Source organism: Rhododendron vialii, chromosome 1a (assembly GCF_030253575.1).
Source record: "Rhododendron vialii isolate Sample 1 chromosome 1a, ASM3025357v1".
NCBI lineage: Eukaryota > Viridiplantae > Streptophyta > Magnoliopsida > Ericales > Ericaceae > Rhododendron > Rhododendron vialii.
In genome coordinates, this window is record NC_080557.1 from 5,796,741 (window position 1) to 5,917,913 (window position 121,173).

The 121,173-nt window shown below is 37.9% G+C and overlaps 9 protein-coding genes and 2 long non-coding RNA genes across 16 annotated transcripts; 8 read left to right on the forward strand and 3 right to left on the reverse strand.

The window, feature by feature from the left end:
* The first annotated feature begins 12,007 nt into the window (after nucleotides 1-12,007).
* Nucleotides 12,008-29,052, forward strand: LOC131299516 (cuscuta receptor 1-like). 2 transcript variants are annotated; one of them, XM_058325106.1, is made up of 7 exons: nucleotides 12,008-12,534; nucleotides 19,120-19,275; nucleotides 24,957-25,112; nucleotides 25,299-25,373; nucleotides 26,159-26,323; nucleotides 26,426-26,569; nucleotides 26,783-29,052. In XM_058325106.1, the coding sequence occupies exons 1-7, from the start codon at nucleotides 12,153-12,155 to the stop codon at nucleotides 29,008-29,010; spliced, it is 3,306 nt and encodes a 1,101-aa protein (XP_058181089.1). In that variant the 5' UTR covers nucleotides 12,008-12,152; the 3' UTR covers nucleotides 29,011-29,052. The 2 variants fall into 2 exon arrangements, with proteins under 2 accessions (XP_058181089.1, XP_058181093.1); XM_058325110.1 differs by lacking the exons at nucleotides 19,120-19,275; nucleotides 24,957-25,112; nucleotides 25,299-25,373 and having other exon boundaries at nucleotides 12,011-12,534.
* Nucleotides 29,053-44,416: 15,364 nt separating this feature from the next.
* LOC131299527 (cuscuta receptor 1-like) lies at nucleotides 44,417-62,361 on the forward strand. Of its 2 annotated transcripts, XM_058325117.1 has the most exons (9): nucleotides 44,417-44,756; nucleotides 46,913-46,982; nucleotides 47,929-48,085; nucleotides 52,689-53,069; nucleotides 54,476-54,577; nucleotides 57,774-57,929; nucleotides 59,201-59,275; nucleotides 59,479-59,634; nucleotides 59,861-62,361. In XM_058325117.1, exons 4-9 carry the CDS (start codon nucleotides 52,691-52,693, stop codon nucleotides 62,080-62,082), a joined length of 3,090 nt encoding a protein of 1,029 aa, XP_058181100.1. In that variant the 5' UTR covers nucleotides 44,417-44,756; nucleotides 46,913-46,982; nucleotides 47,929-48,085; nucleotides 52,689-52,690; the 3' UTR covers nucleotides 62,083-62,361. The 2 variants fall into 2 exon arrangements, with proteins under 2 accessions (XP_058181100.1, XP_058181105.1); XM_058325122.1 differs by lacking the exons at nucleotides 46,913-46,982; nucleotides 54,476-54,577 and having other exon boundaries at nucleotides 44,419-44,756.
* Nucleotides 61,548-64,587, reverse strand: LOC131299555 (uncharacterized). Its single transcript, XR_009190809.1, has 2 exons — nucleotides 64,467-64,587; nucleotides 61,548-61,729 (listed from the first exon to the last, which is right to left on the reverse strand). It is a non-coding gene; the product is annotated as an uncharacterized LOC131299555 (long non-coding RNA).
* A 1,175-nt stretch (nucleotides 64,588-65,762) lies between these two features.
* LOC131299559 (uncharacterized) lies at nucleotides 65,763-82,413 on the reverse strand. The gene is made up of 12 exons (XM_058325148.1): nucleotides 82,133-82,413; nucleotides 81,922-82,021; nucleotides 80,835-80,910; nucleotides 80,399-80,495; nucleotides 79,980-80,082; nucleotides 78,057-78,190; nucleotides 76,221-76,398; nucleotides 75,876-76,030; nucleotides 67,294-67,503; nucleotides 66,616-66,963; nucleotides 66,398-66,524; nucleotides 65,763-66,273 (listed from the first exon to the last, which is right to left on the reverse strand). Exons 1-12 carry the CDS (start codon nucleotides 82,283-82,285, stop codon nucleotides 66,122-66,124), a joined length of 1,833 nt encoding a protein of 610 aa, XP_058181131.1. The 5' UTR covers nucleotides 82,286-82,413; the 3' UTR covers nucleotides 65,763-66,121.
* Nucleotides 82,414-84,161: 1,748 nt separating this feature from the next.
* Nucleotides 84,162-88,168, reverse strand: LOC131299566 (triphosphate tunnel metalloenzyme 3-like). Of its 3 annotated transcripts, none has more exons than XM_058325157.1 (2): nucleotides 87,552-88,168; nucleotides 84,162-84,444 (listed from the first exon to the last, which is right to left on the reverse strand). In XM_058325157.1, exons 1-2 carry the CDS (start codon nucleotides 88,166-88,168, stop codon nucleotides 84,396-84,398), a joined length of 666 nt encoding a protein of 221 aa, XP_058181140.1. In that variant the 3' UTR covers nucleotides 84,162-84,395. The 3 variants fall into 3 exon arrangements, with proteins under 3 accessions (XP_058181140.1, XP_058181146.1, XP_058181137.1); XM_058325163.1 differs by lacking the exon at nucleotides 87,552-88,168 and adding an exon at nucleotides 85,309-87,543; XM_058325154.1 differs by lacking the exon at nucleotides 87,552-88,168 and adding an exon at nucleotides 85,313-87,537.
* A 12-nt stretch (nucleotides 88,169-88,180) lies between these two features.
* Nucleotides 88,181-88,742, forward strand: LOC131299580 (uncharacterized). The gene is made up of 2 exons (XR_009190810.1): nucleotides 88,181-88,321; nucleotides 88,415-88,742. It is a non-coding gene; the product is annotated as an uncharacterized LOC131299580 (long non-coding RNA).
* A 2,881-nt stretch (nucleotides 88,743-91,623) lies between these two features.
* LOC131326903 (egg cell-secreted protein 1.1-like) lies at nucleotides 91,624-92,108 on the forward strand. The gene is made up of 2 exons (XM_058359814.1): nucleotides 91,624-91,741; nucleotides 91,774-92,108. The coding sequence occupies exons 1-2, from the start codon at nucleotides 91,624-91,626 to the stop codon at nucleotides 92,106-92,108; spliced, it is 453 nt and encodes a 150-aa protein (XP_058215797.1).
* Nucleotides 92,109-94,389: 2,281 nt separating this feature from the next.
* LOC131326913 (uncharacterized) lies at nucleotides 94,390-94,845 on the forward strand. Its single transcript, XM_058359825.1, has one exon. It carries the CDS (start codon nucleotides 94,390-94,392, stop codon nucleotides 94,843-94,845), a length of 456 nt encoding a protein of 151 aa, XP_058215808.1.
* A 1,991-nt stretch (nucleotides 94,846-96,836) lies between these two features.
* LOC131299587 (beta-mannosyltransferase 4-like) lies at nucleotides 96,837-97,781 on the forward strand. Its single transcript, XM_058325173.1, has one exon. It carries the CDS (start codon nucleotides 97,075-97,077, stop codon nucleotides 97,618-97,620), a length of 546 nt encoding a protein of 181 aa, XP_058181156.1. The 5' UTR covers nucleotides 96,837-97,074; the 3' UTR covers nucleotides 97,621-97,781.
* A 2,429-nt stretch (nucleotides 97,782-100,210) lies between these two features.
* On the forward strand, nucleotides 100,211-104,967 carry LOC131299594 (heparanase-like protein 3). Its single transcript, XM_058325181.1, has 9 exons — nucleotides 100,211-100,640; nucleotides 102,090-102,126; nucleotides 102,234-102,417; nucleotides 102,509-102,657; nucleotides 103,158-103,388; nucleotides 103,483-103,672; nucleotides 104,039-104,164; nucleotides 104,275-104,374; nucleotides 104,464-104,967. Exons 1-9 carry the CDS (start codon nucleotides 100,407-100,409, stop codon nucleotides 104,839-104,841), a joined length of 1,629 nt encoding a protein of 542 aa, XP_058181164.1. The 5' UTR covers nucleotides 100,211-100,406; the 3' UTR covers nucleotides 104,842-104,967.
* Nucleotides 104,968-105,112: 145 nt separating this feature from the next.
* On the forward strand, nucleotides 105,113-107,405 carry LOC131299599 (protein SRG1-like). Of its 2 annotated transcripts, XM_058325192.1 has the most exons (5): nucleotides 105,113-105,534; nucleotides 105,586-105,611; nucleotides 106,153-106,400; nucleotides 106,493-106,820; nucleotides 106,963-107,405. In XM_058325192.1, the coding sequence occupies exons 1-5, from the start codon at nucleotides 105,228-105,230 to the stop codon at nucleotides 107,197-107,199; spliced, it is 1,146 nt and encodes a 381-aa protein (XP_058181175.1). In that variant the 5' UTR covers nucleotides 105,113-105,227; the 3' UTR covers nucleotides 107,200-107,405. The 2 variants fall into 2 exon arrangements, with proteins under 2 accessions (XP_058181175.1, XP_058181169.1); XM_058325186.1 differs by having other exon boundaries at nucleotides 105,113-105,611.
* Nucleotides 107,406-121,173: the final 13,768 nt, after the last annotated feature.

Consider the following 121,173-nt stretch of genomic DNA (forward strand, 5'->3'; position numbering starts at 1 on the left):
ATGCTTACAAAGTGAGATGTACTCTGTGAATTCAATCTGCCTTTTGTTTTTAAAGAACTTTCGTGGGTGCTTCCAAAAAGAAAGATGTACAATTAGGGGTGTGATTACCAACTATGCAGCGTTTTGAACATAGCGAAATTTCGAAGAAACAAAAACAAGAACAAGGATGTAACCAGTAAGATATCCGAGCATAGTGTCATAAAAAATTGGTTTTTGACAGTCATTTTGACACCATCAATTTGCTTACTCTGATATCTATCTATTACACCTACCACATATAAAGAGAGAGTTGGGTTTTCAGATTTGGTACCGCAATATTACCAAACCATTTGGTTGGCAGAAAAAGGTGCCTAACACTTTCTCTTCCAGTACCTTAGCTCCCGAACCTAAAAGAATCTCTATTCACCAAAAAACTAAGTGGCGACTCTCAAAACGACAAAAGTGTTGCACAATGAGCACCTCCAAAACAAAGACACGCTGCAATGGGTGTCATGCAAAAGTCGGGTACCCACAAATGTATATCACGAGCAATTAACCGATAAAAAGATAAATCAATTTCATCAAAAAGAATGATTACTAGTATTCAGCAAGATAAAATTCGCATATAACAAATCTTGACAAAAATTTGCAACAATTCCGAAATCATGGCTCATTACAAAAATTTGATTCAATATCCCTTGAAAATTTCCCTTCTTGGATTTGTAGGTACTAATTTACTAATTACGCTAATCTAATCAATTTGAAAATTTGAATGAATTTCTAATTCTATACACGTATAGTTGGTATATATGTACTTTTTTTTTTTTGGGGGGGGGGGGGGGGGGGTTTCCAAGGTGATCGCTTTGCTCGCTTTTGCTCACCAACGTGTTCCAAAAAGTGGAGATGATGCCACAGCTACTAGTTATTGTGGCACCGTAGTTAGGCTGTTGCCCTGGGGCTCAAATCACTCTCCCCCACCCCTCTAGATTTCTGCATCACTCCATTACGTCAAATAGACCAATCAATCCCGAGGCCAATTGGACTGTCTACTAGCGAGGCCCAATTAAAACTTTCAATTGCTTAAAGCTGAAACACATGGTGTGAAAGCAGTATTCCCCTCGTTATTTTGAACATTTTTGGATGTCGTGTGTGAATTGACAATAAACTGATAAAGTTAAGGACATCGTAAAACAAATTGAGTGATATATTTCAAAAAGTTAAGGACATTGTGTCTGCGGGACTTCGGCCACTCTCATAATGGTCCCAAAAAACTTAAATGTGCCTTAATTGATTGTGGAACTTTGCCACTAAACTTGGATGATGTGAATTTTTTCTTTTCTGTGTCTGATTTTTTACATATGTGTCTGCACCAAAAATCCAAGTTAATTAAGTTCTGTGCGTCGTTGCCGTAAGATTTTTCCTTTTTGATGAACATCTATTCCTAATTTCCTTTCGAGTGTTGTAGAACAATTGCCATAAATGCTTTCAAAGCATTTTTCGTCTCATATTTCGGAATCTTCACTTCATTGTCTACATTCTCCACAAGGGAGACAATCTTAAAAACCTGAGGAAAAATTATTCTTTGTTTGTTACGTTTTTCATTCCTCCTAAGAAAATTTGGTAGAATTTCGAGGAGCACTGCAACAGTTAGGGGTGTCAAATGGACATATTTAGGTCAAATTGGGTAAGTTGTATATGAATTGGGTCTTTAATGGGTCATGACCCATTTAGAACCCAATTATTTATGAGTTCAGTTACCCATACCCGACTCCAATGTACGCTAAAATGATCATATTACCCCATTACATTAAAATGACTAAAATTCCAATCTAGTGTTACTGGTCATTCACAATCACCACAACAAATCATCCAAGCCCAACACATCTCATCCAACTGTACAGATAATTTGACGCCTAGTATCGAAACATGATTTAAAGAGATGGTGTTGCCGTGTTGTCAATTTGGTTTTGGTCAGATATATAGTCTACATGAAATGTTCTATAGTGAGGAAGTGCATATAATGGAATAAAACCCGGTGCCATCCCAATACATCAAAATTAAAAACAAATCTAGCCATCCAGCCGCCTCTCTCTCTCTACACACATTCAATGGAGGTAACGAATTCATATAGCCGATCCCAAGTGATTGGTACGTAAGGCTCAGTTTGATTTGATTTGGTTAGTAGGGATAATAGGTGGAGAGAGATAGAAAGAGAAATATTAAAAGTAGAGGGAATGTGTTGTAACGAACGCTATGAATGCAAGCTAAGAACGAGAAATTGAAAACTAAACAAGAAATCACAAAGACACAAGATATACGTGGTTCCCCAAGTTGGGTACATCCACGGGCGAGGAGAGAAAGGATTCACTAACCAACGTGAAGAAGAGATACAAAGAGCCGGCTATAATCCGTAACTCTAGAAAGGCCACAATATGAAAGCCCAAAAGATAATTCCTAAAAGTCCCTCAAAAGCCTTATTTATAATAGGCTACAAAAACAGGAATAACATAATTAACCAATGTGGGACTAAAGAATACAAGGCATTCCCAACAATTCTCCACCTTGACTTGAATTCCACCGAACCAAATCACCAAATATAGCTATCCCCTTCTAACCTCTCACTCGCCAAATGCCCCCGAGGGGCGATCAACTGCAAATACCAAGCAAGCCCAAGCAATGCTTGAACTTGGCAACCGGAACCGGTTTAGTCAACATATCTGCTGGGTTATCTGCCGTACCCACTTTCTTCACCTCAACTTGCTTCTGTGAGATGATATCCCGAACGAAGTGATACCTGACATCGATATGCTTGGTCCTCTCATTATACATCAGATTTTTAGTCAAATGTATAGCACTCTGCGAATCACAAAATACTGAACTCACACCCTGTGCAAGACCAAGCTCACAAAGCAAACCTCGCATCCACAATGCCTCCTTCACAGCTTCAGCAATGGCCATATACTCCGCTTCTGTTGTAGACAGCGCAACTGTAGCCTGTAAAGTAGCTTTCCAACTAATGGCACTTCCGGACAGAGTAAAAACATAACCTGTCAGAGACCTCCTCTTATCGTGGTCACCAGCAAAATCCGAGTCAACATAACCAACAGCATGATCACCAGAATTGACAATCCCAAACAATAGACCAACACCTGCAGTTCCGCACAAATACCGTAGTATCCATTTCACAGCCTCCCAATGTGCCTTTCCTGGACGCCCCATATAACGACTAACGACACTAACTGCATGTGAAATATCAGGACGAGTACATACCATGGCGTACATAAGGCTCCCAACTGCGCACGAATATGGAACCTGAGACATATACTTCTCCTCATCCTCCGACTGTGGTGACAACTCAGCTGAAAGTCGAAAGTGTGCTGCCAAAGGGGTACTGACTGGCTTCGAGTTCTGCATGGCAAAGCGCTCAAGCACTTTAAGAACATAAGACTTCTGATTCAAAAATAGTTTGCCAGCTACTCGATCTCTGCAAATCTCCATACCCAAAATACGTTTTGCTGCACCCAAATCTTTCATCTCAAATTCACCACCTAACTGTTGTTTCAACCTGTTGATTTCTGATACACTCTTGGCAGCAATAAGCATATCATCAACATACAACAGTAGATAAACAAATGAACCATCTGGAAGTTTTCGAAAATACACACAACTGTCATACTCACTCCTAGAATATGACTGGCTTATCATAAAAGTATCAAACCGCTTATACCACTGCCTAGGGGATTGTTTGAGGCCATACAAAGACTTACGAAGTAAACAAACGTGATCCTCCTTACCAGAAACAATAAATCCCTCAGGCTGACGCATATAAATCTGTTCTTCAAGCTCGCCATGCAAAAACGCAGTTTTGACATCAAGTTGCTCTAACTCAAGATCATAACATGCAACAATAGCAAGTAAAGTGCGAATGGAACAATGTTTTACAACTGGTGAAAATATCTCATTGTAGTCAACACCCTCCTTCTGGCTGTATCCTTTCGCCACTAGCCGAGCTTTGAACCGAGCATCTTCTACCTCTGGAATACCTGGCTTGCGCTTGAAGACCCACTTGCATCCAACAATCCTCTTCCCTTTCAGCGGTTCTACTAACTCCCATGTCTGATTCTTCTGAAGAGACTCAATCTCCTCATTCATAGCAACAAACCACTGTGCAGACTCAGTGCTCGAAATAGCTTCCGTATAGCTGGAAGGCTCTTCATACTCAACTGTCTCAGCAATTGATAAAGCATAGGCTACCATCTCAGAATAAGCCGAATACCTTTCAGGAGGCCGAATCTCCCTCCTTGGCCTATCTTTAGCAATAGTGCGTGGTTGCTCAACTAATGCATCAACCTTTGTGTCTGAACTCTTGAACTCCTCTTCAATTGGCTTCTCAATGTGCTTCTTCCCTGAGTCGGAAGCTTCACCCAAAAACTCCACCTGCTTTGGAACACTATGTTCCTGAACTGTATCATCAACCTGCTTAGACTCCTTAATCAGATAATTTTCATCAAAAGTCACATCCCTACTGATCAAAAACTTCAAATCATCAGAGCACCATAACCTGTACCCTTTGACACCTGCTGCATAACCCAAGAAAATACACTTCTTGGCTCGTGGCTCCAATTTACCCTCATTCACATGAGCGTAAGCTGGACACTCAAAAACACGCAATACAGAATAATCAGCTGGATGACCTGACCATACCTCAAACGGAGTCTTACACTCAATAGCAGTCGACGGAGACCTGTTCACCAAATAGCATGTTGTGGAAACGGCTTCAGCCCAAAATTCTTTGCCCAATCCGGAATTGGACAACATACAACGTGCCTTCTCCAAAAGAGTCCTGTTCATTCGTTCAGCCACACCATTTTGCTAAGGGGTTTTTCTCACTGTGTGATGCCTCACAATGCCCTCATCACTGCAAAATCTATCAAACTCGCCAAGACAAAACTCCATACCATTATCAGTTCTCAAAGGTTTTATTTTCTTACCAGTCTGATTCTCAATCAAAGTTTTAAACTGTTTGAATGTATTAAAGACGTCACTCTTATGTTTCAACATATACACCCAAACTTTACGAGAGAAATCATCGATAATACTCATAAAATATCGAAAACCACCTTTAGAAGTTACCTCTGCGGGACTCCAAAGATCCGAGTGAAAATAATCCACCGTGCCTTTGGTGCGATGAACAGCTGTACTGAATTTTACCCTGCACTGCTTGCCGTAGACACAATGCTCACAGAAATCCAGTTTCTCAATTTTCTGACCACATAGCAAACCCTGTTTGCTCAAAACTGTCATCCCCCTCTCGCTCATATGCCCAAGGCGCATATGCCACAAACGAGTCAAGTCTGAATCTGAAACCTTGGATGAAGCAACCGTTGCTGCAGCACCTAAAACTGTACTGCCCTGGAGTGTATAAAGGTTACCACGCTTCTGACCCTTCATCAGTACTAATGCACCCCTTGAGACTTTCAAAACTCCACCTTCACCGAGGAATTTGCAACCATGAGAATCAAGAGCACCCAGGGATATAAGATTTTTCTTCAAATCCGGAACATGTCGAACCTCAGATAAAGTCCTAACAATACCATCATGCATCCTAAGCTGAATCGTTCCTGAACCAACAGTCTTACAGGCCATGTTGTTGCCCATCAAAACTGTACCACCATTGACCGCCTCATAAGTAGAAAACCACTCTCTATGCGGACACATATGGTATGAACATCCAGAATCTAGAACCCACTCGGTATTAGAGCGAGAATCGCCCTCTGTAACTGATAACACATTATCTGACTCATCTGAACTTTCAGCAATTCCAGCAATTACTTTACCCCCTTTCTGGTCTTCTTTTTCCTTCTCTTTGAGTTTTAAACAGTCACTTTTCCAGTGCCCGGGTTTCTTGCAATAATTACACTTTCCCTTCTTCTTACCTGATGACTTGGATCTTCCCCTATTACTCGACTCCACCCTTTCTGTTGTTCTTCCCCTAACAAACAAACCCTCCGCATGTGCATCACCCTCACCTGACACTTTTTTCCTCAATTCTTTCGAATATAGGCTGGCCTTAACATCCTCCATGGATATCGTGTCTTTGCCATACAATAGGGTTGTAACAAAGTGCTCATACGAAAGTGGTAAAGAACATAGCAAAATTAGGGCTTGGTCCTCATCCTCAATTTTACTATCAATATTTTTCAGATCCATAATAATACGGTTGAACTCGTCTAAATGATCTTTAACAGGTATACCTTCTCGCATACGAAACGTATAAAGACGTTGTTTGAGATATAACCTGTTGGTGAGCGACTTCGTCATATATATGCCTTCCAACTTCAGCCAAATTCCTGCTGCTGAAGTTTCTTCTTCCACCTCGCGAAGAACGTCATCTGCCAGACTCAACTGAATAGAACTTAGAGCTTTGGCATCCGTATCATTCCAATCTTCCTCTTTGATTCCAGAACTAGTCTTGCCTAACAAAGCCTTGTGCAATCCTTGTTGGGTTAACAGAGCCTTCATCTTTACTCTCCAAAGACTGAAACTGCTGCTCTGCCCATCAAACTTCGCAATCTCGAATTTAGCCGCCATAGCCACAATCGGAAACGAAACCCTAGTTTTTGCAACCTAAGGCTCTGATACCAGTTTGTTGTAACGAACGCTATGAATGCAAGCTAAGAACGAGAAATTGAAAACTAAACAAGAAATCACAAAGACACAAGATATACGTGGTTCCCCAAGTTGGGTACATCCACGGGCGAGGAGAGAAAGGATTCACTAACCAACGTGAAGAAGAGATACAAAGAGCCGGCTATAATCCGTAACTCTAGAAAGGCCACAATATGAAAGCCCAAAAGATAATTCCTAAAAGTCCCTCAAAAGCCTTATTTATAATAGGCTACAAAAACAGGAATAACATAATTAACCAATGTGGGACTAAAGAATACAAGGCATTCCCAACAGAATGTAAGGAGGATTTTTTTAAAATGCTTTTTGAAAAGGAAAGAGAACAAGGCATAAGTTGAACATGTGCATATTTGAAAATGTTCGGCATAATTTTGCCACTCCCCTGGCCTTTGTAAATTCATTCTAATAAAAACAAAGGAGAGTGACATTAATAAATAGAAGAGTTGCAAAATCAGCTGTCAAATCTTATAATAAAACACACGTACAGTAAATGAACAAAGGTCAAGTGGAGTCACGGACGAAAAATATTAAGCAAATCCCTTTGGGGGCCGCACTCAGCCTCCAAACGTAGGTAGAAAGCTACGATTTGGAAAAAAACAAAAGTGAGTTAGTAGAGTGCATTCCAGTGGACTCTACAAATTCAAAATCTTATCATTCTTTTCCATATTATGTTGTTGTCCTTTATTTATTATATATACAGTATTCTTCAAATTTCAACCACATCAACTACAAAAAGACTGAATTGAATACATTCACCTACTCCCCTGCTCACAAATCAATTCACTTATTGAAGACTAAATTATTCGAAGCACACAGTGGGCTAATATTGAACGTGTCAATCTATTGATGTTCATCGAAATATTAGCGAAGTATCATTTCACTTTCTTTTGTAACGTTCAAAAGATCTATATTATATATTTTTAGATTTCAGTAAACCTATTATTTTTAAGCTAAAAAATTACAAATAAGTATTTTTTTAATGGACCTAGTGGAACACGTACGGTAGCTTATTTAAACAAAGGCCATGTCACAGTAATAGTATTTTTGAAGTGTAGGAATGGAGTACTTTCAACATTTACTGATAAGGTTAACATGCATGGGTATTGGTGCTCATGTTATTAGCTGTAGAAAATGGATGCAATGGGTGTTTGAAAAAAGAAAGAGTTGCTCTCTGGCAACTCAAAGACTCCTCGTGGTGGGTTAATCCTGTCTTCTAGGGCGTAGATGAAGTTTGTACTCCGAGTAACGTAGATTTTATTGCTTTTGTTGGATTTAATATATAATTGGATTTGATTGAATGAATTAGATGATTTCATGTTTATGAAATTGATTTTATTTTTTCCATAGAATTGTGTGTTTGTTTATCCGAGGTTTCAAATACTTTTCATACAGCGATTGTTAATTGAAATCGTGGTAATGGAAGTGATAGACAGATCTTACTAGTAATTAAGATGATTCGTGCAAGGCAAAAATAATCTATGCCGCTTGATGATATTTGAAAATTCTTAGGAGTAATTGCGAGGGCAAGCGAACAATGACCGTATCCGGTAAATCCGAATAAGAAATCATTTGATTGAAATAAATCTAGGTTACAAATGGACAGGTGGATTCTAAACCCTAGACATTTGCTCCCATCGTATCTCTTAACATTCATTTGCTTTTAATTAGTCTTTAATTAGTTTTTTCAAAATTAACAATCAATTCTTTTTTTGGAATTAAATTTGTAAGGGTAATTGAAATAATTGTGACTTTAGCCCTCGTAACGATACTAAAAATATTTATCGGCTTATCGCTATCTTTTGGGTAATAGTAATTGCTTCATTTTATTAATTATTATTGGTATAGCAAAACAACGATCATGTATTCATCCCACAAGAAAGGGTGGTAGATAAGGGAGTGTGTTAGGCTTCGACATATTATCGGGTCCGCGGTTTACATGGGGCTTTGTAGGCCCCTTATACTTCTTCCGTCCCTTATTTAGAGTCCAGTATTACATTTTGGGCCGTCCCTTAGTAACAGTCTATTTTGTAAAGTTAGTAGGTGAAAATTGGTGCATTGTCTATTTTGTCCCTAAAAGTATATTCTATTTTGAAAAGTTAGTGAGTAAAAGTGTAATGATGATGGGTAAGTAGGGAAAAATGGAGAAAAAAGTTAATGTGAAAGGTATAATGATGATGTCTTTTTAATAAGTCGGAATTACGAAGCAAGACACTAAAAAATGGACGGATGGAGTATATGTTATGCTCCATTACTTTTTAGTTTAAGGCTGGCCATCTACATAAGATAGGCCCAATTCAAGTTTTAGGAGCCAAACGAATGTCGTGGCAATAGTGAAATATTTAATAATTTGAGGCCTAGTTTTGAGAAAGATGATTGAAAAGAGATGGTGTGCCGTGTCGTGTCGTTCAATTTGGTTTTCTTTATGATGTGATCCTTATGAAAGAGACCGATATGGAAATTAGGAACTGAGGAAGAAACAGTTAAAAATCGACGGGTTTGACGAAGACGAAGACTACGGAGTCTAACCCTTAGCCGAGTTTCCCAAATTGATTTTGAAAGGCTATCTATCTGTTTGTTTGCTTGTCACATTGAGTGGCTGACAAGCGCTATTGAGAAATATCAGTACTGTATGATCTTGTGGTTAGCTGTGTAAGTAACCTTGTCATAGTAAGTTTTTTGAATCTATATAAATGATTTTCATACATGTTTGATGGTGATCTCGGGTTTTTATATAGATCGATCGGGACCAGTTTTCAACGGACACAACCATTTGTACTTTCTTTCACCAAAGAAGTAATAAGACACCTATTCATTAATAGTTGCAACATTATACATGAATGATCACTAAACACATTCATAGATAATCACCATATCTATTCATGAATAGTAACCAAACTTTTTTTATGAATAGTTGCCAATTATTTGGACAATATTTTATTTAAATCTACTACTCATATTTTAGTGACAAACATAAATACTATAAAATATAAATAGGATTGATGTGGCATGTGAGCCACATAATTAAATTCCAACATGTTATACTTTTCTTCCCTCCGAAAAAAATTTGGCAGAATTTTGCTTCCAACTAATGGGTGTTGGAATGAATTTGGTGGTGGGTAGCACACAGAACAAATTTATTATTATTATTATTTTTTGATCCGCACCGAGAACAAATTTGACTCATGAAATCAGGTTTTCAAGAACTTTCATGGGGTACTTACATATCAGAGGAAAGATGTACAATTAGGGGTGTAATTTCCAACAGCGCAGTGCTTCGAACTGAACAAAATTTTGAAGAAACAAAAGGGAGAATCAGTAACAAATTATAATTAGACATATGCAACGCCATCAAATCGGTGCAGCAATAATGTTATTTTTAGACATATACAACTCTAGACATATACAACATTGTCATAATTTGGGGATTACAGCGACAGCATTGGGAGCCGAAATTGGTGCGGGGCGGGCGGGCGGGCATTGAGTTCGCAAAGGAGCTGGGATTGCAAAATATAGCTATGGAAGGGGATTCTCAACAGTCCGTGAAGATTTTAACAAGGAGATGCGTGACCCGGCTGGACTTGATGTCGTTGATCTTGAAGATGTCAGAATATTGGCTGAGCAGTTTGGGAGTTGTTTGTTTCATTTTGTGCATGTTTAAATATGATCGAATCAAGGTAAATATTCTTAGTAAAAACTTATGAAAACAGTAACGATAGTTGGTGGGTCTTCAGTTCTAAATCTACCATGCTATCTCGAACCCCGTGACATCCTTAAGGGAAATTACGAGTTTGGCCACTGAGCTAATCCCAGTGGTTAAGCATATGCTAACCAATTTATTTATTTATTTACACTATTTCTCTTCATATATTTTAGCATTACCAATTAATCATGATAAGCATCGAAAGATATAGACATCAACATTGTTATAAGTGACATAAAAAAAAAAGTTGGGAAAATGATCAAACTACTCTATTCTAGAATTAGAATGATTCGTTGGTTTTATTTGGTGCTTAATATTCCACCTCAAAATATTGACAGGACTAAATTAGTTAGTACATCATTGTCAATGTCTATTATTTTCCTGGTTAATTCGCATAATCTCAGAGAATACAGTGTTCAGGTCCATTTTTCTTTACGAGCGTTTATGGCTGGAAATTGACTATTTAGTATTTTTTTGACTTTTTGTTTTCCACAACCTGTAGGAATGAAGTTGGGGATTTTTATTCATTTTATTACACTTATATCCTTAAAGTTTCAGAAAAACATGATTCAACCCATATCTTTGTAAACATTACTACATTCTAACCTTGTAGGTTTAAGTACATACTATTTGATCGACATATTTTTTTATTATTACATCATATCTACCCATATAGGTGACTATGGTTGTATTTATAGAATGCATGACTGATTTAAAATTCACGCCTATGGCTATGGAAGACGTAAAAGCTTAATATTTACCAATCTAGACATTTCATGAAAGGTACACCTATTTCTTTTGTATATTTGACACTAAAATCTATTTTTAAGGAAAAGTACAAAGGTTTTTGAGTACTGATCTTATAAGTACATGGTACTATATGACATTCTAGTTGGGAAGAAATGGTTCTGCCCCAAACGGCCGGTTGAGCATATTGTAGTAAACGAGCTTATCTTTTAGTAGTTTAAAACTGCCGAACTATCGCCATAAAATTGGCACAATCGGAGTTATAGGGGCCCAAACAAATTCGGTAGTAACTCCAAGGGGTTGGTCAAGTGGTTTTGGCCTGGTACTTAGGTGTTTACTCCATCCTAAGGTATCAGGTTCGATTCTCCTTGTCAAAAATTCTTGAGGCCATCTCACCCCAAGCTTAAGCGTGTGAAATAGCCATTGGAGGGGCTTTAGGGATTAGTCCGATGTGCGAGCAAGTTGGCCCAGGACACCCTGCAATACAAAAAATAAAATAAAATAATTCGGTGGCAACCGTGAAATTACAAATAATTTGATGCCTAGTTTTGAAACATTATTGAAAGAGATGGTGTGCCGTGTTGTCCAATTAGTTTTTGGTCCATGCATACTTATGAGAGGCTGAGATGAGATGGAATGTCTCAACTACTTTGACGAAGATGAAGACTACGGAGTCTGTTACGAATGGTATTGCTGAAAGGTTATGAGTTCTAGAACAAAAATTACGAAACACACTAAAATATTATTCATGAATCATAAAATATGTACATATGATACACACTTTTAAGAGGTATATACTGTAGACTTTCCCACTGATATTATCAATTTTATGACTATTCTGCTTTGGGAATTCGCCTTGAGAATGTGAGATTGAGCGATTTGTCAAGCATTACTCTGAAGAAATAGCAGTATGATGTGGTAAGCTGTGTGACCCTATTTAAACAGAAGCAGCAAACGCCATTCAATCGCTAGTATTCTATTAAGCACTTTAATAGAAACACTTTAATTTGCCAAGTCATATTTCTCTGGGCAGGGACCGATGGACTACTTTCAACATTTACTCATGAGGTCAATTATATGGGTAGCGGTGATCATGTTGGCTGTACTAGAAAATGGATGCAATGGGTGTTTGGAAAAAGAAAGAATCGCTCTCTTGCAACTCAAACATTCCATCAACTTCCCAGATGGCACTTCGTTGCCATCTTGGGAGGAAGACGATAGCATGAACTGTTGCCATTGGGAACGTGTTGAGTGTAATTTCACTACGCGTCGAGTTATCAAACTTGAACTTGGTGACACAAGATATTTGAGATCAGGGGATGATTATTGGCATCTAAATGCCTCTATTCTTCTCCCTTTTGAATCACTCCGAAGCCTAAACTTGACTCGAAACCAATTGCGTAGTTTCGTTGGGAATGAAGGTATGGCTTCTGACATATTTTACATAATGAAATGAAACCTAACCTCAAAATTCAATTTTTCTTTTTCTTTTTCCTTCAGTCAATTCCAAAAGTGATTTTACATATATATATCTAGACATCAATAATCGGTTGTGAAGTTTGTGATGAATTTCATAATAAAATTCTATGCAGCATAAATTCACAGAATTTGAAGCTACATAATTAATCATGTGCTTGTGTTTGTCTAGTAGAGAAGTAAAACCAATTAGTTTTGTGTAATATTTTTCATTCTGAAAACAAGTATAATTAAACTTACAATGAATAAATTAACAAATCGACTCATAGATTGTTTGCGTCGGGATAGTCAATTGCGAAAACAATTGTGCTAAAACTTATTTGTATGACCGAATTGTTTGTGATGGAGAATTTTGACTACGAATCTATTGTGCAATTTAGGTCAAAGAATCGAATAACCACCTCGATTGTTTGGCTATTATATATCTCCGAGAGGCATGTTGGTCTCTACTTGGTTCCAATGTCATTAATTACCTCTAAACAAGCATTATGTACTCTTAAAGTGACATAAATATTCCTTGATTAAATAATTTTTTCCACTATTGGTGATATTTTTATTCTTCTATGACATTCATTATTTTTTGTCACAAATGTAGGCACGTCGAGCATTAAGTTGTTCAAACTTGAATTGTAAAAACAGAGTGGCTTCTAAAAGTATATATGCATGTACATATACGTATAAATATGTGGGGAGAATTCAAGGGATAAAACAATTGACACAAATTTTGATACAATAATAATCGGACCCGTTCAATTATTTGCTTAAAACATGTCCGTAGGAGTTTCTATAAAAGATCAACTCATTCGAATATCGGTATCTAGTTTTTAACCTGTCAAATTTGGGGACAAATACAGATCAAGAGCCTTTACCGATATCCGAATGAGTTGATCTTTTACGAAAACTCTAAAAAAAATATGTTTTAAACAAAGTGAACGGCTCAAAAAATTAAGTTTATTATTTTCAAAGTCTATTGCAGGACAGACTATTACTAAATATGACTCAACTATCCATCCATTGCCATTTGCGTTTAATTAATAAATCAATAAGTTAAATCTTCCATTTTTCTCGCAGGTATAGGAATTTTGTCAAATTTCAGTAACTTGGAGGAGCTTGACCTTAGCTATAATTATTATCTTGATAGTAGCATTCTACTGTCTTTGAATACGCTTTCAAACCTGAAGCTTCTACGTCTGGCTCAGAACGACTTGAATGATTCAATTTATGTTGAAGATAAGTTTAAAATGTATAATTTGTTGTGAAACCCAAACCATAAGTCACAACACAATGTTTTTCTCCTGAAAAATGCTTTGGATACCGATGTGCCGATTAACGTAAATATATAAGTGCACCTATCCGATATGGGTGAGTTGCGTATGCATCAAATCGGTCAGAACACATATGCAAAAGGATCTGAGTCCAAGCATCTGTCTCCTGTTCCTTTTTTTTTTCTTGTTTCATAGATAATTTATTGTTGTCCTCGTTGAAGCGTTACGTAGTTTTTCATTTGAAAGTAGAATTTGATTGTTTGTTTGAATAAGCTAGACTTGAGCCGACATGCGGTTGCCAGACTCAACGGTGTGAAATTGAAACTTTTCAAGAGTTTGCACAATAAAGTATGATTTCTAAAAACTTTTCAATTGTGTTTTTTCACCAAAATGAAATCAGATTATTTATGGAAATGAGCTAAACTCCAAGTAAGACAAGTAGTCTCAAAAACAAATTCCGTAGATTTACAAATCTGAAACTTGATTAACACTTCTTTTGTTTCGCGCGGAGAACTCTTTTTAGAGAAGAATTTTTTCCGGAGAAAACGGTAACGTTCTCTGAACTTTTTGAATTTTCAACTCAATTGGACTAAGTTTCTTCTGAAATATTCATCCAGAATCAAATATTCTTGAAATTTAACTGTGTAGACTTTCTTTGACGTGACGGGTTTTGATGGAATTCGATTTGTGAATGTTGACATGCAGTGTATAGTTTACTGGAAAATCATATAATTTGGTCATTTTATTATATTAGAGATTGTCCTTGTCAAACAAACAATAGAAAATGTTTTCCCTAATTAGGCATAAATAAAATTTTGAAACAACATAAATAAGTTGTTAAGGGGCAAAAAGTACAAATTGGCCTCTTTTTTTTTATAGAGAGGGTGACGGTCTATACATATAGGTAGTAGGTATTACACCCTAGCTAATTATTGAAGGGTTCAGATTAAAACATAATCATCTAAAGGCTTAAAACATGGGTGCATGGGTGCATTCGGTGTTTGTTAACTCTCTTTTTTATCCGGGATATGAAATATGGGGATTCGTTATATTCCCATGAATGAGGATTCAAAGTTCCCACTCTTAACCCAATTCATACTTTGTTCACATTGTACACGAAAAATGTCATTATCAATTACGTAAATGACATCCACCTACTTGTATCCCCATAGAATTTGTAATATTCTGAAATTTTTAAATAAATAAAAAATTCTGTAATATTATTTCAATATTCATTTTCTTATTATCCAGCTTTAATTAATTACTATGCATTTAAATTCATTTCTTGTATGTTAATAGTTTGCGTAAATATTTCTTTTAAACTTACGAGATATTTTCTTTCGTAAACTGAGATCGCGGTTGGACTCAAAATATTTTTGTTAGTCTATGAAAATATTATAAAATTCTTCTGAAATCGAAAATTAGACTGTCAAACACCACAGGGTTCGTTTCCGCGACTACAAGAAATAATTCCTTTCACTAATTAATTCCTACTTGCACACAGCAGTTGCACCAGCACCTTCTATTTTAACCCCCACCGACAGTTTTTTTTTTTTTTTAAAAAAAAACCAATACAACTCGCGTGCGCACTCGCGCGCGCACACACATATATATTGGGGCGGTTCCAGGGATACCTAAAAAATATTTAAAAATGAATGTCACATTTCTATTAGCATGTTCATTATCTTTTAACTGTTTTCATGATTTTGGAAATTTTGTATAGTAAAACTAATTGATATCTATCAAACAAGATCCACATTACATATATATTTTGAGTTTCATATAAAAGGTAGACCCATAAAAAAGACAATACAAAGTGATCCCACCACACCCTTATCCCCACGCCAATTACTCCCGCCCCTGACATCCCATGTCCACCCCACTCACCCACATTTATTCCTTCGCCTATATATACATATATGCACCCATATCACCACCACTTCCCACACACAACACTTAAAATCAAGATATTCTTAAAAAGTTAATTGTTGTTACGATCTATTAACTGTTTCTTTTATTGTTACTCGACATGTTATTACTGGTATTGTATGAATTAATGGGTTAGGGTATTTATTGAGTGAATCTCATCACTCATGGTACGGAGCATCCTGGCCCCGCACCGGCCAGATTTCATTTGTAGATAAATTAGTGTGCCCCGTAAGCCGTAGCAGACAAGTATCTTCCAGGAGAGGCACCAGAGGTGAAAACAAGGCCAGTATTGCTTGAGATTCGTAACAAGACTAGAGTCGGCTCTGTAACGCCCCGATTTTTGAAAATAAAATCGGAGGTTTTAAATATTGATTTCTAAAAATTTATTGAATTAAAAATCAAAATCCAAACCGGATAATTCACCCTAAAGTTTCGTCTATTACAAATAATCGTAGAAATACTGAAAATAGTCTTTGTGGTAATAAACTAAACAAAATAACAGAGCCATCTTCTAAGTTTGATACGGATCCCAAGCATATTCTGGCTCAGCTCCCACCGCTGGGTTCTCTTCAGCATAAAACTGTTCACCTTCGGGATTTGGTGTCTCTTCTTGATTATCTGCAAAATCTGGCACGGAAGCCAGGCAATCCGTACCTGAGTGAACAAGTTCACCCCGAAGTATAATCCAACCCAATTACCCCTCTTACTTTACAGATAGCAAGCAGCAGGATAAATATAGTACGAAGGAGTAAAACAGAGATTTCCCACATAAATTGATTTATTACTATCCATTATTCCTTTGTGTGATCTAAGATCCCTCCGCGAGATCTTTTCTCCCCAACCGCTAGCCATGCTCGGTCCCATGAGATCACTTCCCTTTGCTGTCGCAAATACACCTAAGTTATGTACCGAGTATGCATCCCAATAACTATAACAAGGGAAAAGCTTATCATGCCTGAATCACAACTAGGGTTCGCCTATCTTATATACCACCTCACAAATCACTTCACAATCATCACTGGACACCCGCCAGTCTATCAATTTATCACTGGACACCCGCCAGTTTTATTTTCATCAATTTATCATTGGTGTTTTATCACTGGACACCCGCCAGTTTTATCTCATCACAAATCTCAACATCACGCCTGCAGGCAATCTAGAAATAAAACTTTTCAATTCATCCATTATCTAGCATCGTCTAGGTGAATTCTACTCGCATACCACCCCATGTCTCTAGGGTCCAATCTAGCACTCAAATCAAGTATCGATGCAATATACAACAAATCAATAATAATTAAAACAATTAATAGACAATGTAATCACGCAACTTATTATGAACGGGCCGTTGCCCTTAATCTTGTATGGTCACAATGTTAATAGTAAAGTAAGAGTTTTTAAAAGAAATTAAAAGAAAATTTTTTTGGGCTCTTATTAATTAATTCTAAGATAATAGATTGATTAAAAACTAATAAAATACATTAATTAGATAAAAATATTGAAATGTTTATCATGACCTAAATAAGAGTCCTAAAGGTCCTACGCAACCAGCGGAGTGTCAAAAGTTGGGTTCGGAGGGTCACGGGATTTATTTAAATAAAGACGTTAAATAAAGTGGCCGAAAGTGAAGTAAATAGATAATAAATAATTTACAAATTAAAATATGTTACGGTTAACAAAATTGCATCTTCAGAATATAGAGAGTCGAAATAAAATTATTCGGGCATTTATAATAACGTTTATAAGGTCGCAAAGAATTTTTGATCGGAAACACTATAGAAATAACAATAAATAGTAAATTAAATAAAAAATATATCAATTTAACAAGATATCATCTTTGAGATGCAAGAAGTCTAGGAAAAATTAGTTTAGGTGTTAAAACGTTGTTTGGAAGGTCGCAAGGATTTTTCGTTTGTAAACTTTGATAGATAACTAACAAATAATTTAATAAATAGATAATTAAATAAAAAAATATGATCTTAATAAGTTATGATCTTTAGAGTGTGAAAAGTCTAGAAAAAATAGTTCGGTGGTCAAAAACGATGTTCGGAAGGTCGAAAAGTCGGTTCGAACCAAAACAGCACTTACCGCAAGGTCTGACCATTTGACCTTGCGTCTGGGACCTCAGCCTCTAACTCCTCTCTGGTTCTTGCGGGCCGAACCTTGCGGCCGCAATGTTTCGCCCAGATTCGGTTTTTTTGTTGTTTCGCTACGGTTTCGATGCATGGGACCACGAGGGCTATTGGGTTAAGCATAAAAACACTTAGTATACTTAGAGAAGTGGTTGGAAGGGATTATAATACCTTGGTTCGGGCCGAATTGATTTTAAAACGAAACTTGGAATTTTGGGGAAGACGACTTCGGTTTTGGCGATCGAGGGACCTTAGGCTCGAATTGAATGATGCTTGGGGTTGAGGGAAGTGATTGGAGTGATCAATTCGGGTCTCGGTATGTCGTGGCTATGAAACCCACTTTTCTCTCTCGTTCTTTCTCTCTCTAGAACTCCATGGATTGGAGCTTCTTTTTCTCCGAATTCTCTCTCTCTTCTGGACTGGTGGGGCGTGGGGAATTTTGTGGTATGCCCTAGGGTCGGAATAATGAGGTATATATATAGGAGAATTTTTAAGGAAGTTGATGAAATTGAGTTTGAAAAGGATTCTAACTCTAGGGCTTGAGATGGACGAAAAATAGGATTAGAGAGGAAGTGGAGGTTGAGTAGGAGAGGGAGAGATGGAAGGAATTTCGTAATAATGCATGCATGCAATTAAAAGAAATTAAAAAAGGATAATTAGAATAGGATAATTATAATAGGAAAATTCTTATTTGTATTTATCTTAAAAAAAAATTAATTTCCTTATTAATAACACTAATTAAATGTAAATTTTATTAATAAAATTTTCGGGTTGTTGCAGGCTCTGACATTGTTTTCAATAAAATGTAGATTTTTGTATTATTTTGAAAGTGTAAAATTTTATATAAAGACAAATAGGGGACTAGAAGTTTGTAAAATATTGGGTATTTTAAAGTTTATTTAAGAAAAAGCCAGGTCGTTACAGAATTACCCAAATATAATTTCCGCTTGACCTAAAAAAAGAAGAAGAAAGAAAGAATTACCCAGACATACCACATATAATTAATCTCCCCTTCAAAAAAAATGTATTATTTTGGCCTCTGACAAACAAGCCATTAAGGTTAACCAATAAATGCCCTCCCATGCGGAGGCCAAATAAGAAGATTTTTCTTTTAGTTATATTAGTTTCTTTTTTCTTTTCTCTTTGCTTTGGGGTCTCCTAACATGATTAAGAAATTTGTACTTAAAATCATGTATTTCTCTTGCAGGTATTGGAATTTTGTCAAATTTGACTAATTTGGAGGAGCTTGATCTTAGCGGGAATTATCTTGGAAATGGCATTCTACCTTCTTTGAATAACTTTTCAAACCTGAAGAATCTAAATTTGGCTGATACCAATTTGAATGGGTCAATTTATGTTAAAGGTAAGTTTATTTATTTATTTAATTTTCAATCGATAGGGTTACGATTTTGTAGATAGAACAAAAGAAATGAAAAAAATACATCAAATAGGGCGCATCCATCCCCTTGAAGAGAGGAAAAAAGTCACACCGGAGGCCTAAACTCCCACGTAGAAAAGACAAGACCTCTCACTAGTTTTTGAGCGATACTATGGGGAACCCCATTACCATTCCTCCTGACATAGGAAGCTCTGCACCAGAAAACCCATCTAGAAGTTGTAAGATATCCGCTACAATCACACCAACCCCCTGATGGTCTTCCTCACGCCTTTGCACCAACTGTACCAAATGTTGCGAATCCCCTTCAACAAGAATTGCATTCAGCCCAAGCTCCCTTGCAAACAGAAGCCCATCCCTTGCTGCCATTGCCTCCACCACAAACGAATCAGTCAAATGTTGCCTCCCAATTGCCCTTGCTGCAACGAATTTCCCATTCCAGCCGCGAATGACCATTCCCATACCATATCGCCCCCCTGTGCTTATTCATGCCACCATCGAAATTGAGTTTGTAACACCCATATCTTGGTCGCAACCACACTGAACGAGTCATGCGTTTGGTCCTGTCAAATCCCATCCTCACGTCGACCTCTCTCATCTTGCATGGCAAAGAATTCTACTGCATCTCTGATTGCTGCTTGCACTACTACAAAATGACATAAAGATCACGATCTAAAAACTAATAAGATTTCACTTTTCGTAAAAACATAATAAAATATTATGGATTGTAGTTTTAATCTCAATTATACAAAAAAACTGAGATGAATTTTTTTTTTAATCTCAATAATCTAAAAAGTAAGACTATAACTTAAAGAATATATCTCGTTTTCGAAAAACTGAGATTGTATGTAAAAGAATATATCTCGTTTTAGAAAGACTGAGATTGTTACTTAAATATTTTGGCTCTCGCTTAGTAAAACTGTGATTGCTTACTTAAAGATCTCACATTTCAAAAAAGTGTGATTGTAAGTGTAATAACCATTAAAAAAGAAAATGCCATGCCCAAGGCTCGAACGCACGACTTACAGCTAGCACGCACAACATACGCTCACAATTTTTTGACTGTTGCTCTCTTAGGATATTAAATATATATACTATTTCTGACTGTTGCTTAATGAATCAAAGCAACCACATACGGTAGTTATTTTCTGCACAATAATTAAGGTATAATGCTAATAACACAAACAAAACCTACATATATCACACACAGATTTTTTTGGGGCCCACTACGGGTCTCACAAAAATGATCCGAGCTGTTCATTAAATATAAAACATTTTTTCAAGGCCTCTGCAAAAAATTAGTTTAATCCGATACCTATAAGTGCTCGATCCAATCATTTATCTTTTTATTATCCTAAAATCCGAATGAAAAGTTAGATAATTGGATCGAGTTTCTATAGATATTGAATTGAGCTGATTTTTTGCGAAGACCCTTGAAAAAATGTTTTACATTTAATGAACAATTTGGATTATTTGTGTGGGACCCATAATGGGCCCCACAAAAAATTTGTGCATGATGTGTGGGTTTTCTCTATGTGAATAGCACAGTTCATAATTAAGCGTCCTCATATCACACATTGTACGAATAAGTTCTAAACTTAATCAATTGGTTATATTTTAATAATGGTCGATCTGAACCATTAGAATTTCATGTCTCACTAATTCCAGTATCGTCACCAAAATCAAAGATCATCGGATATCGGCAATCGCCTGATTGAACTATATTTGATGCATCTCGATGCATTAAAGTATTATATTGCAATACCTGACCCCCACTTGAGTCTTTTTCTTCGATCCGAACAGTCCATTGATCTTTTACATATTATGAAGTAAATCATTCCTGTGAAAATGAAATTAATCGGGTATCGCTTCTCACTTGATCGGACGGAAAAAATCCATTTTGTTAGTGACATTGTGTCTTGATTTAAGGAAGCTTTATAAACCTGATTGAGACCAATTTTTTCAAGAATGATATAATTAACAAAGAAAACAAAAGCAATGGTTTGGATCATCGTAATTATGTCACAATCGAATGACTAATGTATGTTCATGTAGAGCACAAAACTTAGTTTGTTGACAACTATATTGTACATATAGAATTTAAAGGTCATTACCAACTCAAATTTTACGGTGGTTGATCCCAACCGTTAGGATTTCACGTCTTATTGATTCCAGCATTGTCACCAAAATTAGAGATCATTGGATATGAGCAATCACTTGATATGACCACATTTGATGCATTCTGAGTAGATTGCAAGACCCAACTTTGACCAGAGTTTCCATTTTTCAATCCATGCCATCTATCTTTTACATATTACGGAGTTCATCATCTATATCAAAAATGAAGTTGATCGGGGATCGTTACATATTTGATCGGACGATAACTATCATCCAAAAAATAAATTGAGTCCCAATCAATTTATGATTGGGACAATGTTTTTTTACAATAATGATTTAATCAATTAGCACAACAAAATCAGCGGTATTGATTGTTAAAATAGTTTTGTCTAATTGAGATATGCAAAATACTAACATTGAATATTATTAGAAGATATATATAACATATAATATTAGTAGATAATGTGCTCGAAAACTACAAAATTGAAAGCAGTTTCTAAACCCAATTGCAAGCAGCTTCTACATCGATCATGGCGATAATGGTTCTGTTTCCCCCCAATTCCCCCCACACCCCCCCCCCCCCGCCCCCCACCCCCCCCCCCCCCCCCACACCCAATTTTTTCGATCATGGCGGTACGACTAACAAAAACCATTATGGAGAAACCCATCTCCTTCAACTCTCTCAGTCTCAACCGTTCTGCAAAAGCCCTAGAAACGATTTATGCGGCGGCTCCTTCTCCTCTCGCTCTCATCTTTTCCTTATTAATTTGCCTTCATCGATCGTGTGACAGCGCCTCCACTAAGTTCTTCAATTACCCTCGGTGAGTACTCCTTTTCCTCTTCAGAAATTACATCTGTTTCCCTGGAGTTCTAGAGTTTTTAAGAGTTGCGATTGGCAAACCGTATCAGGCCTATCAAAATGGTCATTAAAGACTGCTTCATTCCGGCTTAGCCATATTCTTCAAAATGTAACACACTCCAGTCCAGAAACTCTTTGCGTCCTCTCTATCCTTCCACCGTTCTAACGTACAAATCCACCAATCAATCAGAGATTCTCCAGAAATTGATCTCATATCTAACCGGAAAGGAGAAATATACCAGACCATTTGAGCAAAATCGCGCCTGACCAATAAATCAACAATAGACTCCTTCTCCACTTTACACAAAGGGCACAGAATATCAGAGGTTAACCTATGTTTATGGAGAGTCTCCTTGGCTGGCACGATATCTCTGAGCGATTTTCATATAAAAGGGAAAATGATGGCCAATGACGTGTTTTAATAATTAATACCCGTCAAAGATATTTTCAGCATTAACAAATATTTTTAGCATATCCTTGGCGAGTATTAATTATCAAAACACGTCCTGAGCCGTCACTTTTTCCATATAAAATGCTGAACCTTCACTTTTGTCAGAAGCGACCATACACCATTCCACACTTTCTTCATTTGTTGTCTGTTGCTACTTTCACCCACAGCCCTTCTAGGCTTCTACCCAAACATCCATTTCTTTGAAGCAGCATAGCCGATTCATTCCCTGATTTGACGGTATAATTCCCATTGGCCAAAAAATGCCAAATAATCTTGTCATCTACTGGATATTTCAGCAGGGGAATGGAAAGAATTAGCTGGCTCTCCTCCGCGCTGAAAACCTCCTTGACCAGATCTTCCTTCAAAACTGGACTTTCCTCCCTCTCCCCTCTTCTTTAACACTAGCCGGAGCTGTGGGTTCATATTTTGGGAGCCATTGGTCCCTATCAATAACCACCCTATCCCCCGTTCCGATCCTCCATCACGCGCACAAACCCACATTAATAACCTTTCTCCCCTCCAATATGCTTCTCCAAGTCCAAGATGGATTCGAACCCGCTCTTGCCATAAGAAAAGAGTACTAGGCCTGAGAATTCTGTGTAGAAGACAACGCCCTCCTCCAGCAGCCGCCACCCTTGCTTAGCCAAAAGAGCCAGGTCAAAGCAGCGAAGGTCCCGAAAGTCAAGACCACCACCTCCTTTTTTTTCCTTACACAATTTATGCAGAAGCTTAACGCAAACATAATATGGTTTGGCAACATTAAAGCAACCGATTTTAATAGTACCTCTTTCCCAGCTTGGTTCAAAAAATTCTCGTTCCATCCTTCCAGAATGATCCGCAATCTGTCCTTGAGAAATGAGAAAACATTGTACCTAGAACCCCCAATCTCCGTAGGTAACCCCAGGTAATTACCCAAGCTAACATCACTCCGAATGGCCATAATCTTGACTCAAACGGTTTCTCTCAGTAATAGGAGTGTTCTTACTGAAAAAACAAACGGAATTGCTAAAATTAAGCAGCTGACCCGATGCCTTGCAGTATTTCTGAAGAATATCAAGAACGTTCCTCACCTCCTTCCCACTATCCCTGTTGAAAACCAAAGTATCGTCTGCAAAAACTAGGTGGCTAACCGACGGCTACCTTGGGCAAACCTTGACTCCATGGATCTTGCCGGACTTCTCAGCTTCTTGAATCAACCCGGAAAGCCCCTCACCACAAATCAAGAACAACGACAATGGATCGCCTTGCCGAATGCCCCGAGAAGGCCTAATATATCCCTTTGCTTCCCCATTAATAATAACTGAATAAGAGACAGAGGATACACACTCCATAATCCATCAAACCCATCTCTGATCAAACCCCATTTTCAGCATAATCTTTAACAGTGTAGACTTTCTTTGACGCGACGGATTTTGATGGAATTCTATTTGTGAATGTTAACATAGTATATAGTTTATTGGAAAACCACATAATTTGGTCATTTTATTATATTAGAGATTTTCCTTGTCAGTTAAACATTAGAAAATGTTTTCCCTAATTAGACATAAATAAGTACTTTTTTTGAAACGACATAAATAAGTAGTCAAGGTGCTAAAGGTGCAAATTAGTCTTTTTTTATAGAAAGGGTGATGGTCTATATGTACAGGTAGTAGGTATTACACACTAATTAATGAAGGGTTCAGATTAAAACTTAATCATCTAATGGCTTAAAACATGGATGCATTACGTGTTTGTTATCTTCTTTATCGGGGATATGAAATCTGGGGATTCATTATATTCCCTTGAATGAGGATTCAATCTTCCCACTTTTACCCCCAATTCATACTTTGTCCACGGTCTACAATTAACCTATATTAACAAAAATGACATTATTCTACAGGAAAAATGTCATTATCAATTACATAAATGACATCCACCTACTTGTATCCCCATAGAATTACCCAAACATATTTTCAGGTTGACCTAAAAAAAGAAAAAAGAAAGAAAGAATTACCCAAACATACCATGTATAATTAATCCCCCCATCAAAAAAATGTACAAACAATCCGTTAAGGTTAAACCATTAATAAATGCCCTCCCATGTGGAGGCCGAATAAGAAGATTTTTCTTTTAGTTATACTACTTTCTTTTTTCTTTTCTCTTTGCTTTGGGGTCTTCTAACATGATTAAAAAATTTGTGCTGACTGCGATACGTATCGAAATCATGTGTTTCTCTCCCAGGTATTGGAATTTTGTTAAATTTGACTAATTTGGAGGAGCTTGATCTCAGCCAGAATAATCTTGGTAATGGCATTCTACCGTCTTTGAATAACTTTTCAAACCTGAAGAATCTAAATTTGGCTCGTACCAATTTGAATGGGTCAATTAATGTTAAAGGTAAGTTTACTGCACCTGTCCAATATGGGTGAGTTGCGTGTGTATGCTTTGAATAGCTCAAAACACATATGTATAAGTATCTGAATCCAAGCATCTGTCTCCTACTCCTTTTTTTCTGTATTCATATACTCCATAATATATTATCGTCCTCGTTAAAGTGTTACGTAGTTTTTCATTTTAATGCAGAATTTGATGGCTTGAACAACTTGAAGGAGCTCGACTTGAGCATTAATGCGATTGCCAGTATCAATGCTCTCAATGGTATGGAATTGAAACTTTTCAAGTGTTCGCACAATAAAATGTGATTTCTAAAAACTTTTCAATTGTTTTTTTTTTTTTCAGCCAAAATGAAATCAGATTATATATGGAAATAAGCTAAACTCCTTACAAGACAAGTAGTCTAAAAAAGAAACTCAGTAGATATACTAATCCAAATCCAAATCCAAAATAAAAGGGGCGTTAATCTAGTTTTGGATGAAAAGAACATTTTCCGGAGAAAACGGTAACATTCTTTGAACTTTCTTGAATTTTCAACTCAATTATACTAAATATTTCAGAAATATTTATCCAGAATCAAAATATTATTGAAATTTAACAATTTAGAGTTTCTTTGACGCAACAGGTGTTTTGATGGAATTCGATTTGTGAAGATTGACAAACTATATAGTTTATTGGAAAACCATATAATTTGGTCATTTCTGCTATGAGTTCTTAAACTTATTTGTAATTTTCAAGCTGAAAAATAATAAACTTACTAAAATAATTTTTTGCAATATGGATCTTATTTGATAGATCCCAATGAGATCTTTTGAACGGTGCAAAAAAAAGATAAAAAATTTATTTTCATAAATACATTATTTTTAATTAAGTTTGAAAATTGTAAATAAATACTTATTTTTTAAGAACCATTTGTGAAACAGGAGTGATTTTCCTTGTGAACCAACCAATATAAAATGTTTTCATATCACAATCCAATTAACAACAAAAAACGTTTTGTTTTCTAGAAAAATATTTCCAAATAAATCTACTACTACTATTTTGCACAGGTTCACAAGAAGAATCAGGAATATTGACAAAGTTAGAGGTCCTTGATCTGAGTAGTAATGAAGCCCTCAATAATAGTGTTTGGTCATTTTTGGGAGGGCTTTCATCAATCAAGACATTGGATTTGACTTACAATAGAGGCTTGCGCGGAGCTGTTCACAATAAGGGTACCTCTTATATGAAATTTCCTTTATAACATTATTAGTAGCCTTCCTCTCTCATAATTCTTACAGATTTCTTCCATGCTTTTATTCAACCACTTAATACAGACTTGAGAAACCTCAACAACATTGAAACTTTGCTCATGGATGGTGTTGTACTCAACGACGTTCTTCCGTACATTAGAGTCATGACTTCAATTCAAGTGTTGTCCTTAAGATCTTGTGACAGCAAGCGTATTTCTTCGATCGAAGGTATAACTCTTAGCCCTTGTTCAGTTGTGGGTTTGAAAAAAAATTTCCAAACTCAAATCCACCCATTACGTATATTTTATCATTACTTTCATTATCTACTCTCCCTCCCACAAATAGATAAAGAAGAAAGATATTGCCGATCATTATCTGTGTTGTCTTTCAAATATATGTCAAGCTAAGATTTTCAATGTGTTTTGTTTCATGTGTTTTAAGGGTTGTGCGAGTTGAAGAAGCTCCGAGAGCTTGATGTCACAGAGAGTGGTTTTGGGGACACCTTACCATGGTGCCTGGCGAACTTGACATCCCTCCGACTACTGGATATCACTTCCAATCATTTTACTGGAAACATTGCACGGTCTCCTCTTATCAATCTGACATCCCTCGAATACCTTGCAATTTCAAATAATGACTTTGAAGTTCCAATCTCATTCAAGTCATTTTTTAACCATTCCAAACTCGTGTTCATTGAGAGCTTGAACAACACATTGTTGGAAGAGGAGGACATTCTTGCCACATCCCCAAGTTTTCAACTAATCGGACTTTGTTTGTCAAATTCTGAACATAGTCATATTACCCATTCATTTCCTCCCTTTCTCTACTATCAACATGACCTTCTACTGGTTAAGCTCTCTCATTTCACAGGTAAGTTTCCATATTGGTTGTTGGACAACAATACAAGAATGGAAACACTTTTCCTATCAAACAATTCATTCGGCGGACCATTATTGTTGCCTTCGCGTCATATAAGAAATCTTATTTTACTGGATATCTCTAACAATTATCTTGAAGGCTTCCTTCCTTACAAAATAGCCGGTCCTTTCCCAAGTTTAGAAATCTTCTACTTGTCTAGAAACAACTTTGAAGGCAACATTCCCTCTTCATTCGGGGATATGACTACTCTAAAAATACTAGATTTATCCAATAACAATCTATCTGGAGAAATACCGGTTCATTTGGCCAAAGGTTGCCGCCTCTTGAAATTCTTGAGTCTATCAAACAACTTCTTGAAAGGCCCAGTACTACCCCAGCAAAACAATTTGACCGTATTGGAATTCTTATATTCTGCCAACAATGCCTTCACAGAAATTCCGCCTAACTTGCCTTGGAGCAGTTTGATGTGTTTGGATGTTAGTTCTAATCAATTGGAAGGAAAGATTCCAGCTGGGTCCATTGGGAATAATACATCGTTAACTTTCCTAGCCATGGCCGGTAATCATCTTGAAGGTTCTATTCCAATTGAATTTTGTCAACTGAAAGACCTCGAATTGTTAGATCTTTCAGAAAATAATATCACCGGGGCTGTACCATCTTGCTTTAGTTCATCAACTATCCTCAATATTCGGTTGTCCAAAAATAGGCTAGATGGACCTTTTCCAATGGCCTTAAAAAATTGCAGTACCAATTTAATGGAGCTTGATCTCTCTTATAACCAATTCAGTGGTAATATTCCAACTTGGATAGGCAGCGTTTCCTTCCTTACAGTTCTTCTCTTGCAAAATAATAATTTTGAAGGCAACATCCCAAAGGAGTTATGCAACGTTTCCTGGTTAAGCATGATTGATCTTTCTTCCAATAATCTCTTTGGCAGCATTCCCCCTTGTATTAGTGAAATCGAATTCAACGGAATAAATATCGGGCGTTTAATCCAGGTATTCCCCCGTGATGATTCAGCACAAACATTCACATTATTGTTGCATGATCAGGGGATGGAGTTAGCCAAAGGTCAAAAAGATCGAGAAGGGTATTTTGGTATAGTGACTACAGGACAAGAGGCAAAGTTTACAACAAAGGGAATTTCCTTAATCTACACGGGAATCGTTCTACAGCTTTTCTCAGGAATCAATCTCTCTCACAACAGATTGACTGGCCCCATACCACCTGAGATTGGAAACCTTAGCCATATCAAAGTGTTGAACTTGTCCCACAATAACTTCATCGGTACAATCCCTGTGACATTTTCAAACATGAAAGGCATAGAAAGCTTGGATCTTTCCTACAACCACCTGAATGGGCAAATCCCCTCTCAGCTTATAGAGCTATATTCCTTGGAAGTTTTCAATCTATCCTACAATGACTTGAGTGGAAGGATGCCTCCAAGAGTAAAACAATTCGGAACTTTTGACTTGAGTAGCTACGTTGGAAATCCACTTCTTTGCGGAGAACCACTGCCAAAGTGCAATGCAACTGATTCACCTCCATTGACGCCAAGAGCAGCTGTCAATGATACAGAAGAAGATTCTGGTTTCATGGACATGAATGTGTTTTATATGAGCTTTGCAGGTTCTTACGTAACTGTGGTCTTGGCAATTGTGGCGATTTTGTTGATAAATCCATATTGGCGAAGGGCATGGTTTCATCTTGTCGAGGTTTCCATCACCTCTTGCTACTATTTCGTTGTGGACAATCTCGTGGGGCACGGGCGTGGTTTTCTTTGGAAATAAGCAGCCATCTCTATCTCTCTCTCAGCATGTAGTGTGGTTAATGTATTCTACACAGTTTCATTTGGATTGTGGTTTGTACGGAATAAATCGTTCTAGCTTTGTGACGTACTTGACTTCGCGTTCTTGAGTTCTTAATTTGACGGGTTGTTCAAGGTGCAGAAGGCTTATTTTATGTTTTTTCAAAATTCTATAGAAATATTCAATGAATCTCAGGGTTCGTAATTTATGCCCTGCAGATCAAACTGTTTTGATCGAAACTAATATGTTGACTTCTAATATTGCAACCAATAGGTTGGTTAATTGGGAAGAAATTACTTTCCCTAAAAATTGGACAATACCGAATGCTGTACCTCCTAGACCTATAGTCAAGCAGATTGAACAAATTGTTCAAGATAACGATGGTACTGTTTTCCTGAATTTTAGGAACCCACAAATAAATCGATTTTCTAGAAGTCTGAGTTCCAGACATAGTCAAATACCTTATAGGGTTAGTGTCCCAAATACTGTTCGACACTCAACATCTGAAATCCCCGAATCACATCATCCAATAGAGGATATTAATTTGGCAGGAATTCGAATATCAGAAAATCAAATTCCTCATGCAGTCTATAATAATCCAGTAGAATCACCTACTGCTAGTGAAATGGCTTTCACAATTAATGATGTTAATAGGACCGGAGATTAGAAAGGAAATTAATAAAGGATTTCAACAACCCAAATACCAAGAATTTAGAAATTGGTATTTTGCTAAATATAATGCAAATCAATTGCAAAAATTCAAAGAAGAATTTTATGATTGGCTTGAATACTTGAAAAAGATCATCCCTTTTACCCAATGGTTTTATGGGAGATATTGGACAGAATTTGATAAGTCTATAAATGTAATACAAGACTACCATAGAAATTGGAGATCTATGACTGGAACTGTAATAAGAGCAATTCATCCTCCAACAATACCGTTGTCCATAGGAGGAAGTTCAGAATCCGATACTCCTCTAGAGACTGTAGCGTTTGTTAAACCTACAACAACTGATCCCAATGGAAAAGTTTATAAGCAGAATAATCATACTAATGTTTGTCTCAATACTATTGGAGACCAATTGATTCATATTGAAGAACAATTAACCCAAACTAGGGAAGAGATTAAAAATGTTCACCCTACAAATAAGGAGGTTGAAGGTAATGAAATTTCCCCTTCAAATATCCGACCACCGATTCCTATAACTGGATTTAACTTGAGTAATCCTAATAAAAATACTGAATTGGTGAAAGAGTTACAAAAGAGGGTTAAAGACTTAACTCTTAATGTTCTTACAGATGAACGAGAGCTAGAGATGTCTAGTCAAGAGGTTACAAAATTAGAAAATTCTTTCTTACAATCCCAAACTAATTCTGTCAATAAAATTCAATATCCTCAAAATTACTCCTATGGAGGAGCTGATAGGTACTACTATCCTAGACCTACTCCACAGGACATGTTGGATGAAGAATCTGGTTATCAAAAACAGATGTCTTATAATGGAAGGGCCATTTATGAATGGAATATAGATAGAATGACAGAATACCAAATTTTTGGGGTTGTTCATCAAATGATGATGTATAGCACAATATGTGTTAATAATAAAAACGAAGATAAAGTAGTTGCTGGTTGGATCACGGTTGGGTTCACTGGCATGATAAAAGGTTGGTGGGATAATGTTCTTTCTGCTAGCCAACGTTTGGAAATATTAAATGCAGTAAAAATTACAGAAAGTGGTGAGCAAAAACAGGATGCTGTTTACACTTTGGTTCAAGCAATAATTCTTCATTTTGTTGGTCACTGGGATAACCAACGCGAAAGAAGTAGAGAATTACTTCAAAATTTGAAATGTCCAACGTTAATTAACACATTTTCGTTGGTATAAAGATGTGTTTCTTGCAAAAGTAATGCAAAGAACCGATGCTAATAGTGAGCATTGGAAATCTAAATTTGTTGATGGTTTACCATATTTCTTTGCAGAGAAAATTAGAAAGAAATTGCGAGACCAAAACAATGGTTTAACTATCAATTATGATAGGTATACTTATGGTCAGTTAATCTCCATCATAATACAGGAAGGATTGACTTTATGCAATGAAATAAAATTGCATAACCAATTAAAGAAGCAACACCTAACTGGTAAACAAGAGTTAGGGCAATTTTGTGACCAATTTGGTTATGATATTCCCCAATGTTCCAAACCCAATAAGAGTAAGAATAGTAGTAAAACTACCCGGAAATACTCAAAAAGGAAACCAGGTAAAAAAAAGCACAAGGATAAAAGTGAACGGTCAAGTTCAAAAAATATCTCTGCTAAGAAGCAAAATACTAAAGAGAAAAAGAAAGTTACTGCAAAATGCTTCAAATGTGGCAAAATTGGCCACTATGGTAATAAGTGTAAGACTAAGAAAAAGCTGGAAGAACTCCAGTTGGATGAGGATCTAAAACAAACTTTGTTCAAACTATTATTGAATTCTAGTGATTCAAAACCCGAAGAATTAGAGGATCAAGTCAATGATCTCTCTGATGAAGAAGATACTTCTTCCAGTTCAGAGGAAGAAGAAAACTCCAATAATTGTATTTGCAATGATCTTAAATGCTCAACTTCTGATAATTATTGGAAGGCAATAGTTGAAATGAATGGTCTCAGTATCAATGTTCTTACTGTGAAACACCAGGGTTTGTTAGAAATCATTGATCAAATCGATGATCCTCAATTAAAAATCAAAATCATAGAAACCTTTCTTTCTTCTACAAAGGAAGAGGAGGAAGAAAAACCCCAAATTCCTAATGAAAATTATGGTCTTAAAACTGTGCTAGATAGATTGGAACATGTGGAAAATTATAAACCTGTTACCATCCCTGAATTGAAGGGAGAAATAAACACTTTGAAAGCTGAAATCAAGCTGTTAAAAACTTTTCAGTGTAAAGCTGCTCAGGAGTTTTATGATATAAAAACAAGATTAGTTGTCTTGGAAACTAAGGAAGAATCTAGTGACACTAAAGACATGAGTTATTTGAATTCTATTAATAAAGTGATATACCAAAAATGGCATATCAGGATCAATTTGGTGATCCATAAGGAATATACAATCAATAATATCATTGCTTTAGTAGACAGTGGAGCAGATATGAACTATATCCAAGAAGGGATTGTTCCAACTCAATATTTTGAGAAGACTTCTCAAAGCCTTACTAATGCTAGTGGAGCAAAGATGATAATCAAATACGAACTCAATAATGTTTACATTTGTAATAAAGGAGTTTGTTTGGAAACAACTTTTCTTTGTATAAGAAATCTTCAACAGAAGTTGATTCTTGGAACTCCTTTTTTAGCAATGCTGCTGCCAATGAAAACCAGCACTGCTGGAATAACTGCTCAGGTGGATGGTCATGAAATATTTTTTGAATTTGTCTCATCACCTGTTTACAAAGAACTAAATGATATTATGAGCAAAATTTCCCATAAAGATAAACAAATAAATTTTTAAAAAAAAGAAATTCAAATCATGAATATCGAAGAAGCATTACAAAAATCTTCTTTGCAAGAGAAAATTTCTCAAATTGAAGAAAATTTCAAACAGGAAATTTGCAGTGATATCCCAAATGCTTTCTGGGATAGGAGAAAATATATAGTTTCACTTCCTTATGAGAAGGATTTTGATGAAAGAAAAATTCCTACAAAAGCTAGACCTTCTCAAATGAAACAAGAATACTTAAAATTGTGTCAAAATGAGATTGACATCTTGCTGAAAAAGCAATTAATAAGGAAAAGCTATTCTCCTTGGAGTTGTACAGCTTTTTATGTTAATAAGAATGGTGAGAAAGAAAGAGGTGTACCAAGATTGGTTATTAATTACAAACCTCTTAATGAAGTTCTTATGTGGATTAGATATCCCATTCCTAATAAGAAAGACTTGTTGGATCGATTGAATAGAGCAGTCATTTTCTCTAAATTTGATTTGAAATTGGGTTATTGGTAGATTCAAATAGAGGAATCTGATCGTTATAAGACAACTTTTACTGTTCCTTTTGGTCATTACGAATGGAATGTAATGCCCTTTGATCTGAAGAATGCACCTTCAGAATTTCAAAATATTATGAATGATATTTTCTACCCATATGCTGATTTTGCAATTTGTTATATAGATGATGTTCTAATATTTTCTAAGAACATTGATCAACATATTAAGCATCTTAGAGTATGTAAGGATGTTATAAAAAGAAATGGTTTAGTTGTTTCAGCTCCTAAGATGAAATTGTTCCAAACCAAGAGGTAAGATTCTTAGGACACAATATTCACTAGGGAAAGATTATCCCTATTGATCGAAGCATAGAATTTGCTTCTAAGTTTCCAGATGAAATTAAAGAGAAAACTCAATTGCAGAGATTTCTTGGAAGTCTCAACTATATAGGAGACTACTATAAGGAGTTGGCTCAAGATTCTGCGCCTTTATATGAAAGACTCAAGAAGAATCCACCTCCATGGACTGAGCAACACACTAAGGCTGTTCAAAAAATAAAGTTAAAAGTAAAACAATTACCATGCTTAGCTATAGTTAATCCTAAATGGAAGAAAATAGTGGAGATAGATGCTTCTAATATTGGCTATGGTGGCATCTTAAAACAATATAATCCTAATACGAGTAAAGAAGAATTGGTCCGTTTTACTTCTGGATTGTTTAAAAATGCCCAAGCTAATTACAGCACAATAAAGAAAGAAATTCTTTCTATTGTTAAATACATACAAGTTTCAAGATGATTTACTCAATCAACATTTTCTTCTTAGAGTTGATTGTAGTGCAGCAAAGCAAGTTTTGAAACAAGATATTAAGAACTTAGCTTCAAAGCAAATTTTTGCTCGATGGCAGTCAGAATTATCTGCCTTTGACTTTGATATTGAATACATAAAGGGAGAAAATAATTCTCTACCTGATTTTCTTACTCGTGAATTTTTGCAGGGATAATTCCTGATGAACAATAGTTTTGAACAACAAAGGAAAATATTTCAACAATGGTTGATTTTAAGAAGGAAAGTTTTCCGAGCAGACTTTGAGATGACAATTCTCAAAAGATCACACAATAGGTCCACTTTAGTGAGATGGATTAATGTTAGGGAAGCACTGTTTCAACATTATCAACAATATGGATCAGATGATGATCAAGATTGGGAAATTAAATTGCTCCGGTTGACAATACAAAGACTTCAGAATAAATTAAACATCATCTCTTGTACTTAATTTTGCAAGATGAATAGACCTCCTGATCGTGATCGAGGTAGAGGAAATTCCTCTCGAGGTCGTGGCAAATCAAGGGTAACACAGGCCGATGTAGAAGCCTACTTGAAGGCTCACAAACTTCAATTCCCATCACTACAGGATGCTGCATCAGCATCATTATCACTATCAATGGCAGAGGTGGTGCAATCAGAGGAGGTTTTCAAATTGAGTGAAACCACAGAAATAATAATGATCCTGGAATCATAGGATGAACAAGATAAAAATGATCCATAAAAAATAAAGTCCCGTTATATGGATACAATGAGTTATCCAGTCTCAGAAGGGAAATATAGATATATCTATGAAGCAATGCTTTTAGAATCTAATTCTGTGGAATTTCACCACACTTACGACAGTAAGCTTGATCAAAAGAGTCCGATCAGCTATAGTAAGGCCATAATTAAGATGGTCATCCCAATTCATAAGTGGCGAATTCACCCTCAAAAATCAAAAATTTTGTCAATAGAAGGTGAAAATGGAATTCCAGTGCAATACAATTACTAGGATTACATTGAGGCCTGAACAAAGGCTTTTTATTATCAAAATCAGAGGAGGAAACACTCATGGTTTCTTAAACTGTGCCTAAATATGGTGGGGAAAATGAGTTACCAAATTGGTTCCATGATTGGTGGTCTAAATTTGGGCCAAGAGCAGATTATTTGCCAATAGAGGTACAGAAGGAACTTGAGTTCTTCAACCAGAATCATCCTCAATTAAAGGGGACTAACACTTCTGAAGGAAAATCATTCCTTTTTACTATGATTACATTTGGAATCCCTTGGATTTGGAAATGGGATATTTCTTTTGGAAGTAATAATTTGGGACTTCCTATTCTTCAAAGGACTTTCCAATATAGATGGTGGAAAGGGATTAATTTGGAGAAAACATTTTCGGAAATTCGAAGTGCCACTCAAGAATTGAAGTTGCAAATAAAGAGAAAGGATAGTATGTCTATCAAAAACCTTTTCTTGGAGATTTCGACTCAAATAAGGGCTAAGAATCCTACTCTGACAGATGATGAAGTGGTAATCAAGACCATGGATTATATGAAGATTCAATTTTTGCAGAGTGTTCAAGCAACACAGGCTGCTGATGATGAATCAATGACATCAGCAAAAAGTAATGAGGAAGATAATAATCCTTTCACATGTCTGGCAGGGGAATCTCAAGACCCCTATAAAGATGATAGGACTACACCAGCACCAACTTTGGGTGATTTTTGGGACAGCATGACAGAGATGATGGCAGAACAGCTGTCCTCCCGCAAAGGGAAAGAAAAGAACCAATAATGCTTGCTTTCGGTTAAAGCCTCAATAATGGAAACTTAAAAATAAAACTTCTACAGAAAACACAATAATGGAGTAACCTTGAAGACACTCAATAATGGAGTGGTTCTAATAAGACAACTAACTTTCGATGAAGATTTTTGTGGCGATGGGGCCCAGAGTGTACCCGACAAACATTTTCACTTTAAGTTGTATATTATTTCCTGTTCGGTTTTGTAGAGTCCTCTATATAAAGGACGCGTCTGTATTTGTTTCCTCAAGTTTTGGTTTGCCCTTTCTCTCTTTCTAAAAACCAAGTATTCTGATCTCCTCTCCTCTCTCTTTGTAATACAAAGCTTTCTTAATAATAATGTCAGTAAACTCTTCTCTTATCTTCTCTTATCGATCCTTTCTTATCTTATCTTCTCTTATCGATCCTTTCTTATATTTGTGGTGTCCCAACATTCTTATCTTTCACAAATTTATCTTTATTGATATGCGCGTAAATGTTCACATAAGTGCCCCTTAATTTGTCCAATTACTAAGTCTATTTATATTATTATTTGGAGTTTTATGCCTTACTTTTGTGTTGTAGTTATTTGGAGGGTTTGATATAAATAAAAAAATATAAAAAAAAATGAGTGGGCCTGTGAAAAATTTAAAATTTGAATGAAAAAATGGAACATTGGTTCAAGGCCCTACACATATATATTGGATTGAGCTGTTTTTTCACGGGTACATTCAATTTTGTTAAAAAAATTATTGAACAGCTCTGATCATCTTTTTAGGATCCAAAGTGGACCCCATGTGTCCATGGGTTTCATGTCCCCTCATTGGCCATGACAAGGAAACCATTAGACTGTACTGATACACTATTAATTAGACTGTACTGATACACTGTTCACACCTACTCTCTCCTATTTATGAAAAAGCTCTTTGTGATTGGGGATCTTAAGATTCGATGAAGTTGGTAATAATATACTAATATATAGAGTAGTTAGCAATAATCCTGTCGCGAAATCAAGTGTAGTTTTAAACACTGTTTCTCTAATTTGGTTTGCCTAAGCGAGAGTAGGAAATTACGAAAACTCATTTACCATCAGTTCTTATAATGACCAAAAAAGCTACTAAAATTTCAATTCATTTAACGAACATCAATACTTACTGCTTCTCCGGATTTCAATGGATGGTAGCATGCACATACGGAAATGCTTTTCCCATGCCTTATCTCGACCTGGATGATTAATTCAAGTAATTATTGTCAAGAGATCCAAGTTTCCTTGTCATGGCGAAGGGCATGGTTTCATCTTGTCGAGGTTTTACTCACCTCCTGCTACTACTTCGCTGTGGACAATCTCGTGAGGCGCAGGCGTTTTCTTTGGAAATAAGCAGCCATCTCTCTCTGCATGTGGCTTGATTAATATGTATTCTACCCATTTTCATTTGGATTGTGGTTTGTACGGCATAAATACATCTCTTTGAAGCTCTTTTAGTTGTACTTCGTAATGGTTTGTACGGCATAAATAAATCTCAGTTTTGGATGCGAATGAAGAAGTTGGTGAGAGCAAATACCCCGCTGTCTTCACAAGGAAAAGTAGGATCTCTTGTTATAGCCTTATGGGTGTTTAATTAGAAATGACAATAGATTAACCAATAGTTAACGTCTGCGGGACCTTCAGCCAATGGTCCCAAAAGACTTAAATGTGCCTTAATTGATTGTGGAACTTTACCAATAAACTTGGATGATGTGAGTTTTTTCTTTCCTTTGTGAGATTTTTTACTAAAATTCTGAAGTTAAGTTCTGTGCGTCTTTGCCGTGAGGTTTTTCCTTTTTATGAACATCTATTCTGAATTTCCTTTTGTGTGTTTGAGAACAATAGCCATATATGCTTTCAAAGAATTTTTCTCACATTTCAGAATCTTCACTTCAAAGAAACCTGCATGAGGTCAAACTTTGGTGGAATTTCGCTTCCAACTAATAGATGTTGGAATAAATTTGGTGATGGGTAGCACCCAGAACAAATTTGACTCATGAAATCTGCTTTTCAAGAACTTTCATGGGTACTTACAAGAGGAAGATGTACAGACTACAGAGCAAAATTTCCGTCGGTGCATTGCTTTGAACAGAGCAAAATTTTGAACCATGTGGAGTACAACATTTTCATAATTGACATAGGATATTCCCAAACTTTTGTCACAAACTAGTGGATTTACACGTGCGTTGCACGTGGTAAGTTTTCAGTTATTTTCTTTGGAAGCATTTTCTGTTTAGACATTTTACATCTTTTGTTACTTCAGTGTTCACTTTGTCTCTTGAAGAAATAATATTGAAATTGATGAGGAACCCAGGGAGGGGAGCTCCACGATACTTAATGTGTGTTTAAAAAGTTTGAGCATTCTGCATTCCGTCCCCTATTTGAGTGTCCATCCTCCAAATGCTCTACAAGTTCCGTCCATTGTAAAAATGCACTTGCAAACTGTGAGCAATTGGTCAAAAAAACTTTTCCCCTCCCTTATTTTCTGGGTCGTCATTATATTGTATGCTTCGCATAAAAGTAACCAGTTAAGGAATTACGCAATTCTTCTTTTAGCAATTAGAGAACCAATTTAACAATTCAAAAGCCAGCTTCCGATCAGGAAAAGAGTAACAGTTGGAACCAATTTCAGCAATTCAAATGTAGTTTTAGCAAATTTGAAATCAATTTCAGCAATCAGAATAATAGAATCTGCATTTCAAATGCTAGATTTAGATTCAGTAGTTGTTACAATTTAGAACCCTATTTCCTCGGTTCAAAAAACTTATATTAGCAAACAACAATTCGAAAGCAATTCTAGCATATATTTTCGAACTGACACAAGGGTCCAAGTGGCACATAAACACTGCCAGTCTGCCATCCTGTTGGACCCCTCAATTACTTGAAAGCATTAAAAAGAATACAAAGACCCTTCTAACAGCCAAAAAGAGTTGGGGAAATAACACCAAATGTTATTAGTTTGTCAAGCGATTGCATGATTCTGACTTTTGAATGACTCCAAGAATTATCTAGCTCCATCTGATTCAAACGGAAGATACCTTCATTGTTCTTGTGTACTTGGACATTGTACTTCTCCTCTTCGTCTCCCCCTTGACTTTGAGAAGCATATCAATCTTTGCGAATTCCTCAATTACCTGTATTTATAAGAAACCCAAACGCCACCTATAATGTATACATCATTTTCAAGAAACATATTCAAGCTCAAATCATTTTATATGATTCACATTCTTTTAAAGATAGTCACTCTATATGGTGGCATTATAGCATCACAGGAAACACTCGTCCTTACGCATGCGGTCTCTGTAAAATTGACAATCAAAGTATTAAGGAGATTTCTTATAAATTCCAGTTTCCAGACAAAAAAAACCCATCATGCACAAGGAGTCCGTGTTGACCTAATGAGCTAGCCACCCTGAGACCATCTACTTGTAATTAGCTCTTAACAGTCACTTTCAAAAAAGTAAATGGAATATCTAAGAATGTTCCATGCCCATATAATTGCTTCATGAGCATGCATTTGAAGGCAAATATGGACATGCTGTCCAAAAAAAAAAAAGAGGATACGGACACAGTAGATAGAAGGAAATATATTAATTTTGACACTGTTTAAGGAGGGGGAAAAAATCAGCAACTTAAATGAAACATAATATGTGGGAGGAAGATAGAAAGATTATCATAAATGCACTTAATGCAACTAATAGCAGACCAAATCATAAAAATCACAAACATCATACGACAGTCTATTTTAAACTTTGAAATCAGTCATCTATTGAGTTTCTTCAAATTACAGGAAGTGTTACCTGGTTCTTGATAGAGGGTTGATGCTTGGACCCGTGAGGCCCGTGACTATACTTGAATTCTGCAATATCATGCACTCATGGATGTAGACACATGGTATCAGCCAGTATCCTCGAGTCTGCAACCTTACTAACTTAAGAGGATAGATGTTGAATCATACACACACAACCATTCAACTTGAGGGTCAAAACCAAGATAATTGCAAATCAAACGAAGTCTCTTTAGATCAGGTCATATAAAGAGAAGGCTAGCTAGTTGCCAAGCTTATAAAATGAAAACCAGATTTTTCTAAGAAATACAGGATATCTGAATGGAAACTCTAAGTCTCTTATTGATCTAATGATAAAATGATTATAAATCAAACAAAACGGGAAATGGGTTATCTTACATAATTACATACTTATCTCACTGGTGCCAGTTTCCCCGGAAAAGGCGAATGTGCATGCATCTCATCCATCCATCTTCAATGCAACCTGATAAAATGTTGACATAATTGTGTTCAGTGGACCCATAATGGATAGGCATCTGCCTGCCTTTTCCATGATCAGCTTGTTGCCAAACCATTGATCTGCAAATTCCTGAAGACCGAATCCATACAATAATAGAACACACAATTCTCTGTATAAAAACACCTACTTAGAAAGTCATTTTCACCTTCAACAGTTGGGGACTTATACACAAAGCAAATTAGAAGGTCGAGTAAGTCCCAATGTTGGTGACATAGCGGACTTATAAACCAAGATCCGGAATAAAATAATGTCCTTGCAGTTTAGAGCCCACATTCTGCAGTATCTAACAAGTTTTTGCAATTCTAAAACCACTGGGCAAATAGGATTTTTGGGCTAACGAATTTAATCGAACAGTTGGGGTGCGTAACGATGTAAGCATTTGAAAACAAAGAATTTGTGGCTTTTCCAGACTTGACATCTGGAGTAAACTTCAAAGCGTAAATTTCACTCCTAAGACATTAATGGTGGAGGGAAAACATGGTTGGTTCAATCAATTAAAAGATAACACTAACTTGAATCATGTGTTTGTAATTTTGTTGGGCATTTGGTGTGCATTATATGATCATTCATTAGGAAGCACGGATAAATGCAAAAATATATGTATTGGGCAGTGGATTAAAGTTGGACTTACTGGGCAATTCTTTCCGGCAGTGAGAACTCCGCGGATTAAGGAGTTGTGGTGGATGTGGGAGTTTGACTTGGTAGTTTTTTTGGCTGGAACTTTGGCGGTTTGAGATGGAGATGTGGACGGGACGGGGTCAGGGTGGGTTTCCACTTTCCATTTGGAGCGGTGGGTAGTTGTGATGGTATAATTGGGAGAGACGTTGGTTGTTTGGGGTGCATTGTTTGGGAGAGTGGGGAGGGAATCGATACTTCTGTTTTGGGGGAGAAGGTTTTGTCTGTTTTTAGGGAGAGAAAGTAGGGAGGGTAGTTTGGGAAAAGGAAAAGTCGACAAACATTGGAGTCTTTTATAAGAAAGTATAGATTAGTTTGACACAGTCAGTGCACTTTGCGCTAAAATATCCAACAAATATACTTATTATTACTCCCCCGAGCTAGCATTTGACAGCCTTAAAATTTCTGAAGCAACTTGTCAGGTATTTGATTTACCTATATAGTACCTACCTCCAACGACCCAGATTAATGGAGATCGCCATTATTCTTGTTTTCTCCCCTTTTTATTTCTTGTTTTTTGGTAAAATTCGTTTCTTTTTCTCCTTCTTTGTGTAAAGATTAACTTAAAAATGGAGGAGATGATGCCACTATACTTGTTATTGCGCTCCGGTACTCCTTAGGCTGTCACCCTCCGACTCAAATAACTCTACCCTTCTCTCAATTCCTTTAACTCTGTATCCAACCTCGGTGATGGAGCCAGCAATGAAGGTCAGAGGGGGCAACTATTTCCTACAATCTAACAACAAATAATATACGCAATGGACAATGTGCAAACGGTAACAGAAAATGTTTGGACAGAAAATAAGCACAAAACAAGAAAATTGATTTGTGTATTTTTCATTGAACTATACGATGACATATAGATATCAAGACGTACTTTTTATCTGATACGTTTCTATGGGAGATTGAAAAGTGAAAAAAAAAAATGTTTGTTTTGTTTCTGTATTTGTTAAAAGAGTCTTTTGTGAAGTATCTCTATCACTTGCGAAAATTCAGTAGGGCACACTTGTTCCACCAAAGTCTAGCCTGATAAACCGATTAATCAATCTCACCATCCACAAAGGAGGGGGCAATCAAAAGTACAGCACAGGAGGAATTGATAGGAAGTGAAGGAGAGTCAAACTCGAATACCAACCAAACAATTTCCGAAGCAACAACCAAAAAAAGAAAGAATACCAACCAAAGATTTCCTAAGGCTCCTAAATGCTAGGTAACTTCGCCAACCCCTTTGGTTTCTCCCTCCTCTATGTTCGTGGGGAAAATTTTAGTACCCAAGATCATTCTCCACCACACATTAGCGAAAGAAAATGGTTCTAAGAGCATCCACATTTGAATCTCTAAATATGTTTCTTAATATGACAAAAAGTGTTAAATTTTGACCTTAAATTGTGTTTAAGAGTTATTAGGTACAGAATGAGAAAGTGGTACATTTTTTACATTGTTAAGATATTTTTTAAAATTGTGTGTTTAAGAGTTATCAGGAATGAGAAAGTGGTACATTTTTTACATTGTTAAAATTTTTGAAGTGTGTTTTTTATTCTAATATAGGAGACTAATCCAATGAAATGGATTAGATCTAAAAATGAATCAAGAAAATGTTCATTTGATCTTGGTCCTTGTGTAGTGAAAAGGAGGCTATACTGAATCTGCATGGTCCGAAAAAGAGTGATTAAAAAAAATAAGAAAAAGAGTTAATGGGACACACGCAATAGTGCTGTCTTATCTCTCTCCTTCTCTTTGCTCTCTCCTTCAGTTTCGGACTCTTGCATGCCCATATTAATTGTAGGATAATGCTATGGCCTCTGGCCTATGGTACCCACCTGGCATAACCACTCGAATCCATAACATTAACAAGTCGAAGGTATATAACACTTTTCAAAATATCATAACATTTGAAAAATAATTTTGGCACTCCACTTTTTTATAATAACACTTTAAAATTTGTCTTTTAGTATGTCTTGCTATGCATAATTGTTACACAAAAAGACAAATTTTTGAATGTTATCATAAGTAACGAATTGTCAAAATCATTTTCCATAATATTTTTACTATGGTGTACTATTATTATGGTGTCCCCCAACAAAATGAAATAACATAATCACGCAAAGACAAAATATTAACCGGGGACACTAGTTTTACCGTTAACTGCACCCTCCCCCCCGCGCCCCCCCCCCCCCCCCCCCCCCCCTCCGATTGGGTCCCACAAAACAAACTCTAGCCATATATAACAAATGTTTAAAATTTGATACTAAAAAATTGGAACTAACAATGTCAAATGGAGCCTAAAATTATGAAATTTCTTTTTAACTGACTTAAACCAAAGATGTCTAAAACACTCAAATGCAAACCTTTGAGCTTGAGGAGCATTGCAACATCCAATCTTTGGTTGGATTTCCCTCCCCCTCTCTTCATTTTGATGTACACTTTGTCTCAAGATTTCTTAATAAAACTTTTTTTACTGATAAAAAGAAAAACATGTCTCAAGATTTCTTAATAAAACTTTTTTTACTGATAAAAAGAAAAACATGTATTGCACCAAGGGTCGACTTTGGGTGGAAGCTGTTGAAAACCAGTAAGCTTGATTTGGAACGTGTGGAACAACTGTTTTGGAGGCTATGAATGCCAGCAAGTTGAAGGGTAAGTTAGTGAAGAATGAAAGTCAGATAAGCCTGCAAGAAGAACAATAACAAAAACGTGGGTATTGAATTTAAGCTTCCATATTTCAATTTGTGATCTTTGCATTTATAAAAAAAAAAAAGAGTGATTATAAAAAAAAATAAGAAAAAGAGTTAATGGGACACGCAATAGTGCTGTCTTATCTTTCTCCTTCTCTTTGCTCTGATCTCCTTCAGTTTCGGACTCCTGCATGCCCATATTAATGGTAGGATAATGCTATGGCCTATGGTACCCACCTGGCATAACCACTCAAATCCATAACATCAACAAGTCGAAGGTATGACACTTTTCAAAATATCATAACATTTGAAAAATAATTTTGACACTCCATTTTTTTATAATGACACTCCAAAATTTGTCTTTTAATGTGTCTTGTTATTCATAACTTTTACAAAAAAAACAAATTTTTGAGTGTTATCATAAATAATGGATTGCCAAAATCATTTTCCATAGCATTTTTACTATGGTGTACTATTATTCTACGAATTTTCGTTTGGATTGTGGATTGTGGTTTGTAAGGAATAAATCTCTTAAAGCTCTTTTAGTTGCATTTTGTTAAGGTTCAGTTCTATATCTTGAACGGAATGCCTTGTAACAATCGTTCTAGCTTTGGGGTATATTTGACTTCGCGTTGTTCTCGAGTTTTAAGGTGCAAAAAAGTCAAAATTTATGGTTTTCGAAATCGTATGAAAATCATACACTACTTATACTCTTCACTGGGGATTGCTTTTTTTCTTTCTGAATGTCTCCTTGCAATTTGAAAGAACACCACTTGGCCTGTTTTGCAAAACTCCTCTATAGAAAATTTATGTGAAAAAGGAAAAAGGAAAAAGAATGGGAGCAACAAACTCTAATGTCATTGTCTCAAAGCTTTCTCGATTGAATGAACAGCACCCTTTGACAAAATCATTTTATTGTGGTGATTTGTAAAAGTTTTTAGCACCAATGGAAAGATTAAATAAAAAAAAAAAGTGAATAATGCCACAGGTGACATTCTTTTGCTTATCAGTGCGTGGCCTAACATTTTATCTTAGAACATGTGACATTCCCTCAAGAAATTGTGAATATATAAGTTTGTTCTGTATTTGTAAAAGGAACCTTTTGTGAAGTACTATAAAGGTTGACAACGTTAATCTATACCTCTTTATTAAAGAGTCGACTGTTTGTCGACTTTTCACTTTCCCAAATTACCCCTCCTTACTTTTCGCCTCCCAAAACAAACGCACCCCTCCAAACTCTTCTTCCTCCGAACAGACAAGACTCCTCCTTCCCCGTTCTCCCAAACAACGCATCCCAACTCCGAACGGCCCACCCAACTATACCATCACAACTCCCCACCGCTCCAAACCCACCCTGACCCCATCCCGCCCACACCCCACCCCCATCTCCAACCACCAAAATTCCACCGTACTTCCCTAGACCGCCAGAGTTTTGGCCACCGGAAAGCATTAACCAGCGCCTGAGATTAGGCCGGCGGAAAGAAATACCCAGTAAGTGCAACTTAAATAATTGTCTGCCCCCTACCTCCATCTACATACACACACAACTGCATTTAACTTTGCTTCCTAACGAATCATTGCATAATGCACACCAACTGTTCGACAGAATTACACAACTTCAACTGGTGTTGGATTAAAAAACTTGCTGCCCTCCTTAGTACCAAAAAAGGGGAGTTGTTGTATTTACATGTGTGAATTCAGCTTTAGGTACGAGATCAGTTCCACACAGTCGAGCGCCCAAGTTGCTTTCTACGTACTTATCAACAACCAAAAAAAAAAAAATTGCTTCCTATCCGTGTTCAGTATGTCTACATGGTCACAAATGGTTGCATAGCCAAAGTTTCTGGCAATTTAAACCCCCACTATACCTCCATACCGCCTGAGATCCAGCCGCCGGAAAGAAATAATTTTCTGGTATGACTATGGCCGTGAGAATGGTTTGGGGTAGTTTTCCCTTGTCAATTTAATCTTCCGAACTCTGAATAATTTACTGCAGACTCTGTTTTGTGGTTTGTTATGTTTTGACCGGTCCTTTGATATGTTAGGATAACAAAAGGGTTTATTATAGTTGTATTCCTGTGCTTCCAAATGGATGTCAGCATAATGCACACCAAATGTACAATACAATTATGCAACTTCAGTTGGTGTTGGATTTTAAAACTTCCTGCCCCTTTAGGACCCAAAAAATAAAAAATATATATGCGTGCTTGAACTATAGGATTTGAGGGCCTTTTAAAAACCAAGTAGATTTCTATAGCCACAGAGAATCACCTGTTTCATGGTCCCGCATCACAAAAAATCCGTGCAATACTCTTGGAAAAAAGCAGAGAAGTCATTGTTTGCTCAATTCCTTGGAGTTACAGCTGATACCTAGCAGCATTGTTGCAATGCATTTTAGTACTCACAAACAAGCGACCATCAAGAATTAGAATTAGAGCCAAATTATAGACTCCAAATGCTTCTATTCAATGCATGCATCACTTTTATGTCATATTTCTTGTAGTTTGGCAACTTGATGGTAATTAAAGGACTTTTTGGAAAGTTCAAGTTTGGAAAGTGCAATAAGTTTCCTTAGCATTCAGCATCAGCAAACATATTTACATTAATTATGCATGCAGATTTCCCCCCCTTACTTTCCAATCCCAAAAGACCTCCAAACATAAAAGCACTTTATTATTTGCGTGTTTGTATAAAATATAGAATTTGTTGGCCTTTTATAGGCCGAGTTCCTTTAGTAGTGTGTGTTTGAAATATAGGACAAATGAAACCCATTATTCTTGTATTGCCTATTTGCCTCCAATAACATTTTCCCAAAGTCTTATTTCGACCTATCATTGTGCTGTGAATTTGTTCAGGCCCCTTTTCAAACAGTCCGCCGGAAAACATTTCCATAAACATTTCCATAAGCATTGAATACTCTTATGCCAAATGGGCATAAATTGGTACTTAAAGAAAATAGTGAAATTATGTTAATGAGAAATATAGATCCATCTGATGGCCTATGCAATGGAACGAGAAGTTTGTAGAGCTTTTGACAAAGATCTCATATATGTTGAAATTACAGTGGGCCAATTTGCTAGGAAACCTGTTTGGCTTCCAAGAATTCCACTCCTTCCAGCCTTCAAGTTCAGGCGCATACAGTTTTCAAATTGCCTCTGTTTTGCCATGACAATTCATCAGGCAAACAATCCCCTATGTTGGTCTCTATTTATCTCAAAATATTTTCTCACATGGGCAACTATATGTAGCATTGTCTCATGGGACTTCTAAGGCAACTTCAAAAGTCTTGCTCAAAATAGGAGTTAATGAAAATAAGAAACGTTTATATACCAAAAATGTAGTTTTTAAGGTGGTGTTAACTCGATAAAGCAAAAAAGAGGTCGTTCCACCTTCTTCATGTTATCCATTTAAGGGTTTTCATCTTGACTAGCATCTTTATTTCATTTGTATTTCTATATTTGTACAAAGTAGTTAATACATGCAGACACAATTCTTTATGCAATCAGAACAAGCTTCAACTTATGCAATTTCCTATATATAGTTCTCCTGTTTCTGTCTTCTTCTATTGTTGGTGTATGTTTTATAGCCTTCTTATTCTTCCTATAACAATTTGTTACCTTTCGGGTTGTTGCCATTGAAATGTTAAGCCATTAAAGGATACGAAATATAGGGCCAATCAAGAGAAGAGACACACTATCCTTGGTGTGTTTGATTTCGGTATGTGTTTTTTACCTCAATAGTTATGTTGTAGTTTCTTTGTCTACAAACAATGTTGCATTCCTGTTATGGAACTGTATTTGTACGTCTCGGTCTTTCAAATTGCGGAAACTGGTCTGTTTATTTATTTTGAACCGCTGAAACAGGTATCTAAATTGCAGGAGCTGCAAAAAAATGTATATCTAAATGCAGAAATAGGAATTCTTACTGATGAAACTGGTTTCCATGTCGCTTAAAATGCCGTCGAACTCCTGAAATTGGATTATGTGCTGCTGAAATTGGGCTCAATAATGTAGAAACTGGGTACTTTGCATCTACTTATATATGAATCTCAGACTCTTAGTCCTCACTGATATGCGTTCTTAAAAAACATGCCATTAACTGGGTACTTTGCATCTACTTATATATGCGTCTCGGTCCTCACGGATATGGGTTCTCCTTAAAAACACATGCCATTGATGCCAATGATATCTATATTGATATTTTCACGTGCTCTCCTTGGAAAATAAATTTGTTGACCTTCTAAAGCAAGACAAATCAAATGGGAATATGACTATTTATGTGACGGGGTAAGCAAGCCCGGCCCATGGCCACCAATATAGATAGCCTATGTTGCTGTGCTTATTTTATTACCTGATCTTGTGATGGTGTGTTAGCTCTAAATTAGTAATCGATTCGAAACCACCCCAAAATCTTAATTTTAAATTCTGTCGGGAAAAAAAAAAAACACAAAGCTTACCACTTCTGGCAATGTCACGAACAGCTCGCTCTCTCTCTCTGGAATGGTAAACTGTCCAAAATCCAAGCTATGATCGCCCTATGGATTTTTCTCTCCCTCCTATAATGTTTCATTTAAGAAGAAGTTTTCTTTTTTCCTCCTTAAATTGTGTAAAATTTATTATCTTTCCCTCTCCCTACCGTGTCTGTATCTTGATTTTATGGACAGAATTGTCAGGTCCCATGTCCATATCTTCCTTTGTATGAGCGCCTTTGTTCGTGTCTGTGGTTCAAGATGGGTTCTTCATGTTGTCAATTCCATCCAGCAGAAATCCAACTCATTGTTGCTTTAAAAACTTCAAGAGATCGTTCATGCAAAAGATGAGGTATATCCAACAATTTCTCTATTACTTTTTTGATTTGAGCTCGGATATGTTTCTTGAAAATGATAAATACATTTTATGTGACATTTGAGTATGTTACTTGTATTTCCGAACTATATATATAGCCTCCCCAAGACACAACAATGGCACTCATTGAACTTTACAATGACATTCACCAAAAATGATATTCATAAAAATGAGTGCCGTAGAAGACCAATGAACTAACACTGAAAAATAAGGGAAAAATTACCATGTGCAACGCACGTGAGATTCCACTAGTTGCTAGAAATGATTTTGGGTAGAACATTTTGAGGGAAACTTGTCATAATTTACTAAACAAAAAGGTAAAACTAAATTATTGAAAAATTCCAATCGGGAACACTTAATCCACCATGATCTAGCCTGATAGATCGATTAATTAATCTCACCGTCCACAAGAAAGGGGCCAACTTATACTTAAGCAAATTCCCGTGTAGACTGCCTAACACAGGAATTGATAGAAAGAGAATAAGAGTCAAAACTCGAACGCCAACCAAAGATATCCGAAGGCTCCTAGATGCTAGGTGACAATCAGCCAACTCCTTTGTCTCTCCCCTCTTTTTTGTACTTGCAGAAAAATACTAAGTGCTCCAGACCGTTCTCCAACACACATTGGCAAAAGAGAAGCCCAAGCAGCTTCAGGCCCCGGAGAAATGTTTCAAATTGGGGGCCGTAAAGATTTAAGCCTCTTATACGTTGTTGACTGTTGTGCACAGTTATGTGTTCATTTGAGAGTGCATGCCTGCCTATCTGAATAAAATTGGCCCCGTTCAAAAGCTTAGGAGGCCCAAAAAAATGCGGTGGCAATGTTCAAATATTTTTATAATTTGACGCCTAGTTTTGAATATGGTTGAAAGAGATGGTGTACCGTGTTGTTCAATTTGGTTTTGCTCGATGATAGGCACGTAAAGTAGAATTTCATTCGGTGTCGAAGCAAAGCCTGTCGCCATGGAAGTCGATTAGTCCAAAATTTCTTTTCCCTTCCTCTTGTATCAGCTTAGTAAAAAAGAAAAAGAAAGATTAGTCCAAAATTGATTGAGGAAATGTTAGGTTACTTGAAATTGTTCCATGAAAAAGAACATGAAAGAGAAATAAACGGTTGAGACAGTGTTATGAATGTGAACCGTTCATTTCTCTTTCATAGATGTTCTTTTCATAGAACACTTTCATATCCTATATCAATCCCCATTGATTGGGTCATTACCCTGACGAAGTCAATGATCTTGAGCGTTATTGGGTCCACTTAGGAGACTAAAAAGCCAGCCCAACCTTCAACCCTTTCACGTGCAAATGGGTGCCCAAGAAAAGAGTATTTGTGTTCACGCTTCCCTTTTTACAATTCATACTTTCTTTTTTGTCTTTATCCATAGCAATAATTGATCTCTTGAAAATGAGTTAAATAAACGAGTGAAGTTGAATTGCGAGGGTTTTCCAACATTTTGATTGGATTATGTAGTTACCTTGCAGCTGATTCATCTTATGGCGCCGATAATGGACCATTGGTTTTTATGTTTTAAGCTAGCTGGTTTGAATTGGTTCGTTAAGTTAACCTCTCTGATATCATTTGGCTTTGATTTGGGGGTATATGGTTCCATAACATAATAGGTATAGAGGGTTACTGTTTCAGTGGTATTCTGAGAGCAACCACTCGGTGCATATTGCCAAAGGTTAGCTCTATCTCCAATCATCCCCCATCTATACCCCTAATGATTAGGGATTACATAGATTCTATTGTTGTTGTAAGCTAGCTGGTTTGAGCTGGCCGTGTTTTCAACAAAACCTTCAAAAACCAGATAAACAAGTACGACACGTTTTTAAAGATGACTGCGACAATTTAACGTCTCCAGCATTTAATTAAGTACTCCTTCCGTCCCAATTTAGTTGTCACTTTTTGAAATTCGTGCCACTTTTCAATTGATTATATCTTGTAATTTATAATGTTTTAGGTGATTTTGAAAACATTGTATTATAGAACAAATCGAGATCTATCAAACAAGATCCATATTGGATATAAAATTTATTACCAATTTAAAGATATAACTAGTTTTTTAATCCAGTTATAATAGAACTGGGACAAGTAAATTGGAACGGAGGGAGTAAAAGTTTTTATTGCTGATATGAAATAACTTAAGCGGCAAATCATGAATTTGAGTAGAGGTGGCAAACGGACAGTCTGGGCGGGTTGAAATGGGTTGCGGGTCAAATATGGGTTTTAAAAAAAATCAACGGGTTGAAAAGGGTCGAGTCGAATATGGATCAAGCCAAACCCAAACCCGACTGCCCCGACCCGTTTTACTTTTTTTGTTTAAAATAATAATAAATAAATAAATAAACTAATTCCCCTATATCGAAACTCAGACTTGCTAAACAAAAATATCACATTTACGAACCTTTCAGAATCAATAAGAAAAAAAAGCCCCAAGTCATGCCTTAAAAAAAAAACCTTAAAAAAAAACACTAAATCGTCTCTGGTTTTTTTTTTTTTTTTTTTTTTGTCTCTATTCAATTTTTTTTTGTATTTGTTTGTTTTGTGACAAACTTTTTACCTCTATTAGTTCGTCTCGACGAGAGAATCGAAAAAGTTTTTATTTTATTTTATTTTACTTTTACCCTAATATTTTTTGCAATATTCAAGATACTTTCAAAAAAACAATTTTAAACGGGGTCGGGTCGAATACGGGTTAGGCCATACCCAAACTTGACCTGACCCGACCCATTTTCTATTCTAGCAAAAAATTCACAATACTGTACGTACCAAGAAAAAATGTTTCGAAATTTTCCATTTCACAAACTTTAACAAACTGGATAAAACTTACAAAAAAACTTTAATGAACAGGTATCGAATTAGATTAACCAGCTTTAATTAGAACGGAAACTCATTTAAAAGGTGACGTAACTTGCTGAAAGATTGAATGTGCCATAGGGTGGATTTGGATTAAAAAGTTAGGAGTGACCTTTTTTTGTCTTTATTAAAAATAATCGCATTTATCAGTTTTGTGTCAAACTTTGTGATTTATTGATTCGATGAGACGAATCAAAAAAGTACAAAAAAAATTGATTGGAACTCATAATTTTTTAGAAGACAATTTTTGACTTCTTTTTTTTTTGTCATTTTTTGATTGGAGCTCGGCTCGTTAGGAAGGTCGATTAAAGAGACTTGTTTAGTAGTAAATGACTAAGTTCGACTCCTTAAAGCTAGAGCCGAGCTTAATCTCAAATTTTTGACTCGTTTAATAAATGAACCGAGCTCGATAAAGTTCGGATCGGCTCGTTTGCAGCCTTGTGCTTGTGCAATCCACGGAATTTAATATCCAGCTAATCAAATCTTTTTATGCGTTTTATAATTTTGTTATACTGAGTCTAGCCAATCGAATCTTTTCGTGCATTTTTTAATCAAAAGAAGCGTAGCCTACACTATTAAGCTAAGAGAGAGAAAGAGGTGTTGGGCCATTTTTTATTTTAACTCATATTTAACCCACTCTCAACCCATTTAAATATGGGTTGATATGGGTTCAACCCATATTAATCCATTACATAATATGGGCAGATTGGGTTAGGTTATAAATGGGCGAATTTGAAGGAGTATGAGTTTGGATTGCTACCTCTAAATTTGAGTTTAAAAAAATCATCAACAGCATAGTTGCAAATTGGGTCTAAATTAAGAACCGGAGATGCAAATTTGGGTCTAAATTTTAAATAGTGAAACATTATATCTTGAAGAGTGGGTTGTAGTGGTTGGAGTCTTGGAGATGCTTAATTCATAACTTCGTTTGCTGACCGCTAATGTTATTATATACTTGTATATATAATTATGTGAAAGACGTTTCTACGTCAACAAATGACTTTGACAATTTATATACTCTTGTATAATGAATTTCACGTACATAAGCATCCCTTAATTTATATTTATCTAATTACTAAGTCTATTTATACTTTTTTTGATCCGCTAAGTCTATTTATAATATTGTTACTTCACTTTGTGCAAATTTCATGTTCAACTTGTAATAAGCAAATGAGTGTGGATAAACAAATTTAACAACAATACTCAAAAACACCTAATATTTTAATAAGCAAAGTTACAAGTCTTTTAGCGAATAATCAAATTTCATTCATTCCGTAACCAAACTTAACAACTTTTACCAATAATCAAAACTCAATAGCTAAACTCAATAACTCAAAAACACCCCACATGCATTGGAATCGTCTTATCGAGACCAATAATTAGATGTGGTCAGGTGCGTGATTGGAACTCGTTTGCGATTTGGACAAATGTGTATTGTGTATTGTGGGGGGTTTTTTTGGGTTAAGGATGCAAAATTAACCAATGTAGAGGTAGATGTTATTATGTTTGATTATCGACTAAATGGATAATTAAATGCTGGCGTGACACATTTTGATTATTGGTTTTAATTATTACCATTGCGGATGCTCTTAAGAAATAGCAGTATGATGTTGTGGTAAGCTGCAACCTCTATTTAAGCAAAAAGCAAACGCCATACAATTGCTAGTATTCTATTAAGCACTTTAACAGAACACTTTGTCATCAAGTCATATTATTTAAGTGTAGGGATGGAGTACTTGCAACGTTTATTGATGAGGTCAGTATGGGTATTGGCGATTATGTTGGCGGTAGAAAATGGATGCAATGGGTGTTTGGAAAAAGAAAGAATTGCTCTCTTGCAACTCAAACATTCCATCAACTTCCCAAACCGCATCGATCAGTTGCCATCTTGGGAGGAAGACGATAACGTGGATTGTTGCCATTGGGAACGTGTTGAGTGTAATTCCACTACGCATCGAGTTATCAAACTTGAACTTGGTGGTATAACAGGATACTTTCAATCAGATGGTTATTGGCATCTAAATGCCTCTATTCTTCTCCCTTTTGAATCACTCCAAAGCCTAAACTTGTCTCAAAACCAATTGCGTAGTTTCGTCGGGAATAAAGGTATGACTTCTGACATATTTTACATGATGAAATGAAACCTAACCTCAAAATTCAATTTTTTTTTCTTTTTCCTTCAGTCAATTCCAAAAGCGATTTTACGTATATCTACACATCAATTATCGGTTGTGAAGTTTGTGATGAATTTCATAATAAAATTCTATGCAGCGCAAATTCACAGAATTTGAAGCTACATAATTAATCATGTGCTTGTGTTTGTCTAGTAGAGAAGTAAAACCAATTCGTTTTGTGTAATATTTTTCATTCTGAAAACAAGTATAATTAAACTTACTATGAATAAATTAACAAATCGACTCATAAATTGATTGTGTCTGGATAGTCAATTGCGAAAACAATTGTGCTAAAACTTATTTGTATGACCGAATTGTTTGTGATGGAGAATTTTGACTACGAATCTATTGTGCAATTTAGGTAAAAGAATCGAATTACCACCTCTCAATTGATTGTGTCTGGATAGTCCGAGAGGCATGTTGGTCTCTACTTGGTTCCAATGTCATTAATTACCTCTAAACAAGCATTATGTACTCTTAAAAGTGACATTAATATTCCTTGATTAAATAATTAGTACCACTATTGGTGGTATTTTAATTCTTCTGTGACATTCATTATAAGTCACAAATGTAGGCACGTCAAGCATTGAGTTGTTCAAACTTGAATTGTAAAAACAGAGTGGCTTCTAAAAGTATATATGTATGTGTGCGCATACATATACGTATAAATATGTGGGGAGAATTCAAGGGATAAAACAATTGACACAAATTTCGACACAATAATAATCGAAGCCATTCAATTATTTGCTTAAAACATGTCTGTAGGAGTTTCTGTAAAAGATTAAGTCATTCGGATATTGGTATTTAATTTTAACATGTCAAATTTGGGGACAAATACAAATCAAGAGCCTTTATTGATATCCAAATGAGTTGATCTTTTACGAAAACGTACTCTAAAAAAATACTCCTTCCGTCCCTTTTTAAGTATCCTGCTTCGTAACTCCAACTTATTAAAAAGACATCATCATTACACCTTTCACATCAACTTTTTCCTCCACTTTCCCTACTTACCCATCATCATTACACTTTTACTCACTAATTTTTCAAAATAAAATCTACTTTTAGGGACAAAATAGACAATACACCAACTTTTACCCCCCTAACTTTACAAAATGGACACTTATTAAGGGACAGCTCAAAATGGAATACTGGACACAAAAAAAGGGACGGAGGGAGTATGTTTTAAACAAAGTGAACTGTTCAAAAAATTAAGTTTATTATTTTCAAAGTCTATTGTAGGACAGACTATTACTAAATATGATGCAACTATTCATCCATTGCCATTTGCGTTTAATTAATAAATCAATTAGTTAAATTTTCCATTTCTCTAGCTCGCAGGTATTGGAATTTTGCCAAATTTCAGTAACTTGGAGGAGCTTTCTTACTTGAAGTCTCCACGTCTGGCTGCGAACGACTTGAATGGTTCAATTTATGTCGAAGGTAAGTTTAAAATGTATCATTCGTTGTGAAACCCAAACCATAAGTCACAACACGGTGTTTTTTCCCTGAAAAATGCTTTCGATACCGTTGTGCGGATTCACACAAATATGTAACATGCACCTGTCCGATATGATGTTATGGTAAGTTTGGGAGGAAGGAGATGATAACATGGACTGTAGCCATTGGGAAGGTGTTGAGTGTAATTCCACTACACGTCGAGTTATCAAACTTGAACTTCATTATATAAGAGAATACCAGAGCACGGTTGGTTATTGGCATCTAAATGCTTCTATTCTCCCTTTTGAATCCCTCCAAAGCCTAGACTTGTCTGGAAACCAATGGGGTAGTTTCATCGGGAATGAAGGTATGGCTTCTGACCTCTTTTACATGATGAAATGAAACCTAACCGCAAAATTCAATTCTTTCTTTTCTTTCTTCTCGATAACTCGGTGTTCAGGTTGGTTTACTTGAACCACGACTAAATCTTGAATAACTAACCCCACCGTCCACTAATGGAGCCAATTTAAGACTCGTATGGATTGGTCACATTAATTAAGAGTTCATAGCACAGTGTTTTCAATCAGATACCTAGGATGGACCAAACTTCCAAGTCCTAAACTTCAAGTTATTGTAGCTATTTTGGCGTACTGTAGTATGCTATTTGGAACTTTGTCTTGACTAATCTTAAGGTGCATATAATTTCTATGTCCTACATAAAAGAATTAGCAGGTTCAACCCAATTCACCGAATCAATTAATGCAAACTAATACTCCCTCCGTCCCACTTTGTGTGTCCTTATTTCTTTTTGGAATGTCCCAAAATGATGTGCTTATTTTAAAACTGTCCAATTTTGGATCTCTATATTACCATTTTACCTCTCATTTTTCCTTCCCAAATGCAAATTTTGAACTTGATTTGATTTGAAAGGAAAGTGGATTTTTGTTTTTGACACGATTCCGACTTTTTAAGAACCACGAGTAACGATTCGGTCCGCGAATTCCAAAACACCAGACCTTATGCTATCCTACAATGGCCATATTTACTAGCACTTATAATCTAACATATTTAGCTTATTTGCCTAAAAAAGTTAATTAAGGGTGTTTGTATCCAATTATAAAGAATCGCTTATTTGGCTTTATAGAACATGAGTAGTAAACAAAAGATTATCTGTCGTTTTACCTTAACCCCTCCCCCAGTATTCCCTCCAATTTTTTGACCACTAAATAACTAGCTGTTGAAGTTAAACTTAGTATTTGAGCCCAAACCCATTAATAAATCCAAACTCACTTACTAAAAATTAGACCCAACCCAACTCATTTATAAGTTTGGTTAAAATGGGTCTCAACTTATCTATCTATTAACAGGTCTCAATTGGCCATCTATTGGGTCAACTTAAATGATCCAATGAGTCATCAACATAACCCACTAAACAAAACACCCCCCTCTCTTGAGTCTCGTCCGTACCTCTCTCGCAAAAAACCTTGTACACTCCAGATAATCTAACGGTCAACCCCTGCCAGCCTTTGAAATAAACACTGAACCAAATTCTCACTCCCTCTCCTGAGTTATTTTTTGTTTTTTGTTTTTTTTTTTTTGGGGGGGGGGGGGGGGGGGGGGGCGGGGCGGGGTTTTAAGTTATCTGAGTTGCTTTCTATATTTTATATCCTCTCAACCACACCATACGTATCCATAAAACAAACCCATTTCAAAAGCGGTGAAATCCCTTGTTCAAATGATTTGATGATGTGACGAAACCCTTTGCTGAGAACTTCGCAAGATTTTCTGGAGACTGAGAGGTCGAAACCCAAAACAAACAATTAAAGAAAGGAAAAGAAAAATTGAAAGCTCGTGAAGGACACACAAAACTTTGTTTTCTGGCGAAATTCATGAAACTACTAGTAGTAAGGAGTGAGACTTCGTGATCTATCTCAATAACACTCTTCATAATTTGGAAATCGACAACATTAATTGATTTCTTTTTCGTTCGGGCCCTCACGACATAGGTTCCATTTTCGCAGGGGTTCTTGGGTGGGAAAAAAAACACATTTAATTTGGTCATTTTTGTATATAGGGATAATATGATAGTTTAAGTGGACATGGGCATTTTAGTCATTTAGATGTATAATGGTAATATAGTCATTTCAGTGAACATGACTCATGAAATTGGGTTAATGTCGTTCAGCAAAAAAAAATGTAATTGGGTTAATAAGCGGGTTGGGTTTGGTTTTAGATAAATGGGTCGGATTGAGTATGGGTACTTAGGCTCATTACTAAGAGCATCTCCGGTCCTTACCATTTTCCTTCCCCAAATTTGGGTCCAAATTTGAGCAAAAACTCATGTTGGGTAGGAGCCTCTCCAATTGCAAAATCCTATTTTGATCCAAATTTATTATTTTTAAAATATCCAATGGTATTTATGTAAATAAAAGAGAGGAATGGAATGAGTAGCAACAGAATGAGCAATTGGACTACAAGGAAGAAGTCGAACACAACGCCATAGAAGGAACCAAACCTTGAACCGTCAGTGGCTTCATTTCTTCTTCCATGGACTCCCTCACCTCATTTGTTCTTCCTTGGACTCCCTTGCCTGAAAACTCGTCTGCAGCGAATCCGCCTTCCTCTCACCTCCCCCGCCATTGGAGATCGCCGACATCGAAGAGGCTGCGAAATGCCTCGTGCTTGTGCGATTTGGGTGACTTGTTCATGGTGACTCCTCCTCGATTACGAAAGACACGTGGGCCCAGAAACGAGGGGTACATCCAATCCCAATCAGCGGAAACGGCCGGAGTGGGGAAGGAGCCGAAGAGATCGCCATCCGAAGTGGGGAAGTAGCCGTTGGAAAAATGAGTCAAGCATTTGGTTGTCCTCGATTTGAGCAAAGAAATTGGTAAAATCTAAAATGGAGAAGGGTTTGGATTAAGGATTGGAGAGAGATATTTTTGTGGTTTGTGCTCCATTTTTAAATTTGGGTCTTAAAATGGGTCAAGGCTAGAGATGCTCTAATAGATTCTAAATAGGTCAATGACTCATTAAAGATCCAATCCACTTACAACTTATCCAATTTGGCCCAAATCCGTCCATTTGCCACCCCTAAGGTAAACCAACAAATGACCTCCCATGTGGAGGCCAAAACAAGAAAAATTAGTCGAATCAATTCAGAAATGAATTTCCCTATACCCATTTGTTCCTCTTGCAGGTATTGGAACTTTGTCAAATTTACGTTATTTGGAGGAGCTCGATCTTGGCCATAATTATCTGGATAATAGCATTCTACCGTCTTTGAATAAACTTTCAAACCTGAAGATTCTAAATTTGGCCAGAAACAAATTGAATGGGTCAATTTCTGCTAAAGGTAAGTTTAATATATATATATATATATATATATATATATATATATATATATATCAATTTTGTCGAACGGAAAACCATAAGTCTTGACATAATCTCTTTTTCTTTTTTCCCTTGAAAAATGCTTTAATTGTACAGAAATTCTGCTCGTACTGCAGCCGTCCGATATTTGTCCCCCATGCATCAAATGGCTCAGAACACATATGTATCTGGATATGCGTGTGTCCAAACATATTTGTCCGTAGTACGCCTTGCTCTTTTTTTTCTTGATTTATAATTTTTTGCATGTTGTCCTTCTTCATGTGTTACGTGGAATTGGGTCGGCGAATTCCAAGAAACCAAACCTTATGCATGTTGTCCTACTATGACCCTGTTTGCTAGCACTTTATAATCTAACTTATTTAGTTTATTTGCTTAAAAAAACGTTAATGAAGGGTGTTTATTATTAATTATGAATAATTACTTATTTGGCTTAATTTTCTAGCATATTTGACCCCAAAAAACTAGCTAGATTATTTTAAACTTCAATTTGAAGTTTTTCTTGCTTATTTTAAGTTAGAACATGACTGAACAAAAAAATCCTAAAGTGAATAAGTTATATTTCCTCTCTAATATTCCCTACAGGATTATCCGTTGTTTACCTCATCCCCTTCCCAATATTCCCTCCAATTTTTTGCCCCCTAACAAACGAACTGTTAAAGTTAAACCAATAAATGACCACCCATGCGGAGGCCAAAACAAGAAGAAAAAAGAAGAAGTTGAATCTCGATCAATTCCAAAATTAATTTCCCTATACCCATTTGTTTCTCTAGCAGGTTTTGGAATATTGGCGGATTTGGGTAATTTGGAGGAGCTTGATCATGGCTATAATTATCTTGATAATAGCATATTCAATTCTACCGTCTTTGAATAAACTTTCAAACTTGAAGTTTCTAGATTTGGCCACAAACGCATTGAATGGGTCAATTTCTGCTAAATGTATGTTTGAAATATGTACATCAATTTTGTCAAACGGAAAACCATAAGTCAGAACACAATCTCTTTTTCTTTTTTTCCCTGAAAAATATGCTCTGCACAAAAATTCGAACGCAAATGTAACTGCAGCGTCCGATATTTGTCTCCCATGCATCAAATTGCTCGAAACACACATGTATATGGATATGTGTCCAAACATATTTGTCCGTAGTACTGCTCTTTTTTTCTTGATTCATAATTTTTTGCATGTTGTCCCTTTTTCATGTGTTTCATGGTTTGTTTCTCATTTCTTTACCACAGAATTTGGTAGCTTGAACAACTTGAAGGAGCTGGACTTGAGCTCAAACCAGGTTGTCAGTATCATAACGGTCAATGGTATGGAACTGAAATGTTAACAAGACTACTTTTCTCTATCGATCTTTGTGTTGATAGACATCCCGAATAGCAGTATGATCTTAATTAATGTTTCTACAAGAAATAGAATATCTGTGGCGAAACATTCTGTCAACCTCAGTAACACTATTTGGTCATTTTGATAGACATCCCGAATAGCAGTGTGATCTTACTGTTTTGCGCAGGTCCACGAGAAGAATCAGGAATATTGAACAAGTTAGAGGTCCTTTATCTGAGTTCTAACAACCTCAGTAACACTATTTGGTCATTTTTGGGCGAGCTTTCATCGATCAAGGCATTGGATTTGAGTGCCAATTATGGATTGCACGGAGATGTTCACAGTAAGGGCACCTCTTATATGAAATTTCCTTATAATATTATTAGCACCTTCGTCTCCCTTTTTTCACAAATTTCTTCCATGCTAATTTTGTTCAGAACGGAAAATTGTTATTCTACTCCCCTTCTCCAAAAGGAACAATAGAAAAAAGAAGCAGATGATTCTGTATGTACTTTTTCTGTTAAATATCAAGCTTATCTTTTATATGTACGTGTTCCATGTGTTTTAAGGGCTGTGCGAGTTGAAGACTCTCCAGGAGCTCGACATTGCGGGAACTGGTTTTGGGGGCACCTTGCCATGGTGCATGGTGAACTTAACATTCCTACGGCTACTGGATATCAGTTCCAATCGGTTTACTGGAAATATTGCTCGGTCTCCTCTTATCAATATGACATCCCTCGAGTACCTTGTAATTTCAGATAATGACTTTGAAATTCCAATCTCATTCAAGTCATTTTTTAACCACTCCAAACTTAAGTTCATTGAGAGCTTGAATAACAAGTTGTTGGCAGAGGAGAACTTTCTTACTACATCCCCAGCTTTCCAACTACTCGTTCTTTGTTTGTCAAATTCTGAACATGGAACACTCATCAAATCATTTCCCCACTTTCTCTACCATCAACATGATCTTAGAATGGTTAAGCTCTCTCAAATCGGTGTCGGTGAGAATTTTCCAAATTGGTTGTTGGACAACAATGCAGGGATGGAAACACTTATTCTATCTCACAATTCATTGGGTGGCCCATTAGTATTGCCTTCGCATCCTATGAGAAATCTTTTAGTATTGGATATCTCTAAAAATCATCTGGAGGGATTGATTCCTTACAAAATAGCCATTTCTTTCCCGAGTTTAGACTTCTTGAACATGTCTATAAACAACTTTAAAGGCAACATTCCCTCTTCGTTCGGGGACATGACTGCTTTGTCTAAGCTAGACTTATCCAATAACATACTATCTGGTGAAATACCGGTGCATGTGGCCAAAGGTTGCCGCAACTTGTTTTTCTTGAAACTATCAAATAACTCCTTGAAAGGCCCAATACTCCCCCATCAAAACAATCTGACTCGCTTGGGCGTGTTAATTTCTGACAACAATGGCTTCACAGAAATTCCTCCTAACTTATCTAAGAGCCCTTTGTTTGTGTTAAATGTCAGTGCTAATCAATTGGTAGGAAAGATCCCAGGGTTGATTTGGAGTATGTCGTTACTGGTTTTAACCATGGCTGGTAATCATCTTGAAGGTCCTATTCCAATTGAATTTTGTCAACTCAAACATCTCAAAGTGTTAGATCTTTCAGAAAATAATATCACTGGGGCTGTACCATCCTGCTTCAATTCATCAGATCTCAGAAGTATTCGGTTGTCCAAGAATAGGCTACATGGACCTTTTCCAATGGCCTTTCAATATTACACCTATTTAACGGTTCTTGATCTCTCTCATAACCAATTCAGAGGTAATATTCCAACTTGGATAGGCAATCTTTCCGAGCTTACGGTTCTTTTCTTGCAACATAATTACTTCCAAGGCAATATCCCAAAGGAATTGTGCCACCTGTCTCGGTTAAACTTGATTGATCTTTCTTTCAATAATCTTTCTGGCAACATTCCTGCTTGTGTTAGTAACATTACCTTCGATGGAATGGGACCTGATGTGGACATCCCATCAAGAATTTCTCGATTTCAATCCAAATCAGGGTTACCTGCTGGTCTGGGGATGGTGTTATCGAACCGGAGAGAAAGTCGAGATCAGAGTTCAGTTGGACTCAAAAACCTAGAAAGGATAGACTTTGAAACAAAGCGAATGTCCTTATCCTACAAGGGAATCGTTCTATACCTTTTCTCAGGTATCAATCTCTCCCACAATAGATTAACCGGCTCGATTCCACCTGAAATCGGAAACCTTAGCCATATCAAAGCGTTGAACTTGTCCCACAATAACTTCACCGGTACAATCCCTGTGACATTTTCAAACTTGAAAAGCATTGAAAGCTTGGATCTGTCCTACAACCACCTCAATGGGAAAATCCCCTCTCAACTTACAGAGCTATACTCCTTGGCTGTTTTCAACCTGTCCTACAATAACTTGAGTGGAAGGACGCCTCCAACAATAAAGCAGTTTGCTACTTTTGACTCGAGTAGCTATGTCGGAAATCCACTTCTTTGCGGAGAACCATTGCCAAGGAAGTGCAATGCAACTGATCAACCTCCATCGACGCCAAGAGCCTCTGTCAATGATACCGAAGAAGATTCTGGTTTCATGGACAAGGATGTGTTCTACATGAGCTTTGCAGGGTCTTACGTAACTGTGGTCTTGGCGATTGTGGCGATTTTGTTGATAAATCCTTACTGGCGAAGGGCATGGTTTCATCTTGTCGAGGTTTTCATCATCTCCTGCTATTATTTTGTTGTGGACAATCTTGTCAGGCGCAGGCGTGATTTTCTTTGGAAATAAGCAGCCATCTCCTGCTATTATTTTGTTGTGGACAATCTCGTTGGGCGCAGGCATGATTTTCTTTGTTGTGGACAATCCTTACTGTGGTCTTTGTGATGTATTCGACTTCGTGTTGTTCACGAGTTTTCAATTTGACGGGTCGTTCAAGGTGCAAAAGTCTGATTTTATTTTTTTCGAAATCCTACGGAAATCACACATTACCTGTACTCTTTATTGGGAAGTTTTTCTTTCTGAATGTCTCCTTGCAATGTGAATGAACACCACCTGGTTTTGACAAAAGGCCTCAATGGAACAGTTGATGTAAAAATTTAAAAAATAAAAAGAACGTGAGGAACAAACTTGGATATCAAAGCTTTCTTATTTGAATGAACACCACCTGTTTGACAAAATTGTTCTTTTTGTGGCTATTTTGAAGAGTTTTAGCAACAATGGAGAGAGAAATATTTATTATGAATTAATCAGAGCACAGGCGACATTCCCTTCCTTGTGAGTGTGTGGCCTAGCACTTTATCTTGTCTTCTTCTTTGTTTGGATTCTTTAAGTAGTCTCCAAATTGTTTGGGGTTGCCATTTACTTACGAATGCAATTTGTTTGTCGTAAAATGCCTATTGTCATATAGATGATGCATTTTTTGTGCCATTTAGATACAGAAAGCACAAGTTAAACCACTCGTTTGTGACATTTGTGCATTTTTTTAGCCTCAATTCGTTTTTTCCCGTCACACCTTGCTAGGGACACTTGAAGTCCTTGAATACCGAAGCCTTTGACGCGTGCCTTTAAGCTAAATTACATTTCTATGCAAAGAAGTTGGTGAGAGCAAATACCCCGGGTAACTTAATTAATTGTTTGGTTTCTCACTTTCTCCCCTCCTTTTTGTACTTGGGAAAAATAATAGTCACCCAATCCTTGCTTCCACCACTCATTGGCAAAGGAGAAGGGTCAAGCCCTGTGCTGTAGGAGCACTACAACATGTAGTGCACCTAGAGTCGGCTCTGGGCGGAAACCCAGAAAAAAGTAGCTTTAGGCCCCCAAAAAAATGTTAAAAATCAGGGCCCTGCAACATTTATTAGGCCTCTTTTTTTGTTTTTTGTTAAACCTGCCTCTCTACGTAAAAATAGGCCCTACCCAAGCTTTAGGAAAGCCAAACAAATGCTATGGAAATATTGGGATTTCTAATACCTTGATGCCTAGTATTGAACCACGATTGAAAGAGATGGTGTGCCGTGTCGTTTACTCTGGCTTTGCTAGATACTCCTACTTATGAGAGACAGTGGAACTAGGACACAATTGAAATCAATTACCACTTTGACGAAGATGTAGACGAAGACGGAAACATTGAACTAGACGCACCATTTCACACTTGAGTGATTGACAAGCACTATCTAATTGTCTTTCCCTTTCCTTCTGAGCAGTATTGATCCTGGAATTGTTGCACCGCCACGTGGTGCCCTAGCTCCCTTCTCAACCACACGTTGGGGTGGAACACACGATCAACTATGCAGATCCCATCACAATGTGCGTTGGTGAAGGAACATGGGACATCGCGTGGCTATGCCTCAAAGGCATTGAATAATTACCCATGATCATATGGTAAGGTGTATCCGTGTATTCTTTTTATAACTCTGGTGTCCGTATCAGCTTGCACGCATCTCGATGGTCTAATTCTAGGGGCCCAATCAAAGCCGGAGCAAAGTTCCGAATGGACTCGCCCCAAACGAATTGATAGCACCTTAGAGTTATCGAACCTGAGAAGCAATCAAAAGTCTCGACACTAGGCCAACCACTTGGGGTTAAGCTTTGTCCCTATTTAAACAAAGATCAGAGGGCCCTGCGATTGCTTATGTATAAGCATTTCAATTTTTAACACTTTTGCCAAGTCACCGTGTTCTCCATCCGTTGTGTAACGTTTTATTGATGAGATTATTATGGATAGTGGTGGTGATGGTGGTTATGTTGGCCGCAAAATGGATGCAATGGGTGTTGGGAAAAAGAAAGAATTGCTCTGTTGCCGCTCAAAGATTCCATCAACTTCCCAAACGGCAACTCATTGCCATCTTGAATCAATCTCTCCCACAAGGGAATGTCATTATCCTACAAGGGAACTGTTCTGTACCTTTTCTTAGGAATCAATCTCTCCCACAATAGATTGACTGGCCCAATACCTCCTGAAATCAGAAACCTTAGCCGAATCAAAGTGTTGAACTTCTCCCACAATTACTTGACCAGAACAATCCCTGCAACGGTTTCAAACTTGAAAAGCATAGAAAGCTTGGATCTTTCCTACTACCACTCGAATGGGAAAATCCCTCTTAGCTTACAGATCTAAACTTCTTGGCTGTTTTCAATCTGTCCTTCAATAACTAATAACTTAAGTGGAAGGACACCTCAGAGAGTAGCTCAATTCGCAACTTTTGAATGGAGTAGCTACATCGGAAATCCACTCCTTTGCGGAGAACCACTGCCAAGGAAGTGTAATGTGGCTTATTCACCTCCATCGACGCCAAGAGCCGCTATTGATGATGCTGAAGAGGATTCTGGTTTCATGGACGTGGATGTGTTCTATATGAGCTTTGCAGGGTCTTACGTAACTGTGGTCTTGACAATTCTGGCGATATTGTTGATAAATCCATATTGGCGAAGGGCATGGTTTCATCTTGTTGAGGTTTTCCTCACATCCTCCTACTATTTTGTTATGGACAATCTCGTGAGCCCCGTGCGTGGATTTCTTGTGGATTGTTGTTATGTACTGAATAAATTTTTTGTTATGGTGCAGTTCTATATCTTGAGTCAAAGGCAACAACATGCGGCAATAAGTTATGTCCACAAATTGCGTAGCACCTTAATAGCATCTCCAATAGACTCTCTAAAATTGTGTGTTAAAATGTGCATTAGGATTAAAATAGGTCGCACGTTTGCGTGTTGAGGCATTGCTAACTTATTATATATGTAAATGAGTACTCCATTGGATAATAGTTAAAGGGTGCGTCATCTTTTTTCAAGATATTCAAAAAATCGGTACAATAAATGTCAAAAATGACACTTTTTCAATAGGTTCATTTTGAATTTAAGGGCATGCACGTGAGTGGATTGTGGTTGATTGTTATGTCCCCAACATTAGCATGTGCATGGGTCCGTAACTATTGCTTCAAAGAGTCGTAACACTACCACCAAGGGTGCTAGCCTAGTGGCTTACAGCGTACAATTGATTTGCGTGATCAAGAGGCCCAATGTTCGAGTAATGCTATCGACGTCCTCTCAAACTTTGTCCTCCTACGAAGCTCAGTTGGTAGAATTGTGTTCCACGAGCCCTTGGTTGGATGGTAAAAGCTATGGCTCTTAGGTTCTTGTCGGGGTGCGCCGCAAGTCTGAAGTCCCTAATTATCAAGCAAGCTCAAGGGAGGGCTGCTACACCGATTTACGTGGTCACCCAATCTGGGATACATCCATGGTTGTAGATGCAGCTATTTGCATCATGATGACAAATAATAGAATCACAACACGATGATGAAAAATCATAAAATCATAGCGTCGATAGCTAGGTTACGTGTTTACCAAAAAATAGATAGCTAGGTTAAGAGTTTTTTTTTTATATGTTTTTATCCCCTAAACTATGATCTGTTTGTCTACTTCGTTCTTAAACTCCAAAAATCACTTATTTCATCTTATTGGTGGTGTTATCATGAAAAACAAACAATTGTTATAAGAAAGTCATTTTCCAGAAACAGTTTTTCAACCAAATACAAGAAAGACGACACCACAAACTCAAAATTATCTTACAACAGTGAACCCCTCAGACACAAAAAGACCAAAAGTAACCACAATCCAAAAATTCTTCTCATGTACGAGAACCACGACTGAACTAAATTGGTTGCTCTATCAGACACAAAAATACGATCCCACTACGTACGTAACCTATGATGAACTCAAGATTTTTTGTGACCTACTTACGAGTTCCGCAATCTTTGAAGCACGACGCCAACATAGCAGCACAAGATGAACCAAAATGGCCAAAAGCACTTCTTTCGAACGTAATTCAGCTTCAATGCCTAAAGTGCCTCACATTAGTGAAAAGAAGCGAAACCCCATACTTATTACAACAATCTACCGCATCTCCATCTCTAATGCTTCCTCCAGGCTCTGCTATAACACCAATCCCGCTTTCACAAGCTTCTTCTACTGCATCTTTCCAGGCTGATGGGCAAACAAATTCCAAATTAGATATGGAAGGAAACCATCATGTGATTCTATTAGCACATACGTGATTCCCAGTATGTAGTACTATAGCTACTTTAAGACGTAAACTAGTAATAAATACCAAATGGGAAGAATGCATCACTAGCCAAAGCTGCTCCCTTGACTTTGTCTCCCGCTTTCCTTAAAGCAATCCTCAAACTCTCCAAGCGATTCGGTTGTCCACTTCCCATACCCAACATACAGTTTTCCTGCACAGTCATGACCACTGTAAAATGCTCTCAGGCCTCAAATTCCACATGAAACAGTGTTCTATAATGCGGAGTCAAGAAAAGTGCTAACCTTAGCAATTACAATGGCGTTGCTCTTGACATGCTTCACACATAGCCATGCAAATTTCGCATCAGAAAGCTCATTCTCTTGCGGAGTCTTCTCAGAAACTAAATTAAATTCTATATCTTCTGGTGTTACATCATCTGAATCCTGAGCTAGCCAACCACCACCAACTTGTCTCAGAGAAAGCTTTCCTTTCTTATTCTTGCTTGCCTCAAGGATTCTCAAAGTCTTTGACTTTCCGCGGAGGATCTCAAGACCCTTTTTCGAATACTTAGGTGCAACCACAATCTCATAGAACATCCGCGTTTCACCATCTGTCGGACTTCTAAACTCTCGTATTTCCTTTGCAAGATCCTTCAAATATCGCAAAAGGGAAATTAGTTTCTTTTTGAGAAAAGGAATCCATGAAAACTTCTTGTGTCGGCTCCTTAAGAAATCAAAGTCCATTTATTGTATCAAATGAAGGCATAGGGAAAAGCTTCTACAGATCAATGATGAAACAAGAAGTTCCACAGAAAATAATGCTAGGCTCATGCTTTTCGTGGAAGACAGTAGTTATTTAAAGTGGATGGGGTGCAAAGTGATTTCCAGCTTAATATACTTGTGAAGATCGAACTTTAGATGTAGCTCAACAAACAAGAACAAAATACAAACATAAATCAATGAAAAACAGAACCAGTTTACCTCATCAACTTCAATGTTGAAGGCAACAATCCCACCAAATGCACTGACTGGGTCTGCTTTTACAGATAATTTGTAGGCTTCAATGATATCATCACGTGAAGCTACACCACAGGGATTTGTGTGTTTTACAATTACGCAAGTAGGTTTATTAAACTCGCACACACAATTCCAAGCTGCATCAGCATCTAAATAGTTATTGTATGACATCTCCTGCACCAACAATAGGAAAATGTGAGTGATCCTCTTTAATCCAACATCCAAGAAACTCCCTCCATGTATGGAAGAGATGGACAGTTGCAGGTACCTGTACTAGGACAACTACTGAGAAGCAAACAACAAAAGAGCTGGTCCTTTATTTTCTTTTACAACTAACCTTATTATGGAGTAGGGAGTAATGCCTCCGACGATCTCTAATTTACAGCAATTACAATTTAAAAGAATATTGAAACTTTGCCCCTCATGATAGTAGCGGTAAATCTGACAAATGAGCATAGGCCATAGGCAGAGCCTAAAGCGAAGGTGCTGGGACAATCACATAACGCATATGATTCAAACTTGACATTTAGTTACAAGTCAGAGTCTTTTGTAGCAGCTGCAGAATTGGTCGTGTAGAAAAGACGACTTTGTAACAACAATATTCCAGTGTATAGTTACCCGGTATTAAATATATTAATTTAATTTAACTAGTAAACTAAATTACGTTTACTCAGATGAATATGTATATCAAAATCCATTTGCTATTCTGTTCAAAAGAATCAAACCCACCATAGAGGGTCCAGCATTAATAAAAGAAGCTAGGAGAGACATTTTAACCAGCATTATACATGATCCTGTTTGAAACAAAGTCTAAGGTATGCTTACTGATAGGCGCATGATATCGTAGATATAAGCGCCTAAGTAGGGCATATTAGCGCGTTAGAGGCGCGGTTTATTCCATTTTCCACTTGATGCCGTGCTTTGTCTTGTTTTTGTGTCTTTGTTAGTTTCGCAGGAAATAAGGCGGCTCTTGCGCCAAGTTTGGATTGCGAGGCCTTGAGGCCGTGTCGGACGTCGCCATGGGAAGTCGTGACGGAGGCGTGAGGCGTCGGGTGACGTGATGGACGCGTCGGGTGCCAAAAAGTGCATGCAAGCACAAAATTCTCACTAAAGTAGGCGGTAGGGCTACAGCTCAGAAGTGTAGCCCTACAGAGTGCATTAGCTGGGGAACAGAGAAACCAGTAGCCCTCCTTGTAGGGCTACCGAAGGCTTTAAAGGGAAAAATTGTATTTCGATTATTTTTAATTCTAGACTTTGGGGATTAATATAAATACCTCCCCAAACTTTGTTTTTAGGGTTCGAACATTACGTAGCAGCTTTTTCTTACGTTCTTTTCCTTCCAGACCTCTTTTCTTTTGAAGTTTTCAAGTTTTGTTCAAGTACTCGCACTTCGGTAACTCGTATTAATTTTCGTCCTTCATTAAAGTTGTTCGTTAAAACTTGTTTAATCTATTTCTTCTGTTTGTTTCGTATTTGGAGGCATGATTAATTCTAAGGTTTCTTTCTTTTTATTTTTAATAATGAGTGAGTAGTTTTTCTGAGGCTTGCTCGCTGGGTAAAGGCGCGCCGCGACCCAATTAGGATTCGTCTCGCAATTTTCCGCACATTAATTTAATTAAATAATTTAGTTGGTGAAAACTACGTCCATTGGACGAATCCGAGGCATTGCCAGGGCTCATGTGAGTGGGAACGGGGGACCAAAACCTGTTTGCTGCTGTGTACGGGACCGGCAACCATAGGATTCGCATCTTTCGGAGTTTCCAATTCTCCCTAAATTTAATCGTTTTTAGAACTTTGAAAAGCGAGCGGATTCTGATTGGGTAGCGATCGCCGGATACCCTACGACCATGCCTCTCTTTTTAATCATTTGAGCAAGTTATCTGTTAGTATTAGTTAATCAATCAACTAAAAGACAAATGGTGGCTACCTAAGAGCTAATTTTAATACTACAATCCGAGTTTCCACAGCATACACATCACCGTCCTTTGTGGATTCGACTCCGGTCTTACCGGGTATTGTGCTACATCGGTCTCAGCCCTACGCTTGGAGCAACCCATTATTTTAGGTCTAGGAATCGGTCAAGCATTTTTGGCGCCGTTGCCGGGGACGGTAACGTGTGTTAAGAATTCGGGTAGTTATTTTTTATTTGTTTTCTTTTTAGTTCTTTATTTATTTATTTATTTTTTAAATTGTTGAAAAGCACAAAAAAAAAAAAAAATGTCCCATTTTGCAAGGTGGTATGGAGGTTATGCAAGACAATTTGATTGTCCAATGTCACTTCATATATTTTATGGTTTGGCCTCAGAAAATCATTTTTCGCATATTCATGACCTTGAGAAAGCTTTTGGTAGAGATGAAGTGGCTCTCTTACATGTATTTCCAGCATCTTTGCGTGATAGTGCTTTAGATTGGTTTAATTTTTTGAGTCCAAGATTGACATGGGGTGAGATTGTAATACAATTTTTCAATCATTTCAATCCCTCATATGAGACTCATATGCTTTTACAAGAACTATCAGATTTCTCTCAACATGATGATGAGTCTTTGTCACAGTGTTGGAAGCGATTTAAATTTGTTGTATTCTCTTGGTCGAGTTTTAATTGTGAGCTTAGCAGTCTTCTGGTTATCTTTTGCCGTGGTTTAAACCTTAAGCCATGCGAGGTGGATTTTAGGCCCACTGTCGAATTCCTGGATAAAACCCCTGAAGACGCTTGGGATTTCTTAGATGAATTAATCCAAAACCTCCAATTTTGTGAGTTGACTTAAAGTTCTGAGGATACCAGTTCTGATGGGAGGGAAAAAGAGGAAATAGAGCCACCTTATTTTGATCAATTAGCTGATTCTCTTTCTTGCAATCAAGTTGAAAATTTTCAAGTGATTAATTCTTGTGTATTGGAAGATGAAACAACAGAGTCACTTGTAACTAACGAAATAGTTGGTTCACCTGAAGTGCAAAAGTCTTCTCGAGAGCATTCTAGTACACTTGAGATGGATTTTCATGACGCGACTCCTGATCAGGAGTCGTTGCCAATAATTGTGCAAAATCCAATTGTTCTTGATGATCAAATATCCCTAGCCATAGATGTTGATGTCATCACTTCTATTGAGTCTCCACCATTGCAAGAGATTATCATGTTAGAACAAATTGACTTTCTTGGGGTTGATAATTTTAATATGGTTTACCATCCATTTTTTTTGACACTTATCAACAACTTGAAAGTTAATTTGGTTCGGAATATGCAATTGATGGAACTTAAAATTCAAACGCGACTAAGGCAATTAAGATTTTCAAAGTATTTGGTTTTGTGGCATGGTCGCGTACAATTTTTAACGGAGTGTTTGAAGTGGGGTGAGATGTTGATTTTGATTGCTCTTCGTAGTGTGATAAATGGTTGGATTTCACGTTATTGGATTGAATGTCATTAACTTTTTGTATAATTTTTTCTTTTCTTTTCTTTTCTTTTTCTTAGATTTGCTACTTTTATTTTATTTTATTTCTTTTTTTTTTTTTGTGAGGACTAACATTGCAGGATACTTCGTTCAAGTTGGGGGGGTCTTCTCCCCGCTATCTTATTTCTTGCATAGTTCTCCGTTCTGAGGTGATACCTTTCCCTTCTTTTTCTTTTATGTCCTATATTTTTGTTCTTTTGCATTCAATGAGGACATCGAATGGTTCAAGTTGAGGGGAGGGATTACTTTGGTAAGTTTTTCAGTTTTTCACTTTTAGAATCTTAAAAATCCAAAAAGAAAAAAAAATAGGAAATTGAAAAGAGAAAAAAATTTTGCATCATGGTCTTGTATAGCCACCCGTTTCTAGCCCACCGGCGAGGGATGGGGAGAAAAGTATGACACGTTGATCGCGTGACGATTTGGTGGAGTATTTTCTTTTTGTTTTTGTTTTGGGAGCTCGGATACCACGAACCGGGCGGAACTAATGTCTTTTGCAGGGTACGGTGACTGGCCCGGAGGCTGGGTGACAGGAAATTCCTCGAACATCGGCCGAGGTCATGGTGGTTGGCTGCCATCCATAGGTCCATTTCTTCTCCCTTGTATTTTTCTTTTGCTGTGTCTCCATGCTCTGGGGACATAGCAAGTTTCTAGTTGGGGAGAGGGTGTACCTTGTACATGTTTTGTTGCGTTGCTAGGGTAATTTTAGGATAAATTTTTATTTTTTAATTTTTCCGGGGATACATTTTTTATGCTTGATTGTATTGTTAGGCGAGCATGTTAGAATTAGCCGAATTATTGTGCCTGTTTAATTCAAGTTCATGCATATATTTGGCGCCTTTGTGAACATGTTAGTGTTGTCGTTACGTTGAGTAGGTGTCCCCACGTTGTTAATAGTGCATCCTGATAAACATTGCCATATTTTTTGTTTTCTTTTTCTCGCATTTGCGGAAAATAGTAGGCTTTTGTTTCACAATTGAGTAGCTAGATGTTTTGCATGCATTTGTGAGAGTTGGTAACGTGCATAGGGGATGAGACAAGGCATTTTTGCATGATTAGACCACATATGTGTCCCTTTGTCCAATCTTAAACTAGTCCGAGTCAGTTCTTGAGTCTAACCTAGGAAACCGGTGTGTGGGTTGGATTGTAGTTGGGGGTCTAGCTCTGTGCATCATGTGTGTCTTATTTGGAGCATTGTTATTATTGGAAGTGGAGTTGAAGAAGTTTTCTTGGGTGTCATGTGTGTGAAACCCTTAACCAAAACCCTTAGCCAAAAAAAAAAGAAACAAACAAGCAAAAAAAAAAAAAAAAGTGAGAAACGTGGCTAACCTTTCCAGATTAACCCGTACCGCTACAGCCATATGCTGTAGTGCTGCCGACCATCCTTCAATTAAAAAAAAAAAAAACACACCGCTGTGTGGAATAAAAAAAGGGGCAGCCGGCCCCATTATCTCTCTCTCTCTCCTCTTTTCATCTTCTACCTTTTGCTTTTTCTCCAGAAAACCCCAAAACTCCATAACCAAAAACTCCACCCATCTCCATCAAAACCCTTCCAAACTCCACAAAAATCCACCAAACTTCACCAAAATCCTCCTTTTCCCCATCTCTACTACATATATCTCTCAAACCTTCACAAAAAAAACCATATCTCCTCTTTTCCAAAAAAAAAAAAAAAACCAAGCCCTAACCTTTTACCCACCAAAGACATGGCATCCAAGAAGAGGGCAACCGAGACAGAAAAGGGTAAGGTCGCGGCAACTTCTAGTCATGCTAGTGGTCTGGACATTGAGCAAGAGCACAATCCGGAGGAGGGACATGCACCGTGTGGCCGGGTTCGTAGGAGAAATCGTGAGCAAATTGCAAGGGATGAGTGGGTGGCTTGGGAACTCTCATGCAAGGGGCGTGGGGTCAAGGCTGAGAGGCACATTATCAGAGATGGGTTCCCACCGGACAATGTGGTCATTCAGGCTGTCGTAGATCAAGGTTTGTCTTTCTAGTTTGAGGAAAATCCTGGGTATAACACTGAACTAGTTGAGAAATTTTATAAAAATATTGTGTTGCCTGAGGCCGGGACTAACTTGCAACCCGGGGCCTGCATTACCTCTAGGATCAGTAGGACACCTGTGATAGTAACTCCTGATATTATTGCTACTAGGTTGAAATATGAGAGGCCCACGCGGCCTACAAACTACCCGGCCCTTAATTCAGAATTTGATAAGGAAGAGGTGTTTGATATGATGTATGAGAGCAAAAAGCATGGTATGATCCCACATCGGCCCGGTAAATTTAGGGCATCGTTCCGTTTGGTTAACCAGTTGGTGTGCTATAATTTAGACCCACGGGCGACCGAAGGTAAGCCTTCTGAGACCACGGGGAATTTGATGGTCACATTTTTGGCAGAGGATACTGTGTGTGATTGGGCCCAGTACATTTTTACAAAGATTATAGAATTCAGGGATGCCCCGACCCAAACTAGGATGCCGTTTCCGTGTTTGATTTTTGCTATTGGTAGGGCGACCGGGGAGCTGGGTCAGAAATGGTTTAAGAATGATGAGTTGAATCCTGGTGCCATAGATGTCTCTCTGCTTACTAAGAGCGTTGCCCAATCTAGTGGTCGGCGGAGTGCGTTATTGACTGAACCTCCGGCGAATGCTAGTTCGAACACTTGGTTAAAGAAGATATTTTGTCTTGGGGTAGCAACGGCGAAGAGCCAACAGAAGATTAAAAGGGAGGTGCGTCAAATCGGGAGGACTCAGCGCAAACTAGCCTACCAGAACCAGTGGTTGTATGGCCGTGTCACCGGTCAGTCTTCGGCTCCCTATCAGAATCTCGAGTTTCCGGAGTTGGAGGTTAGCGACGACTTTGCCGAGAGCGGTTCGGATTGATTTTGGACTTCCGTGATGCATCAGGCTAGGTGGTGGTGTCGTTTTATGTGTTTATTTCATGTTTCAAGTGTCGATGGACTATGTTTGTTTTTCTGGTATTTGGGTCCATAAAAACTTAGTTATGGATGTTTAAATCTCTTGTTGGACTTTGTTTGGTTGGCACCAATGGGTGCATGTTGGTAGCTAAGAGTAAGGTGGCGGCCAGTCTGGATAGATGACCGTGCGCTATTATAGGCCGCCGCTTAATTTTGCAGTTTCCCTTTCGTTTGGAACCATGGTCATTATAAGCCTAATTAAGTCCTTAGTGGATCTTGTGCACGTTGTTAAACTCTCGTTCATGCATGTTTTACGTTAATGTTGCTAATTTTGTGGAATCGTGACTGTATATATATTGTGCTTTTATTCTCTGTCAGCGTTGTCTTTAATTGGCGCGTGATGGCCTTTGTTTCGGTCCCACGTGGTTCGCCAATCGCTTTTTGCATGGAATGTTTGAGTGTTCCGGTGAGCGAGTGTAGCATCGTTGCTTTCGTGGGGGCATTTATCTCTGCATGTGTTTCGGCACTAATTTTGTTCTTTTTTTTTTGCCAAGGCATGCATGTTTTTGAGTTGCAGGTGAGTGAGGAGGTGAAAATTTTTCGACCCGCCTATTTTATTGTACAGCATGCATAACCTTTGTATCCCCATTCGTGTCTTGTTAGTCTTTGTTTTGTTATTTTATTTTCGTTTGTTACTAGGGACTAGCAACGTTCAAGTTGGGGGGTGTGATAGGCGCGTGATATCGTAGATATAAGTGCCTAAGCAGGGCATATTAGCGCGTTAGAGGCGCGGTTTATTCCATTTTCCACTTGATGCCGTGCTTTGTCTTGTTTTTGTGTCTTTGTTAGTTTCGCAGGAAATAAGGCGGTTCTTGCGCCAAATTTGGATTGCGGGGCCTTGAGGCCGTGTCGGACGTCGCCATGGGAAGTCGTGACGGAGGCGTGAGGCGTCGGGTGACGTGATGGACGCGTCGGGTGCCAAAAAGTGCATGCAAGCACAAAATTCTCACTAAAGTAGGCGGTAGGGCTACAGCTCAGAAGTGTAGCCCTACAGAGTGCATTAGCTGGGGAACAGAGAAACCAGTAGCCCTACAGCTATTCCTTGTAGGGCTACAGAAGGCTTTAAAGGGAAAAATTGCATTTCGATTATTTTTAATTCTAGACTTTGGGGATTAATATAAATACCTTCCCAAACTTTGTTTTTAGGGTTCGAACATTACGTAGCAGCTTTTTCTTACGTTCTTTTCCTTCCAGAGCTCTTTTCTTTTGAAGTTTTCAAGTTTTGTTCAAGTACTCGCACTTCAGTAACTCGTATTAATTTCCGTCCATTAAAGTTGTTCGTTAGAACTTGTTTAATCTATTTCTTCTGTTTGTTTCGTATTTGGAGGCATGATTAATTCTAAGGTTTCTTTCTTTTTATTTTTAATAATGAGTGAGTAGTTTTTCTGAGGCTTGCTCGCTGGGTAAAGGCGCGCCGCGACCCAATTAGGATTCGTCTCGCAATTTTCCGCACATTAATTTAATTAAATAATTTAGTTGGTGAAAACTACGTCCGTTGGACGAATCCGAGTCATTGCCAGGGCTCATGTGAGCAGGAACGGGGGACCAAAACCTGTTTGCTACTGTGTACGGGACCGGCAACCATAGGATTCGCATCTTTCGGAGTTTCCAATTCTCCCTAAATTTAATCGTTTTTAGAACTTTGAAAAGCGAGTGGATTCTGATTGGGTAGCGATCGCCGGATTCCCTACGACCATGCCTCTCTTTTTAATCATTTGAGCAAGTTATCTGTTAGTATTAGTTAATTAATCAACTAAAAGACAAAGGGTGGCTACCTAAGAGCTAATTTTAATACTACAATCCGAGTTTCCACAGCACACACATCACCGTCCTTAGTGGATTCGACTCCGGTCTTACCGGGTATTGTGCTACATCGGTCTCAGCCCTACGCTTGGGGCAACCCATTATTTTAGGTCTAGGAATCGGTCAAGCACTTACCCACAAAGTTTAAGGTATGGAGTTAACTACCTTAACACACCCATACACTTAACAAGAATCTTGCAGATTATCTCCTCTTGGAACCTCAAACAAACATAACATTGGCCACAAAATTTATTGACAACATAGATGTGGCCTGAAAATCTTTAGATGATAAATTCTATCGGTATTGCTCACGCACCTTCCCATGGTGTTGAATAGCAGTTGCAATCCCACCACCATTAACCTCAGATAGACTTTTATCAACATAAAATGCTGCCTTTTGATGAGGATTTTCACCGTAACGCAGTGAACATTTGAGCGAGAGAGGCACCGTTAAGCTGGAAGGGAAATCGTCTTCCAACGTAGAGAACAAACATCAGCAATTCAAGGATTAAAGCATTAGGAAACCACATGAAATTGAGGGTTTTTTTAAAAAATTTGAATGACATAGAATTCCAACTGATGACTGACATCACTTCATCAACATGCAAATTTCTCATTCAATAGTTGCAGCATGAAGCTAAAACGGAGCTGAAGTGTGTACCTCCAATAGTCTGCTTCCGCAGCCACTCTGAAACTGCAGAATCATAAGAAGCAACATGTTGAAAAGCCTTGGCAGCGAGCTTCCTTCGAAACTGCTGGTCATCCTGATTCCGTTGAAGAAATCCTAGGAGTTCAGGATAGTCTTTTGAATCAACCACAACCAAGACATCGCTGTGATTCTGTTCAACAGCAAGAGGTTGGTTACTTAGTTGGAGAGAGAGGCACATTGACCATACGTATGGCCGTAACAGAGAAAACAATAACATATATATACAAGCAAGGGCGGACCCACATTGGGGAACGAGGGGTCACGTGCCCCCACGCCTTTTTTTTTTTAAATAAAATTAAATAAAATTTGATATAAATATATAAAAGTTTCCTACTCTAGTGCAGAACATTGGCGTGGTGTAGTGGTTGTATACACTGTGAAGATATCCGGCACCTGGGTTCGATTCCCAGCAACCCCAATCCCTTTGTTTTTTTTTTTTGTTTGTTTTATATTTTAGTTCTACCTCTTTCCTTTATTTACATTTTTGTTCTATCTCTTTCCTTTATTTCTCCATTTTTGTCCTATCTCTTAGTGTTTTTCTCCCAATCCAAAAAATTACGAAAATCAAATTTCTAAATTACTATATTCTTTAGTTTTTCTCTTGACTTTGGCATTAATCTTACGGTTGCCACCGTGACAGTTGAAAAAGTATTTTCAGCCATGAAGATTGTCAAAGATCGATTGTGGAATAGAATGATTGATAAATATTCAATGATTGAGCGATAATTTAGTAGTATATATACAGAAAAATATTTTTTTAAGATTGTGAATAATAGGTGCCCCCAGTATATGGAATTTCTGGGTCCTCCACTGTATACAAGTACCGCAACTGGGTTATGTTTCTCATGGTGTTCAACTGAGAAGCACCTGACACATCTAACAATTTGCAACTCCAAGAGGAGTCGGACACTCATCCCAAGTTCTGAGACTGGTTTACTACTTTATTACTTCTGTACTTTTGGAATTAGACAAATGGTGAAACACATGAAATAAGACATAGATGAAAAACATTATAAGTTACCGAAATAATGATGATAAGTTGAGATACAATTATAAAGTTAATACAATGTCAAGCTTGATTATAGGAATTCAGGTATTGAATTATGAAAGACACCTATGATGTCAGGCTTGAGGGACAAATTTTTCCCATAAAAGACAAGGTTTATTTGATTTTTGGTGATAGAATGCAAGAACTGTGAACGATCTAGTGGTGTTCAAGACATCACGTCATGAGTTTGTTAATCTTAATTAGTGTTACCCTGCACATTTAAAGCTCTACGAGTAGAGTACAAGGGTGACATTCCCTTAATTGCTCATGCACTTTTTATCTTTAAAAAAGTTTACTAATCAAGAAAAGAGTATAGTTACCAATACATATCATAGAAAATTTCATACAAAACTTAACACTCATAAGTGAGTTTACTCGGCGTGCCGTATATTTCATGTGAAAACGATCGTACAGGGTGCTTACACTGACACACCATAGGATTCGTGCATGCATTGCTTGCACAATTCAAAAAAATCAAATGAAATAGCTTCTCAACATGCTTAATATTAGAGTGGACAGCATAAGCTTGCTAACATGACCAATGTTGGGTCGAAGATAGAGCTATCTGGTGTAATGTCTAAGGTCTTAAGATATTAGGGTTCACTTTAATGAAACAGTTATAGATGATATGAAATGTGACTGTAATGCGCGTTAGGTGTATAGAAACAACTGTAGAATCATGAATAACCAATAGTATATTCCTCAAACATCAACCGTAACATTTGATCAAGATGAATTACCTTTGCAGCAGCTCTAATCATGGCAGGACCACCGATATCAATGTTCTCAATTCCATCCTCAAAGGCTATTCCACCAGCAGAGGAAACTTTGTCATAGAAGGGATACAAGTTCACCACCACTACATCAAAGGTACCTGTAGGAGTACTACCTTAGAAATAGCAAAGTACCAAAATAAAGTGAATAACAGCAAACTCTGGCCACATTTGTTCTGTGAACTTGGTATAGCACAGATAGGATGTACATCATACTGCACGAGGATTTGGTTGAAAGCTCTTAGTGCTACAGGGCTATGAAATTCAAAGGGTATCCAGGATTCCAGATGACCCATATGAGAAATGATAGTTAAACAATTAGTGTCTTACTTACATCCAGAGGACTTTCACTCCACCCTTCACTCATTACTGAAAGTTGCCCACCCAGTATGATGCATTATTTCACCTAATCCTCATGTCACTCCAAATAGCCAAAATTACTAGGGGATTCGATTATCAGTTCAATTGACACCGTTGCTTCAGAGTACTGCACTTCCATATACGTGAAGCCCTGTTGTGAACGCGTTCTACATCATCACTCAGAAGTCTGGACCGGCATAGTGGCTATTTGTCCAATAGCTTAAAATTTTCATTTATTTTACCCCGTGTGAGGGAATTCACTCAATTGTTTGTACATAATTGAACAAATACTACAGTTACTACAGTTACTACATCACAACTATTTCGCCTATTTACATTCCAAAGGGTATTATGTTCATACCACCAATTGCTGAAAATACTTGTATGATAAACAAACCTCTTCAAACTTCACCCATGGATAATCCATCCAATTCCACTCTTTCCCTTTAACAACCAATTCTAATATAACTGAGAACAAAATATACTACTTAATTTCTACCCATGCTAGTGAAATTGCTATTCATGGGCTTTATCTTTGCTTCTGGTTATTTTCCCTCTTTTCCATCACATCCAATTTGCTGACTTCAATATACGAGTGTTGCCTATATCTTATGATTCACAATAAATATCTTCATATTTGACAGGTTTAGAGTGTAAAACCGATACGTCTCTTTAAGTATCTTAAGCTTAAATAAATCTTCAATATGCATATTGACACGATGTATCTTAGGAATCAGCACGTTCAGCGGTAAGACCAATTTGTATCTCTAATTATATCCCATGTCAAATTAAATTCTCTTGCAACGCTCTTACGATCCTTGTTGCGATACACAATACATGACAATTGACACAATGCAGGAGTATATGATTAATTTCTTTTAGTTGGTTGGGAAAAGTAGTAGTTGGACTTATTTTGGGACTTGGGAGATTTCATATCGTCTATCTTCTCCATAAATATCTATTCTCTGTTACCAAGCATCTTATGTAATTGAATGGTAGCCACCCAGATCTAACAACTTTAAAACAACAAAATCATGGGCAAATCAGTTGAAGGGTTAAAAATCCTACTTCAACAGTTCAACATACACTCGATATTTTGGTTTCTTTATCAATTTTAAGTTTTCTCACTACCATATACGTTAAAAATTTTACAAGAGATGCAAGTCAGGCATGTATGGTTGACATTTGGATTGGAACTGCCAAATATTTCTCACTAGACCGTGGTATATGGATTAAGTCTTGAAATTTTGTATCTTATTTTCTTGTTTTGAGTCTTTTGACAACCTATTTATCCATTTAGTGAGGAGTTGGGGGTTTTACAAAAAGACAATAAAACAGAGGTAATGTACTCTTTGAGAATTGAAATCATACAGAACGTTAAACAAAGTTGACTAGTTACACTGAGTCTACCTAATGTGGTTAATCTACCTAGCAAACCAAATGGTCGAATGACCAAAAGACATTGTTCAGAAGGATCAAAAATTCATATTTATGATGCCTTGCTGATGACAGGTAAGTAATAGAGCTCACCAATTCCATGCTTGATCAAAGCTTCCACGTGGTGCTTTTGGTCTCTTCGAGCAAGAATACCTCCATGTATGTTAGGATGCAATGTCTTTACACGACCATCAAGCTGTAATGAAATAGAGAAAAATGTTGATCAAGGGAACAACAAGAAACCCTATATAAAGAATGCTTAGAACAAGCTCATCATAGCATCTGTCAATTTTAAGAAGTTGAACATGCTTTTGAAGAAGCTTTATATGCATTCAATAGGACTATAGAATATGAATCATTGAAGAAATAAAATGATTATTTTTAAAAAAATTCAAAGTCTATATCATCCAAAGGAAAATTGAAAAAATAATAGAACATTATACCCAATCCATTTGCCAACCTAACAAACAACTAAACGCAGGACAGAAGAAATTAAACAAAAACCAGCTTACCATTTCTGGAAAACCAGTAAGCTGTTCCACCTTGGTGACAGAGACACCAGCATTCTCCAAGGCAGATGCTGTCCCTCCAGTTGAAACAATTGTGTACCTACATGGTCAAAAGAAATGTCATCGATAAGCAGTGAACACAACTGCATGTGTGTTGCAGGATAGCCAACTGAATGACATGTCTATTTGCCAAAAATAGCTTTAAATAACTTTTTACTTTTCAGTACTAGTATTGGATCATGCGTCTTACAGACCACTGAGAATAAGCCAAAAAGAACTATCACAGAATGCACTTCAGACATCTTTCAAGAAAGGAAAAAAAAAACTGCTGAGAGCTGAACAGGGGAAAAAGAGCAATAATATGCAGAAATTTGTGCATTTCAGAATGACCTTTCTATCGAGCAATAAGAAAATCTCATAAAGTGTTTTGAAAACTCACCCCAATTCCTGAAGTCCATTACCAAGGAAAGCCAAATCCTTCTTGTCGGACAATGATATTAGTGCTTGTTTCCTACCTGAATCAAGTGACCATTAACATCAGAGATATTCTAGTGCGGAACAGAGCAACTGCAGGAAATAAAAAGGGAAACCACCCACTGCACGAGAGAACTGAATATGAAACCGTCAATAAAAGTTACAACTTCAAAGAACACCTCAACCTACAACCATGTCTTTTCCCAATTAACCAAACAAGCGATGCCATTGCTAGCAACATAGTTAACTAAAGCCCAACACATACTTGAACATGCACACAACACATGCTGAAACATGCACACATATTTTCTTACACCTACAAAAATATGACCAGACACACTTGTGTACTGTAAATCATGTTATGCAAAAGATGGAAAGAGGAAGATCTTGAATTGACATTAATCTGGGAGAAAAGAGGGAAGAAGAAGTCAAAGATGGCAGTTTTTTTTTCTTGGCAGTGTTTTTCCGCAGCTAGGCAAGGGCAGCTCGACTATCATCTGAGAGGGCTCACGCGAACCCCCTGGGTTCAACAAACGCACTAAACTTTTTTATTTTTTTAACATATAATTGGGTATTCCTTTAATATTATCGGCACTTGATCATTCACACCTAGCCGAAGTAAATAAAAATTCACTTAAACCTGTGAGTAACAAGATAATATAGCTCAACATAACAAAATAAATTAGACCCAATAAATTTGTAAATATGTTTACTTTACAAAGAGTTTTGTATGCAAAAAATTTCTTCACGTTTTTGTCTTCTCTGAACTAAAATTCTAGAGCCACCCCTTAGTTTAGGTTCAAGTAGTGTGAGCCAACCTCAAGACTGAGGTTCAGCGTCACCTTAGAATAGTTGTTAATTGTAATATTAGACAACAGATTGAAACAAGCCATCTCAGCATAATGGAACTTCTGAATCAACTTCATCTGCTACCTTATTATTTCAAAATCATAACTTGGGGAACTTTTTAAACATACATCAACATAAAGAGAAAGAAAGAAAAGAGTAGGACAACTACGTTTGCCCCATGAGAGAGGAAGAAACACTAATACCAGAGCCAGAGGCTTGAGAGTCCGCCATGGGAATTGAAACGGTATCAGCATCTGCCATAGCTTTAACTGGATACAACTTTGAGCCACATGACACTGTAAACTAAACCCACAGGGGGAAAAAAAAAAATATCCGCAAGTCAAAGGAAAATTTATGAAATTAAAAAATCAAGCCCCGCAAATATGTCAAGAAACCAACATGCAAGAATGATACCAGGTGAATGTAACTCCTCGAAGAATTGCAGGGACGAAGAAGACGAGTTGGGATGAGAGCTGATTTGATAGCAGCGGTCGAAACGGCGGCGTTTGCGTTGGCGGAGGCGGCGGCGGCGGCGGGGGTGATGGAAGTTCGAAAACCCACCACCATGTTCCGACTCGAATTTAGTTAGGGCTTGTTTGGTTTTTGGGTTTGATGAGAGTAACAAAATGGAATGGAATACAATCTTCTTCGCACTTGTCCCAGAGTTTCTCCCATTATTCTCGCTTTTTCCCTTTCTTTTCGCGGATTTCCAAACAGGCCGTTAATTTGACGTTAGGGCTTCAACTTGAATAAATACGTTTTTTTTTTTGCACTTACCCGGACCTATGCATGCCCCAAGCCGTTTATCTCAGAGGGAACCGGGGGCGTGTAGTGCGCTAGTGCAGTGCTATTAATGGTCTTGATTTTATCCCGGCCCTTGCCGATCTGAACCGTCTTTGATTGAGATGAAATTTGAATCCGAAATAAACGGTCCGGATGTCACACTATAACCTTGTAATGCACCTTGTACTATAGGACCCACGCATGAAAAAACATACTAGCAGCAAAAAATGAATTTTATCGACTATTATTAAATATGTAAACAAGCTCTATTTTGTTATGAAAGATGTATCAACAACTATATCATCCACGTCTACCTCCAAATAAAGCCCATTCAACTTCATCCTTTTTGGCAAAAAAACAAAAAAACAAAAATTCGTGTAATATATACTTTACAAGTCTAATATACTTACCAAAAAAAATAGTTAGACATATTCTAATTGTCTTGATTAACTGCTTATTCGCTTTTTTGGTTTTTCGGATTATGGAGGAAAAAAATCCTTGCATAATGTACAGGAGTGGATGAGAACACATATTTTGGAGTGAAACATAGGGGGTGGGTAGTGAATTTATAAGGACATGATTTGGTAGAGGTTAGTTTTTTTTTTTTTTCCCAACGTTATTTCTAATCTACTCTATCTTAGGGGACTTGGAGAGGGGAATGGGTACTTACGGAAATCGAATCCGAGTATACAGGAGGCACCAACTGCACTCCACTCAACTTGCTCGGTAGAGGTTAGTTTACTCATTGACAGTTGAGGGGAAAAAAAAAACTGTAGAAAATCATGGTTATTGTTCGAGATTTCTCTACGCACTTGCAACCAAAAGATTATTGTTCGAGAGTTGAGAAGTAGAATGGCTGGAAAAAGAAAACAGTGGCATTTAAGTGCGTAGAGTATATGTTTAGGCACAGCTCACTTGTTGAACTTGCTCCTTTTGGAACTCCTCCATCTATCAAGTGGCGAGTTCGACCCTCACAATCCTAAAGATTCAGAAATGAAGAAAACAATTCCGAAAATGAAGAAAATTTGAATAATGATGAGAAATCGGGACCAGTGGCGTGGCAATAGGCTTCTACATTCCGTCTTTAGTGTTTTTCTTTTTCCTTTCTTTTGCTGGCTTTGAAATGAGCGTGCAAATGTGTGTTTTGTTTTTCAGTTTTGTGTAGTAGGTGGTGGGCAGCGATAGGCGGAACCATGGAAGGAGGGAAGAGGATATGATGTTTACTGCGTTCTGATCTTTTTGGGAACCAGTGGAAGGAGAGGAGAAGATGAAAATAATTGTGGGTTTTTTTTTAGAGGGAGGGAAAAAAAAAAAAAACAGAGAAGTTGAGAATGGGTAAGGACTTTGGAGGAGTTAGAGGGGAAAATGCAAATGAAATACATGGCCTGCTTAGAGGCTTGTTTGCCGGGCGCACAAGATTTAAGGTGAATAAAGAAGACGTGACCGAACTAGTTTTTTTTTTTTTTTCCACTCCGATTAGATTTTTCTAGGACGAGGGGTGGTGTTAGCTAAGACCCATCCAATGAGAGAAGCTCTCCTCCCCTCCCTTCTCCCGCTACCAAACTAGTCATTTCCTTTTCCTTCTCCCTCACCCACTCTTCTTCCCGTTCCTTCTCCCCTAACAAGGCCGCCATCACTGAATGATGCTAACAAAAAGAGGTAAATATAAAAGGTTGCCCATAGTTAAGACAACTCCAGTGATTAATTCGAATTCGTACATACATAATTCGCGATATCAATAAGTTGATTCAAAGTTAAAAAAATATGTTTATCGTCGATTTCCGACTCCAATTCCTTTCTTTTTCCTTTTCCCATCACATACTCTAGTTGCTGCAAACACTGCAGCAGACTTGAGAGCACTGAACTTAGCTCCAGTAACTGAACATAATTTCTTCTATTCCGTGTCCTCAGCCGCTGCTGTCGATGAACAATTGGCAGGTACCCTGCAAATGAACCAAGTAAAAAAGTACCTTAGTTTGGTCACCGGATAAAATATGCAATAACTGGAGTGTCATGTTATATGAAGCAGGAGATAATCATCATGAATTTGAAGTAAACAATGGAAGCAAATCTATGTTTTTTTCACCTAAAAGGCTAAAACCGAACACACAAACCTTATTTGTATCAATGGTGATCGCTTGTTCAGGCTGTTGATAGCTAATGTTGAGAGGTCTAGATACACCGAACAAACCTCGCAAATTCTAAGAAACATTCAAGAGACGGAACGTAAAACATCCCTAACGTTCAACAAAGAGTCCTTATTGGAACAGGAACAGCTATCACTAAAGCTGAAGAAAAAAAACCCATCACACTTCTTTTCTTTCTTTTCGGCCAAATTAAAAAATTAGGAAGGGGCGACCAATGTAGTGACCCCCTTGACGTAACTATAGGGTTCCCCCAGGGTGGAAAGTTCGGCATGGAGTTTCATCCTAATTCCTACACCTTCGCTTATTCAACTTCCACCTCGTGATAACCTATCATAGTTAACTTGCTGTGGAAATTTCCCGGATTATAATGAACCAAAACAGCCACAATCTCATCCAACAAATTCCCGGATTATAATGAACCAAAACACTAAAACAGCCACAATCTCATCCAACAACGATACTACGAACAAAAGCACTTATGAAAAAGAAATAGCGATGACAAAAACTGATCAAAACCCCATCATAATTCACTTACAGTGTCAACTCCCAAGATAAGAAAACTGCAAAAACATCCAATCAAATGACAACAGACCAAAAACAAGATCTTATTAAAAAATATCAACAAACAAAAACCTAATCAAAAACCCATTGAAATCTCACTCACAGCGGCAGCTTCCCGGCTCGGAAAATTGCAAACTTCGAAGCCTCAGAGTAAGAATACCCAAATCCATTCTCCTTGAAAAACCCACAATCGAATCCTTGGCCTTCTCAGGCTCCAGACTCTCACACTCTATCTCATAACAAGTCCCAAACTCATAAAAAGTCTCGTCAACTTCCAACACCAGTCCATTCCAATCATACACTCCCCTCACATTCCTAAACCCACCCAAGCAAACAAACCCATTACCACCACTCACCTCAAACTCATCCCTAACCCTGTCCATGACCCTCGAGCGGACCCCGCCGAGGCGCCGCGGGTCGGCCATGCACTCGCGGCCAACCCGTGGGTCGAGCTCCTCCTCCTCTGCCTCGACACGGCTGACACCATTAGTTATAACAGCATTGGTCTTGAGGTTGACGACGATGCCAGGTGCGTCGTCGCCGTAGAAGCGGAGCCGGAGGACAGCGCGGCAGGAGGAGAGCATGGCGGCAACACCGTCGAAAAAGGTGTTGTGCTGGCAGTGGGTGACAAGGTGGTAGGGGGAGAGGGGAGAGGGTAGGGTTTGGTGGGCGGCAGCAGATGGCAGCCGGATCTTCACTTCGATTTCCATGTCTTTTGTTTGGTTGGCGGCGGCGGCGGAGGCGGAGCGTTTATGGGCTTGGAAAATGAAATACTCTGTCCCAAAGAAGTCTCTAGAGCTTACAAACCCAATGGAGACTTTTACCTAGCCAGACTATCTCGCAAGAGCACCTCCCAGCCAAACATTCCAAGCTGGGAAAACCCTATAGTCATGTCAAGAGGGTCAATACATTGGTCGACCCTTTCAAATTGTTTAATGGACCAAAAAGAAAGAAAAGAGATATGATGGGGTTTTTTTTGTCAGCTTTAGTGATGGCTGTTCCTGTTCCAATAAGGATTCTTTGTTGAATTTTATAGTCGTTGGCGGAGATTAGCTTGGTTCTTATAATTTAGAGGTTACTCCACTTATTGCCAATTGATTTTATGTTGGATCCCTCCAAAAATCTAACGTCTACATAAGCGTTCTTGACTCCAAAGAGAGACAACTCACTTTGCAAGCGTTAGGAAGCAAAAGGTTCACAGTACAGTCCCTAGGGGACGATGGAATCGGTCCGATTAAGATGAGATTGGTTCGTCAGAGATTATTTAAGGTGTGTAAGCTAATTCACACCTTGAGATATTAAAGAAAAAAAGACATAATTCTTTTTTGAACTCCTACGCATATATCGTCACTGGATAAAGAAGAAGCATAATGTAATATTGTTCTCTCTCTCCCAAGTGGACGATGGGATTGATCACCATGATTAATGAATGTGTGTGTAAGCTGATCTAAACACCAATTGGTTATCAAAAATGGTTTATCTCCTACATCTAACGTCGAGCCACATATAGGATAATTAATGGAGTATGGCATAAAATAGTCTTTTTCCATTTGTAAACCTCTCATAAAAAAGGGGATGGGAGAAGAATGGTGTGGGTCCATTCACCATTGAACTTAAAATAAAAGTGAATAACTTCAATAATAGCTTTACCATAATAAATATAGTATTTGTCAGCATATTGCCATATTGGAGTTCGGTAAAGGGGCGACCAATGTAGTGGCCCCCTTGACATGACTATAGGGTTCCCCCAGCGCAGAATGTGTGGCTGGGATCTGATCTTGGGAGATAGTCTTGCAAGGTAGAGCCACCAATGTAGTGACCCCCTTGACATGACTATAGGGTTCCCCCAGTGTGGAATGTTCAGCTGGTAGGTGCTCTTGCAAGATAGTGTTGCAAGGTAGCTAGTATCCAACCCTTCCGTCACCACAGCTCATACAAAAGTACAAGTTGAACAAGGTGCCCTACATATGGCAACTGGTTCACAATAATTACCACCGCAAGCAGGTTTAAACTCGTGACTGCATGGAGAGGGATGGACATCCTAATTCCAACACCTTTTTGCTCATTCGACTTCCTCCTTAGTGCTAACCTATTATCAGAGTTCACTTGCAGTGGAAACTACCCGGATTATAATGAACCAAAACAGCCATAATCTCATCCAACAAGGATACTACGAACAAAAGCACTTATCAAAAAAGAAATAGCAATGACACAAACTGATCAAAACCCCATCATAATTGACTCCCAGGATAAGAAAATTGTAAAAACATCCAATCAAATGACAACAAACCAAAAACAAGATCTTAAAACTGATTAAAAAAAACCATTGAAATCTCACTCACAGCGGCAGCTTCCGGGCTCGGAAAATGGCAAACTTCGAAGCCTCCGAGTTAGAATAAGCAATCCCATTCTCCTTCAAAAACCCCTCAATCAACTCCTTGGCCTTCTCAGGCTCCACACTCTCACACTCTATCTCATAACAAGTCCCAAAATCGTAAAAAGTCTCATCCACTTCCAAAACTAATCCATTCCAATCATACACTCCCCTCACATTCCTGAACCCTCCCAGGCAAACAAACCCCTCACCTCCGCTCACCCCAAACTCGTCCCTTACCCTGTCCATGACCCTCGAGTGGACCCCGCCGAGGAGCCGCGGGTCGGCCACGTACTTGCGGCCGGCCCGCGGGTCGAGATCCTCCTCGTCCTCCTCGACGCGGCTGACGCCGTTGGAGATGACGGCGTTGGCCTTGAGGGAGACGACGCACCTGGCGTCATCGTTGCCATCGTCGCCATAGAAGCGGAGGCGGAGGACGGCCCGGCGGGAGGAGAGCTGGGCCGCGGCGCCGTCGAAGAAGGTGTTGTGCTGGCGGTGGGTGACGCGGTGGCAGGGGGTGAGGAGAGACACTAGGGTTTGGTGGGCGGCGGCGGACGGCAGCCGGAGCTTCACTTCGATTTCCATGTCTTTTACTTCGTTTGCGGGCCTAGGGTTCCGGCGGAAACGACGCCGTTGTAATGTTTGCTTCAAGGTTTTCGGTAAAATCAACGGCGTCCAAAGGTTTGCTCGTTGATTTTGTAGAACTAGGGTTTTCGGTAGAAAGGACGCCGTTAGAAGGTTTGCTTTAGATTTTCCGGCGGAAACGACGACGGTGAAAGGTTTGTTTGCTTATTAGAACTAGGGTTTGGGTAAAAATGACGGCGTTGGAAGTTTTGCTGGGTTTTGGTGAACGGCGACGTTGAAAGGGGTTGGATGTTTGACGGGGTTAAGAGGAGGAGAGGCCGATGCGGTGCGATTTGGAAGAGGGGTCTTTGGAGGAGCGATCGAAGTGGTGGAGGAGAGAGGCGGCGCCGGTGGTGGAGGTGGCAGTGGTAGTTGCGGCGGCGGCGGCGGCGGCGGAGCGTTTGCGGGCTTCTTCGAGCTCTTCTTTGTCTTCGACCTTGACCTCGATTTTGCTGGGTTTTCTTCTCAGCATCTCTCTCTCTCTCTCTCTCTCTCTCTCTCTCTCTCTCTCTCACCTGATCCTTTGTTTTCGTCTGGCAGCTCTGGCTACTACTGACTGCGGCTAGGTAATTCTCTTCTCGCACGCCCCACACACACACCCCGGCGCCACTCCCCCCTTTCCGAAAACAGAAATGATTCGTGCACAGCAAGCTGTGCACAGCAGCCTTTTTCTCCCCCTCGGATAGCACAAAGATGATCGGAGCCGCTCATTTTGTTCAAAATATATCGTTTAAGGTCTCTGTAAAAAATGAGCTTCGTTCGATATCGATTGAGGAGTTAACAAAACATCCAAAATCACTTCAGAATTTAGGATCATCTTTGTGCGACCCGAGGCGGGAGAAAAAGGCTGCTGTGCACAGCTACTGTGAACAACAGTCTGTGCACGTAGCACAGCTCTTCCGAAAATACCCCCGCAGTAATACCCCAACCCATTTTCTCATATTTCTCTGTTATTTAATAAATAATCTTTATACTCCTTTTTTCATTTTTATTTATTCAATACTATTTAAGTATTCCAATTTTCAATTCGGTTGAATCGGTGTAAAGATTTTTTTTTTATCATTTTATCTTCAATAGTCATAATGAATTTTTGATTCTAAAGCCTTTCAACAAACACCCTAAAGCTCCTTATTTATTAAATTTGTATTTATTTATGTCTTTTATCTATTTTATTTCTAATCACTTATTTAGATTTTCTTTTTATTTTTTTATCTTCAACTAAAATAGTAATTAAAATTTTTTAAAAGTAAAAAATAAAAAATAAAACAGTAATTAAAGTCTTTTAAAAGTAAAAATAATAATAAAAGTAAAAAAAAAAAAAAAAAGGACATGAAAGGGGGGGTTATGGTGGTGGGATCCGGAGGGGAGGGGTGCGTCGGAGGGGTGCGAAAAGAGGACCTCAGCTAGTCACCTCCGAATCAATTTCATCGAACCTATTTTTTATTGGGCCCGTTCTTTAACATTGGGCTACTATCCATCCTGTGACCGAAATCAAATCCAAACTATAATTTTATTTTATGAGAAATGTCAGGGGTACATCAGCCCAAGTACAGTAGATGCATACGGATCCGTTTTGCGTCTGTCTCGGATCCGACAAAGATAATTGGAGTTACTCATTTTGTTCAAAATATGTTTTTTAAGAGTTGTGCTATATGTACCGACCATGGGGGAGAGAAAATGTACCGACGGCCACCGGACGGCCGTCTCCGGCCATCGGACGGCCGATCCGAGCCGTCCAAAAATTTTAAAAAATAAAACTGAGTGGGCTTGCGCGAGAATCAATGGCATCCGAGGTGTGTAGGGTACTTGATCCGAGCACCCCTTTTTCGTGTATATACACGTATATACAAATATACACGAAAAAGGGGTGCTCGGATCAAGTACCCTACACACCTCGGATGCCATTAATTTTCGAGTTGGCCCACTCGGTTTTATTTTTTAAAATTTTTGGACGGCTCGGATCGGCCGTCCGGTAGCCGGAGACGGCCGTCGGTACATTTTCCCTATGGTACCCGTCGGTACCAATAGGATTTCTGGTTTTTTAAAGTCCCTGTAAAAAATCATCTCAATTTGATATCAGTAAGAGCGTTTACGAATCATATAATTTTACTTTAAAATATGGAAAAATGATGGCCAAGAATGTGTTTTGATTATTAATACCCGCCAATGACAAGTTAAGAACATTTGTTAATACTGAAAATGTCGTTAACGAGTATTAATTATAAAAACACGTCCTGGGCTGTCATTTTCCCTTAAAATCTGGCCTGAAATTCTAAAGCACATTTGTATGATTCGTAAAGGCCCGTACCGATATCGGATTGAGATGATTTTTTACTGATGAGTTGAACAACATATTTTGAACAAAATGAACAACTCTAATCATCTTTGTGAGACTCGAGATGGGCGCAAAACGGATCTATATGTGACTGTTGTACCCCTAGCATTTATGTTACTACCCCACCCACACACTTACACCCACAGTCATACAAACTCTCACACAAATTGTCTATGAGAGTTTGTGTGATTGTGTGTGGTCATAGAGTTATTAAGACTACAAAGCCTCGTTTGATTCCGGGATTTGGCTTCTGGGTATAGAATATGCGCACCTAATTCCGCGTTTGGTTCCCACGAAAGTTCTAATTGCATCCGTGCTTGGTGGTTGTGAGAAGTTGAGGGGAGATGGATTGAATTAGCCTCAGTTGGTTAATTGGGTGTTGATAATGCTAAAATTGTTTTTGTTTGTGCCGAAATTTTAGTACATAAAGAGCTAATTATCACAAACAAAAATAATTTTGGTATTATCATTCTCTTATAAATTTGATTGTCTATCCCTACCTCGTGAATAAAGAGCTAACTATGGTCCTTTAATTCTCTACTCCACTCCGGTAAAGAATGAAACTGAAGGAGAAATTAATTAATGAAGTCGTAACACTTAAAATCACCTCAATATCTTCTAGTATTAACGAAGCTTTTCATTTATGCAAAAAATAAATAAATAAAAACTTTAACTATCAGCTGTAACATTATACATTCAATTTAATTCACCCATCTTCATAAGGTTAAACGATGATCCAGCCTTCCCCCACAAGGACCTGGAGACCTTGCCAAGCAGGGGTGCTTGGCAAGGGTGCTGAGCACATCTCAACCGTCCAAAAGTGTTTTGGACGGCCCAGATGTAAAGGTATCGAACGGATTTAAAAAAAAAAAAAGGAAAAGGAAAAAGATGTTTCGATCCGGGCCGTTGATTCCGAGATGAACGGCCGGATTAGCCGCTCGGCACCTGCTTGGCAGGGGTGCCGCTCGGCAGGGTCCCCGGGTCCCCCTCACAAACCTAAACCCTACTTCTTAGCCCTCTCATTCTTGAAGCCAATCTCAAACCTATAGACTTGTGTTTCACATTGGAAAAATAAATAACCATGGTGTCAAAATTATCTAACTCATTGTTTACACTAACCGTAGTCATGATGATCACAGCAGCGATTTTGGAACCACCAGGGCTGGCCATGTTGGTACCCGGATTTAAAATTGTACCAGGTCCAGGGCTACTAGCTACCGCAATCATGTAGACATCATGGATTGTTGGGCATCCGTTATAAAGTCACATGGCTGTATTACTCAGATGTACGTGTCCCTTTGCAAAAACAAGTTCGGCAGTATCGGCCCTGCTTGTTGCAGGGCCATTACTAGCATTAAGCACACTTGTTGGCCTAGAATGCTTCCCTTCCACCCTAAATTTCCACTGTTGGCTGAGGGATATTGTGCTAATTATTTTGGCTTTATGGGAAGCCAGGAACGAGTGGATAGCATGAGAATGGGCAATTGTCACAAGTTTCTGTTTTTGCTAGGTTTTGATTTTGGTGGTGATTATCGTGGCGAAGATATAGGTTTCTCTATGAGTTAGGTTAGGGCGTCTCCGAATCTCTCCTATTGATATTTATTTTCAGAATTAGGTCACCAAAACACTTTTCATATTTGTTTTATTATCAATTTCTTATTCTAGCAAAAATGATTGAGAGGCAAATTAAACGATTCCGATCATTTGTGTAAGCCTAGAAATAGGCCTTACATGTACACGTGGTGTACAACAAATGGTGTACCCATAGTCAGGACACTCTCTCTCTCTCTCTCTCTCTCTCTCTCTCTCTCTCTCTCTCTCTCTCTCTCTCTCTCTCTCTCTCTCTCTCTCTCTCTCTCATAGGGACAACACTTTGTCCCTACATTATATTTTGACTTGTGATCGAACCGTAGAGGTAAACAAAAAAGCCATCCAAAAGATTAAAAAAAATGAAGGGAGAAAATTTATGACTATAAAAAAAGAAAAAAGAAAGAAGTTTTCAATGTTTCAATGATAGCCCTTAACAATCTGCAGAGTTCCTAAAAGTTTAGTAAAATAATATGCCGTTTAGTCCCCGACAGAGGAAATTTATCACGATTGGAATACGAATTTGGTTTGGTTTTCAAACATTGTGGTTTGGTCTAGGTTTAAAAATAAGTATCTGAACCAAACTACTTGGTCTATAGTTTTATGTTGAGTGGGTAAAATTTCTTAATTAATGGTTTTAGATAATTAACAACTTCAATTGAGCCAAGATCTAGAATTATCATGATTATCATAATACAAATATCAAGAGGAAATTAGAGTATTAAGAGTGGCGCCATGCCCAAATCCATTCATGTGAAACTAATTGAGTCATACAAAAAGCAATTAAGGTACTCTAGGTGAAAGACGAGTTTCTCTTTCTTGCCTTTGTTTCTAGTTGTTTAGTATCATATATTGATGGAACCCGATCTTTTATAGACAAAGACATGAACCATTTCCTTAATGAACATTGATACTTACTTTCCATCAAAGTAAAGTCTATTTAAAAAATAATTTCTCTATTTGACCAATAGCGTAAGTTTAGACATAAAGATATGAAAAAAACTTATTAAATTCATAATTCATATGTGCGATATACAACATGTGGGCCACCATATATAATAACTAAATCTGAATTTAGTCTTAGAGATTCCAACCCGATGTGAACACCAATTAAATGGAAACATATAAAATAGTTGTATTGGATTTTAGTGCCTACTTGTGAATCTGTGATTTAATTTGATGGAATTAGTACAACAATTAGTTTTTGTTGAATTTTTGTGGAGTTTTTATTAATTTAAATGGGTTGTTCAATATAGTATCTCAACTTCAAAGATATATTTGTGGTGGAGTCCACATCAATAGTAGGACAGAATTATGGTACACCGTGCGGTGGTGCTTCAATAGCATCTAAACAGAATTGATATAATAGTCTCCTATAAAAAAAAAAATCAAACTTTTTGCTGCTAGTTACTATATTAAATATCAATGAGTTTATTAATTTTTCTAAAATGTATTCTTTTTATTTTTTGTTCCGAACAATCTTTTTAAGATGGAGGTGGTACAATTTTATACATACGATCAAAGTTTACCTGAAAAATTGGGCTTTGTGGTTTGTAAGAGAAGTGGTGTGCCTGAGAGGATTCTTGTTGTCTCCTACTTGACAACTCATAATTGCTTACTTCTTTAGAAATAATACATCCTGATAACATTAAAAAAAGGGGTGATTGGGTGTGGGTGATGTGTTGTTTGTTTGGAGGCAATACTGGCCCCCACCCGGGCCTAGTAATTGATCACACTCGTTCATTTTCCTTGAGCTCGTTAAGTCAATGGTTTGTGAAAAAGTTAGACTCATCGGACGTTCAGAGGTTACATGATTAGTCCACTTTTATCTTTAACAAATTGAATGGTTACGATTATTTTATAATAGACTTTAAAACTTTAACGGCTAACGTACAAAATAAATTAAACGAATGACCATATTACATTACAGGCTTCGGGCGAATGCTAATACTGTCACACAAACCGTAATTAAGTCACAATATCCATCCAAAATCCAATGGTATCCGGCCTTTAAAGTGCTTACAAAGCAAATATACAACCGGACAAGCTGACATATACACATACATACAAAGCACAGGCCAACATTTGGTGGACAAAGATATTCACAGAGGAAAGTGTTTTATGTTACTAAATTAACCTACCATTTCCCCCCTCCAAAAGCCTTATATAAATACCCCCAAACTCATTTCTTCAGAAATACCAACCCCCCTTCACAACCAGCCAGCACATATTTCAACACCCTCTGCAATTTTCTTAAGCCATGCCTTCAGCATCACCAAAGCTTGTCACAATGATGCTAGTCATTGCAATCTCCATGGCAATGTTAGTCTCACCCGGGCAAGCCCGAGTCCAAGCCCAAGCCCAAATCGACGTCCAAGCCCAGGCCCAGGTCCAGTTAGGGTTACCGGACCCGCTCCAGTGCTGGGCCTCCATCAGAAAGACCAGGGGGTGTTCTAATGCGGTTGAGGATTTAATTTTGAGTGGCGAAATTATAAGTACTACTGCAATTAGCCCTATTTGTTGCACAGTCTTGGCTGACCTTGGGCAAAATTGTTGGTCTAAGCTGTTTCCTTTGAACCCCCTTTTGCAAGCGGTGGTCGGAAGTTATTGTGCCGCGGCCAATAATGGAGGTGTTGATGTTGCGCCGGGACCTGTAGAGAGCGGTGCAGAGATGGGCTCAAACTCCATGGCCAAGTTCTTTTTTGGGGGTGCATAGCGAACTTCAAGTCAAATCATTGGGGCCTTTTTTTTCTCAAGAAAATGTTCTGTTTGCATCTTAAAAGTGAATGAATGCTCATTATTGTATTGAGCGATGAATTATAAGCTTTTTATTGTCATTATATCAGATATATATTTGATTCAGTTTATAGTTTTTTATCGGCGTGTCACATGACAAGGCCCGATGGCGATATTCATAGGACCCTTCGACAACGGACGTCACGGATAGATACTCATCCACCCTAACGATCCAGTCAGACGTTATTAGGAGTTTCATATAACAAGCATCGGGCACTTACTGAGCAAATGCTCAGTAGAAATCATCATATGTTTTTACACTTAATTATTAAGAATTAGTTTATACAAACACCATAGATAGCAAATTTAGTTTTAAATGTATGTATGATTATTATTCATAGAATCACCAAAGGATCATCATCTTACATATCAAATTTCTGTCACTAATGCAACTAAACTATTTCTGTCATAGTTTTGCGTCTACATAGCACTTAATCAAATTTGATTTTTATTTGATGTGCATCAAATGAGGATGGAATGACAAATATTATATACAGTATATATATAAAGTTATCTTGGAGAAAAGTGAGTTGTACAATGGGAAAAAAATGATGAAAAGTAAATACTATTTATTACCTGAGGTGGGGAAAAAATGTAGAAAAGTGTAAAATACTACTCCCTTTCTCTCTTTTTAAGTGTCCAGATCGATTCGTAAATTCAATTTATTAAGAAAATATTATTAGTACACATTTTACTTCAACGTTTACCTCCACTTTCTCTACTTACCCTCTATGGTGATATCATCATTACACTTTTACTCACTGACTTTTCAAAATAAAATCTACTTTTATGGGCAAAATGGAAAATGTACGAATTTTTACCTACTAATTTTACAAAATGGGCTCAAAATAGAATAATGAACTCTTTTTAGAGACGGAATGAGTTTTAATTACCTGTGGTGCCAATTAAATTGCAAGGATGTTTGTGGAAAGTTAGATTGTAAATTTCCCACGATGCCTAACTTGGATATGCACAGAAGCAATTTATGAAAGAATATTTTAGACAATAAAAGAGTTGCAGTGAATTAGTGATGTCCACGTTTTCCTTGCATGCAGAAAATAAAAAGAATTTATGATTTCATTTTTTCTTTTCTTTCCTTTTCTGTCCTTTTCCTTCATTTATCGTCAATCATCTGGTGGTGTTCCGCTTTTAGAGAAAGTACTTTTTTTTTCAAACGGAGGTAATTTCAAACTCATACATAATAAAAATGAAAAATATTTTTTCAATTTTTTTTGCACCGTTTAAAAGATCTCAATGAGATCTATCAAACAAGATCCATATCGGTAGGAAAATTATTTACGTAAATACATGATTTTTGAGCTTGAAATTACCTTCTTTTTCTAAAAGTTCTTTTTTTAAGAAACCGGAACACTCCCTATAGTTCCATACACCAAGATGGTTCGATGAATTGGTTTTCGGCGCGCTCGAATAATGACCTTTGTCTTAGGGAGATGATTTGAAAGACATTTTAGGAGGTTCACTAGTCGGATCCAATAGCCTTAGCTTTCCTAACCCCTTTAGGATTAAGATTACCCGTGGGCCTTGGACTGTTGGTGGTTAATTATCTCCCTAGACATAGACTTGTCCCCATAGGGATAGGAGACGTGGTGAGGATGCATGCTCGGCCATTCATGATTCAAGTAGCGATTAGCTCGAGTCGGACTACACTGGTTTATTATTTTCCCGTCAAAATGATGATGTTTCTCTGTTTGGTTGAAATACAAACCAAGACTGTTTATATAAATAATCCTCCAATATTTCTTTGAGTTCTAATATCATTTTTTAATCAACTGAGTCCTATTATGCGAAAAAAAAGGATTTAATGAAGGAAAAAAAAAGACGTTAGAAGAGATTGGTGACTTCATTTTAACATTTAACACTAAGTTATTAAAGTGCATAGAATTAAACCAAACTCTTTAATAAGAAAAAAATGTATTAACTCTACTTAAATTGAAATAAAAGCAACAATTTAAAGCACATTGTTCTCTTCCCTCTATATATTTCCATAATATTCGTCTCTTAATCCCGCAACACACACCTGCAACAATCCCCGGGAAGGCGGGGACCAACAAGCACCATCCCAAACCCCGACTGCCACCACCACCGCCACCGCCACCGCCATTAATTGTCGCCTAATTTCCACCGGAAAATGACTCGAGCCGCCACCCTATATTCAGTATCACTGCTTGCAGCATGTGTGTCCATTTTGGTTGGACCAACTGATGAGTTTTTGTTTGGTCCGGGCCTAGGAGGCCTAGGACTGGGAAACGACTGTTGGGCCTCTCTCAGAGGGGCCCGAGGGTGCGGTCTACAGGCCGTGGTGCAATCGTTCGTGAAGGCCCAGCCCGAATTGATGGGCCCAGATTGTTGTAGGGCCTTTCTTGATGCTGATGACAAGTGTTGGCCCAAGGTGTTCCCTTTGAACCCTTTCTTCCCTCCTACCCTTAAGAGCTATTGCGAAAAACAAGATCAAGAAGCAAAAGATAAAATGGCTCAAGAAGAAAAAGATAAAAGGGATCAAGAAGAACAAGATGAAAGGGATAAAGAAGAACAAGAAAAAAGGGATCAAGAAGAAATGGATAGAGTGGCTCAGGAAGAACAAGATAAAAGGGATCAAGAAGAAAAAGATAGACGAGAGCAAGATAAAAATGATGATGACAAAGACGACGACGACGACGATAATGACAAAGATTAAACAACAGTCATCGTCATCAATCGCGCCCCCTCCACCACAGCCCCCGCCTAGTCTGGTGTCACCCGCATTTCGACGGAGACAGGTGACCCAATGCATTATGGGTGAAAATGAAAGTGACAAGAATGCTACTATTTGCCAAGAACAAAGAAAAAGAGCAAAACAATAAGTGCCTCTGAAGGAGCTCTAGTTGGTTTAGGATTTTTTTTTTTTTACTAAATTCTAGTTACAATTTCTGGAATAGCCAGAAATGTAGGAAATTGAAAATTCCTATTTTAATAAAAGGATGTCAATGGATTAATAAAGAGCTGTTGTTGGCTTTTATGTTTTCTTGATTGTTGAGATGCCAAATTTTTTGACAAAGGCTTATGAGACATTTTGGCATCGCCGAAATTCACTATCTATATCCTTTCGTGTTCTGTATTGTACTAGTACTTTTTGGCTCTCTTTTGGACCTTTTTTTGGTCCTGTCATTTGTCTAGATTCTTTTCCAAACAGAACTTTTTAGTTTAGTTTTTGGCTCCAAACAGAACTTTTTAGTTTTGTTTTTGGCTCCTATGGTCGAGATGAATGGAAAAGGCACAAAAAACCAAATTAATAGCTAAAAATTACAAAAAAAAACACTTCTGAGTTGATATCAAATGAGGCTAACGTGTTGCTAGCCTTCATATATGGTAAAAATTAATCAGAGGCTTTTTATTCACTCATTCAGAACTCGAAGTGGATGTGGCTATGGTGCAGTGGGTACTCGAAAAAAAAGGCCATCTTTTTCCATTTGAGGTGCATGTGTTAGGTTTAATTGAGCTGATTTCTCTACCAAACAGAGGACTTTCTTGTTGGAACATTAGATTAGGTTTTGGTGGTTCTCTTTTGGTCTAAAATCCAGATAAGGGAGTTGCTTAAAACTGTTGAAATGATTAATACACAAAAGCAAATGGACCACACCAAGAGGAAAAGAGTGATGCTTATTTTACACTCAAAGAACAATGCTTGAACTTGAAATTTTGTACATGTTCAAAAAAAAATATTTAATTGAAAACTTTGTTTCTGTCACGGGAAAAATCGCGAAGTATTTGATCGCAGAAAGGTTTGGGATCCCAATCCGCTTAAAACTTTTATCGGTTATTAAACGGAGTTTGAGGGTGTACGTTGTATATGTTACTTATGAAAATAAGGAAATCAATACGCAAGAAATATCCAGTTCTGTTTTGAGAAGTTGTTTATAATGACAAATTGGTTTCTGTGCATACATAAACCGCACAATTTAATGGAATACTAAGAAATTAATTTTGGCACTCTATTTGTTTTAAATGTACTTCAAAACTTATTTTCTTGCGATATTTGAGGATTGTGTTATGAAAATTCTTGATTTGAATCAGTATTTGTCTTTAAGATCATTATGACCCAAAAGAATCGAGTCTTTGTAGTCCTATTCAATAATCGGACTCCCACTCTCATAATTTATCTTCTCTTTTGTGGATTGTGCTCTTGTTGATGATAAGATCACATAAAAAAAGCGAGAAGAGAAAGTGTCAATGCCCGAGTACAATCGTTTTCTATAGTAATCGATCTCATGATAATAGGGACCTCAGAAAGCTTTTGGTCCGAAGCTCGATCATCACTCGCCTGTTACCAATTTTTACTTCTCTGACTCCATACAAAAATTATTTCAACTATAAATGAGCTGTGTGCTATGGACGATATATTGATCCTTTACAATAACGTATGAGTTATAAAAAAATGTGCGATTGTGAGGGTGAGCGAAAGCAAGAGCACGATTTTAAAAGCGTTTTTTTGAAAACATCCCAAAATTAATACTACTAGTAAAATCTTTCAGATCGAAAGCGATAGCATAAAGCAAGGACGGATAGCAAGAGCGGAGCTTCCAAGTGGAGGATTATACTCGACTAACAAAAATGATTTCTTGCTAGAAAACTACAAGACTCCATAACTGACTCTCCTCTCCTCTCTTTGTTTTTTTTTTTTTTCCTTTGAATGGAAAAAAAACTTCAAAAAGTCTATCAACGTAACTCTGAACATAACTATGTCCTAAGCCATTTGATACATGTGGATCCGTGCATATCGATTGACTGAATACGTAATTGCATCCGAAATTGTGTTTTAAGCTAGGGTGGATAGTATTGCTTCGAAAACTTACCTAAAACCCAAAAACACTTGTGATCTATGGGCCCACTCCCTCCCTCACATTACTCATCCCTTTCCCTTCCGTTCCGCAATCATTTTTTGAGTTGCTCAAGTAACGCATAACAATGGCCCACCTCCAACCAACTTTTCACTATTACTACATTCCTACATTGTCTTTCCCTGCAAATTTTAACTCTTTCTCATTCAAGAAACCCTAATAATACTGCTGTATTAGAGCCCCTATGGCTAGTCCAGTTCGTTGTGAATTTGTTCATCACACAATTAACCAGGTTTCGATTATTGGGTTACGGCCACAAGAAAATAATTTCTTGTAAATTTTCTAACACCGGCGTGGATGACAAACCTTTGATCGAATCGGAGAAAGAATTAGGTGAGGTACGTGTAAGTTGGTCTGGACAACCCTGATTGAAAAAAAAAAAGAGAGAGAGAGAGAGAGAGGAGAGAGAGAATACTAGTATATTATAACCCTCCCATACTCAGCTCAGGCATTTATATCCTTCATTTACCTCAATTTGGGTTCTTTCTTTTCGGCACCTTAACCACCCATGGCAGATTTCTATAGAAGCCCACCTTTTTCTTCTCTTGTTCACAAGTCTTGAACACTAGCCTGAATTTTTTCCAAAATGGGTTTCCTGTTTTTGCAAATGGGTTTCTGCATCTGGGTTTGTCTCTGTGCTCTGTGTTTCATTTCTGTGAATTCAGAGAGTGGAACTGTTGGAGGCATTGTTTTCATAGAGGGTAAGAGTGCCATTGGAAGAACAGACACAGATTTCATTTGTGCAACATTGGATTGGTGGCCTCCTGAGAAGTGTGATTATGGGACTTGTAGCTGGGGCCATGCTTCTCTCCTCAACCTGGTAAGCTTAACAAAACCATGCATTTACCAGTTTTACATAACCGGGTAGCCAGGCTAGTTTACTCGCATCTCGATTTCGAAGCTCTGAAATTGACGATCAGCCAAACATTCAATGGCCAGAGGAATTTTTTCTCATGCTGGGATGCAAACCTGCAAGTGAGAGCTCCTTTAATTGTTGTCGTGCTCTCACTCGACCTACGTACCCAGGCTAGCCATTGGGTTTACATTACAATGTCACTTACATATAGATGTTGAAATGAAAAAATAAACAAGGTTTCGTTCGAACTTGCAAGCAATACTCCCAAAGTAATCAAATTTTTTGGTTAATTTCTCTGTTTCCTTAATACTGTTTGCGTTTTTTTTTTGGTTTCATATACTTTTTAGATATAAGTTACATTGCTAAGCTCTGCCCTGTTTCTGAGTTTTATTTTTGCTATGATTTAGTACAGAACATTAATGTAACCATTTAAAAATTCAAGAAATTTTGCAGATCCAGGGGTGCTGTTGTGCACCCCGTGTAGTGCGTTGGGCGACCATCAATCTCATCAATCAACGCTCCAGATTAAAAAAAAAAACTCTTCCAGATTAGAAGAATTTATTTTTTAATCTGGACCGTTGAAAACTTTTTTGGATGGCTACGATGTCGCACTACACGGGGTGCAGTAGCCAGTAGTGCGCCCCGGATCCACACTTGCACAAAACTCTCTCCCATGGAGTGTGTGGGGCCTACTCGGCGCAGCCCAAGTATGAGGTCAGGATCACTAGGAATCCCAGGGTTGCTGATCAAACATGAAGAGAAGGCTAACATTGATCTTACTTGCATCGAGTGGATCCACTTGCATCGAAGTATCAAACGGATGTGGACATGTCTGTGTCCTTGCCTGTGCTCTTAATCGAGCTCATTTGTGGGCCCCACACACCCGGTGTGAGAGAGTTCGTGTGAATGTGTGTGCAAGTGTGCGTAATTGTAAAATTTTTGGGTAACTTGTCAAAAAAAAAAAAGTTCAGCTTTGAGTTTTTTTTTTCCGGGCGTGCTGCAGATTGTAAATTTGTCCTTGATGGATTCCTGTGATAACTAGAGTTGCGAATAAAAGGTTCCTCTCACAGTTATTCTTTTTGATAACTTAGGTGTCCGGACCAGTTTACGCTCACCTCGATTAATCCTGGGGCCCAATCGCACCATCCACTTGCGGGCAGCCCAATTAAATGTTTGTAATTGATTGACTACTTCAATTAATTGAGAGCAATTCAAGTCTACGTAACATTGGATTTTACTTGAGCAGTTCATGCAGAATTTGGTTCGAATCAATTTCAGACTTTATAAGCTGGAAAAAGAGATGATTTTTTTTGTTTTATTTAACAGTTGATGTTCTAAAGGAACCAACTATGTAATCTGAATGCAATCATTAAAAAAGTTTCTGAAATTCGGTTTGATCTTCCTTTTGTGCAGGACCTCAGCAACAACATTTTCTTAAATGCTGTGAAAGGTTTGAACTCGTACAGATACCAGTGATAGCTTCATAAGCCGGCATAATTTTCGCCTCATAATAATCACTTCTTGCTTAAGTTGCCTTTGCTGTACTTGATTTTGCAGCATTTTCACCATTGAAAATTCGATTGGGTGGCACTTTGCAAGATAAGGTCATCTATGAAACCGAAGATCAACGGCAACCCTGCCTTCAGTTTTCGAAAAACACCTCGGAATTGTTTAGTTTCACAGAAGGGTGCCTTCCCTTATCCAGATGGGATGAACTAAACAATTTCTTCAATAAATCTGGGTAACACTGATTTCCATCACATTGTGTAGACATTACATGCCTAATATTCCGAATTCTGACCGTTGAAGTTTGAATGGTTTCGTGCATATAGGGCTCGGGTTATTTTTGGATTAAATGCTCTCAATGGAAGATCCCTACAGCCTGATGGTTCTGCTGTAGGAGCTTGGGATTCTACAAATGCTGAATCTTTTATGCGTTATACCGTTAAGAAGGATTACTCAATTTATGGTTGGGAGCTTGGTAAGAATCCTCATTGCTACATGCTTAAAGAAAAAGAAGCTCAACACGCCTCAATTTTTATTAGTTTTCCAGTAGGGAAAAAGAAAAAGAAAAAGAAAAAGAAAAGGTCATCTTATTCAAAACACAGATCAGGACATCCCTTGTTTCCCACTTCACGCCTCGGAATGCACATTTTCGAAAACCCTCATTTGTTGACACTTCTCATTCCTGAAATGGATGGGTAAGAAAGTGGGATGTGCATATGGAACAAGTCGGATCCCTGTTCCCCACTGATCTCATAATGGCAGTCTACTTTTGGACGTAAGATTCTGTCTTCATTACTGATGTAGGACTCATCCTATGCCAGATTTGATGTCTTATGTTGTTGATATCCATGTTTCAATGGACGTTTCGATATTCATTCCGTAAAAGATGAAATTTCATCAATTGACTGCCTAGAAGCTAAATAACTGGGGCTTTTACATTCACACCACCTGTTTGATATCTCTCATGCTTACCAGGAAATGAATTGAGTGGGAGCGGAGTTGGGGTAAGAGTCGCAGCAGATCAATATGCCACCGACACAATCTCTCTGCAAAAAGTTGTTCAGGATATTTACAAGAGCAATGAAACTAGGCCACTAACTATAGGACCGGGAGGATTCTTTGACGCAAACTGGTTCAAAGAATTTGCAGATAAAACAACCAACTCCGTTGATGTCCTCACCCATCACATATATAATCTTGGCCCAGGTACTCTAGTTTTACAATGTTCATACGAACTTTTTCTTGAGTACTGCAGTTTCGATTACAGGTTTGATAGGGAACTTATCTTTTCTGTTCATAGGAGTGGATGAACACCTTGTGGAAAAGATTGTTGATCCATCCTATCTTGATGGTGAGGCAGATACATTCAGTAAGCTCCAAAGCACCCTGAAGAGTTCTACCACTTCAGCAACTGCGTGGGTAGGTGAGGCCGGAGGGGCCTACAACAGTGGCCACGATCTTGTCACCAATGCCTTTGTGTTTAGTTTCTGGTAACATAGCTATGTCCTGTGATGAAGACTGTTCGGAATTGTATTGTTCTAGTTTTCTTTTTCTACATTTGTTTTTCTTGTTTCAAAAACAAATTTTAGGAGAAGTACAAAGATACTCCATTTCCTCAGCAATGTCATAATGTCATGTCTTGAGTGAAAATAGACTTTTTTGAAATCCAAAAGCATCTTTTGGTGTTTGTTGCAATGTGGGTTGTTTTCGGAGAACTTTTCCGAATACAAATTCACCAAAACAGTCAGCCAAAAAAGTTGTGTGTTTTTTGGAAAATGAAATAAGAAAATGGAAACTGGAAGCCATATCGATATGATGCTTTGTCATTGAATGATGTCATATTGGACACGACGCAGGTATTTGGATCAACTTGGTATGGCATCAACTTATGATACAAAGACATACTGCAGACAGACATTAGTTGGAGGAAATTATGGCTTACTCAATACTACAACCTTCGTGCCAAATCCGGACTACTACAGGTGGATAAATTCGAGAAGTTTTTGCATAACTTAGGTCCAACAAATTTGCTACAATTTTCCCCTGCATTAACTTTTCTTTTAACCTTGGTGCCGTGTATTCATGGTTACAGTGCTCTTCTTTGGCATCGATTAATGGGAGAAAATGTTCTATCGACGAACTTTTCTGGGACAAAGAAGATACGAGCATATGCTCATTGTGCAAAGCATTCCGTAAGTCAAAATCTGGCCTTTTTTCATTCGTACTGGCACAGTTACACACATGTTCATTTTATAATAAGATTAGAGTCTTCACATTGCAGCAAGGAATCACACTGCTATTGATCAACCTAGACAATACCACCACCGTCGAGGCTAAAGTAAATTTTAACGGTACTCGGATATTGCGACAGCAGCGACACAAACACAGGTCTCGTGGTCACAGAGAAAAGGTTGTTCGAGTACATCAACAGCAAAAGAAAATCGAGAGGATGAGAGAGGAATACCATCTGACTGCAAAGGATGGCAATTTACACAGCCAGATTATGCTGCTCAACGGGGAAATCTTGACTGTAAATTCAACTGGACACATTCCTCCTTTGGTGCCTGTGAAAGTAAATTCATCGGAGCCCATAACCGTTGCTCCTTTTTCCATTGTGTTTTCTCACATCCCTAATGTTGTTCTCCCTGCTTGTAGGTAGGAGGGTAGATATCGAGCCAAAATTGGTTCCATTTAGTTATTGACCGAAAGGAATAGAATATCATGCAATTTTTCCTTTCGATTTTTTCTTCGCTAAGAATGAAGTTCAAGATTTCTTATTTTCGTATATTTTTATCTTCCTTATATTTAGCCCATCTTTCATGTTCTTTGGTGCTATTTTGCTTTATTGTTTCGCCCTTCAGGAAAAACAACTATTTTCATTTCTTCTCCAAACAAATCTATTTTCTATGTAAATCGAATTGCGTGTTGTCTTCCCACTGGCCGAATGGTTTATACCATAATCAACAAACGAGAATCGGTCATACAGGGTCTGGTCAAAATCACCTGAACTTGGATTTTGGGGACATGGATTCCCATAATTAACAAATGAGAATTGGTCATACGGGCTCTTGTCGCAATCAGACCAATGTAATCGATGACATAAAAGATACCAATGTAATCGATGACGTAAAAGATTGTGTCTATGTATATATATGTGCATATCGTGAACACATTATCTGCAGAATTGTGGGATTGCTGAGAGTTGACAAAAAGATGGGATCACTAGCCAAAACAGCCCATGAAATGGCCATTGACGGTGATGAACCACCTCCCCGGTACTTCATCAATGAAAACACTTTTGGGTCGATAGATGCATCTCCTCCGCCGCTTCCTATTCCTACTATCGATATCAGTCTCCTCTCATTGCCTTCTTCCGGCGAAGAAGTGGAGCAACTCAGATCAGCTCTCAGCTCATGGGGCTGCATCCAGGTTTTGATTTCTTCAACTCCTATAAAAACTTTCGGAATTTCTTTTTTCCTGTTGGATTACGTGAGTCTTTCATTTTTCTTTGGGGGTGTATTTGGATCAAAGATTCGGGTGAGGAAAAGGTGGCGGAAACATTAAAAGATCTAACGGAAGCAGAATAGTGAGATCCTTCAACTTTTTCATTTCCTTTTTCCTAACCCGTCTCCTCCCATAGATCTAACGGAAGCAGAATAGTGATATCCTTCAACTTTTCATTTCCTTTTTCCTTACCCGTCTCCTCCTATCGGTTTCCTTTACCTGGATAAATGCCTCGAGAGAGAAACCGATGATCCAAACTCATTGTGCGTATGTGTGTCGTTTTTAAGATAGATAGAAGTTGATAGGAACCGATGATCCAAACTCATTGTGTGTCTGTGTGTCTGTGTGTCGTTTGCCTATCATCTCCCATTTGTTTTGTTTTCCCTCACAAAATTCCAAAACTAAGCACTGAATTAAAAAGACAGAAAAACTAGCTTCATGACTGGAACGGGTTATTGGGTTTCAGGTAATAGGACATGGGATTCCAGATTCATACCTCGACAAGATACGGGAAGTTGCAAAGCAGTTCTTTTTGCTTCCAATGGAAGAGAAAAAGAAGTACTCCCGAGGGGAAAAAGACGGTGAAGGGTATGGTGGCGACTTGGTTGTTTCGGAGAAACAAGTTCTCGACTGGTCGGACCGCCTGACTCTTAAAGTACTCCCTCAAGATGAAAGAAGACCCAATCTTTGGCCCGAATTCCCAACTGAGTTCAGGTAATTCAATCTTGCACAAAAATCAAATGAAATTAATGTAACAGTAGAAAAAATATATAGAACGATACCGACTCATGTTTGTTCTGCTGCAGAGAGGTTTTGCATGAATACACCATGAAGATAAAGTATGTCCTGGATACTCTTTTCAAGGCCATAGCAAGGTCATTGAATTTGGAAGAGGATGCCTTTCTGAACCAATTTGGAGATCGAGCACGCTTGACGGGAAGATTTAATTTCTACCCTCCATGCCCACGACCGGATCAGGTTCTCGGGCTTAAACCCCATTCAGACAGGTCAGGCATGACTGTTCTCTTGCAAGACAGAGAAGTGGAAGGCCTTCATGTGCTAAAAGATAATCAGTGGTTTCGGGTTCCCATTATTCCGCATGCTCTTGTCGTCAATGTCGGCGATCAAATGCAGGTGCGTTTTTTCAATCGAAGACTCAGATGCAGCTTTTCTTCAACTCATTTGGCTACTTATAGCAGATAAAGACTGTATTGAAAGTTTGTCTTCATTTTTTTTTTGAACGAATCGAGTTAGTTTTCTTTGTGAATGAATGCAGATAATGACAAACGGAATAATCAAGAGCCCTATACACAGAGCCGTAACAAATCGAACGAGGCTGAGGATTTCTGTGGCTGTATCTAATGAAGCAGAGCCGGAGAAAGAGATCGGACCGGCGGAAGGCTTGATTGATGAGGAGAGGCCAAGGTTGTACAGGAATGTGAAGAACTACGGTGCCATCAACTTTCAATGCTTCCAGAGGGGAGTGGTAGCTATTGACAGTGTCAAAATCTGATTCCCAGTTGAGTGAAATAAGGAGCAGCCTATATTACATGGACTCAGAGCCAGAGGCGGAGCCATGTTGGGGCTCGGGGGGCCCCGACCCTCCGAGCGTTCAAGTTTTAAAATTTTTATTTTGTATATACCTGATTTTGAATGTTATTTATAACTATTCGTGTATAGCAACTTATAATCTTAATAATTCTAGTTTGATTTGGTAAATAGTTTACAAAGTGTCTTGGGACATTTCATGCATCGTATACTATTTCATGAATATTTTCATAGACGCACGATTTCAAGGTGATTGTCCAACGAAATATATTAGTGATGGATCTCATACGCTTGTTTGAGTGTCGAGTATGCGACATGGGTACTGAAGTTATTCAGAAAGATCCATGTAACATACGAAGCAGCCGAACCTAATCTTTCTGCCTGTTTGAGGCAGTGCCATTTTCTTTCTACTGCCAAGGGAGTCCTGGTGGAAGCTATAGATTGCTTTTCTGATACTGCAACTTTTGGTACGAGTTCTTTTCGCTTTTGCTCAACTTGTCCTAATTTTAGAATTCCTTTCGTTGAGACGGACTGAAATTGTAAAAAAATTTGACCCCAAATGAAAAGAGGTAAGCGAAGGCAAGGAATAATGCATTTTATTTAGGCAGTTCGGATTTGGTTAGTCAATCTTGAGCACCGCGCGATGTTTAGTCTTGGCGAATGGCGTGGAATCCCAGAACCTTCTACAACCGTACAATAGGCGGGATCTTACTGTGGAGAGAGTCGGGTAGCAATCATGACGATGTCAAAGACCAGAATGAGATTTCAAAAAGATTTCGCATCTTTTGTCGACATTGTCTTGCTTTCCCTCAAAATGAGACAAAAACCAGAAGAAGAAAACCACATAAAGAAACAAAAAAGTTTGTTTGTGATTGGCGCGCAGTTGATGAGGATGATTGCGATAAGAGTTGATTATGTCATTGTCCAACCATAGGGAGCGTCGCGTAACAACTCATGATTATGCCGAAGACCAGAATGAGATAGGAGTAAAAAGATTTCGTATGTTTCATCGATATATTCTCATGTCAAATTAAACGAGTCAAAAACCAGAAGAAGAAAAGCATAAAAAAGAAACAAGAAAAGATTTTTTGCGACCTGCGATCGATGAGGGTGATTGTGATGAGAGTTGAGGCCAGAATTTTGGATTGAGGATGACCGATCTTGCTAGAGACATGATCTCACCTGAATATGCACTCATGACATTGCGAATCTTGTAAATCATTAATACAACACATAAAAAAAAAAATTACTTAAATTATTCTTGCTGGCCCAATGCAACAAGAATTGTACAAAACTATTTTGGTCTTTTTTAGGCGAACCAAACAATCATCTACTCCAAAGGCTCTGATTTTGCTACAAGGAACGTTAAACTATTGTTGTTGTCTTGACCCCGTTTGCTATCACTTAAAAGTTAGATTTTGTAATTATTAATTATTTGCTTAAACGGCTTAAAATAAGTTTTAATCATGTTTTTTTTTTTAAATTTAGAGTGGTAAACATGTTTGATGTACGTAGTTTTTTACTATATAAAAATAAATATAAGTTCAAGTTGTTTGATTAGATAAGTTGTAGAATAACTTATTATAGAATGAATGTCTAAATTGTCCTCACTGATGATTCTATATTGGCACATTAAAATCAACGAGTTTTTTTTGTCCATTTGTAACTTTGTCTAACTTAAAATAAGCCAAAAAAAAAAAAAAACTACAAATTAGAGGTTAAAATAATATCACTTTTTTTTCTTCTTATAAGCTAAAAAAGATAAATAAGTAATTATGTATTGACAACAAACAATCTTCAACACCTTTTTGTAAGCAAATAAGTTGAATAAGTCAACTTATAAGTGCTAGCATACGGAATATGGTCTAGCAAATAATTAATTCTAGCTTCGCCCCTGTCAATACTCATCATTTTACTTTATGATATTAGTGGACAAAAACTTAATAAAAACAATGTGAATAACTTGAATATATGACTATGAAACCCAATCATTCGAATTATAATAAACTAATAGAGTCTAGCTCCTCTCCAATCATTGGAGAGATTACTCTTTCCAATCCGGGTCTGTAAATTTTTTTTACGATCTCATGTCAATAATCGAAACAGTTCATTTTGTTTTGCTCGTTGAGAACATGAAATATGTCAAAAATCGAATTTATTGGACAACATTAAATATGATATTGAAATACATTATCTTGCAAAATATAAGATTGCAACACTGAAACAAAACTCCTTTCTAAATTCTTTTGCAATATGAATCGGTTTAGAAATCATATCAAACGATTTTCATTCACACCGCAATTTCGGCCGTATCAGGCTATCAGCACCCGGAATCGAGAGTCGAGACCTACTGATATTTCAAACATAAGCCTTGCGCGCACCTTAGAGGCGGAGGTGTGTATCGGCCGGACCACCCCAATTTTAAAATTTGGAAATATTATATAGAAGTAGAGGTGGCAAACGAGCGGTTCTGGGCGGGTTGAAACGGGTCGTGGGTTAAATATGGACGGGTCGAATATGGGTCAAAAAGTAGACGGGTTGAAACGGGTCGGGTTAAATATGGGTCAGGCCAAACCCAAACCCAAACCCTACCTGACCCGTTCCCCCCCCCCTTCCCCTCTCTTCCTGAAGTCTTCTTCTCTGTCCTTTAACAAAAAATCTTATTTGCAGACCATTCCGTAAAGAAGGTTTTATGAAGACCAATCGCGCACGTCCAAAGTGTTTTTGGATGATCCGAATTGAAAATCAATTATGACCGGTAACAATTAATTGTGACCGGTCATAATTGAAAATGAATCTCAGCAAATTAATTGCACGAATGGATGACTGAAAGGTTTAGCGCAAAATTATCAAATAAAAAAAAATTAACCCATTTTAACTTGCCAAATCCAGATTTGTTTTAGTTTAGTTCTTTCCAAAAGTCAGAGAGAGAGAGAGAGAGAGAGAGAGAGAGAGTGTGTGGGGATTTGCAAGGGAATCTAATTGAAGTGAATAAACAGACCGAATTTGGTCCCGTACAGGAAGCGGTTTTGTGCAAGAATTGGCATTTTAGGTCAAACACATATTGAATTCATTTTTAACCCATTTAAACCTATGTAAATATGGGTTTATATGGGTCCAATCCATATCAACCCATTATACAATATGGGCGGGTTGGTTGGGTTATAAGTGGACGGATTTATGCGGGTTAAGAAATGTGGGTTGAAATTGCCACCTCTATATAGAAGTATCGGGTGGTTCCGGAGAACCCTAAAAAGACCTCTAAAAAGACCCCTTAAAGTTTCCACTCGAATTTTGATGATCTGGGCCGCTCAATATAATTAGAACATGATTTTAAGGGTACTCGCTAGAAATCAGCAAATAAAATGACCGGAAAGGGCTTCATCCAAATAGTTTTTTATTGAACGGTTCAATAAAAAACTGCTCAAATCAAGCCCTTTCAGTTTATTTTTTTTTGCCAATTTCTCGCGATCACCCTTAAAATCACGTTCTGAACACATTGAGCGACTCGAATCATCAAAATTTGATCGAAAACTATAAGATGGGTTTTTTTAGAGAGTTTTTTAGAGGTCTCCGGAACCGCAATAACATAACTATTATTTACACAAATCTTTGAAAATTTAAATAATTTTGATTTGATCTAGTCAAAAACTATAATAATTATTCTACATTGTCGTGTAAAATTTTCCCAATTTTTTTCATAGACAAAAATAACCACACATGCATGAGCATGCAATTGCCGACCAAATAACAAAACAATATCATACAAAATATAATATAGTGATGTACTACAAAAAGCTACACGGTTTTCTCAATAAAATATTCTTAAGTCAGGCCCTCTCGGTCTAAAATTTTAGCTCCACTGCTGGCACAACTCGACTAGTCTTGGGTACCAATCAGCCCGCTTATTTACGAGGGTCCTGATTAAAGACAGAGTAAAACTATGTATGAATTGACCCTAGAAAAGTTGATATCACCTAAGATATTTCGAACATGATACTAACAGAGCAAGCAAACCCCAAGTCCCATACCTTAGACCACTAGGCCCACTCTTTGGGCTGATCAAAATTTTGACTTCATGGGACCCAAATATTTCGAAGAAGAAGATTTCTGATTGATATTAAAAGTTTTTGAAATTTAAAAGTTTGGCATGGATGCGCTACAATATCCAATCTTTTTGATGCATGTAGTATGCGTATGTGTATGCGCCCTTGGAATATGTTGTACATGTAAATTATTTTTTCTTACTATCTTCACAATCAAAGACGAGAAAACATATATGTAAAATAATTTACATGGAAAATATTTTAGGGCCAAACGAACAGATCCTTGGAATTACATCGGGATGCGAACTGATCTCGTAAGGGTCCATCAAAACAAAAGGGAGGATTGTCTCTGAAAAATTAAACGATTATAGCTAATGGAACAGTCAATCAATGCTTTATATATTCCAGTGAATTAATTCATACGCTGGTTATGCGCGCAATTTGCTTTGCAAAATATCTTCTGCCAATTGACTCCAAAACTGGGCTCTTTCTCTCTCTCAACCCTAGAGAAAAAAAATCAGATCTATGCTCTCGGGGGAGGGGCTGCCGGCTCCTACTTCTCCTCCCCCGGGTCCCCCTTTCCCTTCCTCTGGCCTTCTCCTCTCAGCAGGGTTTTCTCGGCTCCGTTCTTGGTGCGGTTCAAGTGTTGCTGATTTGGTTCATCTCTTCATTGGCTTCCCAGATCTGGTAGTTTGAGGCCTACGGTGAGATAATAAAGTTGAGGTTGGGTTAGGGTTTTTTATTTTGTTTTGTCCGGTTTTTGTCCCTGGTTTACTGAGTCTGGTTTTTCCAGATCCAGTAGGTGTGGTTGGTGGGTCAATAAGTTACTGATTTCCATCAATTTTTGATGTTGTCTTTGATATGGAGCTCCGTCATTCCGAGGCGACTGGTGTCTGGGTACTAGATCCACATATACCGATCCATGTTGGGCATGTTGAAGGGGTGAAGAAGAGTGTTGGTTTATGCATAGGCGCTAGACATTACGTTCGTCTTTTTGTATTTTCTGTATATCATTAGTTTTGGGACTTAGTTCTCTATATTGGGATGGAAGTCTGTAGATGTCGTATTGGCTCTTTGAAATGATAATATCTTCTCTTTTCGGATAAAAAAAAAATTGACTCCAAAACCATCCATCATCTCTTATTTGAGGTCATATGCCCTACGGGGTTAAGAACTATTGTAAAAAAGCAAACAACAAAAAGTGTAAGATTTTACATTCAAAATTTCATCTCAATTTCAACTATCCATGAAATTCCAACACTATACAGAGGCTAACAATTAATAACAGAAACACATTTGGAAAATATCAAAACAGAGCCAAATCATCATAAAGCGAAATGAGACTCTTGTAACAAAGCCAAATCAAAACAGAGCACATTTGGAGAGAACTCTCCTAACGGTTTTAACAAATCACCGAAATGGAATTAATATTCAGACTGGCAAGTTTGTTATGATCTGAGTCCAACTTCAATGACTTCCAAAATCTTCCGAAACCAACCTCGGCGCTCGTCGAAAGAGGAAGACAAGCTGCTGAGCGCCGCCGCAACTGCGCTAACCACAACCAAAATACTCTTCCACCTCTTCACATAGGTGAGTAAACCAGCGTGATGTCTGTCTTTCGAGGTAGGCGTAGTAGTGCAGTCTGAGTATATGGGGGAGTTGGGCGTGTGACATGTGTGTGTGAGAGATAGAAATTGTCTTGCTTTCCATCATTACACTGAAAAACTGTTAGACTATTAATTATGTGCTTCATACACAACAATTCAAACACAATATCAAACGCAAGATCTGTGTTTGAATTATTGAATACCTAGTCTTTTTGAAATCCTACTTTGGGTCCTGCACAGATAATCTGGGTCGTCGATTGGATCGACCACCTACACATATTGATTGATGATTTTTCGCAGGCCCATTCGATTTTTTTAGAAAAAATTATTGAATGAATAGGATTACCCATGCAGGAGTGGGCCCCACATGACGATCAGTGCACCATGGTCGGTGGCTATAACAAAGCCCTTGACAAGGTGGTGGTGGACCAGAGAGGCTCACAAACCCTGTTTGGGGCTGGAGCTGTTGGAAGTTGAGGAGATTTTTAGCAGTTGAAAGATTAAGAAATGTTTAAGACAAGGATGGAGAAAGGATATTTGTATTACAACAACTTAAATGTCTTTGGCTTTGTACAGAAATGACTAGAACTTACCCCAATTTATACTACTCTATGGGCGATTTTCGTCTAAAGATATTTCTTATAGAAAATTCTAGATTTGTACACTTGCTTTAAAAAAATTTAGATATTTTGACAAGGAACTTTTAGATCTTCTAGACACTTTCGTTTGGAAATGCACTTTGAAAACAAAATATTTTACAGCAAAGGGTATATTTGGTTGGATGGAATCAAGGTTGGAATGAAATAATCATTCCAATAACTTACTTATTTCAATGTTTGGTTCACCATTGAATAATGGAATGATAATTCCAAATGGAATCACTATTCACCTTAGTAAAAAAATTGTCATTCCATCCAAAAAAAACTAAGGAATTATTATTCAATTTCTTTGTCATACCAAAATTACTAGTGCCACACCAAAAATTACTATTGCCACTCTAAAAAATGCTATTGACATTCCAAAAATTACTATTGCCACACTATTTCATTGAAGATGAGAATGATTATTCCTAAGCACAACCAAACATGAGAATGAGAATGATTATTCCATTTTCAATTCGTGAAATTATATTCCATTCTTAATTCTATTCCTATTCACATTCTATTCCATCAAACCAAACGCACCTTACAGTGGATCAGAGATGGAGTTGAGATTTTAGTATTGAGGATGGGCCAAGAATGCTATAATTGCGAGCTTACCTGTAACATTCTCAATTTTCATAAATAAAAATTAGCAATGTTTATTGATATGGGAAATACAATTTTTTTAGTCCTAATTAGTGTATTTAATTAGTGTGTAGGAGAGATAGTCCGAGATCTAAGGCATCCCCTGTTCTCCCCCACCGTTGCCCTCCTTCCCTCGCACCCTTTCCCCGCGTTCTTTTCTTCTTTTCCTTCCCCCACCCACGAGACCTGGGCATTGGTAGGGATTGCTATGCTTCCTGGCTTTTTTTTTTTAATCGTAGACGTACTGCTTAGCAACGGTAGGTCATAGACTAGAAGTGCTCGATTCGATACGGTAAGCACCGATTAATAACAAAACCTCAAAATGCTCCAAAATACAGATGCAGTTTCACTCAAAAAAATCAACTTGATTGGATATCTATAGATCAATCAAAAGTTGAATTTTAGTTTATAAAATGGATGGTTTAATCCTGTCAAGTTAAACTGTTCATGACCATCTGTTTTATAAACCAAAATATAAATTTCGATACACGTCCATGTCCGGTGAAGATAACTTTTCGAATGAGAATACCAATTTGCGGACCCTACAAGATGAACAGTTCATATCGGCAATTAACATACGTGAGGCCAAAAAAACAGTGGTGGAAAATCCAAAGTTTCCGTCGCCGGTGAAAAGAATTTAATCTCCATTGCCACCCATGTCAACTTGGTGTTACGTACAAGAGATTTTTTCCAAGCCCTTAGGGCACCGCCACGTTGTGCGCTCCAAGTCCTTTTCAAGCACATATTGAACGAGTGTGCCTTGGGACACCATGTGGCGGTACCCCAAGAGCAATTGAAAAAAATTTCGTCATGGACCTACTGAAGTTTTCTTCCTTCACATCCTATATATATGTATTATATATACAAAAAATGGGGTGTTTGGATCGAGCACACCTACGCACATCGGATGTTGTTGATTCTCACGTAGGCCCACTTAGGATTTTTTTTTAGAATTTTTGGACGGCTCGGATCAGCCGTCCGGGCCGGAGTAGGCCCGGCATGCCGTCGGTAGCCGGTCGGTTTCCCCTTTGGTCAGTGTCCGTAGCATCCCTCGATAATTAATTGTCATTTTATTTTATAATTGGTAAGAGAATTTACGCTTATGAATGACCCTATATTTCTAAAATCGCTGGGAAAAAGGTCCTTCACCAGGTTAATGCCCACTGCAAAAGCGAAGAATCCACAGCAAAAATTTTGCAAACAATAGTGAGGCAACACCGACAAGCATGAAAATATTTACAATGTAAAATGTTTTCAGTCCGCGAAATGAACCCTACGGCTCCATTTGTTTCGATGTAAAATGTTTACAATGGAAAATATTTTCCATGTAAAATATTTTTTCAGAAAATAAATTTTAAACTTTTATATTTTCAGGTATTTAGTTAGCACTTGAAAATATTTTCAGAAATCAACAAAATAGTATAGAGAGATCTAGAGGAGAGCTTAAACAATGGAGAGATTTGAGAATATTAGAATTGAACGTGGGTCAGGACTGACGATCAAGAAAACTGAACAGTGAGAATTGCGGTAGAATGCAGTGGGTTCATTTCGGAAAATAACTTATGGAAGATTTAAGGGTAAATCATTTTCATCCAATTAATAAAAAATGTTTTATATGTAAAATATTTTCCTTACTTTTTACACAACCAAATACCGAAAAATAGGTAAAATATTTTACCGAAAAATATTTTACGCCCAAACAAACGGAGCTACGAAATAAACGGTTCAAATTATAACAATAAATGTATGGTGAGGCCCATAATGAGTGGCAGTAAAAAATCAACCGTTTCAACTGCCGGCGGAAAGATTTAGGCTCTGTTTGGAACTCAAGGAAAAGAAAGGAAAATTAAAAAAAATTCTCTTCCATTGTTTGGTTGGAAAAAAAAGAGAGAAGAAAGTAAAATTTTCAAGTTTAGTGAATAATATCTTTTTCACTTCCATTTTCTTTCTCTTTTCTTTTCCTTTCCTTAATTAATAGCTTGTTTGGATTGCGCAATTTCAAGGGAGAAGAGAAGAAATGGAGCGAGAACCAATTATCTCGCACATTTGGATGATCAAAGAGGTAGGAGAGGGTGAGGAACGGTGGGAGAGCAGAACCCCTTACAAGCCTAGTTTCGTTTCTCGCCAAAAGTGGCGGGATTCCGCTAGAAAGGGAGGGCGAACAGATCGTGGTTGACTTCCGGCAGCGTGTGCGGTACACCCTCTCGTCGAATCGTTGTCATACTTGCACCGTTGTATTTGTCTTGTCAAGGAGAAGCTACTTTTGTGATCAAAACTAAGTTCTAAACCTTTGATTTGGTCGTTGGAGAGTTGCCGCAGATATGAGAGAGAGAGAGAGAGAGAGAGAGAGAGAGAGAGAGAGAGAGAGAGAGAGAGAGAGAGAGAGAGAGAGAGAGAGAGAGAGAGAGAGAGAGAGAGAGTATGTGTTTGGTCAATGGAATTGGAGGGAGAGAGTTTGATTTCTCACGATTATTTGTTTGACAATGTGAGAAACCACACAATTTTCTTTTCTTTTCTCGCTGATTAGGGAGGCCACACCCCTCTCTTTTCTTTTCTCGCCTATAATGACATGGTTCTTTCAGACCAACAAATCTTTGATATATTGGAATGACCGCTTGTACTTATTTTTGCTAACCCCATAAGATCAACAACAGAAGCTCCAATTACTGGCCTGAAAATCCCAAATGCTTCAGGTAATTTCTCCCCTCATGTGGAGATTCCAAACAATCCAACATGGAAGTGAATTTCTCTACAAATTGTCATTCAGAAATGGGAAGTTAAAACTGAAAGATGTCAATTCCACACTGCATGCAGGGAAATCCTAAATGAATACACCAACAAACTAACTAGCTACGAGAAATAGTCGAACTTCCTACTCAAAGCCATGCATGGCAAGGTCATTGAAACTGATCAAAGAGGACAGCCTTCTTGAACCAGTACGGGGAACGAGCGACAACAATGGCGAGGTGGCTCAACTTTTACACTCCGAGTCCGAGGCCTGACCTTGTTCTCGACCTCAAAACCGCACGCAGACGGCTCGGCAATTACCATTCGATCTCCTTCAAGACAGCGAAGCGTGGAAGGCCTTCAAATCGTGAAAGAACCCGACCCGGACAAGTCTAGGGTGTCCTTTTTATCCCTTTACAAGGACACAGGCTGCCGTGATAACCCTAATCTCTCTCATCAAATCTCTTGTTTTCTCTCTCCAAAACATATCTGCGGCGACAGTTGGCCTCACGGAACACAATGGTAGCTTCAAAGCGGAAAAAGAACGCCATTAAGGTAAGCTTCTCTCTCTCTCTTTTTTGTTTTGTTTTGTTAGACGACCTTTCTCATCCTTAATCTGATTGCTGAGGTATTGAAAATTGCTAGGGTTTCGAGGAAGAAGAACTGAAAGAATCTCCGATGCTCGGATTTGTTGGTTGCCCAGTGACCCGCTCACGATCAAAAGCTTCGAAACTTTTGTTCCCTTCACCGTTGGGGCATGGAGGGATACTCTCTTGAGAACCCTACCACTGGCGGCCAGACATCAGGCCAGCTGCGAGAATGCTCTCCAGAGGATACAAAGGTAGCTTCATATCGAAAAAAGAAGAACGCAAAGGTAGCTTCAGATCGAAAAAAGAAGAACTCAAATAAACAAAAGAAGAACGCAAAGGTAAGCTTCTCTCTTTCTCTCGGGTTTTTTGTTAGACCTTTCTCAGATCTGATTGCTGCGGTTTTGAAATTGTGCGGTGTTCCTCTCTCTCTCTAAGGTGTCCCGAAACAATCCAAGAAGGCTGTGGCCAAGAACCCTACCACCGTCGGCTTGACATCAGAAGAGCTGCAGGAATTCTCTCGCGAGGATTTCAATTACACTGTATGTATTGTATATAGATATTACTATACTACTTTTTCTTCTTCATACGTACTACTTCGCTCTCGTTGTATCATCGTCACGATTCACGCTGCAGTGTTTATGTATGTTTGGTTTTTTAGTTCTGATGCTGATGATGTGATGGATACAGGAGTTTCATGGTCCGGTCTTTGACGGGCACCATTACTTAGGATTTTAGCATCGTGAACCCGACCAATAATACCGAAGTATATCTTGCGTGGGAACCTCGATGTGACCGCTGCTATGGAATATTACAACCGTCGATGCGTATGTGGTTGATTCTTTTTCTTCTGGTTTTTTTTTTCCCGAGTATGTGTGTTTGTGGATGTGTGTCTTGTTCTTGGTTTTTGGTAACTACCTTGTGGATGTTGTTGTACTGTTGTAGGACGGAAACTACCGTGGTTATAAGTTTCCCCTCCAGATGAGCTCGCGGGTGGTTGGTTGTGGTCATTTGGATCACTTTGCTTGGATGGACTTTTTGAGAGTAACTCTCAACTCTCGGCACAGTTTTCAATAAATCTTTCTCTCTATCTCTCTCCACTCATTACCACTCCAACTCTCAAAAATAACTTTCTAAAATCTAAACCAAACAAAGTGATTACCTTTGAGTTACTTAAACCTGGTGGGGATGATTATGAGAGGTTCCAAGCTATCATGTATACTGCTACTACTGCTGGAGGGGTGGTACCCAAGGTCCTGATGTGCAGACCTGAACTCGGCTTCGCTGCTAAGCGTACCCTTTGTTTCATGGTACGCGCGCTTTGTTTCACTCGATTCTGTATAGCCTGTTCGTTGGTATTACTGGATTGTGTCTGGTCCTTATGAGCTGTCCTAACCTTCTACTCTTGCTGCATTGTGCTGGTCCTTACGCGCGCTTTGTTTCATGTTCCTTCCACATTATATTAGGTGTTAAATCTTAGTATATAGTATGGATTTATTGCTTCATGGTGGAGTTGGGAATGTTGAGCTTCACAATATGGGGCATAGTTTTCAAAGGCAAAAGGCGCAAAGTCCTGTTGCGCCCGGGGCGAGAGGCGCAAGGCAAGGCGAGGCGCGTCTATGTGGAAAAAAGGGAAAAAACAGCATACACTAATAAACACTAAGCCAATGAGTTTTAGAAAGCATACCATAAAAAAAAAAATTCTAATAAATTCAAACTTCTTTTTATACGTACAGGTATTTCTGAAAATCTGAATATAATGCTAATTCTGAAAAGATTAAAAAATAATCCTTTTCCTATTCATAACTATGTCAGTGTGTTGTGTTACTTGTATTGTGTATATAATAGGACTATATGTAGTTTACATATACTGATATACGTATGAAGAGAGAGAGAGAGAGAGAGAGAGAGAGGAAAGGGGAGATTCCAGAATACCTTGACTGAGGTCTGAGGGAGACGACAAAGAGAGACCACTAAGAGGAGAGAGTCGAGACGATGAGAGATCAACTGATGTAGGCGAGCAGCAGGAGACGATCGAGTAACAGTCGTGAGTTCTCTCAAGTCAGCTGAGACTGAGAGAGATAGGCGGGAGAGATCGAATACCAGGGAGGATAGTAGACACTTTTGTTATGTTAGAGATCTGACGGCTTGGGTAATAGTTTTAACCTACACGACAAAATCCTAGGACTATGATCAATTTTGAAAGAAGCATGCCTTTTTGCACCTTTTCGCCTTTCTGGGCCTAGGCTGCGCCTTGTTCATGTTGCCTCGTCTGGAGTTGTGCAAGTGCACCGCACCTTTGACAACTATATTACGGGGGAGAGGAAGAAGAGTCAAAAAAGTTAGGGAGTATGATACGAAGAGAAACACAAAAGAGATGTAGTAACTAGCATCAATAGGTTGAGATGCGAAGATGAGAAGCAGCAGTACGTAGAGGGGCAATACACGAAACCGAGCAGCTGGGAGGGGAATAATCAAGAACAAGAATTTTCTGTCTAGATTTCTCTGCAATAATTAGACCGATTCAATAGTCTAGGGATGTTTTAAAAAAAAATGAGTAAACCAGATTGGAGGTTTTCGAAAGGGATGGCTAAGTTCCGGTTTAATGAAGTTAAGAACTGTTTCAAGACAAGTTCAGGGATTTTCTGCACAGATGATCCACTAACTTTCGCTTTCAAATTAATTACTTCCTAATAGTAATAATTAAAGCATACATTCCATGTGGCAAGGTGTTATTAGTTCTGATTCCATTACTAAATCTTTGTAGAGATGCACATTCTGTTCTAAATTGTTTGTCCACTGTTGGAGAATCCTACGATTTTCTAGATTTTCTTACATTGACTTTTCAGACTGAACAATCATTTCGGGACAGCAAAGAAATTAAAAATCGTACAAACAATTATCCAGAGGTATCCACTAACCCTAACTCCACTGGTAGTGATGATCTTTTTTCTGAATCTCAAGTGTCTCAATATCGTCTTCCGCCTCGTTCTAATCGTGGTGTACCACCTGTTAAATATGAGCCTGATCCTAAATCCAACGTTAGATACCCCATTAGTAATTATGTGTCTTGTCAAAAACTGTCCAAGTCATATGCGTCTTATGTGCTACAGTTATCATCTGTTCCTATTCCTAGTAAAATGCAGGAGGCTCTAGCAGATGATAGATGGACTCAAGCCATGGCAGAAGAAATGGCAGCGATTGAGAAAAATGATACTTGGGAGCTTGTGACTCTACCGAAAGGAAAAAAGACCGTGGGATGTAGATGGGTCTTTGCGGTCAAGTATAAAGCAGATGGGACAATTGAGAGGTATAAAGCTCGATTGGTTGCGAAAGGATATACGCAATCTCATGGGGTTGACTATCAGGAAACTTTTGCACCTGTTGCCAAACTTAATACAGTTAGAGTGCTCCTGTCTTTGGCGGTGAACCGAGATTGGCCACTTCTTCAGTTTGATGTAAAAAATGCTTTTTTACATGGAGATCTTACAGAGGAAGTGTATATGGATCCCCCTCCAGGTGTGGAAAAATACTCAGATATTACAATGGTATGCAAACTTAAAAAGGCGTTGTATGGGTTAAAACAGTCTCCAAAAGCTTGGTTCGGTAGATTTACCAAGTCTATGAAGAGCTTCGGATATAAACAAAGCAACTCAGACCATACGTTGTTTTTAAAGCATCGAATG

Coding starts and splice junctions, on each gene's coding strand:
- LOC131326913 (XM_058359825.1), top strand. CDS start 94,390: ATGCCTTCAGCATCACCAAAGCTTGTCACAATGATGCTAGTCATTGCA.
- LOC131299527 (XM_058325117.1), top strand. CDS start 52,691: ATGGAGTACTTGCAACGTTTATTGATGAGGTCAGTATGGGTATTGGCG. Junction 54,578..57,773: donor TGGTTCAATTTATGTCGAAG/GTAAGTTTAAAA, acceptor TTCCTCTTGCAG/GTATTGGAACTTTGTCAAAT. Junction 59,635..59,860: donor ATTGCACGGAGATGTTCACA/GTAAGGGCACCT, acceptor ATGTGTTTTAAG/GGCTGTGCGAGTTGAAGACT.
- LOC131299594 (XM_058325181.1), top strand. CDS start 100,407: ATGGGTTTCCTGTTTTTGCAAATGGGTTTCTGCATCTGGGTTTGTCTC. Junction 103,673..104,038: donor GCCTTTGTGTTTAGTTTCTG/GTAACATAGCTA, acceptor GACACGACGCAG/GTATTTGGATCAACTTGGTA. Junction 104,165..104,274: donor CCAAATCCGGACTACTACAG/GTGGATAAATTC, acceptor TCATGGTTACAG/TGCTCTTCTTTGGCATCGAT.
- LOC131299566 (XM_058325154.1), bottom strand. CDS start 85,919: ATGGAAATCGAAGTGAAGATCCGGCTGCCATCTGCTGCCGCCCACCAA. Junction 84,445..85,312: donor CGAGCCGGGAAGCTGCCGCT/GTGAGTGAGATT, acceptor GTTCATTTGCAG/GGTACCTGCCAATTGTTCAT.
- LOC131299516 (XM_058325106.1), top strand. CDS start 12,153: ATGGACTACTTTCAACATTTACTCATGAGGTCAATTATATGGGTAGCG. Junction 12,535..19,119: donor TAGTTTCGTTGGGAATGAAG/GTATGGCTTCTG, acceptor TTTCTCTTGCAG/GTATTGGAATTTTGTCAAAT. Junction 26,324..26,425: donor CGGAGCTGTTCACAATAAGG/GTACCTCTTATA, acceptor CACTTAATACAG/ACTTGAGAAACCTCAACAAC.
- LOC131326903 (XM_058359814.1), top strand. CDS start 91,624: ATGGTGTCAAAATTATCTAACTCATTGTTTACACTAACCGTAGTCATG. Junction 91,742..91,773: donor CGGATTTAAAATTGTACCAG/GTCCAGGGCTAC, acceptor GCAATCATGTAG/ACATCATGGATTGTTGGGCA.
- LOC131299559 (XM_058325148.1), bottom strand. CDS start 82,285: ATGGTGGTGGGTTTTCGAACTTCCATCACCCCCGCCGCCGCCGCCGCC. Junction 82,022..82,132: donor CGAGGAGTTACATTCACCTG/GTATCATTCTTG, acceptor CTGTGGGTTTAG/TTTACAGTGTCATGTGGCTC. Junction 66,525..66,615: donor ACGCCATTGTAATTGCTAAG/GTTAGCACTTTT, acceptor ATGACTGTGCAG/GAAAACTGTATGTTGGGTAT.
- LOC131299599 (XM_058325186.1), top strand. CDS start 105,228: ATGAGAATTGGTCATACGGGCTCTTGTCGCAATCAGACCAATGTAATC. Junction 105,612..106,152: donor GCTCATGGGGCTGCATCCAG/GTTTTGATTTCT, acceptor ATTGGGTTTCAG/GTAATAGGACATGGGATTCC. Junction 106,821..106,962: donor ATGTCGGCGATCAAATGCAG/GTGCGTTTTTTC, acceptor GAATGAATGCAG/ATAATGACAAACGGAATAAT.
- LOC131299587 (XM_058325173.1), top strand. CDS start 97,075: ATGACTCGAGCCGCCACCCTATATTCAGTATCACTGCTTGCAGCATGT.